General features: G+C 40.9%; 10 protein-coding genes across 25 annotated transcripts; 7 read left to right on the top strand and 3 right to left on the bottom strand.

The window, feature by feature from the left end:
- The first annotated feature begins 3773 nt into the window (after positions 1 to 3773).
- On the top strand, positions 3774 to 52480 carry LOC118232634. Of its 4 annotated transcripts, none has more exons than XR_004766360.1 (4): positions 3774 to 3865; positions 7405 to 9548; positions 9876 to 9895; positions 50861 to 52480. XR_004766360.1 is itself a non-coding variant. In XM_035427713.1 (3 exons), exon 2 carries the CDS (start codon positions 7417 to 7419, stop codon positions 9511 to 9513), a length of 2097 nt encoding a protein of 698 aa, XP_035283604.1. In that variant the 5' UTR covers positions 3774 to 3865; positions 7405 to 7416; the 3' UTR covers positions 9514 to 9548; positions 50861 to 52480. The 4 variants fall into 4 exon arrangements, 2 of the variants coding, with proteins under 2 accessions (XP_035283604.1, XP_035283605.1); XR_004766359.1 differs by lacking the exon at positions 50861 to 52480 and adding an exon at positions 10615 to 12210; XM_035427713.1 differs by lacking the exon at positions 9876 to 9895.
- Positions 12652 to 15980, top strand: LOC118232639 (zinc finger protein 664-like). The gene is made up of 2 exons (XM_035427722.1): positions 12652 to 12804; positions 14133 to 15980. The coding sequence occupies exon 2, from the start codon at positions 14224 to 14226 to the stop codon at positions 15490 to 15492; it is 1269 nt and encodes a 422-aa protein (XP_035283613.1). The 5' UTR covers positions 12652 to 12804; positions 14133 to 14223; the 3' UTR covers positions 15493 to 15980.
- Positions 19176 to 62881, bottom strand: LOC118232640. Of its 3 annotated transcripts, XM_035427723.1 has the most exons (4): positions 62552 to 62570; positions 22552 to 22637; positions 20532 to 21014; positions 19176 to 20245 (listed from the first exon to the last, which is right to left on the bottom strand). In XM_035427723.1, exons 3-4 carry the CDS (start codon positions 21007 to 21009, stop codon positions 19728 to 19730), a joined length of 996 nt encoding a protein of 331 aa, XP_035283614.1. In that variant the 5' UTR covers positions 21010 to 21014; positions 22552 to 22637; positions 62552 to 62570; the 3' UTR covers positions 19176 to 19727. The 3 variants fall into 3 exon arrangements, with proteins under 3 accessions (XP_035283614.1, XP_035283616.1, XP_035283617.1); XM_035427725.1 differs by lacking the exons at positions 22552 to 22637; positions 62552 to 62570 and adding an exon at positions 21406 to 21848 and having other exon boundaries at positions 19201 to 20245; XM_035427726.1 differs by lacking the exons at positions 19176 to 20245; positions 20532 to 21014; positions 22552 to 22637 and adding exons at positions 59291 to 60262; positions 60552 to 61034 and having other exon boundaries at positions 62552 to 62881.
- Positions 26539 to 35631, top strand: LOC118232633. Of its 3 annotated transcripts, XM_035427712.1 has the most exons (4): positions 26539 to 26566; positions 27397 to 27478; positions 30924 to 33044; positions 33920 to 35631. In XM_035427712.1, exon 3 carries the CDS (start codon positions 30937 to 30939, stop codon positions 33007 to 33009), a length of 2073 nt encoding a protein of 690 aa, XP_035283603.1. In that variant the 5' UTR covers positions 26539 to 26566; positions 27397 to 27478; positions 30924 to 30936; the 3' UTR covers positions 33010 to 33044; positions 33920 to 35631. The 3 variants fall into 3 exon arrangements, with proteins under 3 accessions (XP_035283603.1, XP_035283601.1, XP_035283602.1); XM_035427710.1 differs by lacking the exon at positions 26539 to 26566 and having other exon boundaries at positions 27306 to 27478; XM_035427711.1 differs by lacking the exon at positions 26539 to 26566 and having other exon boundaries at positions 27411 to 27529.
- LOC118232635 lies at positions 45656 to 52480 on the top strand. Of its 5 annotated transcripts, none has more exons than XM_035427717.1 (4): positions 45656 to 45758; positions 47877 to 50003; positions 50331 to 50345; positions 50861 to 52480. In XM_035427717.1, exon 2 carries the CDS (start codon positions 47889 to 47891, stop codon positions 49971 to 49973), a length of 2085 nt encoding a protein of 694 aa, XP_035283608.1. In that variant the 5' UTR covers positions 45656 to 45758; positions 47877 to 47888; the 3' UTR covers positions 49974 to 50003; positions 50331 to 50345; positions 50861 to 52480. The 5 variants fall into 5 exon arrangements, with proteins under 5 accessions (XP_035283608.1, XP_035283606.1, XP_035283609.1 ...); XM_035427715.1 differs by having other exon boundaries at positions 50326 to 50345; XM_035427716.1 differs by having other exon boundaries at positions 45705 to 45809; positions 50326 to 50345.
- On the top strand, positions 52843 to 56342 carry LOC118232638 (zinc finger protein 664-like). The gene is made up of 2 exons (XM_035427721.1): positions 52843 to 53066; positions 54345 to 56342. The coding sequence occupies exon 2, from the start codon at positions 54436 to 54438 to the stop codon at positions 55702 to 55704; it is 1269 nt and encodes a 422-aa protein (XP_035283612.1). The 5' UTR covers positions 52843 to 53066; positions 54345 to 54435; the 3' UTR covers positions 55705 to 56342.
- Positions 55556 to 88214, bottom strand: LOC118232642 (poly(U)-specific endoribonuclease-C-like). Of its 2 annotated transcripts, XM_035427728.1 has the most exons (9): positions 88018 to 88214; positions 87128 to 87199; positions 85624 to 85723; positions 84591 to 84702; positions 84145 to 84266; positions 83233 to 83345; positions 82306 to 82456; positions 81980 to 82078; positions 55556 to 57825 (listed from the first exon to the last, which is right to left on the bottom strand). In XM_035427728.1, the coding sequence occupies exons 1-9, from the start codon at positions 88026 to 88028 to the stop codon at positions 57664 to 57666; spliced, it is 942 nt and encodes a 313-aa protein (XP_035283619.1). In that variant the 5' UTR covers positions 88029 to 88214; the 3' UTR covers positions 55556 to 57663. The 2 variants fall into 2 exon arrangements, with proteins under 2 accessions (XP_035283619.1, XP_035283618.1); XM_035427727.1 differs by lacking the exon at positions 55556 to 57825 and having other exon boundaries at positions 79175 to 82078; positions 88018 to 88211.
- LOC118232631 lies at positions 67674 to 76057 on the top strand. Of its 4 annotated transcripts, none has more exons than XM_035427706.1 (4): positions 67674 to 67846; positions 71247 to 73370; positions 73697 to 73716; positions 74443 to 76057. In XM_035427706.1, exons 1-2 carry the CDS (start codon positions 67689 to 67691, stop codon positions 73333 to 73335), a joined length of 2247 nt encoding a protein of 748 aa, XP_035283597.1. In that variant the 5' UTR covers positions 67674 to 67688; the 3' UTR covers positions 73336 to 73370; positions 73697 to 73716; positions 74443 to 76057. The 4 variants fall into 4 exon arrangements, with proteins under 4 accessions (XP_035283597.1, XP_035283598.1, XP_035283599.1 ...); XM_035427707.1 differs by having other exon boundaries at positions 73692 to 73716; XM_035427709.1 differs by having other exon boundaries at positions 67779 to 67897.
- Positions 76505 to 79392, top strand: LOC118232637 (zinc finger protein 664-like). Its single transcript, XM_035427720.1, has 2 exons — positions 76505 to 76651; positions 77964 to 79392. The coding sequence occupies exon 2, from the start codon at positions 78055 to 78057 to the stop codon at positions 79321 to 79323; it is 1269 nt and encodes a 422-aa protein (XP_035283611.1). The 5' UTR covers positions 76505 to 76651; positions 77964 to 78054; the 3' UTR covers positions 79324 to 79392.
- A 161-nt stretch (positions 88215 to 88375) lies between the features above and the next one.
- LOC118231848 (liprin-beta-1-like) lies at positions 88376 to 111703 on the bottom strand. The gene is made up of 25 exons (XM_035426159.1): positions 111565 to 111703; positions 108494 to 108569; positions 105657 to 105862; positions 104091 to 104180; positions 103863 to 103976; positions 102973 to 103104; positions 101761 to 101853; positions 100907 to 101078; positions 99916 to 100055; positions 99748 to 99826; positions 99212 to 99327; positions 98609 to 98733; positions 97848 to 97908; positions 97080 to 97275; positions 96563 to 96683; positions 95233 to 95364; positions 94391 to 94541; positions 93833 to 93944; positions 93271 to 93359; positions 92569 to 92691; positions 92115 to 92240; positions 91300 to 91488; positions 91001 to 91174; positions 90134 to 90199; positions 88376 to 89702 (listed from the first exon to the last, which is right to left on the bottom strand). The coding sequence occupies exons 2-25, from the start codon at positions 108555 to 108557 to the stop codon at positions 89619 to 89621; spliced, it is 2955 nt and encodes a 984-aa protein (XP_035282050.1). The 5' UTR covers positions 108558 to 108569; positions 111565 to 111703; the 3' UTR covers positions 88376 to 89618.
- Between the last annotated feature and the right edge of the window lie 13306 nt (positions 111704 to 125009).

Below are 125009 nucleotides of genomic sequence, written 5' to 3'. Positions count from 1 at the left end.
ACTACAGGAATAATCTGTAGTTTCAAAACAACTTCTGAAAAAACTTTAAAACGTGGACAAATTTAACAATGTGAAAAGGTCCCACTTACCAGTTAGTATCTGGCCGTCTTCTGTAATAAGGCAATTTGGCGATGTCCCTCTTCTGCCATGTGATCAACAATTTTCAGACTTTGCCCTTTATATACATAATACACAGAAGAAAGACTTTCTTACCCAACAACATTGTTTCTTCATGGCACCATTGGAACAATCTGAGATCGATATCTATATGTTTTCACAAGAAACGTGTTATTTATGATAAGAATTAGTCATGTTGTAATCATGTGCAAAGAATTTCTTAATAGTTTCCATGGTTTCTTAACATGATTTTTTTTGCAATGCTTAAAAAAAACATCGTGGTAATGTAGATATGTTGCAATCGCCTTTTTTTTTTTTTAGTTTAGTTTTTGTTGGTCAATTTAACAAAAAATGCCTTTAGGCAAACAATATTAACAATAAATGCAGCTCCAAGCAGCAATTAAGTTGGAAAAGTAAATATAAGATTATTTATAATCTTAAGTATTATCACTAACATGAGAGACATTACAGCATGAAATGCTTCACATGTGCACCAAATTTTATTTTATTTTTTTATTTGATTTAAAAAATATTTATAATAAAGATACAAATACACAGAGGGGTGATTTAATATGTAAAACATCATGATGGCCAACAGAATTGCAAGTGAGAAAACTGCCCAAGATAAACTTGCCACCAGATATAAAGCACCACAGTCTCGGAGTATTCTGCAAGTGATTAAAGATTGACCATCTTGATACTTTGGCAGAATTCAAAGATTTGGTTCATAATACTGTAACAGATGTATATGCAAATGCCATGTCCCTCAATTAAAATGTTGGAATTTGTATTTTTTCCATGGTTTCCTAACATGATAGTGCCATGGGATCTTGAACAGAAGTATTGAATTGAAAAAAAAGATTTTTGCAACTAGTTTTTTCGCAAAGTTTAAGAAAAAAACATTGTGGTAATCTAGATATGTTGCAATCGCCATTTTATTTCTATTTTATTTCTTCTTTTCTTTTGTAAATTTAACAAAAAAATGTCTTTAGGCAAGCAATATTAACAATAAATACAGCTCCAAGCAGCAATTAAGTTGGAAAAGTAAATATAAGATTATTTTAGTTAAGTATTATCATTAACATGAGGGACGTTACAGCATGAAATTCTTGACATGTGCACCAAATTTTATTTTCTTTATTCTCTTATAAAAAGATCATTTATAACAAAGATCCAAATACACAGAGGGGCCCAGCCCCAGGAGGTAGGAAACCCTGATATAGATAATCATGGTGGTTTTGCCAAATTTTGTTAATTTTTAAGATACTGCTTTTTCTTTATTTCTTAACTTCTCTTTTCCATTTCATCTTAGTTACGGCAAAGGCACACTCTCACGAGCCCATTTATGGAAAAACAACAAACTTAACATATTGCATCTTTTAAAATTGCTTTTAGATATTTATATTTTTGTATAAATGGTTTGTCATCATTTAGCTACCCAGTGCTTTGGAGAAGAGGCACCAAAAGAAATTTCATGCAGTAAAGAACCAGAAACAGTAAGAACAAATACATGCAGCTGTAATAATAATATTTAAAACAATAAAATACTGGTAATATTTTACTCGCATAAAACCAACATGACACATTGTGTGCACAGCCCAGTCCAGTCCATAAAGTTAGCAGAATTGTTCATGGCACTGACATGACTGTTTTATTCTTATTTTTTTATAACATAACATAATATAATATAATGATGAGAACAGGCCATTCAGCCCAACGATGCTTGCCATTTTCTCAAGGAAATTAGTGCTCTGAATAGATAGTGCTCTGATTAGACTAGATAGTATCTAACGCTGTATCAAGACTTGAAAATCCCCAGAGTTTTTGCCTCTACTACATGAATCGTTAAATGTAAATCAAATAAAGAAAGCCTTGGTTTGCCGGTAATCATTACCCCTTCATAAATTTCTCACTACAGCAAAACAAAAACTGCAGCCATGGATAATGTTAGCCAGCATGTCACGTACCTGGCAGTGCCTTGTAACTTATGGCATTCACTTTACCCATTGTAATACCTTGTGGAGACCTCACTACAACAGCGTTAAATGCTCCAGACAGAATTCTGGAAAAAGGTCACCGGTATCAGAGTGATGGCAAGGGCAAAGTGTGGAGGCCACAACGAACTCTCCAAGATCTGAGCACGTTTGAAAAAACTGATCATGAAATTCACTGAAATAAAGTACACCATACACAGAAAGCCCCACAACCAAGTTTAAGAAACAAGTTTAAGATTTTTCTTGATAATGATGTTGCAAAATTTTGTAATTCACTATGACACAGCTTTGACTTTTCTCGAAACTTCACTTTTTCAACTTATCTATTATTACAGCAAAGTCATGCTCTTAAGAAGTGGTTGGTAACCCGGCTTCAAAGAGTAGAAGTACTAACCCTGTATTTGCTCCACCAGCATGCACTAAACCAGCGGATTACACTAATTAGTTCTCCTACCTGGCTGAACAGTTGTGCTAATTAGAGTCAGCTGGTTTAGTGCATGGAAAAACATGGTTAGTACTTCTACTCTTTGAAGCCGGGTTACCCACCTCTACTTTCAAGAGAACATAATTTATAATAAAGAATAGAATTTATGTTATAAATAAATTCTACAGTTGGAAGAGGTGATACTAACTTGCCAAAATATATATCTTTTGTTATCAGGTACTTTTCCATTTTATTTTTCAGATACTTATTTTTTGTAATTTTATTGGAAGGTGCATTCTAGCATCACATGTGTGAGAGGAGGGGGAGGGAGGGGAGGGCCCAGAGGTGAAATCTGCATACTCTAAAAATGTTATGTAGCATGCCTCAACAAATAAAATATTAAAATAAAATTACAAACAACTTCCCAATAATCACCTTCCCTAATTGAATTACACTTTTTCAACTTATCTATTATTACAGCAAAGTCATGCTCTTAAGAAGTGGTTGGTAACCCGGCTTCAAAGAGTAGAAGTACTAACCCTGTATTTGCTCCACCAGCATGCACTAAACCAGCGGATTACACTAATTAGTTCTCCTACCTGGCTGAAGAGTTGTGCTAATTAGAGTCAGCTGGTTTAGTGCATGGAAAAACATGGTTAGTACTTCTACTCTTTGAAGCCGGGTTACCCATCTCTACTTTCAAGAGAACATAATTTATAATAAAGAATAGAATTTATGTTATAAATAAATTCTACAGTTGGAAGAGGTGATACTAACTTGCCAAAATATATATCTTTTGTTATCAGGTACTTTTCCATTTTATTTTTCAGATACTTATTTTTTGTAATTTTATTGGAAGGTGCATTCTAGCATCACATGTGTGAGAGGAGAAGGAGGGAGGGGAGGGCCCAGAGGTGAAATCTGCATACTCTAAAAATGTTATGTAGCATGCCTCAACAAATAAAATATTAAAATAAAATTACAAACAACTTCCCAATAATCACCTGCCCTAATTGAATTACAATTCTAACACTGAGTGGCCAAATACTTCGGTATCAGATTCCACAAAACAAGAAGAAAGAAGAAAGCCATGAAGAAATCATCCCAGCTGTTGCAACAGCATCAGAATGAACACACAGATAACGAGATAAAATCTCCAGTTGTCATTTCAGTGGTAAAATGAAGAAATCAAGTTTTTTCATAAAAAGGGACAGGCTCAACCCTCGCTGATGTGTATATATACAACAGGGTCTGCACTGTGTAGGCATCTCACCTCAGAAGAACAGCTCCACTGCTACCATACCACAGAGGAAGACCTCCAAAATTGTCGGTGAGACATCCAACTTTTTTCAACATAAGGTTCTGGCTGCTGTATGAACAGGTTTGGATCTGTTTCTAGGGTAGAGGTACTGGGGGAAATTATGATTTTATACTGCACTGATAATATAAACATTGAGGATTCAGTGAATGAATTGTGTTAGACTGGTTTAATCAGGTTACTTACAGATATTGCCAGAACAAACAACTTGCTGTTGGATGGGTTAGCCTGAAATATTTGACAATTATGGGGGAAAAAATTGTTTTTTTCTTTTTGAAATATGACCATGTATGACCTGTCCAGCACCCAGCAATAACAGAGCAATCAGGCCTGAGAGGCTGTGGTGTATGGATGATATAGTCACAGGTAAAGGGTGTTGCTAGGCCCACGGCATCGTCAGGCAAGTGTATGGGTCCCTCTAAACGTGAGGAGTGATCAAATTTAGTAAAATTCTGGGATTACAGTTAGTTATTTTCAACAGATGTGCGCGTGCATGCGTGCGCGCGTGCGAACCCAATATATGTGTGCGGGTGGGGGGAGTTGGGGGCACTTAAATTTGTGAACATTCATTTGGGGGTGCATCAGAAAAAGAGTTTGGGAACTCCTGGCCTAACCTAATATTATTCTAATATTTTAATGCTAAATTATACTGTTAATTGAAATAGCTTTTGCTCTAAACAGCATATACGGTTTTGTTTCCCTACTCTTCATTATCACATAAAAATTTAGCTAAATGTATTTCTTTTTACCTACTTAGCCACATAAAGCTATGCGTTGTCAATACAAGATGAGTAGCAAACTAATGTTGCCAAGATTCAAAAAGACAAAACTTTATTATCAGATCATACTTGGTATTAAATTAGCTAGCTAGCTAGCCATAAATTTGGATTTTGAAATTTGATAGGAAGCCGCATGACAAATTTGACAGATCTCAATAATTTCTAACCTAGATAGCAAATTACCTAGTTACCTATCCTGATGGGGAACGTCACTCACCTTTTTGACATACTGATCATGAATGCATGTCACACACTGGATGCGCTTCTGCATCACCCAAATGTCACCATTATAAACATTCAAATTGACCCTTTGTGTTGTGTAGGCAAATTAGCCCTATTTTATTTCAGCCCTCCTGAAAATTCCAGCCTTAAACCAGTCAACTTGGTTTAAGGTTTTTAATACCTTTAACTGGTCAGCCAGCTGTACACCAGCTGGCCATCCTGTATAGTCAGCATACATAGTCCACTTGTTTGGTCACCAGCTTACCCTACCAGCTTTGACCAGCTTTGGCCAGCTTTAACCAGCTACAAGCCAGCTTTAACCAGCTTTAACCAGCTAGAAACCAGCCAGAAACCAGCTTTAACCAGCTAGAAACCAGCTAGAAACCAGCTTTAACCAGCTAGAGACCAGCTTTACCCAGCAAGAGAACAGCTTTGACCAGCTTTACCCAGCTAGAAACCAGCTTTCACCAGCTTTAACCAGCTAGAGACCAGCTTTAACCAGCAAGAGAACAATTTTGACCAGCTTTAACCAGCTAGAGACCAGCTTTTACCAGCTTCTAGAGACCCGTTTTGACCAGCTTTAACCAGCCTTAACCAGCTAGAAGTATGGAAAGCACAGCTTAAACCAGAGTAGAATCCCGGTCGGTCTTTGGCTGGATTTTTCAGCAGGGTGAAGCCACATTGGGACAGAACCATTCTGAAAAACAGTGTGTTGGAAAGCGATGCCATGACACAGAGCAAGAGGAAGTGCCTCATTTCCCCATTTTGTTTTAGGCATTATCAACACTTACTTGAAAATGTTTTTTCTTTATTTTTTAAAAAATTTGGAATATATTCTGTTTCGGTAGTGGCTTCTAACTTGGAGGGAAAAAAAAACCCAGGACACATGTAATCGTTGTTAAAAGGATTGCTAGCTGAAGATGGCACCATACCTTTTTAGCTGTATGCTTCCATAAATGATGAAGATATTTGCCGTCCTACAGCAGGCAGACTGGTGGCTTTATAGTTTTAGTTTCAGGATACATGCCTCTGCCATGAGGCTCATCTTTTGTAGTTTACTTGATGTACGATAAAGTCTATTTAGAGAATATTTTAGTTTATTAGTTCATCTCATGCATTTGTCCATATGGAAGTTTCAATCATTGGCAGGTCTGTTGCTCACATGAATGCACATTTTTAAAGTAGCCCATCTGTTGTTTGGTTAGGCAGGTTACAAAATGTATGAGTTGGACCTCATTTTGTATTTTTATTAGTATATTACTATACTTGTGTGATTATTGATGGTGGTTATTTAAAGAGTTTTCCCAATTTAACATCATTTTAACCAGTTAAAGAAAAAATTATCTGGTGGATCTAGGCGCTGATGAAGGCCCGTGACTGATATGTTGATTTTCTTTGACTTTTGAGCATTTTGCACCTGACAATAAATCAATATTTTTGCTGAAGCTTCTTCTTCAGATTTCTTCGATTTTTTATATAACAGCGCATGGGTGTTCTACGCTTTTCTACTTGGTTGTTCTTATTGGACCAATGTACCTGGTCTTATAATCCAAGATAAAAATGAAGGTGCAATCTTTTTCAATAGTTCTTCAAGTTCATTCATCCTGATGTTTTTCAAAGTTTCAAAGGTAAATGTGAGTTCATTCAAACTGGTTAGTCCGAACAGAGAGATGAATTAAAAGATAACATTTTAAGACAGGTTTATATTATATTAACTGGTGACCCACTCATATCGCTCATGATTTTAATAATGAGGACTGTCAAATGAAATGCCAAGGGCCTGAATTATACTGTACGCTATTTTATTTTGCACAGGCCCTTACTACTTACTGCTACTAACAACAAAACCATTTTTTGTAGTGGCATTATTATAGTAGAATAATATAGTATAGTATTATAGTAGAAAGTATGGAAATTTCACACTGTAGACTACAGCCAAGCTCGTATAGAGTGGGGACATTTTCACAAATGGCCTTAGCATGCAGTCCACGGCTGCCTGATCAACCAGTGGGGGTCGCTAGAGAGCAATGAACGTGGACCCCTAAACTACTAAACCTTCCCATACCTTTGGCGATGCAGTTGCCAATTGTCTGTTGTCGTAGGCAGCAGTGTAGTATAATGGTTACGGAACTGGTCTTGCATTCTAAAGGTCACAGGTTCAATTCCCGGGTAGGACACTGCATTGCTTCAGTATATATCCAGCTGTATAAATGGATGCAATGTATAAGTTGCTCTGGATAAAAGCATCTGCTAAATGCCTGTAATGTAATGTCCTGTGGAGCTACAAGCTACAGTGAGCCTGGCATGGTCTAAGACTATGGGGCTCATCCAGGTACCAATCAAATGCACCACCCAGCAACCCCATTTTCATATTTTTAAAATACGTTTCCCCACATTCAAGAGTGGATTTTCTCCAACAAGCTTCATACATGCGGTTAAGTTTCAAGGTTGTGTCCACATATATATATATATATATATATATATATATATACACACAAGCATTGTATTGATATAACATCCAAAGACAAATTGTGTTTTCTGTTTCTCTAGAAAAGAAAAACTATGGCAAGCTCAAACCAGATTGTTAAAGTTACCAAAGGCCTCACTAAAGCAGCAGAATGCCGGGAGGACACAAAACTGCTGATGCAGCCTCACGCTAACTGGGAGGAATACCTGACCCCAGCGCCAATGTCCATAGCCATCCTGGCAGAGCTGATCTTCATCTCCTCCAATACTGATTTTTCCATTCGTAAAGGTGGCCCAGAGGGTGGATTCAAGTATATCAAGTACCCAGACTCATTCCGTGCCTGCCTCATGCAAGTGTGTAATTCTGGGTGGCGTGCGTTCAATGATGCACACAAGAATATGGACCAAATTCGTCTCTACACCAACAATGTACCAAATTACATCAAGTTGGCAGTGAAGATACTCCTCCAGGATGATGACAACCTTGTGCAGACCATGCTCCCAGACCAGCTGGATAACATTTCGAACATAGCTGATGAGTGTGTGAATCTGGCTCAGTCGACAGAGAAAAGGTTCACTGATGTCATTGAACTCATCCAGGAGCTCCTCGAAACTTGCACCAGTGCAAAACAGGTATATGGGAATGAGTTGGAAGAAGTCCGAAGGAAAATCAGTGAAAATGAGCTGAGGAAGAAGGCTGCAGAGGAGGCCACCAGCCGTGCTGAACAGGCTTACAAGAACATGAGCGAGCAGCTGAAGGAGGCCCAGGAAAGCTTCAAATCAGCAATGGACTCAATTCCAAGTGGCTGGGAGATGATTGGAATGAATTTTGTGGAAGGGCTCGCTAACAGTGTTACAACTCTACTTTCGGGGGTTGCTTCCCTTGTCAGTTTACCAGCTAGCCTCCCTGGAATGATAGCCGGCGCTGTATCTGGAAATACCGCTGCAACAGTTGCAAATAATAATGCAACTGTTGCAAATAATGACCAAATCTCGACAAACAATATTTATTCCAAATCACCTCAGATACTGCCTTTAGTCGAAGGCCTCAATGTTTTTTTTGATGGAGACCAAATCAAGTTGTCTGAAATAGTTGACCAGAAAACTAAACTCCCCAAAACCAATTGGATTAAGGAACAATTTGAGAAAATTCAAGAAGTAATAAAAAAGGAAAAAGAATGCAAACCAAAAATGGATGCTTTGGGAATATGCACCAAGGCCATCACTATCTGCTCTGAACTGGGAAAAGTTAAACCTGAGGAAAAGCCTGATGATGCCATAACAAAACAGATTGTGGAGCTAATGAAAAGTCTGAGAAAAGATGCTATGGTTTTTGATACCGAGAGCAAATCTGCAACTAATACCTCACCATTCAATGTAAAACCACCACAAATTACTCAAACTCAAGAAAATAGTTCAGGCTCCAAGTCTGCAGGCCAGATAGCCGCGGATAACGCTCGCTTTAAAGTAGAACAGACCAGAGCCCAGCTTAACCAAGTGAGGGAATTAAATGAGAAGCATTATGACAACATGGAGGCAAAGAAGAAAGAGTTGACCGAAATTCTTGTCACCTTGAGAAACTGTGCAGTCAAAGAGATAGACTTCACCACCACCATAAAAATTCTGGCTCAAGGTCTAGAAGCAATGGGAAATGTGAAGGAGCAGTGGCAGAAGCTGGTGCGTTTTTTCCAGATGGTTTCCAACCTCATCAAAACCTGCCTGGGCACATCCCTGAAAGATTTTGTTAAAACTGGTGAGAAAGCATCAAACAAAACATTTAAGTACACTTCAAGAATGTTTTTGAAAGACGTGATCTACAACCAGGCATTCCATGCATCCAACATTGCCAGCCTGGTTAATATGATCGCAGGGACCTACACAGATGTTTCTAACAAGTATCTCATGGACGCGGTCAGCAAGCTGAGCAAGCTCATGTCTTTGGACGTCAGCAAGCCAGAGTTCTTGAGTGAGCGAGAAAACATGAAAACGTCCTGTGACCAAGCTGAAGAAGGAATAAGAAATCTTGTCAAGAAAAATAAGCAGGACTTTGAAAGGAAGACCATGCAAAGACTGGAGAAAATTGAGAGTGAGCTGATGGCTGTGCTACCTCCGGTGTCTGAAGAGAAGAAAAAGGAAATTCAGGAAGCAGTTCATAAAGCATCCAAGAATGATGAGGATGATGATCAATATTGATGGTGCCATGGCAACCTGAACAGCTTGGGAGAGCAGTGAGTAGATACATTGTATATCCAGCCTTGAATTGGCCAATCAAAATATCTTGTATTTTCCATATTATCTTTTCTTTGTGTCTCAGTTAGTTTGTGAAATGCCAAAAAAAAAAGAGAACAGTTTGATGTTTCAGCTTAATTATTAGCGAATTATTAAGTTAATTATTATAAAAACCCTTCTCTATTGATCAGACCCATCTTTTAGTTATTCACTTAATTGACACTTTTGGCTGTTTAAAATGTATTTTCTGAATTTATGAAAATTTATATTTTGACGTATGCACTATTTTTCCTCCCTCTCCCTTTCCCCTACCTCCGAATGTTCAGAAAAGTCCTATTTTCACAGGGTGAGTTTTATTCCATTTTTTTACTCATTATGGGAGTAATTGCAATGAAGCCATTCATAATGGATTAAAAAATCCTCACTTTTTCAGCCAAGTCACTGACCATGTCTCAGATGTGAATAGAACATAATATCGTATAGAGAGCAGGGATGTGGTTTTTAATGATTTATCAGGAATTCCTGCTTGTTGGACACACAGTTTCCATTCATTTCTAATGAAGATTCCAATACTGTTCATAGCAAGTGGTCTTACCAAGTGCAGCTACACTTGCAATTTGTTTTTTCCTCCTGTAAATCTCTGGTCTCTGTGCTGGAGTGCCTGACCATGTGAACTTAAAAACTATCAAAGCCTTTGGCAGTGTCCATAACAGCCTCCATAGTCCAGAAAAGGAGAAATTAGCACGAAAATTCAAGGGAACAAACTACATTTATGTCTATTCATACGAGATAGGTACAATCTGAGGACCTCTGAGTAGGTCTGAAAAAAGTAGGTAATTCTGGCTGGAATTTTTACTCTCTCGATTGGTAAAAATTAAGGACATGGATTATTGACACAGGATTAAAACCACAGGAGTAACAGGCAATGCATACACTGACAGAACCTCTCGGCATAAAACTAGTCCTGTGCAAGTAGTGCTATAACTATAGGCACAACCAGCCCAATGCTTATTTAGAATTGTGTATTTAAGGGGTATTAATGTTTTATTGTCTCCTTTTATTTAGGTCAGAGCCCCTCCCACTCACCGGATGACCCATTAAAAGAGGAAATCCACACTGTCTGCAATAATTCTGCTTTTTGCTGGGACCCTCCATCTCATCAAAATGATCTATTATCCAAATCAAATATTGAGTATTGAGTCTGGAGAGGCATTTTTAATTGCTACAAAATTCATGTGCACACACACATAAACACACACAGGTATGCAATCACACATATATTTGCACCACATGTACAACTATACTGGGGGATGAGCAGGAAGTAAGTGCTTTCATAGTTGCTACCCTTACGAAAAAATCACATGTCCAAAAAACACATGTCCAAAAACATGTAAACACTGAACATGTGAAGAGTACACATGTGAACTATAAAAGCAATCCCACTTGATGAGATGAGAGTCGGAATGGGTAACCTAAGCTATTTCTAATCACATGTTTTGTTTCAAAATGCAAAAATCGTAGTTTACATTTGGAAAAAGCGAGTCACATGAGACAATTTCCAGTTCATGTGACTTTTTCTTTTCGTAATATTCACACGTGAAATTGTGATTTTCACACACGAAAATAGCAAATTTCATGTGATTTTTTCATAAGGGTACACATTCAAATACATTAATAAGAATCCACAATCTTGTTTGAAACATATAAACTAATGTATTTTGCTGACACATTTATGCGAAAATATTTTTGGCTAATGAAACTGGAAGTAAAGCAAAACCAGATGAAATTACACCTTTTAAGGAATCCAACAGATTATGTTACTTATTCCATTTTTTTCATGTCGTTTGTTTTCAGTATCAGATTCAATTTTACAAGTAATCCACCCTACACTGGTCTTAGCAATACACGTTAAAACCAACCAATAATCAAACCAGTGTTAAGAGTTCATATACGTAATTTTGAACATTTTCAAAATGTTCGTCTAAAAAGTGAAAGTTCTCTCATTTTATTGTAATACTTCTGTGTCAGTGACAACGTACTTAGGTGTCATGGGTAAATTGTCCTTGAGTGCTGGCCTAGGATTAGATTAGATTTTGAACTTAAAATGGTTAACACCTCAAAGCTCCAATTTAATTTCTGTTTTTAAAATAAGTGAATAATCTTTCTATCACTTCTATTACCTTGAGGCAAGCAGATTGATAAAGGCACTTTTGACAGTACCCTTGTCAATCTCCTGTGGTGTCTGGTGCTGGGCGTGTGAAGTGCACCTTTGTAAAAGTGTCTACTAAATTGTAAATTAAATTGTAAGATTAAGATTTGGGTTAGTGAACATCATCATGGATCAGCACTTAAGGGCAACAAAACCTTTATGTTATTCGACATGATAGAGTACCACATGCTGTTCTGAATGTCATACTATTGCCATATTTTGACCGGTCAGTAACTGAAAGGTTCACCATATTGTACACTCATCTGTGCTTACAAGACATTTGTAATTTCGAGACATTTTACCATTTTCAGTGAGAAAACATATGCCGCTTGCTTAATTAATTGATGCTTGTTTTATTAACCTTTCATAACTGTGGTTCTGATCATTCAATGTGCTCTTGAATGGAATTGTCAGGAACTTCTATAATAAACACTTTTTGCTTTCAAATAATATTCTATTGTCCCTGTTTTTTTGGTTGATTTTTGCTGTCTCTCTTTTGTCTCTTTGTTGAAGGGCATTTCCATTAGTTTTACTGGGGCTTTGAGGCAGAGAGTTGTTTAGGGGGTTGGCAGAGATCGTGTGACCACTTTCTCTTTGAGGACCATCCTGGGTCCGGCAGAAGGCCAGAGTGATGTATATAGACTGCCTTTTTGTCCTCTATTAGACTACATGTGAGCATGCATAGCAGAATTTTTGCTTTTTATTTTATATTTCAGTACTTAAGAAACACAGGGTTATTAAACAGGATGTCGTTTTCAAGTTATGCTGATAGAATATCGATCCACACTCCTTTCCAGTCGGTGGCGGTGATGCTCCAAAACGTTGGTTGCAAACCACAAAACTTTTAGAAGACTTTCGATGACCATTAGGTGGCAGTAATGCGCTTTGCAGCGCGAGGATGCCAGAAATCCGTAAAGAAGAACAAATTATTTGCTGTGCTTGATTGCTAGTTAGGTATCTAGTTCGTTGAGAAGATGATTGGGGAGCTACGGGAAGGAAGATGTTGAAATAATAAAAACAGAACGACACCGTCAAAACAAATTATGGTATGTCCGTAATCACTTTTTGTTGTCTGACTTCATAGCTGCTTGCGATCCATCTAGTTTTTTTTTTGTTTGTTTTTACCATTTTAAGTGACGTGGTGGCTAGCGCTACATCTATGCAGGCCTCTTCTCAATGCCATTGACAATGGCATGTGTAGCTAACTAGCTAGCTTACGGGATCGTTGCCTTAAAAGTTTCAGCGGGAAACTTTTTCAACCGATAAACCATACTTCCATTCTTAACTTAATGTTAGCTCTTCGAGATCATATAGTTGACCTTTGGTATACTGGTTCAAGTCATGATAACCAGTTTTACGTTCGCTTATGTTACCATATCTGTTGTCTTAAACTTTAACTCCTCAACTGTCATGTTGATTAGTTTATCCCCGGGCTATGTCAAAGGTATTATTCTACGAAATGTCTGACTGTTTTAAAGACGAACTAACATAGCGTTAACGCTGTCCTGCATTGATTCGGAGGGTAGACTAACGTTGTCGTGAAATTTCTTCTGGCTGTCCCCTATGTTTACATTCTGGACAGATATGACCGCAAGCGAATATATCGCTGTGTGTTATCACGGCGGCGCAATTATATAGAAAAAATAGCCTACTACTTAGGGAAAAAAGGCTATATGCTGTCGCTGCATCCAGATGCAAAAACAAAAATCAATCATCCGTTTATAATATCGTCAGAACGCGGGGCCTTTAAAGCCATGATAGATAATGCGCCCCCTTGCAGACAAACAAATCTGACTTTGACAACAGAAGATGGCAATAGACCAGCGATTTTAAACAACGACCACGAATAGAACAAAGTCATATTTCATGGTTTGCACAACTAAACAGTTGGAATGTGGCTAGCAGACCTACGGCCTTAGATTGTGTCCTTGCCTCACATTAAATACCTAGATAATAATTAGCCGCTTGACTCCCCTCGCTCGGTAGAGCTGAATGCGACGTGTCTTTGCAGAGTTCGCTCTTCTTTCCATTACTCACTAAATATTTGTTAAATCCCTCTCAAACGACAGCTGCACAGAACGTGCCTTTTTCTGATGCAACGTGCCGATCCTTTAGCCAGTGTCAACACTTTTGAGAAGAAATGCTCGCCGATTGCAGTAAATGCACCAAACGTTACTGCGTGTTTCAATGTCGTAAGAACACTCAGCATGGCCTTGCGATTCAGAAGTTGTGGCTGCGCTGTCTGCCACAATCAAATTGTGTGTATGAGCAGAGCAAAGCAAAGCGAGAAGGAATAATCACAGAACTGCAAGGTTCTGCACACTTTTTAAACATTGTGTTTATAAGCCTATTCTTTTCCCTCTGTTTCCTCCAGGAGTTGCACTCCTGCACATATTTGGTCTGCAGAAAAATGCAGACCGGACTGTTCTGTGCATTGAGATGGCACTGAGCAGCACAGCATCAGGATGAAAGAGGAGGAACTGAGTGCACCGGACTCTGGCCCCGCGGCCGAGCCAGAACCCAAGTCAGGGTTCGGCACGCATGAGCCGGCGTGTGTCACGGCACACTGCGGCTTCGCTCCGCCCCACACTGGTACCGCACCGGTGAAGACCGAAACCAGTGTGGCGGATGTTATGGAGACAGAGTGCTCGAGCAGCACAGAGCTGGAATGTGTAGCCCGTCTGCGTCCGGACCAAATCAAAACAGAGTCTGACCAAGGAGACTACGTGAAAGCAGAGCAGGACTTCCGTCTTGTGACCGTCGGATTCGATGAGGTGAAATGTGAATCTGATGAAAGTTTAGCGAGCGATTGCATGAATGATGAGGTGAGCGGAGCAAGGGATTGTAGTGAGGCTCAGACGGAGTCGTGGCAGAGTGAGGGAGAAGTCAGTCCACGCTCCAGAGGTGACGGAGGAATCGATAACCCCGAAATGCTTCACTGCAGCAGTAAAACTCGGCACTGCGACGTGCAGGGATTGGGCAGTCGGAGCAGCTTTGTGCAGAACAGTCTGGGATTGGTGGGCGTTTACACTTTACTACAGTGTCAGAAAATGAGTTCTGGTGACAAAACCTACGGCTGTGGCCAGTGTGGAAAGCTGTTCACCCGGGCTCTGTGCTTGAAGCAACACAAGAGCAGCCACACGACTGGAAAGCAGTTTAAGTGCGACCACTGCGGGAGGAGTTTCAAACAGCCGTCTCACCTAAACCAGCATCGGATCATTCATTCCAACGAGAAGCCGCACGAGTGTGCCCAGTGTGGGAAGTGCTTCAATCAGGCTGCTACTTTGAAGCAGCATCAGAGGATTCACACCAACGAAGAGCCCTTCAGGTGCTCCCAGTGCGGCATGGGCTTCCACCAGGCTCAGAATTTAAAACGGCACCAGAAGATTCACACGGGCGAGAAACCCTACGGCTGTGGCCGCTGCGGGAAGTGTTTCAATCACGTGTCTAATTTAAATCAGCACCAGAGAATTCACTCGAATGAGAAAACGTACAACTGCACCCAGTGTGGGAAGGGGTTTAACGAGGCATCGCGTTTAAATCGACACCAAAGAATTCATTCGGGTGAAAAACCATACAGGTGTGTCCAGTGTGGCAAAAGTTTTAATCAGGCGTCTAATTTAAAACAACACCAGAGGATTCACTCAAATGAGAAAACGTACAAATGTAGTCAGTGTAGTAAATGCTTTAAGCAGGCATCATCTTTAAATAAACATCAGAGACTTCATAAGTGAATCTGCCTTGCGCTACACGCACACAATTATCTATTTGTTGCAGCACCATTAACAGTAAAGAAGCTTTAAAAAAATACACAATAGAAACTTTTTTTTTTTTGTGAAATAATTTTGGCACCTAATATCAGCTTTAATCAATTGAGAATCAGAGAGTAATTTAATGTTAGGTTTCCCTACAGAATCATAATGGGAAAACTTAACTTGCAGCCAGATTTAAGTTTTTTGCAGGCGGGAAAATAAATTATAAATGTCATTTTCATTGTAAACTGAAATCCTGAACATTCTGACTAGCTGTGATGATGGCATGGGCATCTGTTCATAATCTCATCAACATCAACATTTGTGCATTAATCGTTTTAATGTGATAGTTTGTGTTGTTCACTTGGATGAACTTGAATGGAAAATTGTACAATACAGGCTGACTTTAGACGTTACACTTGATTTTCTTGTGAACTGCCTCCTGATTTATAATAAACTTTTTCAGAACATTGATGCTTATAAAGCAATATATAATATAATATATAATTCACTTGGATGGGCACTAAAATTGAAGACTTTAAATGAAGACTGCGGTTGTAAAATTGTCGTCATTGGATAGCTAGGGAAGCAATCCAAAATGCTTGCTTAAAATTGAATATAGGTACATATAAAATTATGAAAATTCTTGAAAATATTCCATGTGCATATTTCTTATAGTTTAAAAGTTTAAGCAGAAACATCTAATTTGCACAACCCTTTATCTAATTAATACCAAACTAAATGCAACTGACGACCAAGCACTACTCTTGAATTACACATACCAGTCAGGATTTCAGTTTTATGTCTTGGGTAGATAGAAGTTGCTTGGTACGTAACTCGTCAGCAAGGTGAGGATTAATTGAAATATGTTTAATTTTCCGAACCCAGCAGTTTTAACCGTTAACACGCTCGTTTGAGTGCATTAACAGTTAAAACACCTCACTTATCTAACATTTAAATATATTTATTAGATTTAATTTGGTAATTATTATCAAAGATATTGATTATCAATTAAATCGCTGAATTTGTTGATGGGCAGAGTTAACTGTTGGATCACCCTTTATCAAAATGTGCAACCCACAACCTGATGAAAATGAAGAAATTTATTAAGTTACAACAAATAATCACGTCTAATCTAAAGACGAGGTTCAACTACCTTAAAACAATTAAAGGTTACAGACATGGGCAGTCAGACATGAAACGAATGAAAGCAGATACCAGACCACAGCTTTTGTCCCAAAGACCAGAATTCAGTAACCAAAAGGCAGCAGAATATTCCAAAAGAACCAGAGATGAAACCAAGAACATCGGACATTGATGCAGGACTCAGTGCCCACGTCCAACTGCTAAAAAACTTCTTTCCAAGTTGCCCAAAACTGACTTGCCCAAAAAAGAGCTGCACACAGACACACCCCTACCTCTCTCAGATGGCTAACCCCCCAGTTCCTGCCCTGTCTTATCTCCAGACTATGCTGGCCGAGCGCTTTGAAGCCTCCTATGGCTGAGAACGGCCAAATGCTGAATTACATGTCTGACACACAAAAGTCTAACACTGGCGTAAGTGTCGAATTTGGGCTGTCAATTGATCATGATGAAGGACCACCTCCAAGATATGAGATAAAGAGGAGAGACACAGAAAGAGGAGAGACACAGAAAGGTGCACCAGATATATGGCAGCCACAGCAGGCCTTACTCATATTAATATTAGTGCAAAGCAAATGCAAATATATACGTGAGTATTAATGCACAGGTCGCATCTACATGAATGCCTGCACACACTTATCCAGGACCAGACAGCCAAATCCTGAACCCAGGCCACTGATCACACAGTACTGAGCTCGATAGAGGGATGAGCTTTGCAAGACAAATGTTAATTTTATGCTGTAGCATTAAGATTTGCCTGCACTAGAGCTAAAGGGCCAAGGTCAAACCATGGAGAACAGCCCCAGACCAAGGGGTGTCCAGATACTTTTGGTTATATAGTGTAAATAATGACATGGTGACACAGAGATAAGTGACATGGACATAGTGACACAGAGATAAGTGAATAGCGTACTGTAACAGATCTGTGGCCCCAGCTACTTGGACCAGACGGCTGAGTCCGGACCGGGGTAGGTGTGTGGAGGCATCTACACGTGCCTGTTGTTGCTGCTCAGGAGTTTGGGGTAGGATGTCCCGATGGAGCGTCCGTGGCGGTACACCACCACCTCCAGCTGGTACTCGTCCACGTTGATCACGGTGTGGGTCACCCTCACGGTGGACTTGAGGAAGACGATGGTGAAGAGCGCCACCTCGAATTGACCAGCCCGTTCCAGCTGAACTGCACGTTCAGCACGTGGTCATTATCGTCCGGCTGCAGCTTTCCTTTATTTAGGACTAAATCAAACATGTTTACCCAGGCTTAAACCATAACCAAACCAAAAAAACATCCAAAGACTTTGATTGGCAGTCATAATACATCTCATGAAAAACCACCCATTGTAACCATTTCAATGGTTTTTTCAATGACTGGCTTGATGGGATATTCAGTAGTTCCCAGCGTCCACCTTTTTAAAATATAATTCTTTTAAATCTGTGACTGTCGACAAATGTATCCCCATGATGTTCTGGAAGCTTCCTTGTCATCATTTTTGAATTCACGGATGAGTTACCATTCAAAGACGTGGATTTAATTTAACGGACTCTATTTTCCAGAGAGGAAATCAGTGGAAAGACAGTGTGCATTCTGCCAAGACTTCCTCAGCTGGCTTGTGACCAATCCACTGCGATGCATTAGTGTGTAAGCCTCCTTCCCCTCCAACGAGACATAAACGAAGCGTCACAAATAAACGGGTTGCCATCTTCCCAGGGAACACTTCACCAGGTTTTCCTCCATTTGGTCCATGATTTTAATCAAAGGACTGATGTATAACAAGGACCTGGGATTCCAGCAACGCACAAGTTATTAAATCTGCCAGTACAGCTTGCTGGCAGAGGGAAGCCCACTTTCACTTGGACGTTTAGCATGCCGCTGCAGAAGCTGGTGTACGGAGGAAGGGTACAGGTTTATTGGGTGCTGGGACTCCTTTTGCACGACGGTACAAACAGAAATAAAGTAGAATACTGTAAAGGATGTGCTAAGGTTGAGTTCTGTTGGAAGAACAAGGAGGTATAGGTGGACATCAGCAAAATGTTAATTACAGGCAACTATATGGGAACTCTCTGTACTTACAGAGAGTGCTCACTGTCCAGAGTACCTAGATCAGCTAATGTAGTAGAGGTAGATACTCTGGCGGTGTTTAATCCAGGTCAGTGTGTGTATTATTTATTTTTGACAGTATTTTTCATATTTATCAAGTGTGAGAATAATTTTGGGGGGCGCTGTAGTTCCTCTGCTCCCCCTCCCCCTGCACCCCCGATCACTACCATCATCCTCATCCTGACTGGTACAGCCTTTGGCCTCGTTCACCAACTCTCTCAGTTTTGAGCGTTCAACTTCTCCCACCAGAATTCCTCTGGACCAGCGTTCCCCTGGACTTCTGCTCCTGCCGCCACGTGAACTCAGTCCCTCGCTTCCTGTGCAAATGTCCCCTAGCTGGCCACGCTCAATATCAGAAGGCTGTGAGATAAAACTGGCAACAGTTCACAAAATGTTATGAATCCAGAAGAAACACAACAAAGGCATCTAAGATTAAATCATTCCCAAAACCATTATTTTAAAGTAGCACTTTATTTCGAGAAATGTTTTTTTTTAAATTCAAATATCACGTAAGAGAAAACCATAAAATGCTGAAGCAATTTTAATCAATTATGCAAAACATTTATTGGCGCTTTATGATTAATTCTTTCCGAATTATTCCGATCAAGCATCCCTAGCCAAAATGACTTATGACTCACATGCCATTATGTATGACAAACTAATCAAATTGCAAAAAGAAATTTTTAAACTAAAGCATAAAAGAACATGAAGGAACAAATGCAGAAAGTGCATTAATGTGCACTCTCCTTTGATTAGAGTAACATGGCCCAGATCCGGATCACATACTGATATAACAATAATTTCTCATCACATAAAAATAGGTGTATGCATTGCGTGTGAAACAAAAAAGCTAAATTAGGTATAATAATGTATATATGTTGGCAAAATTCTTCTACTACATATGCATACTATACATGTTTTTTTCTGATATATATGTATGCTGTACCCTGTTGGAATGGATCATGAGTTTAAATCCCCGTCAATAAAACTGAAGTTCTTCCAATGTGTTCTGGCCATCAATGGCTGACACCTTCTTATAGATGTCCTGCAGGCTTTGGATGGCAGCTCTGACCTGTGGATCGCGGAAGATCTCACATTTCCTGTTTTCGTACAGCTGAATCGTGAGTTTAACGATCTCCCCCAGTACGTTCACGATGGGCGACAGGCAGACGACTCGTTCGGTGAGGGTCTTGGCCACCGCCGCTCTTCCAGCCAGGGTGCCCAGCGCGTTGACGGCGATCCTGATCTTCTCCTGAACTCGAAGCATGCCGTTGCGCTGCTCGGAAACCTGCGCCAGGCTACGCTCGATCTGCCTTATGGCCCTGCAACACTCCTCCATCTCCTCCTTCTTCTCTTTCCTACGCCTCTTCATTTCCTCCAACCTACTGGAGTAATTAGAGACGGCCCTTTCGCAGTTTTCTACTTCCTGCCACGCTTCGGAGGCTGCCCATTGGGCGTGCTCCAGCTCTTCCTCCGACACGGCAACCATGATGGCACCTGGAAAGACAAGTTCCTTTTTTTAACCGTGGGATTTACTGGGCTCTTCGGTTTTTCTGTCACCGCAGTTCTATGCAGTTACTTACTGTAAATGATACATACATTGACCATCAACATTATGAACCTGTGCCTAAGCCCGCTACCAACATCTATAAATACAGCGAATTGTGAAAATAGATTCAATTTATATTCCAGTCACATTAAAGACCACTGTATACACAAATAAAATTCCACAGTAACTGAAACTGGCATTTATAAAAAACACTATTTTTCTACAGGAACTCACCAGCAATGGTGCCAATGATGGGAATGAACATAATTCCTATTCCAACATCCCGCACGATTTCACTCTCTCTCTGTTTGCTTTCAAGTTCATCAAGAGTGTCCCGAGCAGAATTCAGGGACCACTGAGCAGTATCTAAAGCCCCCCTGTTACTCTCCAAACAGTCAGCTATGTATTGGCTTTCACTCTTCAGGTTTTCCAGATCTTTCCGTTTATTCGTCTGCTGATAGCTCAGCTGTCCTTTCTGGGAAGTCAGTCTCTCAGTGTATTCATTCACCTTGGACAGTTCAGCAGATGCAGCTGCGTCTGCCTGATCCAGGCTTGCTTTTCCCTTACGAATAACTTGCTGGATGGCTTGGTTTTTTGATTCATCATACTCGAGGAGAATGTCTGCAAGGGCTCTGAAATTCTCAATTCCGTTTCTGAGGTGCGGAATAACGGTTCTGATGAAATCCGGCCCTTGCAGTTGTGCGTAACTCATTGTCTCTGTAGATGAGAAACACATTCAAATGGCATCACGTCACATTACGTATTTGCGTTATCTGTTTTGTGCAACCTCAGTCTGAATCTATCTAGGCTTTAAAGCAGGGGTCTCAAACTCCAGTCCCAGAGGGCTGCAGTCTCTGCTGGTTTTTTGTGATTTCCTTTCAATCAGCAGCCAATCACGACCTTGGGAACAAGGTGTGCAGACTCTTTAGCCAATCAATGACTTAAACCAAGCACTGAAGTGCAGGAACACATCAAAAACCAGCAGACACAGCGGCCCTCCAGGATTTTAGTTTGAAATCCCTGCTTTAATGTCAATAGCAAACAGCCCTGAATTGTGGGAAAAAGGTGGTTCAGGATTTAAACACAAGTTCAATGGCAAAATACTAACCTTGGTAACCCAATGGACAGTTTATACAGCCAGCTGTGGCTGTACAACTGCAAACAAGATAACGAGTCTTTAATTGAAATTATTGGTAGAGAAAAAAACAGCCTCTCTAACAAACATATCATACTAGGTAGCAAAGACACAACCATAGGTTTCGGAGTGAATCACAGTGCCCTGCAAACATGTGATAAGGGTAAATAAGAAATTTGTTATTTTTACTGCATACTTGAAATCAAAAGATCAATAAACGACAAAAGTGCAGACAATCCGCTTTCTATGTCATGGTATTTATATGCGTGTGTTTTACCACTTCACAGAAACAGCTCTTTTTTGTGTTCTGTCCCCCCATTTTCACCTGTGCAAAACTAACGGATGAACAGATGAAAAGTAAATCAAAGCAAAAGAAGTGTAATATTTATTTGTGTAGCCCTTAAATGTAATAACTGCATCAAGCCTACGACCCAGATCTCTTTGTGTTCTGTGTACTGGGCCAGAGTAAATCTATGTGTTCATTTCCAAATTCACCCTGGAACTATGGAGTAGTTTTATGAAGCAAACTGTCCCTCGGCAACAAAGATTGTCGCATCAGTGGAATGTGAGTCATTGAGTGACAGTGTGGTTAACAGGCATTATGTGTTATAACTCTGCTCTCTCCCCTTCATTGATTTAACATGTGAAACATCATTGGGGCCGACGGAATGGCAAGTGAGAAAACTGCCCAAGATAAACTTGTGCCACCAGATATAAAGCACCACAGTCTCTGAACATTCTGCAAAAGCGAATGAAGATTGATCATCTTGTTACTTTGGCAGAATTCAAAGATTTGGTTCAAAATACTGTAACAGAGGTATATGCAAATTTGATCGTAAACTACGTATAAGAACATTTCCAAGAACATTTTGTCATTCATCGTTCATCAGATTTTTGTGGACGTTGCAAAGTGTTTAAATTCAAACTAAAGCTGATGTAATATACCGTGTCATATTATATAAATTTGTGTTTGTGATGAGTCATTTCAGAGTGGATTCAAATTATGCTGCAGGGTAGAACACTAAGAGAAACTACAGGAATAATCTGTAGTTTCAAAACAACTTCTGAAAAAACTTTAAAACATGGACAAATTTAACAATGTGAAAAGGTCCCACTTACCAGTTAGTATCTGGCCGTCTTCTGTAATAAGGCAATTTGGCGATGTCCCTCTTCTGCCACATGATCAACAATTTTCAGACTTTGCCCTTTATATACATAATACACAGAAGAAAGACTTTCTTACCCAACAACATTGTTTCTTCATGGCACCATCGGAACAATCTGAGATCGATATCTATATGTTTTCACAAGAAGCGTGTTATTTACGATAAGAATTAGTCATGTTTTCGCAATGCTTAAAAAAACATTGTGGTAATGTAGATATGTTGCAATCGCCTTTTTTTTTTTGTTTAGTTTTTGTTGGTCAATTTAACAAAAAATGCCTTTAGGCAAACAATATTAACAATAAATACAGCTCCAAGCAGCAATTAAGTTGGAAAAGTAAATATAAGATTATTTATATTCTTAAGTATTATCACTAACATGAGAGACATTACAGCATGAAATGTTTCACATGTGCACCAAATTTTATTTTATTTTTTTATTTGATTAAAAAAATATTTATAATAAAGATACAAATACACAGAGGGGTGATTTAATATGTAAAACATCATTATGGCCAACAGAATTGCAAGTGAGAAAACTGCCCAAGATAAACTTGCCACCAGATATAAAGCACCACAGTCTCGGAGTATTCTGCAAAAGTGATTAAAGATTGATCATCTTGATAATTTGGCAGAATTCAAAGATTTGGTTCATAATACTGTAAGATGTATATGCAAATGCCATGTCCCTCAATTAAAATGTTGGAATTTGTATTTTTTCCATGGTTTCTTAACATGATAGTGCCATGGGATCTTGAACAGTAGTATTTTTTTCAGAGCCCAATTGAAAAAATAAGATTTTTGCAACTAGTTTTTTCGCAAAGTTTAAGAAAAAAACATTGTGGTAATCTAGATATGTTGCAATCGCCATTTTATTTCTATTTTATTTCTTCTTTTTTTTTGTAAATTTAACAAAAAAATGTCTTTAGGCAAGCAATATTAACAATAAATACAGCTCCACGCAGCAATTAAGTTGGAAAAGTAAATATAAGATTATTTTAGTTAAGTATTATCATTAACATGAGGGACGTTACAGCATGAAATTCTTGACATAACAAAGATCCAAATACACAGAGGGGCCCAGCCCCAGGAGGTAGGAAACCCTGATATAGATAATCATGGTGGTTTTGCCAAATTTTGTTAATCATTATGATACTGCTTTTTCTTTATTTCTTAACTTCTCTTTTCCATTTCATCTTAGATTTCATCTTACAGCAAAGGCACACTCTCACGAGCCCATTTATGGAAAAACAACAAACTTAACATATTGCATCTTTTAAAATTGCTTTTAGATATTTATATTTTTGTATAAATGGTTCATCATCATTTAGCTACCCAGTGCTTTGGAGAAGAGGCACCAAAAGAATTTTCATGCAGTAAAGAACCAGAAACAGTAAGAACAAATACATGCAGCTGTAATAATAATATTTAAAACAATAAAATACTGGTAATATTTTACTCGCATAAAACCAACATGACACATTGTGTGCACAGCCCAGTCCAGTCCATAAAGTTAGCAGAATTGTTCATGGCACTGACATGACTGTTTTATTTTTATTTTTTTATAACATAACATAATAGAATGATGAGAACAGGCCATTCAGCCCAACGATGCTTGCCATTTTCTTAAGGAAATTAGTGCTCTGATTAGATACTATCTAGTCTAATCAGAGCACTATCTAACACTGTATCAAGCCTAGACATGAAAATCCCCAGAGTTTTTGCCTCTACTACATGAATCGTTTAAATGTAAATCAAATAAAGAAAGCCTTGGTTTGCCAGTAATCATTACCCCTTCATAAATTTCTCACTACAGCAAAAAAAAAACTGCAGCCATGGCTAATGCTAGCCAGCATGTCACGTACCTGGCAGTGCCTCGTAACTTATGGCATTCACTTTACCCATTGTAATACTTTGTGGAGACCTCACTACAACAGCGTTAAACGCTCCAGACAGAAATCTGGAAAAAGGTCACTGGTATCAGAGTGATGGCAAGAGCAAAGTGTGGAGGCCACAAGGAACTCTCCAAGATCTGAGCACATTTGAAAAAACTGATCATGGAATTCACTGAAATTGGGATGGCAGGTATGCCATCCCGCCAAGTTACGCCTTGGCGGGGGCATGCCCCATACCTATACAGCACCAAGAGTTTGGCACTTTTCAGGGTTCCCCACAGACACTCAGCCCTTAAAAACATTAAATTCTGTACATTCTGACCCCATTTCAACAGACAGATTTCATAAACAACTTCACATGTCCACACAATAAAGCCCCAAACTAAGGGGATTTTGCGTTTTCTCCTTCTTCTTCTTCTTCTCTTTCTTCTTCTTCTCATTCTTATTTTTCCTGCCGCCTATCCCACTAATAACATGTCTCCCCATTGGACATTTTACCGACACCCGCCAAATCTTCACCTACACGACCCAATGAAAAACTCGCATACACATGCAAAATACCCATACCTTTTTATTCTGAAACATTTTCAGTACAAAGAGCTAGTCCGCCTGTGGCCTAGTGGGTAAGGTTACAGTCTTGGGAACACAGGGTCCAAGGTTCAAGCCCAGCTAGGAACGCATTTCTTTAACCTGCTTTTACCCTCACTAATAATTGTCTGCTACCTCTCAATTATTGCTTTTGCACCATATCTACCAGCCGTTCCCCAAACTGTATTATGACATACCGTCTGCACGTTCAATTGTTAACCGGCTACAATATTGCAAAGCCATATGGATTCAACGGGAGCTCTTCTGTGCTAACTCGCCTGTGTTCTTCTTTAATACCACGGACAGGTTTGCTAATGATATTTCACGCATTGCATAGCTATGTCATGGTGCTGCCCTAACAAAGTGACAGACTGGTAAACCTCCGGTTGAAAGATTGAATCCCGCCTCGTCCTCAGGCAGATAATTTCCTCTTTTACACTAATGTTCTCTTACGCTTATATTTGCTTTACCAAAACTCACTCATGGCCACCCATATGCATTTTGTGACGGCAAATGTATTCCTTTTATTAAAAAGTTACACCAGTTCACAGCTGTGCCATTTCTACTAACTACATTTCTTCACTTGGCTACTGTACAAAACCTTATCAGCAAACGCCACGTTTCTACATTCATGCTACCTCGCCCTGTTCTCTATCTAGCCACATACAAACAATTACTACGTATGTACGTTCTGCAACTCCCCATTAAAACATTACATTTAAAAACATGATTCACTCATAATTATAACTACTAGTACTGAACATGAAAAAAAACACAGCAGTGCAATAGATTTCACACATTACTTAACCCTCCACTTTAGCAGCTAGTGCTTTATAGTGACTGTTATATATACCGTTCGATAAGTAAATGGACTGCATTTATATAGCACTTTTATCCAAAGCGCTTTACAATTGATGCCTCTCTTTCTTCACAGCAGTTAGGGGTTAGTTGTCTTGCTCAAGGACACTTCGACACGCCCAGAGCGGGGTTTGAACCGGCAACCCTCCGACTGCCAGACAATCGGTCTTACCTCCTGAGCTATGTCGCCCCGCCCTGGTAAGGAATATAAGCTCGCTCATGGTCACTCCATTTACTTCGCACTATACTCCGTGATCATGTCAACCTTCATCTACATGCCCATTCTGCTAAAAACATATTGTTTCAACTACGCAATTTCATAATTTCATCCTAATTTCTCTCACACTGTTGTTATTTTCTCATATGCAAAGCCTGCTGGGACATATGTGTCTGCTCCTATTCTCCACTATCATGTTTTCCGGTTCTAGTTTAGCAAAACAGCGAAGAGGATTCCTACCTGCAGATAAGCCTATCAAAATGCCTTATAAACCTTACAAACACTAAAAGTGCATCTCCACGAAATAACAGACAACGGAGCAGGACAGAAGGCTACACAAGTTGCGACCTAGGGAGTTATAATTCTACGGGCTTGCTGAGTCAGTCAAGGCTCGTTGGATGGACGTCAAATCCGTGAGTACATATACTGGCCATATTTCATATGCGTTTCTGATACGTTTTACACTTATACGCCACCGCACCCTTTGTCACAGCCACTGTTTTACATATATAGCAAACCGAAACTGCTAAACAGTACACGCTCATCAGACTGTACAAATTCACACATATGGATAGCCATAATCCACAACCGTTTCTTACAGGGTCACTTCGCATTTCTCACTCTCATAATAAAACGCTTTGCAAAAAGAAATGATATCTCATGAAAAACACGTTTTCAATGTACAATAATGCCAAGTTACTCAAAAGTATTGATATCAAAATGACGCCAAGTTACGGTACTACAAACAATATAGGCTATCTTGCCTCACCGAAATGACATAAGATGTATTTCAAAGCAATGCTACCCAATATTTCCTCAATTCTTTCAAGTCACTAATTTTTTGTAATTTTATTGGAAGGTGCATTCTAGCATCACATGTGAGAGAGGAGGGGGAGGGAGGGGAGGGCCCAGAGGTGAAATCTGCATACTCTATAAATGTTATGTAGCATGCCTCAACAAATAAAATATTAAAATAAAATTACAAACAACTTCCCAATAATCACCTGCCCGAATTGAATTACAATTCTAACACTGAGTGGCCAAATACTTCGGCATCAGATTCCACAAAACAAGAAGAAAAAATTAAGCCATGAAGAAGTCATTCCAGCTGGTGCAACAGCATCAGAATGAACACACAGATAATGAGATAAAATCTCCAGTTGTAAAATGAAGAAATCAATCATCAAGTTTTTTCCCAGAAAGGGACAGGCTCAACCCTTGCTGATGTGTATATATACAACAGGGTCTGCACTGTATAGGCATCTCACCTCAGAAGAACAGCTCCACTGCTACCATACCACAGAGGACGACCTCCAAAATCGTCGGTGAGACATCCAACTTTTTTCAACAGAAGGTTCTGGCTGCTGTATGAACAGGTTTGGATCTGTTTCTAGGGTAGAGGTACTGGGGGAAATTATGATTTTATACTGCACTGATAATGCAAACATTGAGGATTCAGTGAACGAATTGTGTTAGACTGGTTTAATCAGGTCATATTACTTACAGATATAGCCAGAACAAACAACTTGCTGTTGGATGGGTTAGCCTGAAATATTTGAAAATTATGGGGGGAAAAAGTTTGAAATTGTTTTTTTCTTTTTGAAATATGACCATGTAGGTTAGTACCTGTCCAGCACCCAACTATAACAGGGCAATCAGGCCTGAGAGGCTGTGGTATACGGATGATATAGTCACAGGTAAAGGGTGTTGCTAGGCCCACGGCATCGTCAGGCAAGTGTATGGGTCCCTCTAAACGTGAGGAGTGATCAAATTTAGTAAAATTCTGGGATTACATTTAGTTATTTTCAACAGATGTGCGCGTGCATGCGTGCGCGCGAACCCGATATATGTGTGTGGGTGGGGGGAGTTGGGGGTGCTTAAATTTGTGAACATTCATTTGGGGGTGCATCAGAAAAAGAGTTTGGGAACTCCTGGTCTAACCTAATATTATTCTAATATTTTTATGCTAAATTATACTGTTAATTTTAATAGCTTTTGCTCTAAACAGCATATACGGTTTTGTTTCCCTACTCTTCATTATAACATAAAAATTTAGCTAAATTTATTTCTTTTTACCTACTTAGCCGCATAAAGCTATGCGTTGTCAATACAAGATGAGTAGCAAACTAATGTTGCCAAGATTCAAAAAGACAATACGGTATAACTTTATTATCAGATCATACTTGGTATTAAATTAGCTAGCTAGCTAGCCATAAATTTGGATTTTGAAATTTGATAGGAAATTTGACAAATTTGACAGATCTCAATAATTTCTAACCTAGATAGCAAATTACCTAGTTACCTATCCTGATGGTGAATGTCACTCACCTTTTTGACATACTGATCATGAATGCATGTGTCACACACTGGATGCGCTTCTGCATCACCCAAATGTCACAATTATAAACATTCAAATTGACCCTTTGTGTTGTGTAGGCAAATTGGCCCCATTTTATTTCAGCCCTCCTGAAAATTCCAGCATTAAACCAGTCAACTTGGTTTAAGGTTTTTAATACTTTTAACTGGTCAGCCAGCTGTACACCAGCTGGCCATCCTATATAGTCAGCATACATAGTCCACTTGGTCACCAGCTTACCCTACCAGCTTTGACCAGCTTTGGCCAGCTTTAACCAGCTATAAGCCAGCTTTAACCAGCTTTAACCAGCTAGAAACCAGCTAGAAACCAGCTTTAACCAGCTAGAAACCAGCCAGAAACCAGCTTTAACCAGCTAGAGACCAGCTTTAACCAGCAAGAGAACAGCTTTGACCAGCTTTAACCAGCTAGAGACCAGCTTTTACCAGCTTCTAGAGACCAGTTTTGACCAGCTTTAACCAGCCTTAACCAGCTAGAAGTGTGGACAGCACAGCTTAAACCAGAGTAGAATCCCGGTCGGTCTTTGGCTGGATTTTTCAGCAGGGTGAAGCCACATTGGGGCAGAACCATTCTGAAAAACAGTGTGTTGGAAAGCGATGCCATGACACAGAGCAAGAGGAAGTGCCTAATTTCCCCATTTTGTTTTAGGCATTATCAACACTTACTTTCCTTGAAAAGGTTTTTTCTTTATTTTTTTTAAAATTTGGAATATATTCTGTTTCGGTAGTGGCTTCTGACTTGCGGGAAAAAAACCCAGGACACATGTAATCGTTGTTAAAAGGATTGCTAGCTGAAGATGGCACCATACCTTTTTAGCTGTATGCTTCCATAAATGATGAAGATATTTGCAGTCCTACAGCAGGCAGACTGGTGGCTTTATAGTTTTAGTTTCAGGATACATGCCTCTGCCATGAGGCTCATCTTTTGTAGTTTACCTGATGTACAATAAAGTCTATTTAGAGAATATTTTAGTTTATTAGTTCATGCATTTGTCCATATGGCAGTTTCAATCATTGGCAGGTCTGTTGCTCACATGAATGCACATTTGTAAAATAGCCCATCTGTTGTTAGGTTAGGCAGGTTACAAAATGTATGATTTGGACCTCATTTTGTATTTTTATTAGTATATTACTATACTTGTGTGATTATTGATGGTGGTTATTTAAAGAGTTTTCCCAATTTAACATCATTTTAACCAGTTAAAGAAAAAATTATCTGGTGGATCTAGACGCTGATGAAGGCCCGTGACTGATATGTTGATTTGCTTTGACTTTTGAGCATTTTGCACCTGACAATAAATCAATATTTTTGCTGAAGCTTCTTCTTCAGATTTCTTCGATTTTTTATATAACAGCGCATGGGTGTTCTACACTTTTCTACTTGGTTGTTCTTATTGGACCAATGTACCTGGTCTTATAATCCAAGATAAAAATGAAGGTGCAATCTTTTTCAATAGTTCTTCAAGTTTATTCATCCTGCTGTTTTTCAAAGTTTCAAAGGTAAATGTGAGTTAATTCAAACTGGTTAGTCCAAACAGAGAGATTAATTAAAAGATAACATTTTAAGACAGGTTTATATTATATTAACTGGTGACCCACTCATATCGCTCATGATTTTAATAATGAGGACTGTCAAATGAAATGCCAAGGGCCTGAATTATACTGTACGCTATTTTATTTTGCACAGGCCCTTACAACTTACTGCTACTAACAACAAAACCATTTTTTTTGTAGTGGCTCAATGGCTAAGTAATTAAAGTAGAAAGTATGGAAATTTCACACTGCAGACCACAGCCAAGCTCATATAGAGTGGGGACATTTTCATAAATGCAGTCCACGGCTGCCTGATCAACCAGTGGGGGTCGCTAGAGAGCAATGAACGTGGACCCCTAAACTACTAAACCCTCCCATACCTTTGGCCATGCAGTTGCCAATTGTCTGTTGTCATAGGCAGCAGTGTATAATGGTTAAGGAACTGGTCTTGCATTCTAAAGGTCATAGGTTCGATTCCCGGGTAGGACACTGCATTGCTTCAGTATATATCCAGCTGTATAAATGGATGCAATGTATAAGTTGCTCTGGATAAAAGCATCTGCTAAATGCCTGTAATGTAATGTCCTGTGGAGCTACAAGCTACAGTGAGCCTGGCATGGTCTAAGACTATGGGTCTCATCCAGGTACCAATCAAATGCACCACCCAGCAACCCCATTTTCATATTTTTAAAATACGTTTCCCCACATTCAAGAGTGGATTTTCTCCAACAAGCTTTATACATGCGGTTAAGTCGCAGTGTCGATTAAGTCACAATGTTGTGTCCACATATATATATATATATATACACACAAGCATTGTATTGATATAACATCCAAGACAAATTGTGTTTTCTGTTTCTCTAGAAAAGAAAAAACTATGGCAAGCTCAAACCAGATTGTTAAAGTTACCAAAGGCCTCACTAGAGCAGCAGACCACCGGGAGTACACAAAACTGCTGATGAAGCCTTACGCTAACTGGGAGGAATACCTGACCCCAGCGCCATTGTCCATAGCCATCCTGGCAGAGCTGATCTTCATCTCCTCCAATACTGATTTTTCCATTCGTCAAGGTGGCCCAGAAGGTGGATTCCAGTATATAAAATACCCAGACTCATTCCGTGCCTGCCTCATGCAAGTGAGTAATTCTGGGTGGCGTGCGTTCAATAATGCACACAAGAATATGGACCAAATTCGTCTCTACACCAACAGTGTACAAAATTACATCAAGACGGCAGTGGAGATACTCCTCAATGATGATGACAGCTTTGTTCAGGCCATGCTCCCAGACCAGCTGGATAGCATTAAGAGAATAGCTAGTAAGTGCCTGGATCTGGCTCAGTTGACAGAGAAAAGCTTCATTGATGTCATGGAACTCATCTGTGAGCTCCTCGAAACTTGCATCAGTGCAAAACAGGCATATGGGAAAGCGTTGGAAGAAGTCCGAAAGACAATCGAAGAAAATAAGATAAGGAAGAAGGCTGCAAAGGAGGCCACCAAACGTGCTGAACAGGCTTACAAGAACATGAACCAGCAGCTGAAGGAGGCCCAGGAAAGCTTCAAATCAGCAATGGACTCAATTCCAAGTGGCTGGGACATGATGGGAATGAATTTTGTGGAAGGGCTCACTGGCAGTGTTACAACTACACTTTCAGGCCTTTCTTTCATGGTCACTGCACCGGTAAACCTCCCTGCAATGATAGTCAGAGCTGTAGCTGGACAAATGGTTAAACCTGATGCAAATAATGACCAAATCTCAGCAAACAATATTTATTCCAAATCACCTCAGATACTGCTTTTAGTCGAAGACCTCATGAATTTTTTTGATGGAGACCAAATCAAGTGGTCTGAAATAGTTGACCAGAAAACTAAACCCTCTAAAATCAATTGGATTAAGGAACAATTTGTGAAAATTCAAGAATCAATAAAAACGGGAAAAAAATGCAAGCCAAAAAAGTCAGCTTTGAGAATATGCACCGAAGCCATCACTATCTGCTCTGAACTGGGAAAGTGTGCATCTAAAGCAGAGGTAAATGCTGCCGAAACAAAAGAAATTGTGCAGCTCATAAAAAGTCTAAGAACAGAAGCTGTGAGATTTGATACCACTAGCAAAATTGCAACTAATACTTCAGCATTCTCTGTAAAACCACCACAAATAACCAAAACTCAGGAAAAAAGTTCAGGACACAGGTCTGCAGCCCAGTTGGTTGCAGATAATGCTCGCCTTCGAATAGAACAGAGCGGAGTCCAGCTTGAGAAAGCGAGGGAATTATATGAGAAGTGTGTTGACAACATGGAAGAAAATAAGAAAAAGTTGACTGAAATTCTTGTCACCATGAGAAACTGCTCAGTCAAAGAGATAGACTTTAACAAAACCATACTAATTCTGGCTCAAGGTCTACAAGCAATGGCAAATGTGAAGGAACAGTGGGAGAAGCTGGTGCGCTTCTTCCAGATGGTTTCCAACCTCATGGAATCCAGCCTGACCGAGTCCCTGACAGATTTTTCTAATCCTTGTGAGACAGCATTAAAAGTAAGATTTACGTACACTTCAAGAATGTTTTTGAAAGACACGATCTACAACAAGGCGTTCTATGCATCCAACATTGCCAGCCTGGTTAATATGATCGCAGGGACCTACGTGGAGGTTTCTGACAAGTATCTGATGGACGCAGTCAGCAAGCTGAGCACGCTCATGACTTTGGATGCCAAAGATATAGAGCCCATCAGAAAAAGTATGGCAGGGTCCTTTAAGGAAGCTGAGGAAGGAATAAGACATCTTATCCAGGAAAATAAGGAAAACTTTGAAAGGAAGACCATGCAAAGACTGGAGAAAATTGAGAGTGAGCTGAAGGCTGTGCTACCTCCGGAGTCTGAAGAGAAGAAAAGAGAACGTAAGGAAGTCGTTGAAAAAGCATCCAAGAATGATCAGGATGTCGACCAATATTTTTGAATGTGCCATGGAAACTGGAACATCTTTGGAGAGCAGTGAGTAGATACATACATACACTTCCCTGAACTGGCCAAAGTGCTAATTCAGCATTTCTTAAATACAAATTATAGATAATATTTATATTGTTATCTTTTATTTGACTCCGCTTGTAAGGTGCCAAATTAGAATAAAAGTTTGATGCATCACCTTAATTATTTAGTTAATCATTATAAAAATCCTGCATCATGGATCTGACCTATTTCTAATTGTCTATTAGTTACTCATTTAATGGACACTTCTGGCTTTTTGAAATGTAGTTTCTGAATGTTTTATACCCAATTTTTCATTATCACCATTTAACAGACACTGTTGCCCAGAGCAACTTTTTAAAAAATTATTATTTATTTTTTTAACCTAGTATCCATTTATACAGCTGGATAGTGAAGAAATTCAGGTTAAGTTCTTGGGTACAATGGCAGTGTCAATAATACTACATTAGCACACTTTGTAACAACATGAAAAAGTTATTGTGGCCTAAAATTAAACAAAAAATTTCCCTGCACAGAGATCCAATTAAACATTTGTGATTACACTGCATATCATACATGAACACATTTATGTGAGAATGATTAGTGCCATTGGAAAGACATTTTTGACTAAAAAGCTGCTTCACATAATACAATAAGCAATGGACAGTAGCAAACCTAAAGCAAATTATTGTTATTATTTTTTGCACAGAGATTTTCCATTAAATAATACAACCAGTATTAACAAACAAGAATAATAGCATGTTTTGATATCTGCCTGATAAATTCTAATTAGCTTCATGCTTAAAGAGGCTGCATTTTATTATAATTACATATAGTTTTTGGTATTTGTGTATTTACAGGCTATTAAATGTATTTATGTTCTATTGTCTCCTTTTATTTAGGACAGAGCTCCTTCCATTCCCCAGATGTCCCATTAAAAGAAGAAATCCACACTGTCTGCAATAATTCTGCTCTTTGCTTGGACCCTCCATCTCATCAAAATGATCTGTTATCCAAATCAAACATAGAGTCTGGAGAGGCATTTTTGATTGCTACAAAACTCAATGTGCACACATACACACAAATACACACAGAAACACATAAACACACACAGGCATGCAATCACACACATACACACACCACATGTACAACTATACAGAGTGATGAGTAGGAAGTAAGTACATGCATTATAGCTACTCATTCAAAGAGAATAATAATAAGAATCCACAGTCTTTTTTGCATTATAGTTACTCATTCAAAGAGAATAATAATAAGAATCCACATCTTTTTTGAAACATACAAACTAATGTATTTGCTAACATATTTACTCTGAAATATGCCTGGCTAATGAAACTGGAAGAATGCAAAATCTGATTAAATTACACCTTTTAAGGAATCCAACAGATTGTTAGTAATTCCATTTTTGTCATGCAATTTTTTTATCAGTACCAGATTCAATTTTACAAGTAATCCACCCAACACTGTTCATAACTATACAATTCACCAAAAAACACCAATAATCAAACCAGTGGTAAGAGTCTATATAGTTCTGACAATTATCAAATATTTTGTCTGATTCATTTTCATTAAATACTTCTAGATAAATTTAACACTTATTACTAATTCATCTATTACTAATCCTGTCTTTAGCCCATGGGGCTTGAGACAACCACATTGATAGAGGCACTTAAATAATTTTAACAGTACCCATGTCAATCTCCAGTGGTGTCTTGGTGTTTACCATGTGAAATGCCCCTTTGTGTCTGCTAAATTATAATTGTGAGATTAAGATTTGGGTTAGTGAATATCATCATGGATCAGCACTTAAAGGCTACCTTCACTGGAATGTGATAAGACATAATATATTGCATGCTATTTTCAGTGTCATACCAATGCAATCTTTTGACCGGTCAGTAACATAAACTGTAAACACTATATTGTAAACTCATCTGTGCTTGCATGGCGAATTATTTCACGATATTTTACCATTAACCTGAATTAATCAGTGGAGAAATATAACGAATGCAGATTCTTCCATTCTTCCATACAGATGTACTGCATGATGCAATTAAGCACTAACCTCCTATCATGCTCTGGGGCATGTATGAAAATGCTGAGCCGGCCTGGTTGACCTCAACTTCTGATCAAAATGGCAAGAGGAAAAGATCTAAGTGAGTTGAGCAGTCTTTGTGACTGAAGCTCCTGCCATCTGTGCCCCAACTGGCTAGTGTTACAGTGGAACAGAGATCTGGAAAAAAGTGATACGGTCAGATGAGTCATCTTTCACCATATTCTCGACAGGTGGGCGAGTGCATGTGCGGCGTACACCAAGAGAATGGTACAGGCCTGAATGCTTGACCCCTACAGTGAGAGGGTCTGGTGGCTCTGTTTTGCTGTGGGGGGAATTTTCCTAGCATGGTTTGGGTCCACTGGCAATGGCCCCATCCACAGGGCACGTGGGGGTCACTGAATGGTTTGATGAGAATTAAAATGATGTGAAACATAAAACACATTATGTTGGTTTTTCCTTTAATTTGTCACCCGACTGTATATATGCTCCTAAATTGAATTGTTAGGCACTTCTATAATAAACACATTTTGCTTTCAAATTAAACTCTGCTGTCCCTGTTTTTTGTCTCTTTGCTGAAGGGCATTTCCTTTAGTTTTACTGGGGCTTTGAGGCATCTCTCAGATGGATCATACTGGCCAGGAGCTGAGCTGCAAATAGAGGATGTTTATGGGATGGAAAATTCATCCCAAATTGCCATTCAATTCAATACATGTCACTTTTTAAAATTCCATAAACAATTCAATCAAACTGTTTTCCGAAAAACTGTACATTAGTGAAGACCAGCTTCTTAGGTACAGTAGTAGTTCCGTGACTGTCATGCTTTTTTACTGTAGGAATTCTGAATTATGGGATGGTAAATTCCTCCAAAATGGCCATTCAATTCCAAACATGCCTCAATTTAAAATTCCATAAAATAATAAATCAAACCATTTTCCGCATACTCCATTACATTTTCGATGACCGACTTCCCAGGTATTCATGCAATGTATTTTGTGCTTTTCAACTGGAGGAATTTGGAATTGTGGGATGGAAAATTAATCCCAAATGGCCTTTCAGTTCAATACATGCCACTTTTTAAAATTCAATAAAATAATAAATCAAACTGTTTTATGTCAAATTCTCTACATTCTGGAACGCCACCTTTCCAGGTAGTTATGTTTTTTTACCTTTTGAAAATTTGAAATTATGGGATGGCAAAATACACAAAAAGGCCACTTCAATTCACATTATCACAAATTATAAAGCATTAATTTGGCATTGTTTCCTCAAAATCACACTTGATCTCTGAAGAACAGCGAGTCAGTATACCTCCTGCAAATTCAGATGCTTCACAAGTTCAAGTGGTCCTGCCTCAAGCACTGGTGCCCAAGGTGATGAGGCAGTTGCGTAATTGCCGTACAGGGGGTCACTTAGGGGTGCAAAAGTTCCAAGGGAAGCTTAAAGACCTGTTTTATTGGCCTGGGTGGTTTGGGGATAGTGTAGGGAATGTGTGGATTGCACCTCCCACAAACCCGTGGCTGGCCCCTTTGTGTCCGACTTCAACTCCTTGTTGGGTCTAGGCCTCATAAGCAGGTGGCTTTGGATATTTTGGGCCCTTTACCCAAGACAACAGATAAAATAAAGTACATACTGGTTGTAGGGGACTATTTTTAGAAGTGGACAGAGGCATTTCCCCTCCGGTGGGAAGTGTTGGCAGAAGAGTGGGTTTGTTGCTTTGGGGTCCCACATAGTATTCATTCAGATCAGGGCAGTAACTTTGGGTCCAAGCTATTTCAAGGGTTGTGTCAGCTGCAAAACATTCACAAATCACAAACTTCGCCATATCACCCACAGTCAGATGGATTAATTGACTGTTTTAATTGCAGTTTTTTGTCAATACTATCCTTGTTTGTAGAGGACAGCCAGTCAAATTGGGACACACAGCTGCCATATGTTATGATGGCATACTGAAGAAGCATTCATGCAAGTGCTGGGTTCACCCCCCACAAAGTGTTATTTGTTCAGGAAATTGTTCTGCCAGTCGATGTAATGATGAATCGAGGTGGAGGGAAGAAAAGTTCTTCAGCCAGTGACTACATGTCAAGGTTATCAGAGACTCTGTCCGCAGTAGCACAGGCAGTGAAAAAAAAGAGTTGAGGGCATCAGATCAGCAGAAAGTGGCTTGATTTAAAAATGTATTTCCAGCACTCAGAGGGAGAGTTGGTGTGGGTACGCAGCAAAATCCAAGAAAGAGGGCTGTGTCCCAAGCTTCAATGGCAGTTTAAGGATCCTTACAGGATCCTAGAAAAAGTCAATGAGGGTATAGACAGGTTATTGCCAGAGTAAGGAGGGCCAAAGATGGTGTTGCATTTCAGTCGGCTCAAGCCATATCTTTCTCCTTGTCCAAGGACAGCGATCAGCTGCTCCAGCCAGTAGGGCATCCCGACCCTCATGTTTGGAGTAAAACTGAGAGCTTGAACCTTCTAGTCTTACAATCAATCAGGAGTAACTGTAAGTAATTACATTGGGCACATGTGTCAATTGTACATTTTCAGGTACCTGTGACAGAAGGTAAAGCCAGCAGTAATGAAATGACGTTAAATGGATGTATTGCCAGCTAGTGGTAGAATGTAGATACTGCCATTGCCTTCAGGCCTCTGAGTGTCAGTCACTCTCTCGGGCAGCTCAGTTCAAGGCAGTGAACTAAATAAGAGACTGTTATTAAATTCAAAGAAAATGAAACATTCATTTTGAATGTGATAATGCCATTTACACTATTAATATGCTAAAACATGATGAAATACATTCATTTTACAAAGTGCAGAGAAGCAAAACAAAATTCAGCTTTCTAAAATATTCATTACAGGAATTTTAGCAGACGCTCTTATCCAGAGCGACTTACATTGTATCCAATTATACAGGTGGATATATACTGGAGCAATGCAGGTTAAGTACCTTGCTCAAGGGTACAACAGCAGTGTCCAACTGGGGAATCGAACCTGAGACCTTTAGGTTACAAGACCAACTCCTTAGCCATTACACTACATTGCCGCCTACATAATATATAAATATATATATAGACATCATGAAAACAGACATGGCAATTGGGCACACAATTGTACAACCAGATTATCAAAGCACTAAATCATTAGACTTCAAACAGGCAAGAAAACAATGATAAAGAGCTGATAATGTTGCCAATGACACATAAAGGTTATTAATACAAAAGACTTGAATTAGAGGAAGGATTGAAAAAACAATAATAAAAGGAAAAATGTATTTTGTATATTTGCAAAAAGAATTCTCTTTGAGATAACCCACATGGTGTAGGTATTAACATTAAACAAACCGTTGAAACATCAATTTACCATCCCTGATTATGCATCCACTTTACTGGAATAATTAACAAAGCTCAGCCATGCTAACTCAGACAGTGTGTATAGATAAAGGCTGCATAGGTCATGACAGAGCTAATAGCATTGTATAGTATGCATATGATATTATAAGTATAATGACTGACTGATGGCATTATCTCTCACAATACCAGGGAAGACTCAGTAAAGACTGCAGAAATGTTTAACAGTGATTCAACAGTCCTCCTTTAAAACAATGAGTGCTTGATTTGTATACCTGCAGTTTTTTCATGCTATTTAACTTGGCTGGGTTTACATATGAGCTTAACTATTATGAGTTGTACATGGGAGTAGACTATTTTATATTAATTACACTCAGAATACAATTTCAAACCCGACTGAAGCAGGGGCTGTATAATCAATTTAATCTAATATCCTTCTGTTTTCATCTGGAAGGATTCCTTCAGGTTTTCCATGGCTTTCTTTTGGGTTATTTGCCTCCAGTGAAAGGGAATGTCTGCAGGCTCAGCTTCATATTCCTTGGCAAACTGCTCATTAAACCTAGTGAAGACGTATTTCCAGTAGTCTGAGGCCTGGATGCTGGTGTGAGGCTGGATGCGCCAGGCAGGGTAAATGCCCTGATAGTCCTTGTATGGATGCCATTTCCCCTTTGTGTCTCTTGACCTGAATTTTCTCTCACCGGCAACACTGGAGGAGCAGATATCACTTGATAATTTACAAGAATCATAACATGTGCATCCACAGATCCCCTGAGGACGGTGAATGGAAGCAAAGTGCTCTGTGTGGTATTTGCCGCATGCTTCACATGGGGTCTCGCAGAAGGGACACTACCTCCCACAGCCAATCACCCTGTTAAACAGCTCCTTCTGTGGCTGAAAGGGCAGTGAGGTCAGCCTGGCCCTCACATCCCCACCTCTCTGAAACTCTACTGCAATGGACTGCTCCATTTCATCCACAAGCACCTTCAGACCCCGGGAAAAGTCTTCTGACTTGGCGGTGTTTAAGGACAGGATGGCTCTGAGGGGATCTTCGGGGATGACGAGCTCCTGTAGGTCACCACAGATATCCTGAATGAACTGCTTAATGTTTTTGTCCTCTTCATCCATTTCTGACGTTCCTTCATTGGCCTTCGTCTCTGCATTCTTAATGGCTTCCTTTAATCGTTGAACCATCATCTTCAGATGCTTGTTCTTGATGTTCCTCAGACCATCTCCCTCTGAGAACTGCCAGAGTTTGACACCTTTGTCTCAGCTTGGCTTAACCAGGAGAACATGTTCTTCCTGAAGGCCCACTCCCATGTGTTGAACTCAGTCCAAAGCTGAGTATAAGCATCGGCCACCAGGCTGTTGCGGAAACTGAAGATGAAGTTCTCATACTTCACTGCGCTCCACAAACTCTTGGTCCATTCAAGGAACTCATTGAATGTGTGTGGTGAGCTCTTTCCAGATTTGTGTTCCTTAAAATGCTCAATCACACTCCTCTGGAGCAGATTCACAGACTCAATGGAGCCAGCATTCACCGGTGCCATGGGAGGGATGTCATGCCAGAGCCCTGGGATGTACCAGGTGTTTCTCTCTGGATCATACTCCATGACATCAGTAAATTTTTGGTTGTTTAACTTTTCCATCTTAGCTGCTACTTGGGTCATCTCATTCAGCTGATCCAGCAGAATCTTTCTGGCAGAGATGTCTGGTACATTCTGGTGCACAAACTGACAGCAGGGTTTTCTCCCAACTTCTTTCATGCGCAAGAAGGCATGCACCACAATCTGCAGGATGTCCTTCATCTGTCCTTCATCAAGGGGCGACATAGCTCAGGAGGTAAGACCGATTGTCTGGCAGTCGGAGGGTTGCCGGTTCAAACCCCGCCCTGGGCATGTCGAAGTGTCCTTGAGCAAGACACCTAACCCCTAACTGCTCTGGCGAATGAGAGGCATCAATTGTAAAGCGCTTTGGATAAAAGCGCTATATAAATGCAATCCATTTACCATCATCTCTGTGCAGTTCTCCATGGTGATGTTGATGACTGTGATGTCACTCAGCTCCACCACCTGAGTGGCCAGTTCATTATTATGGTCATAACTGTCATCCAACCAGGCCAACTCTGGTGACTTCAGACCTTCAGTGTCAATAACCATTATGTAATCACATCCAAGCTGCTCTTTAAAATCCTCTTTCACTCTGATGAGGAGCATGAAGGCCCCTCTCGTGCACCTGCCACTACTGACGGCAAACTGGACCCCGAACATAGTGTTCAGGAGGGTGGACTTCCCAGTGCTCTGCACCCCCAGTACAGTGACCACCCGGATCTTACATTCATACTGTGTTAGATTATGAAGTTCCTTCAGAACCTGAGTTAGCCACTGCAGAGGAATGTTGGATCTATCTCCATCGACCAGCTCCAGAGGAAAGCCTTCCTGCAACAGCTCAGCAGCCAGACGTGGCAGGTGCTGAATCTGAGGAGAGGGGCCTTTGGGGATTGAGCAGGCTGACTCATTTCCGGCAAGAAGTGCACTGTCCCCAAGAAGCAACTTCCTGTCCAACTCTGCAATTAGCTCCTTGTTTTCCAAGGAATTCTGACACTGTTCCTTGTACTCCGCCCGAAGGAGTGGAAGGCTTTTGCGTGACAGGTTGTCCAGGTTGATCCTCATCCACTTGAGGAAATACTTGCGCTCCTCTGTGGAACTGGACATTGCAGAGATGAAATGGGACATAGACTCTGAGATGTTGTGAGTCCTCTGCTGTGCTCTGAGCTGCTGGTGAACTTTTTACCGGCCTGCCCAAGAAGTCTATTGATAAACTCCAAGTTATCCAGAATGCGGCTGCTAGAATCCTAATAAAAACCAAGAAAAGAGAACATATTACACCCGCCCTTGCTGCTCTGCACTGCCTTCCAGTTTCTTTTAGAGTTGATTTTAAAGTCTTGTTACTTGTATATAAAGCTTTAAATGGCCTAGCACCTTTTTATATCAAAGATAGCCTATCACCTTATGTACCAACTCGAGCACTTAGATCATCCACAGTGGGCTTACTTAATGTACTTGTGGTTAAACAGAATAAAAGTGGTGAAGGTGCTTTCTGCTATAATGCACCAAAACTCTGGAACACTCTCCCACAAAACATTAGAACAGCAGATTCAGTTGGCAATTTTAATAAGCAGCTGAAAACCTTCCTTTTTAATTTGACTTTTAATTAATTTTTATTCTGCCCATTGATACTTATTCACATGAATATTTCTTGTTTTCTAAAATTTTTATTGTTATCTTTTATCTTACTCATTTATTTTACTCATTGACTCTTTCATATTAAATTTTTTTTTCATGTTTCCATTTCAATATACACTGTTTTATTCTTCTGTTTTAAACCCTTGTGAATGATTTGCTGTGCTTTTACCTGTTTTTCCCTTTTGTTTTTATTTTTCCTTTTAAGCACTTTGAGCTGCAGTCTGTATGAAAGGTGCTATACAAATAAAGTTAATATTATTATTATTATTATTATTATTATTATTATTATTATTATCAGCTAGAAAGTTAAAACTTGGTCGCAACTATGTCTTCCAGCAGGACAATTATCCTAAGCATACCTCCAAAGTTGTAACAAAATTGCTTAAAGACAACAAAGTAAAAGTATTGGAGTGGCCATCACAAAGCCGTGACCTGAATCCCATAGAAAATTTGTGGACTGAACTGAAAAAGCATGTCCAAGCAAGGAGGACCACAGACCTGACTGAGTTACACCAGCTCTGTCAGGAAGAATGGGCAGAAATTTTGGCAAAGTATTGTGAGAAGCTTGTGGAAAGCTACTCCAATCATTCCCACTGGAATTCAGATATAGTGAATTAAAGCTGAAATAAATCTGTCTGTAATTGATTGTTTTAAAATTACCTCTGATGTGAACAAAGTAGATGCCATAACTGAGTTGCCAAAATAAATCTATGGTACCATGAAATGTGCATGAGTTGAGTTGAGTTGAGTTGTGAAAAACTGAGTTTGAATATCTTTAACCTAGGTGTATGTAAACTTTTGGCTTCAACTGTGTGTGTATATATATATCTCATAAAAAACACGTTTTCAACGTACAAAAATGGCAAGTTACTCACACATAGAAGACATACACCATCTATAACTCATTCATTCACGCTGCCAAAATCCAGGCCTTGAGCAAGGTACTTAACCGAAATTGCTTCAGTATATATCCAGCTGTATAAATGGATACAATGTAAAAAAAAATGCTATGTAAACAGTTGTGTAAGTCGCTCTGGATAAGAGCGTCTGCTAAATGCCTGTAATGTAATGTAATATTTATACGCGTGTGTTTTACCACTTCACAGAAACAGCTCTTTTTTGTGTTCTGTCCCCCCATTTTCACCTGTGCAAAATTAACGGATGAACGGATGAAAAGTAAATCAAAGCAAAAGAAGTGTAATATTTATTTGTGTAGCCCTTAAATGTAATAACTGCATCAAGCCTACGACCCAGATCTCTTTGTGTTCTGTGTACTGGGCCAGAGTAAATCTATGTGTTCACTTCCAAATTCACCCTGGAACTATGGAGTAGTTTTATGAAGCAAACTGTCCCTCGGCAACAAAGATTGTCGCATCAGTGGAATGCGAGTCATTGAGTGACAGCGTGGTTAACAGGCATTATGTTTTATAACTCTGCTCTCTCCCCTTCATTGATTTAACATGTGAAACATCATTGGGGCCGACGGAATAGCAAGTGAGAAAACTGCCCAAGATAAACTTGCCACCAGATATAAAGCACCACAGTCTCGGAGTATTCTGCAAAAGTGATTAAAGATTGATCATCTTGATACTTTGGCAGAATTCAAAGATTTGGTTCATAATACTGTAACAGATGTATATGCAAATGCCATGTCCCTCAATTAAAATGTTGCAATTTGTATTTTTTCCATGGTTTCTTAACATGATAGTGCCATGGGATCTTGAACAGAAGTATTTTTTTCAGAGCCCAATTGAAAAAAAAGATTTTTGCAACTAGTTTTTTCGCAAAGTTTAAGAAAAAAACATTGTGGTAATCTAGATATGTTGCAATCGCCATTTTATTTCTATTTTATTTCTTAAATTTACAAAAAAAAGAACAAAAAAATGTCTTTAGGCAAGCAATATTAACAATAAATACAGCTCCACGCAGCAATTAAGTTGGAAAAGTAAATATAAGATTATTTTAGTTAAGTATTATCATTAACATGAGGGACGTTACAGCATGAAATTCTTGACATGTGCACCAAATTTTATTTTCTTTATTCTCTGATAAAAAGATCATTTATAACAAAGATCCAAATACACAGAGGGGCCCAGCCCCAGGAGGTAGGAAACCCTGATATAGATAATCATGGTGGTTTTGCCAAATTTTGTTAATTATTAAGATACTGCTTTTTCTTTATTTCTTAACTTCTCTTTTCCATTTCATCTTAGTTACGGCAAAGGCACACTCTCACGAGCCCATTTATGGAAAAACAACAAACTTAACATATTGCATCTTTTAAAATTGCTTTTAGATATTTATATGTTTGTATAAATGGATCATCATCATTTAGCTACCCAGTGCTTTGGAGAAGAGGCACCAAATGAATTTTCATGCAGTAAAGAACCAGAAACAGTAAGAACAAATACATGCAGCTGTAATAATATTTAAAACAATAAAATACTGGTAATATTTTACTCGCATAAAACCAACATGACACATTGTGTGCACAGCCCAGTCCAGTCCATAAAGTTAGCAGAATGGTTCATGGCACTGACATGACTGTTTTATTTTTATTTTTTTATAACATAACATAACATAATATAATGATGAGAACAGGCCATTCAGCCCAACGATGCTTGCCATTTTCTTAAGGAAATTAGTGCTCTGATTAGATAGTGCTCTGATTAGACTAGATAGTATCTAACACTGTATCAAGCCTAGACTTGAAAATCCCCAGAGTTTTTGCCTCTACTACATGAATCGTTTAAATGTAAATCAAATAAAAAAAGCCTTGGTTTGCCAGTAATCATTACCCCTTCATAAATTTCTCACTACAGCAAAACAAAACTGCAGCCATGGCTAATGCTAGCCAGCATGTCACGTACCTGGCAGTGCCTTGTAACTTATGGCATTCACTTTACCCATTGTAATACCTTGTGGAAACCTCACTACAACAGCGTTAAACGCTCCAGACAGAAATCTGGAAAAAGGTCACCGGTATCAGAGTGATGGCAAGAGCAAAGTGTGGAGGCCACAAGGAACTCTCCAAGATCTGAGCACGTTTGAAAAAACTGATCATGGAATTCACTGAAATAAAGTACACCATACACAGAAGGCCCCACAACCAAGTTTAAGAAACAAGTTTAAGATTTTTCTTGATAATGATGTTGCAAAATTTTGTAATTCACTATGACACAGCTTTGACTTTTCTCGAAACTTCACTTTTTCAACTTATCTATTATTACAGCAAAGTCATGCTCTCAAGCAGAGGTTGGTAACCCGGCTTCAAAGAGTAGAAGTACTAACCATGTATTTGCTCCACCAGCATGCACTAAACCAGCTGATTACACTAATTAGTTCTCCTTCCTGGCTGAACAGTTGTGCTAATTAGAGTCAGCTGGTTTAGTGCATGGTGGTGGAGGAAATGCATGGTTAGTACTTCTACTCTTTGAAGCCTGGTTACCCACCTCTACTTTCAAGAGAACATAAATTCTATTCTTTATTATAAATTATGTTATAAATAAATTCTACAGTTGGAAGAGGTGATACTAACTTGCCAAAATATATATCTTTTGTTATCAGGTACTTTTCCATTTTATTTTTCAGATACTTATTTTTTGTAATTTTATTGGAAGGTGCATTCTAGCATCACATGTGTGAGAGGAGGGGGAGGGAGGGGAGGGCCCAGAGGTGAAATCTGCATACTCTAAAAATGTTATGTAGCATGCCTCAACAAATAAAATATTAAAATAAAATTACAAACAACTTCCCAATAATCACCTGCCCTAATTGAATTACAATTCTAACACTGAGTGGCCAAATACTTCGGTACTTCGGTACCCCACAAAACAAGAAGAAAGAAGAAAGCCATGAAGAAATCATCCCAGCTGGTGCAACAGCATCAGAATGAACACACAGATAACGAGATAAAATCTCCAGTTGTCATTTCAGTGGTAAAATGAAGAAATCAAGTTTTTTCATAAAAAGGGACAGGCTCAACCCTTGCTGATGTGTATATATACAACAGGGTCTGCACTGTGTAGGCATCTCACCTCAGAAGAACAGCTCCACTGCTACCATACCACAGAGGAAGACCTCCAAAATCGTCGGTGAGACATCCAACTTTTTACAACATAAGGTTCTGGCTGCTGTATGAACAGGTTTGGATCTGTTTCTAGGGTAGAGGTACTGGGGGAAATTATGATTTTATACTGCACTGATAATATAAACATTGAGGATTCAGTGAATGAATTGTGTTAGACTGGTTTAATCAGGTTACTTACAGATATATCCAGAACAAACAACTTGCCCTTGGTTGGGTTAGCCTGAAATATTTGACAATTATGGGGGAAAAAGTTTGAAATTGTTTTTTTCTTTTTGAAATATGACCATGTAGGTTAGTACCTGTCCACCACCCAGCAATAACAGAGCAATCAGGCCTGAGAGGCTGTGGTATACGGATGATATAGTCACAGGAAAGGGTGTTGTTAGGCACACGGCATCGCCAGGCAAGTGTATGGGTCCCTCTAAACCTGGGGAGTGATCAAATGTAGTCAAATTCTGGGATTACAGTTAGTTATTTTCAACAGATGTGCGCATGCATGCGTGCACGCAAACCCGATATATGTGTGTGGGTTCGGGGGAGTTGGGGGCGCTTAAATTTGTGAACATTCATTTGGGGGTGCATCAGAAAAAAAGTTTGGGAACTCCTGGTCTAACCTAATGTTATTCTAATATTATACTGTTTAATGCTAAATTATACTGTTCATTGAAATAGCTTTTGCTCTAAACAGCATATACGGTTTTGTTTCCCTACTCTTCATTATCACATAAAAATTTAGCTAAATTTATTTCTTTTTACCTACTTAGCCGCATAAAGCTATGCGTTGTCAATACAAGATGAGTAGCAAACTAATGTTGCCAAGATTCAAAAAGACAATACGGTATAACTTTATTATCAGATCATACTTGGTATTAAATTAGCTAGCTAGATAGCCATAAATTTGGATTTTGAAATTTTGTAATCATTGTTAAAAGGATTGCTAGCTGAAGATGGCACCATACCTTTTTAGCTGTATGCTTCCATAAATGATGAAGATATTTGCCGTCCTACAGCAGGCAGACTGGTGGCTTTATAGTTTTAGTTTCAGGATACATGCCTCTGCCATGAGGCTCATCTTTTGTAGTTTACTAGATGTACGATGAAGTCTATTTAGAGAATATTTTAGTTTATTAGTTCATCTTGCATTTGTCCATATGGAAGTTTCAATCATTGGCAGGTCTGTTGCTCACATGAATGCACATTTTTAAAATAGCCCATCTGTTGTTTGGTTAGGCAGGTTACAAAATGTATGAGTTGGACCTCATTTTGTATTTTTATTAGTATACTACTATACTTGTGTGATTATTGATGGTGGTTATTTAAAGAGTTTTCCCAATTTAACATCATTTTAACCAGTTAAAGAAAAAATTATCTGGTGGATCTAGACGCTGATGAAGGCCCGTGACTGATATGTTGATTTGCTTTGACTTTTGAGCATTTTGCACCTGACAATAAATCAATATTTTTGCTGAAGCTTCTTCTTCAGATTTCTTCGATTTTTTATATAACAGCGCATGGGTGTTCTACGCTTTTCTACTTGGTTGTTCTTATTGGACCAATGTACCTGGTCTTATAATCCAAGATAAAAATGAAGGTGCAATCTTTTTCAATAGTTCTTCAAGTTTATTCATCCTGATGTTTTTTTTTTTGTCCTGTGGAGCTACAAGCTACAGTGAGCCTGGCATGGTCTAAGACTATGGGGCTCATCCAGGTACCAATCAAATGCACCACCCAGCAACCCCATTTTCATATTTTTAAAATACGTTTCCCGAAATTCAAGAGTGGATTTTCTCCAACAAGCTTTATACATGCGGTTAAGTCACAAGGTTGTGTCCACATATATATATATATATATATATATACACACAAGCATTGTATTGATATTATATCCAAAGACTAAATGGTAAATGGACTGCATTTATATAGCGCTTTTATCCAAAGCGCTTTACAATTGATGCCTCTCATTCGCCAGAGCAGTTAGGGGTTAGGTGTCTTGCTCAAGGACACTTCAACTTGTCCAGAGCGGGGTTTGAACCGGCAACCCTCCGACTGCCAGACAATCGGTCTTACCTCCTGAGCTACGTCACCCCCTAATTGTGACAAATTGTGTTTTCTGTTTCTCTAGAAAAGAAAAACTATGGCAAGCTCAAACCAGATTCTTGAAGTTACCAAAGGCCTCACTACAGCAGCAGAATGCCGGGAGGACACAAAACTGCTGATGCAGCCTTACGCTAACTGGGAGGAATACCTGACCCCAGCGCCAATGTCCATAGCCATCCTGGCAGAGCTGATCTTCATCTCCTCCAATTCTGATTTTTCCATTCGTAAAGGTGGCCCAGAGGGTGGATTCAAGTATATCAAGTACCCAGACTCATTCCGTGCCTGCCTCATGCAAGTGTGTAATTCTGGGTGGCGTGCGTTCAATGATGCACACAAGAATATGGACCAAATTCGTCTCTACACCAGCAATGTACCAAATTACATAAAGCTGGCAGTGCAGATACTCCTCCAGGATGATGACAACCTTGTGCAGGCCATGCTCCCAGACCAGCTGGATAACATTTCGAACATAGCTGATGAGTGTGTGAATCTGGCTCAGTCGACAGAGAAAAGGTTCACTGATGTCATTGAACTCATCCAGGAGCTCCTCGAAACTTGCACCAGTGCAAAACAGGTATATGGGGAGGAGTTGGAAGAAGTCCGAAAGAAAATCAGTGAAAATGAGCTGAGGAAAGTGGCTGCAGAGGAGGCCACCAAACGTGCTGAACAGGCTTACAAGAACATGAACCAGCAGCTGAAGGAGGCCCAGGAAAGCTTCAAATCAGCAATGGACTCAATGCCAAGTGGCTGGGACATGATTGGAATGAATTTTGTGGAAGGGCTCGCTGGCAGTGTTACAACTGCACTTTCAGGGCTTGCTTCCATTGTCGCTTCACCAGTTAACCTCCCTGCAAAAATAGCCGGCACTGCAACTGGAAAAACCACTGCAACAGTTAAATCTGATGCAAATAATGACCAAATCTCGGCAAACAATATTTATTCCAAATCACCTCAGATACTGCCTTTAGTCGAAGGCCTCAATGTTTTTTTTGATGGAGACCAAATCAAGTGGTCTGAAATAGTTGACCAGAAAACTAAACTCCCCAAAACCAATTGGACTAAGGAACAATTTGTGAAAATTCAAGAAGTAATGAAAAAGGAAAAAGAATGCAAACCAAAAATGGAAGCTTTGGGAATATGCACCAAAGCCATCACTATCTGCTCTGAACTGGGAAAAGTTAACCCTGAAGAGCCTGATGATGCCATAACAAAACAGATTGTGGAGCTAATGAAAAGTCTAAGAAAAGATGTTATGGTTTTTGATACCGAGAGCAAATCTGCAACTAATACCTCAGCATTCAATGTAAAACCACCACAAATTACTCAAACTCAAGAAAATAGTTCAGGCTCCAAGTCTGCAGGCCAGATAGCCGCGGATAACGCTCGCTTTAAAGTAGAACAGAGCAGAGCCCAGCTTAAGGATGCGAGGGAATTATATGAGAAGCATTTTAACAACATGGAGGAAAAGAAGAAAGAGTTGACCGAAATTCTTGTCTCCTTGAGAAACTGTGCAGTCAAAGAGATAGACTTCAACACCACCATAAAACTTCTGGCCCAAGGTCTAGAAGCAATGGGAAATGTGAAGGAGCAGTGGCAGAAGCTGGTGCGTTTTTTCCAGATGGTTTCCAACCTCATCAAAACCTGCCTGGGCACATCCCTGAATGATTTTGTTAAAACTGGTGAGAAAGCATCAAACAAAACATTCAAGTACACTTCACGAATGTTTTTGAAAGACGTGATCTACAACCAGGCATTCTATGCATCCAACATTACCAGCCTGGTTAATATGATCGCAGGGACCTACACAGATGTTTCTAACAAGTATCTGATGGACGCAGTCAGCAAGCTGAGCAAGCTCATGTCTTTAGACATCAGCAAGCCAGAGTTCATCAGTGAGCGAGCAAACATGGTAACGTCCTGTGACCAAGCTGAAGAAGGAATAAGAAATCTTGTCAAGAAAAATAAGCAGGACTTTGAAAGGAAGACCATGCAAAGACTGGAGAAAATTGAGAGTGAGCTGATGGCTGTGCTACCTCCGGTGTCTGAAGAGAAGAAAAAGGAAATTCAGGAAGCAGTTCATAAAGCATCCAAGAATGATGAGGATGATGATCAATATGCTTGATGGTGCCAACCTGAACAGCTTGGGAGAGCAGTGAGTAGATGCATCGTATATCCAGTCTTAAATTGGCCAATCAAAATATCTTATATTTTCCATATTATCTTTTCTTTGTGTCTCAGTTAGTTTGTGAAATGCCAAAAAAAAGAACAGTTTGATGCATTGCCTTCATTATTAGCTAATTATTACGTTCATTATTATAAAAACCTCTCTCTATTGATCAGACCCATCTTTTAGTTATTCATTTAATTGACACTTTTGGCTGTTTAAAATGAATTTTAGAATTTATGATGAATTTATATTTTGACGTATGCACTATTTTTCTCCCTCTCCCTTTCCCCTACCTCCGAATGTTCAGAAAAGTCCTATTTTCACAGGGTGAGTTTTATTCCATTTTTTTACTCATTATGAGAGTAATTGCAATGAAGCCATTCATACAGGATTAAAAAATCCTCACTTTTTCACCCAAGTCACTGACCATGTCTCAGATGTGAATGGAACATAATATCATATAGAGAGCAGGGATGTGATTTTTAATGATTTATCAGGAATTCCTGCTGGTTGGACGCACAGTTTCCATTCATTTCTAATGAAGATTCCAATACTATTCATACGAGATAGGTACAATCTGAGGACCTCTGAGTAGGTCTGAAAAAAGTAGGTAATTCTGGCTGGAATTTTTACTCTCTCGATTGGTAAAAATTAAGGACATGGATTATTGACACAGGATTAAAACCACAGGAGTAACAGGCAATGCATACACTGACAGAACCTCCCGGCATAAAACTAGTCCTGTGCAAGTAGTGCTATAACTATAGGCACAACCAGCCCAATGCTTATTTAGAATTGTGTATTTAAGGGCTATTAATGTTTTATTGTCTCCTTTTATTTAGGTCAGAGCCCCTCCCACTCACCGGATGACCCATTAAAAGAAGAAATCCACACTGTCTGCAATAATTCTGCTCTTTGCTTGGACCCTCCATCTCATCAAAATGATCTATTATCCAAATCAAATATTGAGTCTGGAGAGGCATTTTTCATTGCTAAAAAATTAATGTGCACACACACACACACACATAAACACACACAGGCATGCAATCACACACAAATACACACACACAGAGGGGTATGCAATCACACATATATTTGCACCACATGTACAACTATACTGGGGGATGAGCAGGAAGTAAGTGCATGCATAGTTGCTACCCTTACGAAAAAACCACATGTCCAAAAAACACATGTCCAAAAACATGTAAACACTGAACATGTGAAGAGTACACATGTGAACTATAAAACCAATCCCACTTGATGAGATGAGTCGAAAAAGGTAACCTAAGCTATTTCTAATCACGTTTTGTTTCAAAATGCAAAAATCGTAGTTCACATTTGGAAAAAGCGAGTCACATGAGACAATTTCCAGTTCATGTGACTTTTTCTTTTCATAATATTCACACGTGAAATTGTGATTTTCACACACGAAAATAGCAAATTTCATGTGATTTTTTCATAAGGGTACACATTCAAATACATTAATAAGAATCCACAATCTTGTTTGAAACATACAAACTAATGTATTTTGCTGACACATTTATGCTAAAATATTTTTGGCTAATGAAACTGGAAGTAATGCAAAACCAGATGAAATTACACCTTTTAAGGAATCCAACAGATTATGTTACTAATTCCATTTTTTCATGTCGTTTGTTTTCAGCATCAGATTCAATTTTACAAGTAATCCACCCTACACTGGTCTTAGCAATCCACTTTAAAACCTACCAATAATCCAACCAGTGGTAAGAGTTTATATACGTAATTTTGAACATTTTCAAAATGTTTGTCTAAAAAGTGAAAGTTCTCTCATTTTATTGTAATACTTCTGTGTCAGTGACAACGTACTTAGGTGTCATGGGTAAATTGTCCTTGAGTGCTGGCCTAGGATTAGATTAGATTTTGAACTTAAAATGGTTAACACCTCAAAGCTCCAATTTAATTTCTGTTTTTAAAATAAATGAATAATCTTTATCACTTCTATTACCCTTGAGGCAAGCACATTGATAGAGGCACTTTTCACAGTACCCTTGTCAATCTCCTGTGGTGTCTGGTGCTGGGCGTGTGAAGTGCACCTTTGTAAAAGTGTCTACTAAACTGTAAATTGTAAGATCAAGATTTGGGTTAGTGAACATCATCATGGATCAGCACTTAAGGGCAACAAAACCTTAATGTTATTAGACATGATAGAGTACCACATGCTGTTCTGAATGTCATACTATTGCCATATTTTGACCGGTCAGTAACTGAAAGGTTCACCACATTGTAAACTCATCTGTGCTTACAAGACATTTGTAATTTCGAGACATTTTACCATTTTCAGTGAGAAAACATATGCCGCTTGCTTAATTAATTGATGCTTGTCTTATTAACCTTTCATAACTGTGGTTCTGACCATTCAATGTGCTCTTGAATTGAATTGTCAGGAACTTCTATAATAAACACTTTTTTCTTTCAAATAATATTCTATTGTCCCTGTTTTTTTGGTTGATTTTTGCTGTCTCTTTTTTGTCTCTTTGCTGAAGGGCATTTCCATTAGTTTTACTGGGGCTTTGAGGCAGAGAGTTGTTTAGGGGGTTGGCAGAGATCGTGTGACCACTTTCTCTTTGAGGACCATCCTGGGTCTGGCAGAAGGCCAGAGTGATGTATATAGACTGCCTTTTTGTCCTCTATTAGACTACATGTGAGCATTCATAGCAGAATTTTTGCTTTTTATTTTATATTTCAGTACTTAAGAAACACAGGGTTATTAAACAGGATGTCGTTTTCAAGTTATGCTGAATATCGATCCACACTCCTTTCCAGTCGGTGGCGGTGATGCTCCAAAACGTCGGTTGCAAACCACAAAACCCTGAGAAGACTTTCGATGACCATTAGGTGGCAGTAATGCGCTTTGCAGCGGTGAGGATGCCAGAAATCCGTCAAGAAGAACAAATTATTTGCTGTGCTTGGTTGCTAGTTAGGTATCTAGTTCGTTGAGAAGATACGGGAAGGAAGATGTTGAAATAATAAAAACAGAACAAAACGACACCGTCAAAACAAATGATGGTATGTCCGTAATCACTTTTTGTTGTCTGACTTCATAGCTGGTTGCGATCCATCTAGTTTTTTTTTTTTTTTTTTACCATTTTAAGTTAGCGTGGTGGCTAGCGCTACATCTATGCAGGCCTCTTCTCAATGGCATGTGTAGCTAACCAGCTAGCTTACGGAATCGTTGCCTTAAAAGTTTCAGCAGGAAACTGCTCTTTTTCAACCGATAAACCATACTTCCATTCTTAACTTAATGTTAGCTCTTCGAGATCATATAGTTGAGCTTTGGTCAAGATAACCAGTTTTACGTTCGCTTGTGTTACCATATCTGTTGTCTTAACCTTTAACTCCTCAACTGTTATGTTGATGAGTTTATCCCCTGGTTGTGTCAAAGTTATTATTCTACGAAACATCTGACTTTTAAAGACGAACTAACTTAGCGTTAACGCTGTCCTGCATTGATTCAGAGGGTAGACTAACGTTGTCGTAAAATTTCTTCCGGCTGTCCCCTACTCTTGTTTACATTCTGGACAGATATGACCGCGAGCGAATGTATCGTTGTGTGTGTTATCACGGCGGCGCAATTATATAGAAAAAAATAGCCTACTGCTTAGGGGAAAAGGACTATATGCTGTCGCTGCATCCAGATGCAAAAACAAAAATCAATCATCCGTTTATAATATCGTCAGAACGTGGGGCCTTTAAAGCCATGATAGATAATGCGCCCCCTTGCAGACAAACAAATTCTACTTTGACAACAGAAGATGGCAATAGACCAGCGATTTTAAACAACGACCACGAACAGAACAAAGTCATATATCGTGGTTTGCACAACTTAGATTGTGTCCTTGCCTCACATTAAATACCTAGATAATAATTAGCCGCTCGACTCCCCTCGCTCGGTAGAGCTGAATGCGACGTGTCTTTGCAGAGTTCGCTCTTCTTTCTATTACTCACTAAATATTTGTTAAATCTCTCTCAAACGCCAGGTGCACAGAACGTGCCTTTTTCTGATGCAACGTGCCGATCCTTTAGCCAGTGTCAACACTTTTGAGAAGAAATGCTCGCCGATTGCAGTAAATGCACCAAACGTTACTGCGTGTTTCAATGTCGTAAGAACACTCGGCATGGCCTTGCGGTTCAGAAGTTGTGGCTGCGCTGTCTGCCACAATCAAATTGTGTGTGTATGAGCAGAGCAAAGCAAAGCGAGAAGGAATAATCACAGAACTGCAAGGTTCTGCACACTTTTTAAACATTGTGTTTATAAGCCTATTCTTTTCCCTCTGTTTCCTCCAGGAGTTGCACTCCTGCACATATCTGGTCTGCAGAAAAATGCAGACCGGACTGTTCTGTGCATTGAGATGGCACTGAGCAGCACAGCATCAGGATGAAAGAGGAGGAACTGAGTGCACCGGACTCTGGCCCCGCGGCCGAGCCAGAACCCAAGTCAGGGTTCGGCACGCATGAGCCGGCGTGTGTCACGGCACACTGCGGCTTCGCTCCGCCCCAGACTGGTACCGCACCGGTGAAGACCGAAACCAGTGTGGCGGATGTTATGGAGACGGAGTGCTCGAGCAGCACAGAGCTGGAATGTGTAGCCCGTCTGCGTCCGGACCAAATCAAAACAGAGTCTGACCAAGGAGACTACGTGAAAGCAGAGCAGGACTTCCGTCTTGTGACCGTCAGATTCGATGAGGTGAAATGTGAATCTGATGAAAGTTTAGCGAGCGATTGCATGAATGATGAGGTGAGCGGAGCAAGGGATTGTAGTGAGGCTCAGACGGAGTCGTGGCGGAGTGAGGGAGAAGTCAGTCCACGCTCCAGAGGTGACGGAGGAATCGATAACCCCGAAATGCTTCACTGCAGCAGTAAAACTCGGCACTGCGACGTGCAGGGATTGGGCAGTCGGAGCAGCTTTGTGCAGAACAGTCTGGGATTGGTGGGCGTTTACACTTTACTACAGTGTCAGAAAATGAGTTCTGGTGACAAAACCTACGGCTGTGGCCAGTGTGGAAAGCTGTTCACCCGGGCTCTGTGCTTGAAGCAACACAAGAGCAGCCACACGACTGGAAAGCAGTTTAAGTGCGACCACTGCGGGAGGAGTTTCAAACAGCCGTCTCACCTAAACCAGCATCGGATCATTCATTCCAACGAGAAGCCGCACGAGTGTGCCCAGTGTGGGAAGTGCTTCAATCAGGCTGCTACTTTGAAGCAGCATCAGAGGATTCACACCAACGAAGAGCCCTTCAGGTGCTCCCAGTGCGGCATGGGCTTCCACCAAGCTCAGAATTTAAAACGGCACCAGAAGATTCACACGGGCGAGAAACCCTACGGCTGTGGCCGCTGTGGGAAGTGTTTCAATCACGTGTCTAATTTAAATCAGCACCAGAGAATTCACTCGAATGAGAAAACGTACAACTGCACCCAGTGTGGGAAGGGGTTTAACGAGGCATCGCGTTTAAATCGACACCAAAGAATTCATTCGGGTGAAAAACCATACAGGTGTGTCCAGTGTGGCAAAAGTTTTAATCAGGCGTCTAATTTAAAACAACACCAGAGGATTCACTCAAATGAGAAAACGTACAAATGTAGTCAGTGTAGTAAATGCTTTAAGCAGGCATCATCTTTAAATAAACATCAGAGACTTCATAAGTGAATCTGCCTTGCGCAACACGCACACAATTATCTATTTGTTGCAGCACCATGAAAAGTAAAGAAGCTTTAAAAAAAATACACAATAGAAACTTTTTTTTTTTTTTTTAATTTTGGCACCTAATATCAGCTTTAATCAATTGAGAATCAGAGAGTAATTTAATGTTAGGTTTCCCTTCAGAATCATAATGGGAAATTATTTATTTTAGGGGGTGGAGGAAGCCTTTTCAGAATGCATCACAAAGTTATGTGGAGCTGAGTTTCAGAGAATTTTCAGGAAGAAAAATGTCTTAAATTATGAAATTATGTTTTGAAACAGGAAATTTGTGGGAAATCAGTTGTAACTGGGAACTGATGTGGTAAAATCCAATAAAAATGTAGCCTATATTAAATGTGATTTGAAAAATTTAACTTGCAGCCAGATTTAAGTTTTTTGCAGGCGGGAAAATTAATTCTGAATGTAATTTTCATTGTAAACTGAAATCCTGAACATTCTGACTAGCTGTGACGATGGCATGGGCATCTGTTCATAATCTCATCAACATCAACAACATTTGTGCATTAATTGTTTTAATGTGATAGTATGTGTTGTTCACTTGGATGAAAAAAATTGTACAATACAGGCTGACTTTGTAAAATTGATTTTCTTGTGAACTGCCTCCTGATTTATAATAACTTTTTCAGAACATTAATGCTTATAAAGCAATATATAATATATAATTCACTTGGATGGGCACTAAAATTGAAGACTTTAAATTCTTGACTGCTGTTGTAAAATTGACGTCATTGGATAGCTAGTGAAGCAATCCAAAATGCTTGCTTAAAATAGAGCTTGAATATAGGTACATGTAAAATAATGAAAATTCTTGAAAATATTCCATGTGCATATTTCTTATAGTTTAAAAGTTTAAGTAGAAACATCTAATTTGTACAACCCTTGATCTAATTAATACCAAACTAAATGCAACTGATGACCAAGCACTACTCTTGGAATACACATACCAGTCAGGATTTCAGTTTTATGTCTTGGGTAGATAGAAGTTGCTTGGTACATAACTCGTCAGCAAGGTGAGGATTAATTGAAATATGTTTAATTTTCCGAACCCAGCGGTTTTAACCGTTAACACCCTCGTTTGAGTGCATTAACAGTTAAAACACCTCACTCAACTAACATTTAAATATATTTATTTATTAGATTTAATTTGGTAATTATTATCAAAGACATCGATTATCAATTAAATCGCTGAATTTGTTGTTGTTAATGCACAGGTCGCATCTACATGAATGCCTGCACACACTTATCCAGGACCAGACAGCCAAATCCTGAACCCAGGCCACTGATCACACAGTACTGAGCTCGATGGAGGGATAAGCTTTGTAAGACAAATGTTAATTTTATGCTGTAGCATTAAGATTTGCCTGCACTAGAGCTAAAGGGCCAAGGTCAAACCATGGAGAACAGCCCCAGACCAAGGGGGTGTCCAGATACTTTTGGTTATATAGTGTAAATAATGACATGGTGACACAGAGATAAGTGACATAGAGGCATAATGACACAGAGATAAGTGACATAGAGGCATAGTGATATAGGAGACATAGTGACACAGAGATAAGTGACATAGACATAGTGACACAGAGATAAGTGGCATAGAGGCATAGTGATATAGGAGACATAGTGACACAGAAATAAGTGACAGAGGCATAGTGATATAGGAGACAGTGACCACAGAGATAAGTGACATGGACATAGAGACATAGTGACACAGAGATAAGTGACATAGAGGCATAGTGATATAGGAGACAGTGACCACAGAGATAAGTGACATAGACATAGTGACACAGATAAGTGACATAGAGACATAGTGACACAGAGATAAGTGAATAGCGTACTGTAACAGATCTGTGGCCCCAGCTACTTGGACCAAACGGCTGAGTCCAGACTGGGGTAGGTGTGTGGAGGCATCTACACGTGCCTGTTGTTGCTGCTCAGGAGTTTGGGGTAGGATGTCCCGATGGAGCGTCCGTGGCGGTACACCACCACCTCCAGCTGGTACTCGTCCACGTTGATCACGGTGTGGGTCACCCTCACGGTGGACTTGAGGAAGACGATGGTGAAGAGCGCCACCTCGAATTGACCAGCCCGTTCCAGCTGAACTGCACGTTCAGCACGTGGTCATTATCGTCCGGCTGCAGCTTTCCTTTATTTAGGACTAAATCAGACATGTTCACCCAGGCTTAAACCATAACCAAACCAAAAAAACATCCAAAGACTTTGATTGGCAGTCATAATACATCTCATGAAAAACCACCCGTTGTAACCATTTCAATGGTTTTTTCAATGACTGGCTTGATGGGATATTCAGTAGTTCCCAGCGTCCACCTTTTTAAAATATAGTTCTTTTAAATCTGTGACTGTCGACAAATGTACCCCATGATGTTCTGGAAGCTTCCTTGTCATCATTTTTGAATTCACGGATGAGTTACCATTCAAAGACGTGGATTTAATTTAACGGACTCTATTTTCCAGAGAGGAAATCAGTGGAAAGAGTGTGCATTCTGCCAAGACTTCCTCAGCTGGCTTGTGACCAATCCACTGCGATGCATTAGTGTGTAAGCCTCCTTCCCCTCCAACGAGACATAAACGAAGCGTCACAAATAAACGGGTTGCCATCTTCCCAGGGAACACTTCACCAGGTTTTCCTCCATTTGGTCCATGATTTTAATCAAAGGACTGATGTATAACAAGGACCTGGGATTCCAGCAACGCACAAGTTATTAAATCTGCCAGTACAGCTTGCTGGCAGAGGGAAGCCCACTTTCACTTGGACGTTTAGCATGCGGCTGCAGAAGCTGGTGTACGGAGGAAGGGTACAGGTTTATTGGGTGCTGGGACTCCTTTTGCACGACGGTACAAACAGAAATAAAGTAGAATACTGTAATGGATGTGCCTAGGTTGAGTTCTGTTGGAAGAACAAGGAGGTATAGGTGGACATCAGCAAAATGTTAATTACAGGCAACTATATGGGAACTCTCTGTACTTACAGAGAGTGCTCACTGTCCAGAGTACCTAGATCAGCTAATGTAGTAGAGGTATACTCTGGCGGTGTTTAATCCAGGTCAGTGTGTGTATTATTTATTTTTGACAGTATTTTTCATATTTATCAAGTGTGAGAATAATTTTGGGGGGCGCTGTATTTCCTCTGCTCCCCCTCCCCCTGCACCCCCGATCACTACCATCATCCTCATCCTGACTGGTACAGCCTTTGGCCTCGTTCACCAACTCTCTCAGTTTTGAGCGTTCAACTTCTCCCACCAGAATTCCTGTGGACCAGCGTTCCCCTGGACTTCTGCTCCTGCCGCCACGTGAACTCAGTCCCTCGCTTCCTGTGCAAATGTCCCCTAGCTGGCCACGCTCAATATCAGAAGGCTGTGAGATAAAACTGGCAACAGTTCACAAAATGTTATGAATCCAGAAGAAACACAACAAAGGCATCTAAGATTAAATCATTCCCAAAACCATTATTTTAAAGTAGCACTATTTCGAGAAATGTTTTTTTTTAAATTCAAATATCACGTAAGAGAAAACCATAAAATGCTGAAGCAATTTTAATCAATTATGCAAAACATTTATTGGCGCTTTATGATTAATTCTTTCCGAATTGTTCCGATCAAGCATCCCTAGCCAAAATGACTTATGACTCGCATGCCATTATGTATGACAAACTAATCAAATTGCAAAAAGAAATTTTTAAACTAAAGCATAAAAGAACATGAAGGAACAAATGCAGAAAGTGCATTAATGTGCACTCTCCTTTGATTAGAGTAACATGGCCCAGATCCGGATCACATACTGATATAACAATAATTTCTCATCACATAAAAATAGGTGTATGCATTGCGTGTGAAACAAAAAAGCTAAATTAGGTATAATAATGTATATATGTTGGCAAAATTCTTCTACTACATATGCATACTATATATGTTTTTTTCTGATATATATGTATGCTGTACCCTGTTGGAATGGATCATGAGTTTAAATCCCCGTCAATAAAACTGAACTTCTTCCAATGTGTTCTGGCCATCAATGGCTGACACCTTCTTATAGATGTCCTGCAGGCTTTGGATGGCAGCTCTGACCTGTGGATCGCGGAAGATCTCATATTTCCTGTTTTCGTACAGCTGAATCGTGAGTTTAACGATCTCCCCCAGTACGTTCACGATGGGCGGCAGGCAGACAACTCGTTCGGTGAGGGTCCTGGCCACCGCCGCTCTTCCAGCCAGGGTGCCCAGCGCGTTGACGGCGATCCTGATCTTCTCCTGAACTCGAAGCATGCCGTTGCGCTGCTCGGAAACCTGCGCCAGGCTACGCTCGATCTGCCTTATGGTCCTGCAACACTCCTCCATCTCCTCCTTCTTCTCTTTCCTACGCCTCTTCATTTCCTCCAACCTACTGGAGTAATTAGAGACGGCCCTTTCGCAGTTTTCTACTTCCTGCCACGCTTCGGAGGCTGCCCATTGGGCGCGGTTCAGCTCTTCCTGCGACACCGCAACCATGATGGCACCTGGAAAGACAAGTTCCTTTTTTTAACTGTGGGATTTACTGGGCTCTACGGTTTTTCTGTCACCACAGTTCTATGCAGTTACTTACTGTAAATGATACATACATTGACCATCAACATTATGAACCTGTGCCTAAGCCCGCTACCAACATCTAATAAATACAGCGAATGGTGAAAATAGATTCAATTTATATTCCAGTCACATTAAAGACCACTGTACACACAAATAAAATTCCACAGTAACTGAAACTGGCATTTAAAAAATACACTCTATTTTTCTACAGGAACTCACCAGCAATGGTGCCAATGATGGGGATGAACATAATTCCTATTCCTACATTCCGCACGGTTTCACTCTCGCTCTGTTTTCTTTCAAGTTCAGCAAGAGTGTCCCGAACAGAATTCAGGGACCACTGAGCAGTATCTAAAGCCCCCCTGTTACTCTCCAAACAGTCAGCTATGCATTGGCTTTCACTCTTCAGGTTTTCCAGATCTTTCCGTTTATTCGTCTGCTGATAGCTCAGCTGTCCTTTCTGGGAAGTCAGTCTCTCAGTGTATTCATTCACCTTGGACAGTTCAGCACATGCAGCTGCGTCTGCCTGATCCAGGCTTGCTTTTCCCTTACGAATAACTTGCTGGATGGCTTGGTTTTTTGATTCATCATACTCGAGGAGAATGTCTGCAAGGGCTTTGAAATTCTCAATTCCGTTTCTGAGGTGCGGAATAACGGTTCTGATGAAATCCGGCCCTTGCAGTTGTGCGTAACTCATTGTCTCTGTAGATGAGAAACACATTCAAATGGCATCACGTCACATTACGTATTTGCGTTATCTGTTTGGTGCAACCTCACTCTGAATCTATCTAGGCTTTAAAGCAGGGGTCTCAAACTCCAGTCCCAGAGGGCTGCAGTCTCTGCTGGTTTTTTGTGATTTCCTTTCAATCAGCAACCAATCACGACCTTGGGAACAAGGTGTGCAGACTCTTTAGCCAACCAATGACTTAAACTAAGCACTGAAGTGCAGGAACACTTCAAAAACCAGCAGACACAGTGGCCCTCCAGGATTTTAGTTTGAAATACCTGCTTTAATGTCAATAGCAAACAGCACTGAATTGTGGGAAACAGGTGGTTCAGGATTTAAACACAATTTCAATGGCAAAATACTAACCTTGGTAACCCAATGGACAGTTTATACAGCCAGCTGTGGCTGTACAACTGCAAACAAGACGAGTCTTTAATTGAAATTATTGGTAGAGAAAAAAACAGCCTCTAACAAACACATCATACTAGGTAGCAAAGACACAACCATAGGTTTCGGAGTGAATCACAGTGCCCTGCAAACATGTGATATGGGTAAATAAGAAATTTATTATTTTTACTGCATACTTGAAGTCAAAAGATCAATAAACGACAAAAGTGCAGACAATCCGTTTTCTATGTCATGGTATTTATATGCGTGTTTTACCACTTCACAGAAACAGCTCTTTTTTGTGTTCTGCCCCCCCATTTTCACCTGTGCAAAATTAATGGATGAACGGATGAAAAGTAAATCAAAGCAAAAGAAGTGTAATATTTATTTGTGTAGCCCTTAAATGTAATAACTGCATCAAGCCTACGACCCAGATCTCTTTGTGTTCTGTGTACTGGGCCAGAGTAAATCTATGTGTTCACTTCCAAATTCACCCTGGAACTATGGAGTAGTTTTATGAAGCAAACTGTCCCTCGGCAACAAAGATTGTCACATCAGTGGAATGTGAGTCATTGAGTGACAGCGTGGTTAACAGGCATCATGTTTTATAACTCTGCTCTCTCCCCTTCATTGATTTAACAGTGAAACATCATTGGGGCCGACGGAATGGCAAGTGAGAAAACTGCCCAAGATAAACTTGTGCCACCAGATATAAAGCACCACAGTCTCTGAACATTCTGCAAAAGTGAATGAAGATTGATCATCTTGTTACTTTGGCAGAATTCAAAGATTTGGTTCAAAATACTGTAACAGAGGTATATGCAAATTTGATTGTAAACTACGTATAAGAACATTTCCAAGAACATTTTGTCATTCATCGTTCATCAGATTTTTGTGGACGTTGCAAAGTGTTTAAATTCAAACTAAATACTGTGTCATATTATATAGGTTTGTGTTTGTAATGAGTCATTTCAGAGTGGATTCAAATTATGCTGCAGGGTAGAACACTAAGAGAAACTACAGGAATAATCTGTAGTTTCAAAACAACTTCTGAAAAAACTTTAAAACATGGACAAATTTAACAATGTGAAAAGGTCCCACTTACCAGTTAGTATCTGGCCGTCTTCTGTAATAAGGCAATTTGGCGATGTCCGTCTTCTGCCATGTGATCAACAATTTTCAGACTTTGCCCTTTATATACATAATACACAGAAGAAAGACTTTATCTTACCCAACAACATTGTTTCTTCATGGCACCATTGGAACAATCTGAGATTGATATCTATATGTTTTCACAAGAAGCGTGTTATTTACGAAAATAATTAGTCATGTTGTAATCGTGTGCAAAGAATTTCTTAATAGTTTCCATGGTTTCTTAACATGATTTTTTTCACAATGCTTAAAAAAAACATCGTGGTAATGTAGATATGTTGCAATCGTCATTTTATTTCTATTTTATTTCTTCTTTTTTTTTTGTAAATTTAACAAAAAAATGTCTTTAGGCAAGCAATATTAACAATAAATACAGCTCCACGCAGCAATTAAGTTGGAAAAGTAAATATAAGATTATTTTAGTTAAGTATTATCATTAACATGAGGGACGTTACAGCATGAAATTCTTGACATAACAAAGATCCAAATACACAGAGAGGCCCAGCCCCAGGAGGTAGGAAACCCTGATATAGATAATCATGGTGGTTTTGCCAAATTTTGTTAATCATTATGATACTGCTTTTTCTTTATTTCTTAACTTCTCTTTTCCATTTCATCTTAGATTTCATCTTACAGCAAAGGCACACTCTCACGAGCCCATTTATGGAAAAACAACAAACTTAACATATTGCATCTTTTAAAATTGCTTTTAGATATTTATATTTTTGTATAAATGGTTCATCATCATTTAGCTACCCAGTGCTTTGGAGAAGAGGCACTAAAATAATTTTCATGCAGTAAAGAACCAGAAACAGTAAGAACAAATACATGCAGCTGTAATAATAATATTTAAAACAATAAAATACTGGTAATATTTTACTCGCATAAAACCAACATGACACATTGTGTGCACAGCCCAGTCCAGTCCATAAGCAGAATTGTTCATGGCACTGACATGACTGTTTTATTTTTATTTTTTTATAACACAACATAATATAATGATGAGAACAGGCCATTCAGCCCAACGATGCTTGCCATTTTCTTAAGGAAATTAGTGCTCTGATTAGACTAGATAGTATCTAACACTGTATCAAGCCTAGACTTGAAGTTTTTGCTTCTACTACATGAATCGTTAAATGTAAATCAAATAAAGAAAGCCTTGGTTTGCCAGTAATCATTACGCCTTCATAAATTTCTCACTACAGCAAAAAAAAACTGCAGCCATGGCTAATGCTAGCCAGCATGTCACGTACCTGGCAGTGCCTTGTAACTTATGGCATTCACTTTACCCATTGTAATACCTTGTGGAAACCTCACTACAACAGCGTTAAACGCTCCAGTCAGAAATCTGGAAAAAGGTCACCGATATCAGAGTGATGGCAAGAGCAAAGTGTGGAGGCCACAAGGAACTCTCCAAGATCTGAGCACGTTTGAAAAAACTGATCATGAAATTCACTGAAATTGGGATGGCAGGTATGCCATCCCGCCAAGTTACGCCTTGGCGGGGGCATGCCCCATACCTATACAGCACCGAGAGTTTGGCACTTTTCAGGGTTCCCACAGAAATAACCACAACAGCCACTGACACTCAGCCCTTAAAAACATTAAATTCTGTACATTCTGACCCCATTTCAACAGACAGATTTCATAAACAACTTCACATGTCCACACAATAAAGCCCCAAACTAAGGGGATTTTGCGTTTTCTCCTTCTTTCTCTCTTTCTTCTTCTTCTTCTCATTCTTATTTTTCCTGCCGCCTATCCCACTAATAACATGTCTCCCCATTGGACATTTTACCGACACCCGCCAAATCTTCACCTACACGACCCAATGAAAAACTCGCATACACACGCAAAATACCCATACCTTTTTACTCATTTTCAGTACAAACAGCTAGTCCGCCTGTGGCCTAGTGGGTAAGGTTACAGTCTTGGGAACACAGGGTCTAAGGTTCAAGCCCAGCTAGGAACGCATTTCTTTAACCTGCTTTTACCCTCACTAATAATTGTTTACTACTTCTCAATTATTGCTTTTGCACCATATCTACCAGCCGTTCCCCGAACTGTATTATGACGTACCGTCTGCACGTTCAATTGTTAACCCGGCTACAATATTGCAAAGCCATATGGATTCAACGGGAGCTCTTCTGTGCTAACTCGCCTGTGTTCTTCTTTAAAACGACGGACAGGTTTGCTAATGATATTTCACGCATTGCATATCTATGTCATGGTGCTGCCCTAACTAAGTGACAGACTGGTAAACCTTCGGTTGAACGATTGAATCCCGTCTCGTCCTCAGGCAGATAATTTCCTCTTTTACACTAACGTTCTCTTATGCTTATATTTGCTTTACCAAAACTCACTTATGGCCCCCCATATGCATTTCATGACGGCAAATGTATTCCTTTTATTAAAAAGTTACACCAGTTCACAGCTGTGCCATTTCTACTAACTACATTTCTTCACTTGGCTACTGTACAAAACCTTCTTATCAGCAAACGCCATGTTTCTACATTCATGTTACCTCGCCCTGTTCTCTATCTAGCCACATACAAACAATTACTACGTATGTACGTTCTGCAACTCCCCATTAAAACATTACATTTAAAAACATGATTCATTCATAATTATAACTACTAGTAATGAACATGAAAAAAACACAGCAGTGCAATAGATTTCACACGTTACTTAACCCTCCACTTTAACAGCTAGTGCTTTATAGCGACTGTTATATATACCGTTCGATAAGGAATATAAGCTCGCTCATGGTCACTCCATTTACTTCGCACTATACTCCGTGATCATGTCAACCTTCACCTACATGCCCATTCTACTAAAAACATATTGTTTCAACTACGCAATTTCATAATTTCATCCTAATTTCTCTCACACTGTTGTTATTTTCTCATATGCAAAGCCTGCTGGGACATATGTGTCTGCTCCTATTCTCCACTATCATGTTTTCCGGTTCTAGTTTAGCAAAACAGCGAAGAGGATTCCTACCTGCAGATAAGCCTATCAAAATGCCTTATAAACCTTACAAACACTAAAAGTGCATCTCCACGAAATAACAGACAACGGAGCAGGACAGAAGGCTACACAAGTTGCGACCTAGGGAGCTCTAATTCTACGGGCTTGCTGATTCTTTAGTCAGTCAAGGCTCGTTGGATGGACGTCAAATCCGTGAGTACATACACTGGCCATATTTCATATGCGTTTCTGATACGTTTTACACTTATACGCCACCGCACCCTTTGTCACAGCCACTGTTTTACATATATAGCAAACCGAAACTGCTAAACAGTACACGCTCATCAGACTGTACAAATTCACACATATGGATAGCCATAATCCACAACCGTTTCTTACAGGGTCACTTCGCATTTCTCACTCTCATAATAAAACACTTTGCAAAAAGAAATGATATCTCATAAAAAACACGTTTTCAACGTACAAAAATGCCAAGTTACTCAAAAGTATTGATATCAAAATGACGCCAAGTTACGGTACTACAAACAATATAGGCTATCTTGCCTCACCGAAATGACATAAGATGTATTTCAAAGCAATGCTCCCCAATATTTCCTCAATTCTTTCAAGTCACTTGGCCCTGTGTGTATAAGCATGCACTACATGGACAGGCCAAACATGTGTGTGGATGGCTCTCTCACAGTCAAGATTGATTGAATAGGCGTGTATATGTCCAATTTGTATTGGTATGTATGCATTTCGCTGCCAAGCCTTTCTGTTGCGTGAATGATAGTATGTTTCTTGGTATAAGTGTGTGTTCGTAAATGTGAATGTAACATGCTGCGAGGGAAATGTCCCCATGGGGATAAAGAAGTTCTCTATGTATGTACGTACAATATGTATTTTACATGCAGTATTTATTGTACGTAGCAAATATACAATAACTTGCACATGTACTCAAATTCAGTTCAGAAGCAAGTATAAACATGTTTTCTGGAGAAATATGCTTCCTGTAGTTACTCAGCAGCAGTTTTGTACATTAATTTCAATGTGTTCAATGAGGCAATTCGAAATATCTGACTCTTTGATCTGACACAAAGTTTGCATGACATTGTAAAATGGTAACATTACAAAACACAGGGCCAAGTGACTTGAAAGAATTGAGGAAATATTGGGTAGCATTGCTTTGAAATACATCTTATGTCATTTCAGTGAGGCAAGATAGCCTATATTGTTTGTAGTACTGTAACTTGGCGTCATTTTGATATCAATACTTTTGAGTAACTTGGCATTTTTGTATGTTGAAAACGTGTTTTTTATGAGATAAAATACACCATACACAGAAGTTGGTGTTGCAAAATTTTGTAATTCACTATGACACAGCTTTGACTTTTCTCGAAACTTCACTTTTTCAACTTATCTATTATTACAGCAAAGTCATGCTCTCAAGCAGAGGTTGGTAACCCGGCTTCAAAGAGTAGAAGTACTAACCATGTATTTGCTCCACCAGCATGCACCAAACCAGCTGATTACACCAATTAGTTCTCCTACCTGGCTGAACAGTTGTGCTAATTAGAGTCAGCTGGTTTAGTGCATGTTGGAGGAAATACATGGTTAGTACTTCTACTCTTTGAAGCCGGGTTACCCACCTCTGCTTTCAAGAGAACATAAATTCTATTCTTTATTATAAATTATGTTATAAATAAATTCTACAGTTGGAAGAGGTGATACTAACTCGCCAGTTAGTTAGTATATATATTTTATCAGGTACTTTTCCATTTTATTTTTCAGATACTTATTTTTTGTAATTTTATTGGAAGGTGCATTCTAGCATCACATGTGTGAGAGGAGGGGGAGGGAGGGGAGGGCCCAGAGGTGAAATCTGCATACTCTATAAATGTTATGTAGCAATAATAAAATATTAAAATAAAATTACAAACAACTTCCCAATAATCACCTGCCCTAACTGAATTACAATTCTAACACTGAGTGGCCAAATACTTCGGTATCAGATTCCACAAAACAAGAAGAAAGAATGAAGCCATGAAGAAGTCATTCCAGCTGTTGCAACAGCATCAGAATGAACACACAGATAATGAGATAAAATCTCCAGTTGTAAAATGAAGAAATCAATCATCAAGTTTTTTCCCAGAAAGGGACAGGCTCAACCCTCGCTGATGTGTATATATACAACAGGGTCTGCACTGTGTAGGCATCTCATCTCAGAAGAACAGCTCCACTGCTACCATACCACAGAGGAAGACCTCCAAAATCGTCGGTGAGACATCCAACTTTTTTCAACAGAAGGTTCTGCCTGCTGTATGAACAGGTTTGGATCTGTTTCTAGGGTAGAGGTACTGGGGGAAATTATGATTTTATACTGCACTGATAATTTAAACATTGAGGATTCGGTGAATGAATTGTGTTAAACTGGTTTAATCAGGTCATGTTACTTACAGATATAGCCAGAACAAACAACTTGCTGTTGGATGGGTTAGCCTGAAATATTTGACAATTATGGGGGGAAAAAGTTTGAATTTATTTTTCTTTTTAAAATATGACCATGTAGGTTAGTACCTGCACCCAACTATAACAGAGCGATCAGGCCTGAGAGGCTGTGGTATACGGATGATATAGTCACAGGTAAAGGGTGTTGTTAGGCACACGGCATCGCCAAGCAAGTGTATGGGTCCCTCTAAACCTGGGGAGTGATCAAATTTAGTCAAATTCTGGGATTACAGTTAGTTATTTTCAACAGATGTGCGCGTGCATGCGTGCGTGCGCGCGAACCCGATATATGTGTGTGGGTGGGGGGAGTTGGGGGCGCTTAAATTTGTGACCATTCATTTGGAGGTGCATCAGAAAAAAGTTTGGGAACTCCTGGTCTAACCTAATGCTATTCTAATATTTTAATGCTTAATTATACTGTTAATTGAAATAGCTTTTGCTCTAAACAGCATATACGGTTTTGTTTCCCTACTCTTCATTATCACATAAAAATTTAGCTAAATGTATTTCTTTTTACCTACTTAGCCGCATAAAGCTATGTGTCAATACAAGATGAGTAGCAAACTAATGTTGCCAAGATTCAAAAAGACAATACGGTATAACTTTATTATCAGATCATACTTGCTATTAAATTAGCTAGCTAGCTAGCCATAAATTTGGATTTTGAAATTTGATAGGAAATTTGACAAATTCGACAGATCTCAATTATTTCTAACCTAGATAGCAAATTACCTAGTTACCTATCCTGATGGTGAACGTCACTCACCTTTTTGACATACTGATCATGAATGCATGTGTCACACACTGGATGCGCTTCTGCATCACCCAAATGTCACCATTATAAACATTCAAATTGACCCTTTGTGTTGTGTAGGCAAATTAGCCCTATTTTATTTCAGCCCTCCTGAAAATTCCAGCCTTAAACCAGTCAACTTGGTTTAAGGTTTTTAATACTTTTAACTGGTCAGCCAGCTTTACACCAGCTGACCATCCTATATAGTCAGCATACATAGTCCACTTGTTTGGTCACCAGCTTACCCTACCAGCTTTGACCAGCTTTGGCCAGCTTTAACCAGCTAGAAACCAGCTAGAAACCAGCTTTAACCAGCTAGAGACCAGCTTTAACCAGCAAGAGAACAGCTTTGACCAGCTTTAACCAGCTAGAGACCAGCTTTTACCAGCTTCTAGAGACCAGTTTTGACCAGCTTTAACCAGCCTTAACCAGCTAGAAGTATGGAAAGCACAGCTTAAACCAGAGTAGAATCCCGGTCGGTCTTTGGCTGGATTTTTCAGCAGGGTGAAGCCACATTGGGACAGAACCATTCTAAAAAACAGTGTGTTGGAAAGCGATGCCATGACACAGAGCAAGAGGAAGTGCCTCATTTCCTCATTTTGTTTTAGGCATTATCAACACTTACTTTCCTTGAAAAGGTTTTTTCTTTATTTTTTTTTTATTTGGAATATATTCTGTTTCGGTAGTGGCTTCTAACTTGGGGGAAAAAAACCCAGGACACATGTAATCGTTGTTAAAAGGATTGCTAGCTGAAAATGGCACCATACCTTTTTAGCTGTATGCTTCCATAAATGATGAAGATATTTGCAGTCCTACAGCAGGCAGACTGGTGGCTTTATAGTTTTAGTTTCAGGATACATGCCTCTGCCATGAGGCTCATCTTTTGTAGTTTACCTGATGTACGATAAAGTCTATTTAGAGAATATTTTAGTTTATTAGTTCATCTTGCATTTGTCCATATGGCAGTTTCAATCATTGGCAGGTCTGTTGCTCACATGAATGCACATTTTTAAAATAGCCCATCTGTTGTTTGGTTAGGCAGGTTACAAAATGTATGAGTTGGACCTCATTTTGTATTTTTATTAGTATATTACTATACTTGTGTGATTATTGATGGTGGTTATTTAAAGAGTTTTCCCAATTTAACATCATTTTAACCAGTTAAAGAAAAAATTATCTGGTGGATCTAGACGCTGATGAAGGCCCGTGACTGATATGTTGATTTGCTTTGACTTTTGAGCATTTTGCACCTGACAATAAATCAATATTTTTGCTGAAGCTTCTTCTTCAGATTTCTTCGATTTTTTATATAACAGCGCATGGGTGTTCTACGCTTTTCTACTTGGTTGTTCTTATTGGACCAATGTACCTGGTCTTATAATCCAAGATAAAAATGAAGGTGCAATCTTTTTCAATAGTTCTTCAAGTTTATTCATCCTGATGTTTTTCAAAGTTTTTGATTTTAAGGTAAATGTGAGTTAATTCAAACTGGTTAGTCAAACGGAGAGATAAATTAAAAGATAACATTTTAAGACAGGTTTATATTATATTAACTGGTGACCCACTCATATCGCTCATGATTTTAATAATGAGGACTGTCAAATGAAATGCCAAGGGCCTGAATTATACTGTACGCCATTTTATTTTGCACAGGCCCTTACTACTTACTGCTACTAACAACAAAACCATTTTTTTGTAGTGGCTTAATGGCTAAGTAATTAAAGTAGAAAGTATGGAAATTTCACACTGCAGACCACAGCCAAGCTCGTATAGAGTGGGGACATTTTCATAAATGGCCTTAGCATGCAGTCCACAGCTGCCTGATCAACCAGTGGGGGTCGCTCGAGAGCAATGAACGTGGACCCCTAAACTACTAAACCTTCCCATACCTTTGGCGATGCAGTTGCCAATTGTCTGTTGTCGTAGGCAGCAGTGTAGTATAATGGTTAAGGAACTGGTCTTGCATTCTAAAGGTCATAGGTTCGATTCCCGGGTAGGACACTGCATTGCTTCAGTATATATCCAGCTGTATAAATGGATGCAATGTATAAGTTGCTCTGGATAAAAGCATCTGCTAAATGCCTGTAATGTAATGTCCTGTGGAACTACAAGCTACAGTGAGCCTGGCATGGTCTAAGACTATGGGGCTCATCCAGGTACCAATCAAATGCACCACCCAGCAACCCCATTTTCATATTTTTGAAATAGGTTTCCCGACATTCAAGAGTGGATTTTCTCCAACAAGCTTTATACATGCGGTTAAGTCGCAGTGTCGATTAAGTCACAATGTTGTGTCCACATATATATATATATATATACACACAAGCATTGTATTAATATAACATCCAAAGACAAATTGTGTTTTCTGTTTCTCTAGAAAAGAAAGAACTATGGCAAGCTCAAACCAGATTGTTAAAGTTACCAAAGGCCTCACTAAAGCAGCAGAATGCCGGGAGGACACAAAACTGCTGATGCAGCCTTACGCTAACTGGGAGGAATACCTGACCCCAGCGCCAATGTCCATAGCCATCCTGGCAGAGCTGATCTTCATCTCCTCCAATACTGATTTTTCCATTCGTAAAGGTGGCCCAGAGGGTGGATTCAAGTATATCAAGTACCCAGACTCATTCCGTGCCTGCCTCATGCAAGTGTGTAATTCTGGGTGGCGTGCGTTCAATGATGCACACAAGAATATGGACCAAATTCGTCTCTACACCAACAATGTACCAAAGTACATCAATCTGGCAGTGAAGATACTCCTCCAGGATGATGACAACCTTGTGCAGACCATGCTCCCAGACCAGCTGGATAACATTTCGAACATAGCTGATGAGTGTGTGAATCTGGCTCAGTCGACAGAGAAAAGGTTCACTGATGTCATTGAACTCATCCAGGAGCTCCTCGAAACTTGCACCAGTGCAAAACAGGTATATGGGAATGAGTTGGAAGAAGTCCGAAAGAAAATCAGTGAAAATGAGCTGAGGAAGGCGGCTGCAGAGGAGGCCACCAAACGTGCTGAACAGGCTTACAAGAACATGAACCAGCAGCTGAAGGAGGCCCAGGAAAGCTTCAAATCAGCAATGGACTCAATGCCAAGTGGCTGGGACATGATTGGAATGAATTTTGTGGAAGGGCTCGCTGGCAGTGTTACAACTGCACTTTCAGGGCTTGCTTCCATGGTCGCTTCACCAGTTAACCTCCCTGCAATGATAGCCAGCTCTAGCACTAGACACATAGTTAAACCTGTTGCAAATAATGACCAAATCTCGGCAAACAATATTTATTCCAAATCACCTCAGATACTGCCTTTAGTCGAAGGCCTCAATGTTTTTTTTGATGGAGACCAAATCAAGTGGTCTGAAATAGTTGACCAGAAAACTAAACTCCCCAAAACCAATTGGCCTAAGGAACAATTTGAGAAAATTCAAGAAGTAATCAAAAAGGAAAAAGAATGCAAACCAAAAATGGAAGCTTTGGGAATATGCACCAAAGCCATCACTATCTGCTCTGAACTGGGAAAAGTTAAACCTGAAGAGCCTGATGATGCCATAACAAAACAGATTGTGGAGCTAATAAAAAGTCTGAGAAAAGATGTTATGGTTTTTGATACCGAGAGCAAATCTGCAACTAATACCTCAGCATTCAATGTAAAACCACCACAAATTACTCAAACTCAAGAAAATAGTTCAGGCTCCACGTCTGCAGGCCAGATAGCCGCGGATAACGCTCGCTTTAAAGTAGAACAGAGCAGAGCCCAGCTTAAGGATGCGAGGGAATCATATGAGAAGCATTTTAACAACATAGAGGAAAAGAAGAAAGAGTTGACCGAAATTCTTGTCTCCTTGAGAAACTGTGCAGTCAAAGAGATAGACTTCAACACCACCATAAAAATTCTGGCTCAAGGTCTAGAAGCAATGGGAAATGTGAAGGAGCAGTGGCAGAAGCTGGTGCGTTTTTTCCAGATGGTTTCCAACCTCATCAAAACCTGCCTGGGCACATCCCTGAATGATTTTGTTAAAACTGGTGAGAAAGCATCAAACAAAACATTCAAGTACACTTCACGAATGTTTTTGAAAGACATGATCTACAACCAGGCATTCTATGCATCCAACATTGCCAGCCTGGTTAATATGATCGCAGGGACCTACACAGATGTTTCTAACAAGTATCTGATGGACGCAGTCAGCAAGCTGAGCAAGCTCATGTCTTTGGACGTCAGCAAGCCAGAGTTCATCAGTGAGCGAGCAAACATGGTAACGTCCTGTGACCAAGCTGAAGAAGGAATAAGAAATCTTGTCAAGAAAAATAAGCAGGACTTTGAAAGGAAGACCATGCAAAGACTGGAGAAAATTGAGAGTGAGCTGATGGCTGTGCTACCTCCGGTGTCTGAAGAGAAGAAAAAGGAAATTCAGGAAGCAGTTCATAAAGCATCCAAGAATGATGAGGATGATGATCAATATGCTTGATGGTGCCATGGCAACCTGAACAGCTTGGGAGAGCAGTGAGTAGATACATCGTATATCCAGTCTTGAATTGGCCAATCAAAATATCTTGTATTTTCCATATTATCTTTTCTTTGTGTCTCAGTTAGTTTGTGAAATGCCAAAAAAAAAAAAAAAGAACAGTTGCTTTGGCTTAATTATTAGCGAATTATTAAGTTCATTATTATAAAAACCCTTCTCTATTGATCAGACCCATCTTTTAGTTATTCATTTAATTGACACTTTTGGCTGTTTAAAATGTATTTTCTGAATTTATGATTAATTTATATTTTGACATATGCACTATTTTCCTCCCTCTCCCGTTCCCCTACCTTCGAATGTTCAGAAAAGTCCTATTTTCACAGGGTGAGTTTTATTCCATTTTTTTACTCATTATGGGAGTAATTGCAATGAAGCCATTCATACAGGATTAAAAAATCCTCACTTTTTCACCCAAGTCACTGACCATGTCTCAGATGTGAATGGAACATAATATCATATAGAGAGCAGGGATGTGATTTTTAATGATTTATCATGAATTCCTGCTTGTTGGACACACAGTTTCCATTCATTTCTAATGAAGATCCCAATACTGTTCATAGCAAGTGGTCTTACCAAGTGCAGCTACACTTGCAATTCGTTTTTTTCCTCCTGTAAATCTCTGGTATCTGTGCTGGGGTGGCTGACCATGTGAACTTAAAAACTATCAAAGCCTTTGGCAGTGTCCATAACAGCCTCCATGGTCCAGAAAAGGAGAAATTAGCACAAAAATTCAAGGGAACAAACTACATTTATGGGGATGTCTATTCATACGAGATAGATACAATCTGAGGACCTCTGAGTAGGTCTGAAAAAAGTAGGTAATTCTGGCTGGAATTTTTACTCTCTCGATTGGTAAAAATTAAGGACATGGATTATTGACACAGGATTAAAACCACAGGAGTAACAGGCAATGCATACACTGACAGAACCTCCCGGCATAAAACTAGTCCTGTGCAAGTAGTGCTATAACTATAGGCACAACCAGCCCAATGCTTATTTAAAATTGTGTATTTAAGGGCTATTAATGTTTTATTGTCTCCTTTTATTTAGGTCAGAGCCCCTCCCACTCACCGGATGACCCATTAAAAGAAGAAATCCACACTGTCTGCAATAATTCTGCTCTTTGCTTGGACCCTCCATCTCATCAAAATGATCTATTATCCAAATCAAATATTGAGTCTGGAGAGGCATTTTTCATTGCTAAAAAATTAATGTGCACACACACACACACACATAAACACACACAGGCATGCAATCACACACAAACACACACACACAGAGGGGTATGCAATCACACATATATTTGCACCACATGTACAACTATACTGGGGGATGAGCAGGAAGTAAGTGCATGCATAGTTGCTACCCTTATGAAAAAACCACATGTTCCAAAAACACATGTCCAAAAACATGTAAACACTGAACATGTGAAGAGTACACATGTGAACTATAAAAACAATCCCACTTGATGAGATGAGAGTCAGAAAAGGTAACCTAAGCTATTTCTAATCACGTTTTGTTTCAAAATGCAAAAATCGTAGTTCACATTTGGAAAAAGCGAGTCACATGAGACAATTTCCAGTTCATGTGACTTTTTCTTTTCATAATATTCACACGCGAAAATAGCAAATTTCATGTGATTTTTTCATAAGGGTACACATTCAAATACATTAATAAGAATCCATAATCTTGTTTGAAACATACAAACTAATGTATTTTGCTGACACATTAATGCTAAAATATTTTTGGCTAATGAAACTGGAAGTAATGCAAAACCAGATGAAATTACACCTTTTAAGGAATCCAACAGATTATGTTACTAATTCCATTTTTTCATGTAGTTTGTTTTCAGTATCAGATTCAATTTTACAAGTAATCCACCCTACACTGGTCTTAGCAATCCACTTTAAAACCTACCAATAATCAAACCAGTGGTAAGAGTTTATATACATAATTTTGAACATTTTCAAAATGTTTGTCTAAAAAGTGAAAGTTCTCTCATTTTATTGTAATACTTCTGTGTCAGTGACAACGTACTTAGGTGTCATGGGTAAGTTGTCCTTGAGTGCTGGCCTAGGATCAGATTTGATTTTGAACTTAAAATGGTTAACACCTCAAAGCTCCAATTTAATTTCTGTTTTTAAAATAAATGAATAATCTTTCTATCACTTCTATTACCCACAGGTCTTGAGGCAAGCACATTGATAGAGGCACTTTTGACAGTACCCTTGTCAATCTCCTGTGGTATCTGGTGCTGGGCGTGTGAAGTGCACCTTTGTAAAAGTGTCTACTAAACTGTAAATTGTAAGATTAAGATTTCGGTTAGTGAACATCATCATGGATCAGCACTTAAGGGCAGCAAAACCTTAATGTTATTAGACATGATAGAGTACCACATGCTGTTCTGAATGTCATACTATTGCCATATTTTGACCGGTCGGTAACTGAAAGGTTCACCATATTGTAAACTCATCTGTGCTTACAAGACACAATTTGTAATTTCGAGACATTTTACCATTTTCAGTGAGAAAACATATGCCGCTTGCTTAATTAATTGATGCTTGTCTTATTAACCTTTCATAACTGTGGTTCTGATCATTCAATGTGCTCTTGAATGGAATTGTCAGGAACCTCTATAATAAACACTTTTTGCTTTCAAATAATATTCTATTGTCCGTTTTTTTGGTTGATTTTTGCTGTCTCTCTTTTGTCTCTTTGCTGAAGGGCATTTCCATTAGTTTTACTGGGGCTTTGAGGCAGAGAGTTGTTTAGGGGGTTGGCAGAGATCGTGTGACCACTTTCTCTTTGAGGACCATCCTGGGTCCGGCAGAAGGCCAGAGTGATGTATATAGACTGCCTTTTTGTCCTCTATTAGACTACATGTGAGCATGCATAGCAGAATTTTTGATTTTGATTTTATATTTCAGTACTTAAGAAACACAGGGTTATTAAACAGGATGTCGTTTTCAAGATATGCTGATAGAATATCGATCCACACTCCTTTCCAGTCGGTGGCGGTGATGCTCCAAAACGTTGGTTGCAAACCACAAAACCCTGAGAAGACTTTCGATGACCATTAGGTGGCAGTAATGCGCTTTGCAGCGGGATGCCAGAAATCCGTAAAGAAGAACAAATTATTTGCTGTGCTTGGTTGCTAGTTAGGTATCTAGTTCGTTGAGAATATGATTGGGGAGCTACGGGAAGGAAAATGTTGAAATGATAAAAACAGAACAAAACGACACCGTCAAAACAAATTATGGTATGTCCGTAATCACTTTTTGTTGTCTGACTTCATAGCTGCTTGCGATCCATCTAGTTTTTTTTTTTTTTTAACCATTTTAAGTTAGCGTGATGGCTAGCGCTACATCTATGCAGGCCTCTTCTCAATGGCATGTGTAGCTAACTAGCTAGCTTACGGAATCGTTGCCTTAAAAGTTTCAGCGGGAAACTTTTTCAACCGATAAACCATACTTCCATTCTTAACTTAATGTTAGCTCTTCGAGATCATATAGTTGACCTTTGGTATACTGGTTCAAGTCAAGATAACCAGTTTTACGTTCGCTTATGTTACCATATCTGTTGTCTTAAACTTTAACTCCTCAACTGTTATGTTGATTAGTTTATCCCCGGGCTATGTCAAAGGTATTATTCTACGAAATGTCTGACTGTTTTAAAGACGAACTAACATAGCGTTAACGCTGTCCTGCATTGATTCGGAGGGTAGACTAACGTTGTCGTGAAATTTCTTCTGGCTGTCCCCTATGTTTACATTCTGGACAGATATGACCGCAAGCGAATATATCGCTGTGTGTTATCACGGCGGCGCAATTATATAGAAAAAATAGCCTACTACTTAGGGAAAAAAAGACTATATGCTGTCGCTGCATCCAGATGCAAAAACAAAAATCAATCATCCGTTTATAATATCGTCAGAACGCGGGGCCTTTAAAGCCATGATAGATAATGCGCCCCCTTGCAGACAAACAAATCTGACTTTGACAACAGAAGATGGCAATAGACCAGCGATTTTAAACAACGACCACGAATAGAACAGTCATATTTCATGGTTTGCACAACTAAACAGTTGGAATGTGGCTAGCAGACCTACGGCCTTAGATTGTGTCCTTGCCTCACATTAAATACCTAGATAATAATTAGCCGCTTGACTCCCCTCGCTCGGTAGAGCTGAATGCGACGTGTCTTTGCAGAGTTCGCTCTTCTTTCCATTACTCACTAAATATTTGTTAAATCCCTCTCAAACGCCAGCTGCACAGAACGTGCCTTTTTCTGATGCAACGTGCCGATCCTTTAGCCAGTGTCAACACTTTTGAGAAGAAATGCTCGCCGATTGCAGTAAATGCACCAAACGTTACTGCGTGTTTCAATGTCGTAAGAACACTCAGCATGGCCTTGCGATTCAGAAGTTGTGGCTGCGCTGTCTGCCACAATCAAATTGTGTGTATGAGCAGAGCAAAGCAAAGCGAGAAGGAATAATCACAGAACTGCAAGGTTCTGCACACTTTTTAAACATTGTGTTTATAAGCCTATTCTTTTCCCTCTGTTTCCTCCAGGAGTTGCACTCCTGCACATATCTGGTCTGCAGAAAAATGCAGACCGGACTGTTCTGTGCATTGAGATGGCATTGAGCAGCACAGCATCAGGATGAAAGAGGAGGAACTGAGTGCACCGGACTCTGGCCCCGCGGCCGAGCCAGAACCCAAGTCAGGGTTCGGCACGCATGAGCCGGCGTGTGTCACGGCACACTGCGGCTTCGCTCCGCACCACACTGGTACCGCACCGGTGAAGACCGAAACCAGTGTGGCGGATGTTATGGAGACGGAGTGCTCGAGCAGCACAGAGCTGGAATGTGTAGCCCGTCTGCGTCCGGACCAAATCAAAACAGAGTCTGACCAAGGAGACTACGTGAAAGCAGAGCAGGACTTCCGTCTTGTGACCGTCGGATTCGATGAGGTGAAATGTGAATCTGATGAAAGTTTAGCGAGCTTTTGCATGAATGATGAGGTGAGCGGAGCAAGGGATTGTAGTGAGGCTCAGACGGAGTCGTGGCGGAGTGAGGGAGAAGTCAGTCCACGCTCCAGAGGTGACGGAGGAATCGATAACCCCGAAATGCTTCACTGCAGCAGTAAAACTCGGCACTGCGACGTGCAGGGATTGGGCAGTCGGAGCAGCTTTGTGCAGAACAGTCTGGGATTGGTGGGCGTTTACACTTTACTACAGTGTCAGAAAATGAGTTCTGGTGACAAAACCTACGGCTGTGGCCAGTGTGGAAAGCTGTTCACCCGGGCTCTGTGCTTGAAGCAACACAAGAGCAGCCACACGACTGGAAAGCAGTTTAAGTGCGACCACTGCGGGAGGAGTTTCAAACAGCCGTCTCACTTAAACCAGCATCGGATCATTCATTCCAACGAGAAGCCGCACGAGTGTGCCCAGTGTGGGAAGTGCTTCAGTCAGGCTGCTACTTTGAAGCAGCATCAGAGGATTCACACCAACGAAGAGCCCTTCAGGTGCTCCCAGTGCGGCATGGGCTTCCACCAAGCTCAGAATTTAAAACGGCACCAGAAGATTCACACGGGCGAGAAACCCTACAGCTGTGGCCGCTGCGGGAAGTGTTTCAATCACGTGTCTAATTTAAATCAGCACCAGAGAATTCACTCGAATGAGAAAACGTACAACTGCACCCAGTGTGGGAAGGGGTTTAACGAGGCATCGCGTTTAAATCGACACCAAAGAATTCATTCGGGTGAAAAACCATACAGGTGTGTCCAGTGTGGCAAAAGTTTTAATCAGGCGTCTAATTTAAAACAACACCAGAGGATTCACTCAAATGAGAAAACGTACAAATGTAGTCAGTGTAGTAAATGCTTTAAGCAGGCATCATCTTTAAATAAACATCAGAGACTTCATAAGTGAATCTGCCTTGCGCTACACGCACACAATTATCTATTTGTTGCAGCACCATTAAAAGTAAAGAAGCTTTAAAAAAATACACAATAGAAACTTTTTTTTTTTTTTAATTTTGGCACCTAATATCAGCTTTAATCAATTGAGAATCAGAGAGTAATTTAATGTTAGGTTTCCCTTCAGAATAATAATGGGAAATTATTTATTTTAGGGGGTGGAGGAAGCCTTTTCAGGATGCATCACAAAGTTATGTGGAGCTGAGTTTCAGAGAATTTTCAGGAAGAAAAATGTCTTAAATTATGAAATTATGTTTTGAAACAGGAAATCAGTTGTAACTGGGAACTGATGTGGTAAAATCCAATAAAAATGTAGCCCACCCGTAGTTGCCCAGGGACTACGGGTGGAAATTAGCAAATTGCTATAACCCGGTACATTACATCTTTCCTTGTTTTATATAAGGTTAATGTTCTTTGTACACTGTCCCTGTTTAAATAAACTAAATAAATAAATAAAATAAAAATATATTAAATGTGATTTGAAAAATTTAACTTGCAGCCAGATTTAAGTTTTTTGCAGGTGGGAAAATTAATTCTAAATGTCATTTTCATTGTAAACTGAAATCCTGAACATTCTGACTAGCTGTGACGATGGAATGGGCATCTGTTCATAATCTCATCAACATCAACATTTGTGCATTAATCGTTTTAATGTGATCGTTTGTGTTGTTCACTTGGATGAACTTGAATGGAAAATTGTACAATACAGGCTGACTTTAGACGTTACACTTGATTTTCTTGTGAACTGCCTCCTGATTTATAATAAACTTTTTCAGAACATTGATGCTTATAAAGCAATATATAATATAATATATAATTCACTTGGATGGGCACTAAAATTGAAGACTTTAAATGAAGACTGCGGTTGTAAAATTGTCGTCATTGGATAGCTAGTGAAGCAATCCAAAATGCTTGCTTAAAATAGAGCTTGAATATAGGTACATATAAAATTATGAAAATTCTTGAAAATATTCCATGTGCATATTTCTTATAGTTTAAAAGTTTAAGCAGAAACATCTAATTTGCACAACCCTTGATCTAATTAATACCAAACTAAATGCAACTGATGACCAAGCACTACTCTTGGAATACACATACCAGTCAGGATTTCAGTTTTAAGTCTTGGGTACATAGAAGTTGCTTGGTACGTAACTCGTCAGCAAGGTGAGGATTAATTGAAATATGTTTAATTTTCCGAACCCAGCAGTTTTAACCGTTAACACGCTCGTTTGAGTGCATTAACAGTTAAAACACCTCACTTATCTAACATTTAAATATATTTATTAGATTTAATTTGGTAATAATTATCAAAGATATTGATTATCAATTAAATCGCTGAATTTGTTGATGGGCAGAGTTAACTGTTGGATCACCCTTTATCAAAATGTGCAACCCACAACCTGATGAAAATGAAGAAATTTATTAAGTTACAACAAATAATCACGTCTAATCTAAAGACGAGGTTCAACTACCTTAAAACAATTAAAGGTTACAGACATGGGCAGTCAGACATGAAATGAATGAAAGCAGATACCAGACCACAGCTTTTGTCCCAAAGACCAGAATTCAGTAACCAAAAGGCAGCAGAATATTCCAAAAGAACCAGAGATTAAACCAAGAACATCAGACATTGATGCAGGACTCAGTGCCCACGTCCAACTGCTAAAAAACTTGCCCAAAACTGACTTGCCCAAAAAAGAGCTGCACACAGACACACCCCTACCTCTCTCAGATGGCTAACCCCCCAGTTCCTGCACTGTCTTATCTCCAGACTATGCTGGCCGAGCACTTTGAAGCCTCCTATGGCTGAGAACGGCCAAATGGTGAAATACATGTCTGACACACAAAAGTCTAACACTGGCGTAAGTGTCGAATTTGGGCTGTCCATTGATCATGAAGGACCACCTCCAAGATATGAGATAAAGAGGAGAGAGACAGAAAGAGAAGAGACACAGAAAGAGGAGAGACAGAAAGGTGCACCAGATATATGGCAGTCACAGCAGGCCTTACTCATATTAATATTAGTGCAAAGCAAATGCAAATATATATGTGAGTATTAATGCACAGGTCGCATCTACATGAATGCCTGCACACACTTATCCAGGACCAGACAGCCAAATCCTGAACCCAGGCCACTGATCACACAGTACTGAGCTCGATAGAGGGATGAGCTTTGTAAGACAAATGTTAATTTTATGCTGTAGCATTAAGATTTGCCTGCACTAGAGCTAAAGGGCCAAGGTCAAACCATGGAGAACAGCCCCAGACCAAGGGGGTGTCCAGATACTTTTGGTTATATAGTGTAAATAATGACATGGTGACACAGAGATAAGTGACATGGACATAGTGACACAGAGATAAGTGAATAGCGTACTGTAACAGATCTGTGGCCCCAGCTACTTGGACCAGACGGCTGAGTCCGGACCGGGGTAGGTGTGTGGAGGCATCTACACGTGCCTGTTGTTGCTGCTCAGGAGTTTGGGGTAGGATGTCCCGATGGAGCGTCCGTGGCGGTACACCACCACCTCCAGCTGGTACTCGTCCACGTTGATCACGGTGTGGGTCACCCTCACGGTGGACTTGAGGAAGACGATGGTGAAGAGCGCCACCTCGAATTCGGGGCTGACCCCGATGAAGCAGCTGCCCACCGGTTTGACCAGCCCGTTCCAGCTGAACTGCACGTTCAGCACGTGGTCGTTATCGTCTGGCTGCAGGGGGAAAACCACAGCTTTCCTTTATTTAGGACTAAATCAGACATGTTCACCCAGGCTTAAACCATAACCAAACCAAAAAAACATCCAAAGACTTTGATTGGCAGTCATAATACATCTCATGAAAAACCACCCGTTGTAACCATTTCAATGGCAGAAACTCCAGCCAGGAACACGTAGTTCTGGCCCTGCTCCTGCAGCCTCCTCCTCCCGCGTGTGCTCACCACATCCTGGTCCCTGGCTTTGTAGCCCTTGTAGTCCAGGTGGTGATTTTTCTCCTCCATGTAGAACTGGACCCAGTTGTGGAAACCCGCGATCTCCTTCCCGAACTTCGTCTCTCCGACAAACACGTGCTCAAATCCGCATGAATCTTCCCTACGCAAAGGGAAATGGAGGGGAACAAACCAGGCCGCATCAGGGAAGTGTGTAAATACTGACAATCCCTCAGTAAATTTAAGAATATATTTGACATTTGCACTGTGTGATAGCTGTCTGTGTTGCACCTGGAACATTGGCTCGAGCTCTGTGAAAATAACGCCCCAGCAGTTAAGTGAAGACTCCTGTTATTTTATCATTTTATTAGGCCAACGCACCTGGTTTATGCTGAAAATCTAGAGCAGTTAAAGACAAAGGTGCAAACCTTCTCTACAGTGTGACACCGGTAACCAACTAATGATACTCAAGAATAAATAAATAAACTGTTCACTGAAAGGAATGCTAAAACAGTACAGTATGTAGGACTGACTCACTGTAGGATAATGGTGAGGTAGCCGTGCTGGTGTATCCTTGGGCAATGCACCTAGCCCAGTGGTAACCAACCTTGTTCCTGAAGGTTTTTACTATAACCCTAACAAACCACACCTCACTCAACAGCTAGAGCAGGGCAGCCCAGCCCTGCTCCTGGAGATCTACCATCCTATAGGTTTTCATTTCAATCGTAATTTGGCTCACCTGATTCTACTAATTAGCAGCTCAACAAGATCTCTAGCTGCTGAATGAGGTGTGCTTTGTTTGGGTTGAAAGCCTACAGGATGGTAGATCTGCAGGAACAGGGCAGGTTACCACTGGCCATATAAAAAAAAAATATATACACGTGAAAAGCTGTGCCTGTACAAACGGCTAAAATGTGAGAGTGTGAATGTGGGTCCTACCCTGCACTCCTGTCTCTGTGGTACAGGCGGAACCAGATGTCATAGAGCTGGTTCTTAAACAGCCTCAGGTCTGTGCTCGACTTCCCCTTGCTGACCAGGTACTTGTGAGCACGCTGCAAGGAAAAACAAATGCGTGCAGGCGCACACGCACACGCACACACACACACGCACACACACACGCACACATGCACACACACCTTCATGACCAGGTGCAGGTAAAACAAAAAACGGAAACACCCGAGTATTGTAAATGAGGGACAGGTTCGGCTCTACACTTGTACACTAAACTGTCTAACTGCAAAAAAAAAAAAAAAACAGCTCCTGAGTTTGAGAGACAGCCTGATTTGGGCAGTGTCTAGTCCGTACCCAGGTACTAATGACTGGCTTGATGGGATATTCAGTAGTTCCCGGCGTCCAGCTTTTTAAAATATAATTCTTTTAAATCTGTGACTGTCGACAAATGTATCCCCATGATGTTCTGGAAGCTTCCTTGTCATCATTTTTGAATTCACGGATGAGTTACCATTCAAAGACGTGGATTTAATTTAATGGGCTCTATTTTCATATGGGCCTCTTCCTATTTAAAACAGTTGATTTCAAACCTCCTGAAATAAGGAGAAGTGCAAACTGTGCTGAGGTCTGAGTACATTTTTCTACTGTACCTACAGGTATAATTTAGCTGAGTATAGTTCTGATGGTAATACAGATGTTGCAGTGTAGTTCTGAAGGTAATACAGATGTTGCAGTGTAGTTCTGATGGTAATACAGATGTTGCAGTGTAGTTCTAATGGTAATACAGATGTTGCAGTGTAGTTCTGATGGTAATACAGATGTGGCAGTGTAGTTCTAATGCTAATACAGATGTTGCAGTGTAGTTCTAATGCTAATACAGATGCTGAAGAGGTCCAGTACCTTCATGACCTCAGTCTGCAGGATGGAGTCCAGGAAGCGGTAGTTCTCGGCCAGCTCCTCGGGGGTGACCTTCTCGGTCACGCCGGTCGACTTCTCATAGTTGTCCAGCAAGTCCAGGAAGTCTGAGGAATGGGGGGGGGCGGGGGGTCTGGCATGAGTGCCGCATTCACTGGCTCACCGACCTTGTGGATCGGTTAACTCTATACGCTCTTCCATCGGTATTTCATTCACACATTCATTCTGCTCATCACTCATTCATTCACACAGCTGTACGTGATAGTTGTAAAAACTCTGGCACTGATGAGGGATCATGCAGCAATAAACCAGAACGCGGTCGGCTCACTTCATGGGTGGAAGGAACACACGGCTGGACTTTTACTTTACTTTAACTCGCTATGTCAGTGGTCACATGACACAGGTCCTTTATTATCGGTCACATGACTTACTGGAGTAGGTCTTGATGCTCTTTAATTTGGCTTCGTTAACATGGGAGAAAAGCGGAGACTGGGCGTGGTCCCTGGCGGTGTTAGTTCCCTGGGTGACGAAGCCCGCCTTCCCCTAAACACACACACGCACATGCACACACACACACACACACACACATACACGCACGCACACACACGCACATGCACACGCACGCACATGCACACATGCACACACGCATGCACACAAACACGCACGCACACACACACAAGCACACACGCACAGACATGCACAAACACACACACACACACACACGCATGCACACAAACATGCACACACACACACACACACGCACGCACGCACATACAAACAGATGCACAGGTGTATACATACACATAGAAATTGAAGCAATCACAAAAGAATCAGTGAGAGAAGCAACCCAGGGATTGTGTATGCTTGGCCAGCCTAATAGTAATTAGTTGCTTTCCGGTCATCTCCTGGCATCATTCACTCTCTCCCCTCCCCCCACAGGCAGCACACTCAACACAGCGCGTTTGTGTTCAGTGTGAGCTGGAATAATGCCACGTTCCCACTTATTTTCACTTGGCTGTGTCTTCAGTTACGCCGAAATGAACAATGTTTCAAACGGGTGCCTACTGGCAGACTTTTCAATGCCTTCAAACTATTTCATTTTTGCAACCTACTGCATGTACAGAGCCCTCCAAAAGCACCCGTGCATGATGAAGATGGGCAATGAAATCTGTATAACAATATAGGCAATGAGCTATTCTTTATAAATAAACAGGAAAATTACACATTTTTAAACTAACACAATTGTTCAGTGAAAAAAAAAGGCTTTGGTTGCTACGTAATTAAAATATCATCCCTAACGATATGCATCATTATTCACACCTGTTATTTTTATTAGTCTTGTTGTTAAGAGAGGCCACTGTTTTGCATTACTAATGGCTATTATGGGCTGTACCATTGAGAGAACAGGGGTCTTCGGGGGGGGGGGGGGGGGGGGGGGGGGGGGGGAGAACATGAAAATCACACCTGCAAGGAGATGGTATAGTCCGTCCCAGGCTTCAGGCGGTTTGTGTCCAACTTCCAGAGCTCGTTGATGATGTCGGAGAGCTCTTGGTCCACAACCGGACTTCAGCGCAAGAGTAAATCAAATCAAACCAATTTTATTTGTATAGCGCTTTGTACACTAAACTGTCACACAGACACTTTACAGAGAAACAGAAGGAGAACCAGGCCTGAACCCCCAAAAAGCAAGCAGTGAGGTTAGAACACTCCACAGTGGACAGGGAAAAAACCACCCAAATACAGGCTCAATCATTACTGAAAAAATACTTTACTTAAAAGACCAAAGTAATGTATTTTCCGCAGTGCGTAGGGATGTACATTACGCATTTCTTTGGAACATACATTTAGATGACTTTCAGTGCTTGAATGCCCAAAGGAATTTCGACGGAGGACTGCAGTACTCGTACTGTACAGGTAAGGAGTAGGAATATTCGTAAGAGCCAGTGTGACTTAAGGGGTTAAATTAAGACGGTATAAGACTTAGGGTAAAGATGTTCATTAGCTCACTCAAACAAAGACTTCAGGAGTGGTGTGGACACTCTAGAATGACAATTTACCACATAAAAAAACCGGTAGGTTTCACAGTAGCTCCTTGTCATGCTGCCACCATGTTGATTGAAATTCGGAGGATGCCCTGGAATCAAGTGGAACTGAACTTGCCTTGGCTGCCCGTATCCTTGACGACACCAACAATGTTGAAAAATACACTCTGAAAACAACGCTTTAAGTCACAACTTCTGAAATGCAGAAGAACGGGGACCAAGAATTCAGCAGTAATACCCCTAAAACAGCAGAATGGTAAAAGCTGCACGGCAAAAGTAAATGATGAAACGAAAACGCACTTGAATTTGTTTTTAAGTTTGTTTTTTTTTTTAGCACTATGTAGGCCCGGTCATGAGTGTTACGGGGGGGGGGGGGGGGGGGGGGGGGCTGGACTAGAAAGTTTGTTTCGGTCTAAAATTCTAAGGGGGCCCACAGAGACTGCACATGCACAGGGCTCCGAATTTCGTGCTACACCCCTGAGCCTGCTACTCCAGCAGCCTAATCCAGCGCCCATCCCAAATTCAAATATAATTGCAAAATGCGTTGGTGTCGCCAGCAGCTTCATAAACCTGCTGATCTCTTGGGGCGGGTCAGAGCGTGTTGTGTTTCTCCAGACTGTTTCACAATCTCAGCATTCACAGTTCAACATTTATGATTTCAAGGAGTTTTTTTTTTTTTAAAGGAATTCTGCAGACACATAGTGAAATGTCCAGGGTTAACTAAAGTCCAACAGTGTTAATTCAACTCTTACCAGATAACACTTCGTCCAACATTCCAGTGTGTAACTATATGTGAAGTGCAATGTTCACCTGAAAAGCTAACGTATCAGACATTGTATTAGCCTACTTATTTTTTTAAATGAACTCCCTCAATTATTATCGGCATCACCGTGGACATTTATTTATTAACGGCAGTGACTGCTTACCTTGATGCATCAAGAAGCGTGCAAGTCAATGTAAAAAACAGGAGGAGGAGTGAAACGTCTCGGCCAGAACACCTGCAAGCAAGACAGCGGTCGGGTCAGGTCAGGCGTCGGCACAAGTGTTGCGAAATAGGCTACTGTTGTTTGTAGGAACTCGACGCTTTGCACGCTGTCCTGCATCATGAATAGACAACAAACAAATCATTCGACGCCATGGCTTTCCGTTAGGCACGGTGTCAAGAGAAATTAGATCATCCCTTGCATCCAAACCTTGTTTTCTTATTTTAGACGTTCAACGCACACCGTTACCTGCATTTGCAAATAACAAAGTTAAGAGATCAATGCATGCTTCATTTATTCAAAAAACACCTCTAGGCTATTATTCGATTATTTGTCAGGAAATAGACTGCTCATCTAATGGACGGAGAAACCTGACCGAAAAAACAAACAAAAAACAAAAAACCAGTTCCACTGCCTCAGCTTCGTTTTTTAAAAACTCATTCTGTTTGCCGTTTACCGTTTTCATCTACAGCTGATTATTCTCAATGAATAAACAGCTAGCTTGTGTCCACAATAGAAAACATCTTAAAAATCCCACCGAGGTTGAAAAATACTGCGACATAAATATTTTATAAATACACTTCTATTAACGTTACGATTGGTAGATTTCACTTCCACAAAATCCCATTGATATTAGCGCACATGTAGCTAATATCAATGGGAAACTTTTGGCATACAGATCAAACACAAAAAAACGTACCGCTAGTACATTAGCACTGTAACTTCAGGCGGGTGCAACTTAATGCATAGACACACCTCTTATACTGTTAAAAACAGAAATACGAAAGGTTACCATTTAAGAAGTAAAAATAAAGAGAAAAATAATGTCATACCTGCGTGCCATTGTTACTCCAAAAAGCAAACACAGTTCTGCAACCACGAGGCGTCAGACGTCTTACAGGAATTTCTTTTCGGGAAGAAATTTAACTGATGTCACTCAAACACATATTGTCCAATTGTATAGGGCAACATAGTCGACACGCCCTTTGCCTGTGCGCGGGATTGGCTGGATTGGCTGTGTGCAGAAAGATGTTTGGTCCCATAGCGAGCAAAAGGAAGACAAATAACTAAGGGTCACACATACGCACACGCACACACACACGCGCACGCACACACACGCGCACGCACACACACATACGAATACACACACATACGCACACATCAACACACGCACACACACACACATAGAGGTTCTGTTGAAAAGTGCTTTATTTTCTTTTCAATACATAAAAACTGTCAGTATAAATTGGCTTTAGTGAGATTAAAAAAACAAGAGTTGCATCATAAAATATTGATGACTGTCATTATAATACTGAAAATATATAATGTTAAAAATAAAAAAAGGATATATTTTACAGTATAAAAGACAAAATGATATTTGTAGCAATCTAGAGATATAGGAAAAATAATAGATCAGTGTTCATTATCATGTGTATTTCACATGCTTCGTACATTTTGTATCCAAGCACTCATATTGGCCACTGAAATGTAAAACAAATTGAAATTATATGTTCATATAACATAAAATATAAAAAGCAACATTTAAGAAATGTATGTGAACATCGACCAAAACATATTGTGATGTACTGAATCTCTTAAAAATGGTGTTATTTTATTCTTTCACAATAAATGACATTGAACCACAGTCATGCCTGTTGACCTGATGAACTATGTAAAGTGTCTTTCCGACAGTTCTCTGTAAAATGCGATATACAAAATTTAAAAAAAGCACAATAATCCTGTGCGTTACCCATAGGGCAATGGGACACACCTTATCAATGCTTTATTCACAGGTGTAGTTTTCCTTCATACAACTAATAATACTGAAGGAAAACAGTGTACGGCAGGGGTCACCAAATCACGGCCCTCAGGGCCGACAGCTGCTGGTTTTCCACCCTCCCTTTGCCTGGGAGTCAGGTGTGAAGGCAGTCTGGCCAATCAGTAGCACCGATTGTTAAGTTAATGGCTTGGGAAGAAAGAAAACCAGGGCCGGATTTGAATTTGAGGACCAGAGGGCCAGCTTTGGTGAGCCCGGGTGTACTGCAGCCCTGGTATATTCCAGCCTTGGTATATTGCAGCCCTGGTGTATTGCAGCGCTGGTATATTGCAGGCCTGGTATATTGCAGGCCTGGTATATTGCAGCCCTGGTGTATTGCAGCCCTGGTATATTCCAGCCTTGGTATATTGCAGCCCTGGTGTATTGCAGCGCTGGTATATTGCAGGCCTGGTATATTGCAGCCCTGGTGTATTGCAGCCCTGGTATATTGCAGCCCTGGTGTATTGCAGCCCTGGTATATTGCAGCCCTGGTGTATTGCAGCCCAGGTATATTGCAGCTCTGGTATATTGCAGCCCTGGTGTATTGCAGCGCTGGTGTATTGCAGCCCTGGTATATTGCGCTGTCACCGTGTTCCATTCTCTCCACCAGCAGTTCGCTCACACACTGGAGTCCTCCGTCTGGCTGGCAACAGGAGAGCCAGCGGCCATCTCTCTCAGGAACTGATCCTTCTGCAGCAAGCTCTGGGATATGTCAAATAAACATAACCTTGATCAGTTTTTCCAAACTCAAAGTATTTTATATTTTTACAAATTGACCACCGAAACGAGAAGTTATGCCCTTCCCAGGAAGTTATTTTCCATCAAAAAACATTGACAGTCATCGAAGGGCTTCGCTGTAGCAGGTGTGTTTGAGGTGGCCCCCAGGTACCTGAGGTTTGGGGACCACTGGTCTACAGTGCTGGTTGCAGGGGTCACAGTAACAGGCTGCACGATTGTACGCAGTGTGAAGACTGAAAGACTTCCTGTGTTTTAATTCCACTCGCAGTAAAGACCAGAGAGGCTGTATCCAGTTCATTATAAACATGGGGCAACGGCAGGGTATGACTAACACACTAGGACAGAGGCCAAAGACTTAAAATGGCGGTTCAGTTTGGGGATAACCAGTGTCTCACCGTCAGGTTGTTGATTCCCTCGGAGAGCGCTCCGATTTGCCTCACCGTTCCCTCCGAGTCCTCCATCTGCACAGGTAAAGGTGAGCCTCCGTTTCAGAGCCCAGCCGATGAAGCCATACAGGGCAAACCCCAAAGGCCGGACTCAATAATCACCAAATAACCACTAGCAGCAATAATCACTAATCAATAATCAATAAGTCACAATGGAGTCGACTGCCACTAACAAGCTCTGAGTTTCACTCTACAGCACTACTGTACTCCTCTTGTCTTCTGTGCTTTTAAGTACCTGTTACTGTATATATTACTGCCATCATTGTACACCACTGTATCTGGCTAAAAGAAAGTGACAGCTATAATACAAGTTCAGCCTTGGGGCTGTCGTGGCAGAGTTGAGGAAACGATTCTACATTTTAGAGCCTAAACTGGGGAATTTAAAGGGGGAGAAAGTGCTCCAGTAGGTATCCACGGAAACACCTATCAGGAACCTGGGCAGGTTCAGGTGTGCAGTCGCCCTAGCTGTCAACAGCACCTGTACAAGGTAGGACATTTTAGGAAAAGACACTCCGAGCAGTGAAGAATCAACCTACCGAGAGATATATACACATAGTCCAAGCTCTCCTGTTTGTCCTGGTTCAGGTGGTACAGGCTGGGTTAACCTGTTTTACCTAGCCCAGGTGGTACAGTCCACGCTGTCCAAGTCTCAGCTGTGTGTCCTGGTTCAGATGGTACCGGCTGGGTTAACCTGTTTTACCTAGCCCAGGTGGTACAGTCCACGCTGTCCTAGTCTCAGCTGTGTGTTCTACCCCAGGTGGTACAGGCTGGGTTAACCTGTTTTACGTAGCCCAGGTGGTACAGCAGAGGTCTCACCCGCTGGAGCCGGTCCAGCTCGTCCTCGTACAGCCGCGGGTCCAGGTGACGTCGGCCGCCCGGGAAACTGCAGCTCCTGGGCGTCTCCATGTCCATGGGGCAGACGTACTCCTCCACCTCCTCCTGTCTTCTCCTCCTCAAACTCCCAAAACCCCCGAACAGCAGCTTCCTGGGCTAAGGCACGAACACACGAGACAGACCATTAACAAAAACACAGAGGCAGACATTTCCAAACTATCGACCAGATCTGGTAGCTCCAAGCCTTTGATTGTGTTTGAGCTCCAGACGCGCCATCTGACCTTGACCTTGGCGGTGGCGGTGAGGGGTGCGTAGTCCGGAGACTCCAGGTGCTCCTGCTTTTCGCGCTGGGCTTCCGTCCCCACCAGCAGGTGGAAGTGGGTTGCCAGGTGGCGCCGTAAAAGGGTCTTATTGGGGGAAATGTTGAGCAGAAGGGCAAGGGTCTCGACCGTGAAGCGGGGCTCCAAGACCTACAGCAAGCACGAGAGGCCAAAACACCGCAAAAAATAAACATTAAAAATAAGTCAGTCTTAACAAGTATTTTAATCATATATTTAGACTTCAAGTCTTATTTCTATGACTCTTTTGCTAAATACTAGGTGATACAGTTTGATTCATTTCAAGATTTGACAATGAGGAAAGACAATTTCACTTGTCAAGCAGAAAGGAACTTAAAATAAGCTAATATATTCTACTTAAGAGGAAGAAAGATTTTAAGGCTCATTGCAAGACTGCAACACTTGTTAAGGCAGACTTAAGATTTTTTCACAGTAAATTCTTTAATATTCATACCCTATGTGCAACTAATGAGGCATCTCGGCTCAACAAGACTCCATAACTATTTTTTTGCAGTTCAGTCTTAACAGAAGGCCATTGGTGATGAGAACCAGTCAAGAGACCAATAAACCGTGACCATGACCGTAACTCAAAAGGCAGGTTTTTTTTCCTTTGATGTGGCAAAGGCTGACACTTGAATCAAGAACTGGTAGAAGCGAATCCAAATGAAGAATTTTAAGAATTTCAATAAAGTGTCCCCCAACCCCTGACCCCTGACCCCCCCCCCCCCAACCCCCCCCTCCCCCCCCCCCCCCCTCACCATGAGCGCCCCATGCACACCACTGCCCCTCAGATTTGGGGCATACTCAGCCAGATCCACAGAACGCAGCCACTCCATCACCCTGTGATTGGACCAGCAGCACACCTCCGCTGGGGAGACATCGGCCTGGGAAAAAACAGGGGGGGAGAGGGACGGATGGAGGGAGGGATGGAGGGAGGGAGGGGTGGGGGGAGAGAAGTCAGAGTGGAATTCTAAAAGGAAAGACATCTTCAACAAAGGGCAACATGTATGCCCGGAGGTAGGTACTCCTCCTAAAACAGGCAGGCGACTTATTTTTGAATGTTCGTTTAACTTACTTACAAATGCTTTACAACACAAGCCCAGTTTAATAGAATGCGAGAGCTGCACAGAGTGAAACGGAGGCAATGAGAACCGGATAAACAGAAGGAGAGAGGGAGAGCGTGAGGAAAAGGGAGAGATGGACAAACTGCACCTCCTCTGAGGGCCGTCTGCTTAGGCAGTGGGGCTGGTAGTCGTTCAGCCGCAGGACCTGAATGGCCCTCTTCACGCTCAGGTGATGCAGCACGCTGACGACCTTCAGGGAGAGCAGGTCATCCTGAGGAGAAAATGTAATACAATCAAAAAATAATCATCATTATTTCACCATCCGGTGATGAAAACCGAGCTTTAAATAATAAACTGCACTTATTTTACATTTTTATTATTATTTATTATTTCTCCTCGTGAAGATGTACTGAACTTTCTAAATTCTAACTTCTCCAACCCATTCTTTCAACCTTCATTTTGTCTTGAGAAAACCGCTGTTGAAGAATCCTCATTCACAATGGTGTTGAGTCATAGACATTAAAACAGTACAACAAATATGAAAACAGTCTGATAAAACAGACTTTAAATTTTAGTGTAAAAATAATTAGAAGTTAATAAGTGCTATAGAAATTAAAAATAGGAAAAAATAACATTTTATTTCACAGAAATGAAAAACAATTACACTCAGACTTCACAGATCTGAACAATCCAGAGATCACAGATTTGAACTGGTGAAGCAGCAGCAATGAATTTAGATTAAAGGTTTTTTTTGTATTTGTAAGTGTATGGGGCACAGTAACTGAAGCAAAGAATTTCCACTGGTCCACTGGTCAATAAAACGCAATAAGATGAGCGCATTGATACTCACTACAGTCATATAATGCAGCATCCGGCCGTCCACTCTCCCCTCCTCAAACTGGGACTTATACTGCGGCAGGCCGATATCATCCAACCACGCTGCAGAACACAGAGACCGATGCAATCAGCAACTCAGCCAGACGGACAATCACTCAGTCTGTTTAACTAACAAATCTAACTGGAAAAAAATCTGTCCACAGAAAAGCCAACCAACCAACCAACCAGTCTGTTTTCATTGATTACCAGAGAGCTTTACATAGACTGAGCTAACAAAGGTTAGGCTGCCCTTCATTACTATTAAAGGTTGAAAGGTCACTCACTGGTCACCCAGCCAGTGCAGTGATGTCAGACAGGTTGAACGGTCACTCACTGGTCACCCAGCCAGTGCAGTGATGTCAGACAGGTTGAACGGTCACTCACTGGTCACCCAGCCATAGTGCAGTGATGTCAGACAGGTTGGAAGGTTACTCACTGGTCACCCAGCCAGTGCAGTGATGTCAGACAGGTTGGAAGGTCACTCACTGGTCACCCAGCCAGTGCAGTGATGTCAGACAGGTTGGAAGGTCACTCACTGGTCACCCAGCCATAGTGCAGTTTGCCCTGGTTGTCCTCCTCCTCAGAGCCGAGCGCTTGCAGGGCCAGCTGGAGCTTCTTCCTGTGCAGGGGATGTTTAATCCCCAGCTCCTGCAGAGGGACACACAATTTCATTATTATTATTTTTTATTTAACCCTTATCTACACAGGCTAGGTTTACTGAGCATGCATGCAAATAAAATTCATATGGAGATTAAATGCACTCACCCGCAAGTAAACACCATCTAAAAACTGGGAAAACATCACGAAAACTAAAAATCTACAGATTTTAATAATTATATTATGGTGTTATTATTATATTATATAATATGGTGTTATTAAAGGTACTTTCCACTTATAAAATGGCGAATGTAAGACACAAAAAATACATTGTACCCTTTAACCAGGTAACTGACATTCTTCAACAAATATCCAGCTTTATACATGGATAAGGTGCCATGGCAGAGAAACACTTTATGACTGGCAGAAGAAACTTCTGTAAATTCTGCAGAACTGAATGGCCCTTCCGGAAGCTTCCGCACGGCGGTCTTCCTCACTCTGTCAAGGTCCTGCTGGGAGGCTTGCAGCAGGGTCTGGCCCGAGGTGATCCACTGTCTGGCCACGCCCACATGCACGCCCAGGCCTTGCTCCTTCAGCCAATCGCAGACCTGCTCCCTCGACCACCTGGCAAAGGGCGCGTCCAGCTCACTGCAGCCCAATATAACACAGGGAACACCATCATCTCCAGCTCCACACAGCAAACGCACACGTGCGCACTCACGCAGGTGCGTACGCACACACACGCACTCCATTAATATATCCTGCTCTCTCACATACACATAGCCAGGTCCCTATTGGTCTTTTTAATACACATGCTTGCTTAAGCAGCCATCACATCAAAGCATATAAATAGCCCAACGTTTAACGCAACATAACATAACATAACATAATGATGAGAACAGGCCATTCAGCCCAACAATTGCCATTTTCTTACAACTAAAGTGTATCGAGTGCTCATCTTTTTCCAACAAACTAGATAACACCTAGCACCGTATCAAGCCTGGTCTTGACAACCCTAAGGGTTTCTGTCTCTTCTACAAGACCTGGCAGGCTATTCCACAGAGCGATTACTCTACCACGCACACACACACACACCCACACACGCACGCACGCATACACACACACACACACACACACACACCCACACACGCACGCACGCATACACACACACACACAAACATACGCACACACACGCACGCACACACACACAAACACACGCACACACACACACACACACATACAAACACGCACACACACACACACACATGCACGCACACGCAAACACACACACACACAAACACACACACACACACACACACACATCCGTGCCCTTGCTTACTTGTTGGCTCCCTGAAGGTCGTGAGCCCAACCCAGGCGGGGTCCTGCTGTAGCCCTGACTCCGCCCCTCCTAAATTCGGCCCCCATTACCTCGTCATCCAGCGCAAAAGAGGTTGACTGACTCCTCTTCAGTCTAAATAAATTAAAGTATGCATTTCAATATCCACAGTACGAGGCAGGAATCCATTTTTTATCTTCAGTTAGACTTGTAGTTAGTTCAAGAATACACCTATATCAAAATTTTGTCCTTGTTTCTCTTGTGATATGCATTATCCTCCCATACTGGCCTCATAAGGTTATCTGCCAAATAAATCAATATACTGTAAATTTACAGTAGCTAGAGCTGCGAGTAGAAAGTAGGGTTTCTGCTCAAGCAAACTGCCTTATGGGTAGAAATGTGGGCAAACAAATACATACATGGACATATTATTGAAACGTTTAACATTTAAGTTAATAGCTTTTCTCAATATGTGGTGACATTTACTTTGTAGGTAAAATGCAGCAACCTAAGACTGTCCTATTACGCAGACATCTGTTCTGATGCGTCCAGGTTTAAAAGTGCTTAGAAATACATTTCCAGGCATTAACTGCAAATAAACAATGATAAAGAACAAAACAGGTTGAAATACTCTATGTCCCTTTTCAATCATACAAGTCCCAGCTCTTGTGTATGTGGAGTTTATTTCCCTTTTATCCTGGCTAACACATCAGATGGTCACAGAGGAGATGATGTTTCTGATGTGTTTGAAAAAAGCCTTTCAAAACTGTGTCGAATCCAGTAGGATGGAACACTGATCCTCGGGCTACGTGTGTCCCACGTGATAGGAGGCACACAGTGCTCTGCAAAGACACATTTTTTTCTTGGCTTGGCCCTGCACTCTACAATTTTACATTTGTGATCAAATAATTCACGTGAGAGATTTCCTGAGATTTCATATTCCTTAAAACAATCTTTTTAAAGTTTGTCCAAATATTTTACCAGCGCAACATATCCTTGATCTCAAACCAGCTCTGCGACAGGCCAGCTACAAGCCTCAACGTATTTAATCTTGCAACATGAAATCACAGTTGACACACCCGGAAAGACGACTGCACCGTTCCTCGTTGATCCCACAGATCAACGAGCAGTAATAATAAAGTCTTTCTTCTGGCAAGAGGCTGGAAAATGAGATTTACTCATTCAGCAAGCGCTTCAGGGCTCTGGACACATTTTGAATGGCTGATTTAGCTGTACCCCTTCCTTGCATGGTCCCCTACATTCCACCACCTGCCCTGTCTGGATCAATAACAAACAATATTTGCCAGTTCAGGAAAAGCCTGTATGACCTCACCTCCCAAAAAACTTCCTGATGCCTAAGGATTTCTTCCAGGGCAAGGTTTGGGCGCTGTTGCTTGGCGACGGGCATGGTGCCCCCGCCAGGTCCAGTGGGGCCGTGCCTTCCCCCTCCCTCTCTGCAGAACAAAAAAAAAATCTTTAAAATCTCAAGAAATTAATTTCAACTGTCAATTTTAAACATGTAATTTGTGACTCTGCGACTGAAGTATGCTCCTGCTTTTAACCTCTGCTCTGCTGTTTAATTACTGTCACACTGCTGTCTCATTCCCCATTTGATGTCTGCAATTTGATTGTCAACCATCTTGTTGTGTTTTACGACAGGTACCCCTTGCAAAAGAGATTTAGATCTCATTGGGGTATTCCTGTTTAAATGAAGGTTTAATAAAAAATAAAAGCAAAGCACACTGCAACTGACCAAAGGATTTCTGTGTAATATAAACATTACAAAAACAACACAGCCCTGTCCCTGTGAAGTTTCCCCCTGCTACTCCCCCCTGCCCCCCCCCCCCCACCTAGGTTAGGGGCACTGGCAGTCCTCTTGCCCCTCCGGATCTTGAAGAATCCCCGCCCAAATGAAGACCGCACCTTCCTGGTGCCGAAGCTGTCCTCCGCAGGGCCTTGGGGAGCGGGGGCGGGGGCGGGGGCGGGGGCGGGGGCAGTGGGCTGGGGCAGAAGACTGTGCTCCTGGGTAATTTCACCCTCCTCCCTCTGGAGAAAATGATTATTTTCAGCCTTGGACAGTCAAACATAGTCAGGACAAACCACACTACAGTTTAAACAGAGGATCCGGTTAGCCTACAGTCTGCATTATTCTGTACAAGGATGCACCAGGCAACCACTAGCTACAAGCAATCAATAAATGAGGACAACTTCAAGCAATAACGCATGCATACGTTGCCCAAAATACATCAAAGCCCAGCAAACAGATTTAAGAGTTAAACACATTTAGCAGTTCAATTAAAACACAGTCACATACATTTAGGCAATGAGGAGCAATAAAAAGGTCTGCAGCATCCGAAAAACTGCACCATGCAAAAGCAACATGGAACGGTCGCGTAAAACGTGAGTCTACAGGACAAACAGTACTGTTCTAATCTAAACCAACACACGGGAAATGGTAACTAACCATACCACTAAACCACAATTTTGTCCAAAACATCCACCATAATTTTGCAGCCAACCATAATGAACTGCCTCCCTTGTTTTTGCACACAGATCCGCCCCCCCCCCCAATAAAACTACACCCCTCCCCAGGTACGTTAAGCGTGTGACCTCCTTACCTCCTGAGAGCTTCCCTTCTGCACCTCACCTGGCACCTCTGCCTCCGGACGGTGAGAAGCGCTGAAAGGAGATCACCCATCACTGCCCACCTCCAGACCGCGCTGGGCAATGCCACTCCCACGGGTACCACGCTTCAGTGGTATCAATGAGTCTCAATGGTATCAACGTAAATGCAACAACGAATCAATACTGGCATACAGTACGCATTTGAATATTCCTCCTCAAAAAACATGTAAGTTTGAACATAATCGCACAGTATATTACAATTTTAAATGCTGAATTCTACGTGGTAGAATTTGACCAATTTTCAGGATGTTGCAAATTATGTCCAGAAGAGGGCAAACCAATTCAGCGAGAGACTTGACTAGTGTAGGCACATTTTATTTGAACATAAATGAGCCACACTTGACACATTTTGTGTTAGAGCAAGTTTCTCTCATCTGTGTAATGTTGCTCTTTCCTGTGTAATGTTGCTCTCACCTGTGTAATGTTGCTCTTACCTGTGTAATGTTGCTCTCTCCTGTGTAATGTTGCTCTTACCTGTGTAATGTTGCTCTTACCTGTGTAATGTTGCTCTCTCCTGTGTAATGTTGCTCTTACCTGTGTAATGTTGCTCTCTCCTGTGTAATGTTGCTCTTACCTGTGTAATGTTGCTCTTACCTGTGTAATGTTGCTCTCTCCTGTGTAATGTTGCTCTTACCTGTGTAATGTTGCTCTCTCCTGTGTAATGTTGCTCTTACCTGTGTAATGTTGCTCTTACCTGTGTAATGTTGCTCGCTCTGATGTTTCTGCCTGGTCTACTTTGGGGGTGTCTCCTGATTTGGGGGTGTCTTCTGATCTGGGGGTGGCTACAGGACCAGATGCTTGTAGCAGCTGCTCTGGTTGCTGCAGTTCATTCCAAAGAGAGCAAATCACATACAGCCCATTCAGAAAAAGGTAAAATTATATATCTATATCTGAAGTGTACATATGTACACGATGGGTTGTTGTTTTCCGATATATGACAGGTGTGGATGAATTGTCCATACCAACATCAAAGTAATGACAAATAACTCCTTGTTAAACAGAGTGCTCTAAACTTCTTATATATCCATTTGTACAGACGGTTACTTCACAGGTGAAGTTTAGCTGAACCCACAACAAGGACCGTGGATACCTCTGTATTTTTTCCCCCCGTGTACGTTTCTAAAGCCTATATTTCATTTCATTCTTTAGTGAGAACATTCAGTTAATTTAGGAGTCTCTTTGACCTCTGTGTTTTTTAGGTCCCGGTTACGCTCCTGCCCACAATCTTCAGGTCACCGCCCACTTCCTGTCCGTAAAACCGTGGGGCTGAGGAGCGCAGCGCCCCCTCCTGGTTCACCTGTGTGGTCTCCGCATTGGGTGGGGCGGATTCCTCCATTTCCACGCCGACAGGAGCAGCAGTCGGTGCTGTGACTGGATAACCATGGCAGCCCTCATCACTGTTGTCATCTTTGGCTTTGCAGGGGAAAAAAAGGATCTCATTTGATATCCCATCATGCTCTTGTCAAGAGTTAAATTACACAAGTGGGGCTGCAACCAATAAATTTTGAATTCTTTCACATTTCAATTAAGATTAATTTCATCAAAGTAACTTCTCAGTAGATTGTAAAATAGCTGACCCCTGTACACTGGATTCCAATACATAATAGGAATCTGCCAAATGTCTTCCCTGGTACCATTACAGAGTTTAATTCTGTGCCCTTCAATATTGATCAATGATTATAATAAAAATGATTTTAGGTCAGGTATTGAGGCAGAACACTCCAGCACTGGGGTTCTTCTTTGCCTCTTTATTTACAAAAACACCCGTTTGTGCAGCTTCTGTTCACTGGTGTTCGACCAGTGCCCTCTAGTGGTCTCTGAATGTGGGTTCACCTGTCTTCTGCAGCACAGGCTCTGTTTCCTGTTCCTCGCAATGCTGGATCTCCACCAGCAGCTCCTTGATCCTATGATCCTGCGGGCAGACACGTCGACAGCATCAAACCCAGAGTGGTGACTAATCCCCACACGAAGCAGATGCTCAGGGACACGCAGTGAACTGACCTTCTCTTCTCCCTCTGCCATCAGAGACTCCATCTCCCTCCCCTTCTTCTGAGCAGGCACTCCTTCTGAGCCACAGAATACATTTCGGCCAAAAAAAAACAAAACAAAAAAAACGTTAATCCTGGACAACGGCACCAAGGCTTAGCGTGTGAATGCAGGAAGGACAGTTCAACTTGACGCATTCCCAGGGAAAATCCCATCTCTGCAGATTCATTTGGGGGGGGGGGGGGGGGGTGGAGGATGACACTCACCACTCTGACCCCGAGGCGCAGAGAACACACCTGCAGGCACACCTGTATGCAGAGAATCCCAAGAAAGGTATACTGTTCTACCACCTGTGCTGTGACGTGGGAAAACCCCAACCTTACCTCTCAGTGGTGTATAAACATCGAGGGTTAGAGGGCAACACACCGGTCAGTTTCATTTTTGCAGCATCGTCATAATATTCATAATATTTTACATATATGTAAAAGATAAAAACCGATAATGTTTCTGTCCGGTTCTCAATTACTTTATCCCAAAAGTCATAAACTCCAACGTAGGCCAAAAAAACGAGTGTCAAGAGACATGCTGTTGATTTGTTCAGCACCATTCACTATCACAAAGACCCTGATTTTTACTGCTTTTCCCATATGGAAAGCAGTCTGGCACGGCGCCAAAACACTGAAAATAGTCGCCATCGAGATGAACAACTTGCTCCTCTTTATAGTAAATTTATTAAAACCTACACTGGCCATATTTTTTTTGTGATAATAGGATACACTTTCTGAAAATGAAAGTATGTCTGAGTTGTATTTAATGACCTCAGAGCTCAACAGAAAGCTTTCCTGGTTCAGCACCAAACGGGAAACCGTCAAAAAAACGTACCGAGAGTCGGACAGAAACACTTTCGGTTTTGGTATTTTCAGAGGATACGTTGACGATACTGAAAAAATGAAAATCACCGGCGTTATCGTTTATTAAGAGAGCTGTTGAACTGGAGGACGTTAATAACCACTGTCCTGTAGATTCAAAACAGAGACAAAGGGACTGACAGGTTCACCTTCGTCTCTGCCCTCTGCGTAGTCTTCCTCATTCGTACCCTCCGAGCGGACTTCTCTGATTGGCCTCTTTCCCTCCCTGCCGCTGTTCTCCAGCTGCCTGTTCAGCGCAGCTAGCTCGTCCTGACGAATACAAAACACAAAATGCAGAAACACCACGCGTCACACACAGTAAGGCCACAAAACGCAGAAACACCACAGGTCACACACAGCAAGGCCACAAAACGCAGAAACACCACAGGTCACACAGTAAGGCCACAAAACGCAGAAACACCACAGGTTACACAGTAAGGCCACAAAACGCAGAAACACCACAGGTCACACAGAGTAAGGCCACAAAACGCAGAAACACCACAGGTCACACGCAGTAAGGCCACAAAACGCAGAAACACCACAGGTCACACAGAGTAAGACCACATGTTTTACAGTCGCATAGAGCGAGCCTGAACCTTGTGTACTCTAAGACAGATCACATGTCACGTCATACCCAGCGATAGGCTACACATTTTCCTAAAATCTTAGTCTTAAACGGCCAATCCTGTGGCAGAACCCCAACATACTGTACTCACCTCTGGCCGTCCTCCAAAAAGACCCTCCAGGTGTTTTTTTACAGACAATGTGGATTCAAAATGGGGCTTGAGGGGATTTATAAAAGTACCGTTCTGTAATATGCAAGTAATACCTGCACAGACATTGCAATTTGAGCCGTAGGAAAATTTCCCTGACATCCAGATGTGGGATTATACTGCATTTCAGAAGCTCATACTCAGAAGAATAGTGAGCATCACCTCCCACAAATGCTCACCTGGGTGAATTTCAGCTTGTCTTCACATTTTTCTCTTTCACGCTCCATCTCTGTCACTCGCTTCCTCAGGTGAAGGAGCTCTTGGAACAGCCCCTGAGGTGGGAAAGGGCCGCGTCGCTCAGCACCCCGAGGTAGGATTAGGGAATACGACCAACAGTCGGAGCTAAAGGGTGATCTTTCAAGTGGCTGGACTGGCACTGTTCGGCAAACGTCGGTTTTATCTTCCTTTGAAAGCAGTGCCAGTTGGGGTTTGTAAAATGTTGAGAAAATATTTTTTACACTTACTTAAAATGCTTTACTGTGTGTTCTTTATATGTTACCTTTATGTGTAAAAAAACTAACTATTTAGGGTACCAGCATAATTCTTTAGGGTACACACATTTTATATAAATCAGGAGCTCATCTATCACAGAAACTAGTAGCCCATGTGCAGCTGGTACATCACTGGGAGGAGCTAATTCAGTGGTATTTTGAGGAGCCCGGCCTGAACAAGGCCCAAGGCATACCCTGCGTAAGATGGCTGACCAAGGCCCAAACATACCCTGCGTAAGATGGCTGACCAAGGCCCAAACCATACCCTGCGTAAGATGGCTGACCAAGGCCCAAAACATACCCTGCGTAAGATGGCTGACCAAGGCCCAAAACATACCCTGCGTAAGATGGCTGACCAAGGCCCAAAACATACCCTGGGTAAGATGGTTGACCAAAGCCCAAACCATACCCTGTAGCAGGCAGGTTCATGCCCACGCCTTGACGCAGCCTGGAGCTCCAGATGCATCGCCCCGCCCCTCTAAATTGCACACTTCACTTCCCCTTATTTGGACTTCCTACTTTTCCAACTAGTTTATTACCTCATCTGTAACCTGCTCAACCCATTTTATTAGCTGTGGTAGATCGCTTATTACACTTTTGTTACATCCATTCTACTGCTACTTTACACCAGGCCGGCCAGTGGGGGATGGGCTCCCTCTCTCTAGCCAGGTTTCTTCCCATCTGGAAATTCTTTCTCGCCACCATCTGAGGGTTTTTCTCCCCACTGGGGATTTTTTTGGGGGATTTTTTTGGGGGGGTTCAGGCCTGGTTTTTGTTGCCTTTTTGCCCTTCGGTAACTCTGTAAAACGTCTTTATGACAGTTCTCTGTAAAAAGCGCTATGCAAACAAAAACCGATTTGATTAGACGCAGTGCGGTGGTCCGTTTCACGCTGCCCCTACCTCACTGTCCCTGGACTTCTGCTCGTAGTCCCAGCCCTGCTTCTCCCGGACGGTCAGCTGGAGCTTCAGGCTCGACACCTCAGCCAGCAGCTCCAGCTTCTGCTTCTCCAGGGCCGTCCGGCTGAGCAGCTCCTGCAAGACGCCATGGCGACGCTGACAGTCAGCAACAATGCCCCAAACGCCGCACAAGGAACGACAACTCACGCTGACCAAAGTTCTGTTCAACTCCCCAAAAAAAAAACTACAACGAAAAAGACACAGGGATAACACAAAACATTACACATTACACCATGGTAAAGAGATGGGCTTTCAACCCAAGTTTTTAAAGGTGTAAATAGAGGGGGCAGACCGAGCATAAAGAGGTTAAATATTACACAGCTTCGGAGCAGCCATAGCGAAGGCACGATCACCCTTTAGAGTGATTTCATAAAATATGTGCTTTGAGTGTATAAGATGAAATTAAGCATTTCATACCCAAAGAAAAACAGAATCTCCTATGTGTCATGATCTTAAGAACCATTATATTTTAAGACTGCGATTTCATTTTGTCATAAGGTTGACTGAGACTCAATGCTTTAATTTGCTCTAAAAATGTGTCAAAAATACATTTTCATATATTTTTTACATTTACATTTTTAAAAAAATCCTAACATGAGTATTTCTTGCACAATGCATGTAATATGTATGATCTTTAAAATGATAGGCGCATAGCTGGGTTTGGTCTCCTTCCGACCGAAGGACAAACTAAAGGTTTTGCAGCCGTACGATTGAAAGAGGCAGAGATTGCTGGAAAGACAGCTTAACAGACAGACACTATTTAATGTAAGGGAGTGAAACACTGGAACCCTGAGGAGCCAGACATTCAGGTGACCCCCGACGTGAACACTCACCTGCTGCAGGAGGTCCTCTGTGGAGTTCAGCTTCTCTCTGTGTTCCTCAAGGCACAGATCCAGGTCCCTTATCTTTTCACCCTGCACCTCAACCTGGTCTGTCAGCACACTCACCTACAGACAAGATTCCACACACATCCCTTACCCAACAAAATGTGAAATCTCCAAGAGGCTGCTCTTGTACCTGTTTATAATACATAAAAGGAGACAGAAACAGGTGTAACCTACCTGCAGTACCAGAGACTCCCTGTCGCTCTCCAGTCGAAGGAGCCTATCCTGGTACTGCTCAACACTGCCGAGAGGGAGGTGGCCATTCTCCTGAAATATAAAAACAGAAATGTTAGAGACAATTACATGCATATTACAATGTTTTATTGATTCATATGAATAAGCCCTCTTCTAAGCCAGACACACAGTATATTTTCAGAGACATACAAATGAACCCCCCCCCCAGATAGCAAAAATAATTCTGTCCAAATATCCAGGCCGAATCTGGGAAACGGACTTGGGTCAGGCTTTGTATAGTCAACCCGTTTGAACGAAATAATAAACATTTAGTTCAAATATGGAACATTAACGATTTCATCCACATCCTGTGTTATATTGAATATACTCGCAAAACCAGGTTCACTGTGTCCTTAGGATATACACTATACAGTAGGTGTTTTCAGTAGAATTGTAGAATTACTAATGCTAAAGTTCCCGACTACTTATTAGACTTATTTAGGCTTTGCTGCTTAGAGGTCTCATCACTGCAAGGAATGAGCATACGTATTAATGCTGGAAATTTTACAAACGTGTAAAGCGATACTTATACATCGTAAATAATTCTTATGGAAGGTATTTCATTGTAAATAATTCTCATGGAAGGTATTTCACTGTGGAGTAAAGAAAAAAAAAAAGAAATGAAAATCTGCTTCTCGAGATTTTTCCACGGCTGATGTGGGCTTTTTGGCTACACCCCAGATCAGGTTCCCAAAAATGTTTTCCATATTACCAAAACAATGGAAAGACAGACTAAAATTGTCTCAGTACCGTAAATCACAGAAGATAAAACCTGGAAAATAAATACGTTTTCCCCTACTGTCCAGTATAAAATTGAGTTCAGGAAACAATGCTTCAAATGGTGAAAGGACCAAGGGCACAGTTACAGAAAGGTGAATCATAGCAGGCGTGTGTATGACTCCCTGCTATCAGGCAGAGGAGAACATTCCGGAACATTCCTCCCTGCCTCCGAGAGTTCTCTTCTTCTGTGAAACCGGAGAAGGCCTCTAAATCACGGATAACAGCTCGACCAAGACTGCTCCTCTCCGCACAGGAAATACTCCGCAGGGTGCTCTAGACCTTTCCGTGCGTCTCCGTGTGAGACTGCTCTGTGGTGAAAACTCCACTAGCGTACGAGGGACCGCACACTCTCTGTAGCCGTACTGTTTAACTGCCTCCTTCTGTAACCTTTCTATTCTAGCCCAATCAAAGCACCGATCCCTGAGATGCGATTTGAAAAAATATGGAATACAAAAATGATAAATTATCATTTCAACTTGCCTGTCTACTGTCTGGCTATTGAAAAAGTTTGATGGTGATAACGAGTTTACTTAGTTTCCAGTTACAAATGCCACCTGCCGCCCAAAAGCCACGCTTACAGTTAAGCCTGTTACTCGTCAAGCCAACTGACAACAATTTCTTGGATTAGCAATTTCCCTCCCCAAGCACGAGCAGTTGTAACCGGATGAGGACACGTTTCTAATGAGACACGGGTATAAAAATAACGGTTAAGGAGGAGACTGGATGCACCAGGGGCCCTTGCAACCACTCTGCCAGGCTTTCTGCAGTGGATTCTGGGACTTGGCAGCGAAGCTCCTCCCGCTCCTCCGGGTCCAGGAGCTCCAGACTCCCCCTCAGCTCCTCCAGGAGGTGCAGAGTGTGCAGCCCGCTCACGAGCGGGGACGTTGGGGACTGGAACCCAAACAGGCTGTTAGAGTATTCCATCGCCTTGGAGCCTGGGAGAGCGAGAGGGAGGGAGAGAGAAAGAGAGACAGACAGAGAGAGGGGGAGGGGGGGGAAGAGGGACAGAGAGAGAGAATGAGAGAGAGAAGCAGAGAGGTTTTTCCTTTGAATTCCCAAATTTGGAAATCTCAATTGTGGCAGTTCTCAGGCAGAATTTATGGAGCTGTTGGTTAATAAAATATTTTATTATATACATTTTTATTTATAATAGATTTGCATGATAGGCAGAGGTGATTTAAAATTATGGTAATGTTAGAGTGAAATTTGTTATTTATGCTACATACGTAAGGCATTTGGATTTGATATCAAAAGATGAATATGTACATATAGTCAACTTTTATTTCAAGGTATTTACATGCGTACATGTTTTATCATTTTGCAAAAACAACAGTTTTTTGTGGGGTCCCCCTATTTTCAGCAATGCAAAATTATGTCAACAGATGAACTTACAGTAAGTAAATCAAAGCAATAAAGTCAATATTTGGTTGCTTAAATGCAATAGCTTTTCCCCAATAATGAATTGGTTGTGTAGGCAGTGTGTTTTGGGGTCATTGCCCTGCTACAGGATGAAGTTCCAGCCAATGAGTTTGGAGGAGTTTCTTTGTACATAGCCCGATAAAATCCATGTGCACACTTCTAAATTCATCCTACTGCTGCCATTCTCTGTTAAATCATCAATAAAGATGAGTGAGCCTGTTCTATAAGCAGCCATGCATGTCCCAGCCATGACACTACTCCCTCCATATTGCGCAGAGGAGGGGGGGTGGGTGCTTTTGGATCATGGGCTGTTCCTTCCTTTCCCCACATTTACAGTGTTCCACGACTGGTTTTGTTTTGGTCTCATCCATCTACAAAACGTTGTTCCAGAACCCTCCTGGCTTGTTTCTATTTTTGGCGAATTCCAAGCTGGCCTTTCGAGTCTTGCCGCTGAAGAGATGTTTGCCCCTCGCAGTGTAGCCTCTGCTATAATTCTGTTCCCAGAGCCTGCTGCGTACAGTGGCTTGTGATATATTCACCACTGCCCTCTGGAGACCGCTGGTGATGTCACTGCCCATTGATTTAGGGTTTTTCTGCTCTTACGGTCAGTCTGCCATCAGCCGCCATTGTCTTCCGCGGCCGACAACTGTCTATTTCTGAGTCCACCTCTGCTTTATTTCTTTCTCAAGTCTTTCCAGACGGATATACTTTATAGATCCCAGTTTCCGTGCTGTCCTTCTTAATGAGTCATTCTGTTCTCTCAGCTCACAGATTGGGTGTTTCTCAGTCAGAGTGAGTCCTCTGGTCTTCTTGATTGAGTATGCCTCTGACTCCGAACGCTGTCTCCACGGATGAAATCAAAGGCTAAACCCGAGACTAGACACTCACTGCTCTTTTGTAAGTGAACAATCCATGCAGAAGGAAACAGCTGAGCAACAGCTAGCACCTGTCCGTCATCCATGCACCTCACTTTCCACAGCTGAAAATGTGGGGGACTCAATACAAAAAAACAGCTGTTTCTGTAAAATGCCATGAACTAAAAGCTGACTGAAGTTTTAGTACATCTTCAAATTCACATCAACAGCTTAACCCCCTCCTGCAGGCCACGCTGGTCAGGTTTTATTCCCACAGAATTCAGTGCTTTTTTCTGGATGGCCATAACGAGAAGTGGCTGTGCTTTCATGAAATAAGTAAAAAGTATATTTGAAATTTTAAGAGCCATTATTTAGCTTCTAGTCTATAGATATTTATATTTAATAGCCAGAATGTCCAGAAGACCAGGCTTTGATCATTTTTACCAAGACCTGGCAGTTTCTGGCCAATGTAAACCCTGCTTTAGACATTACTTCTCTGTGATCATTAGGCCAATTCATATTTTTAGTGCCCAGGACAATTCATTGTCTGAGAAATTCATTACTTTTAATTCAGACTGTTATTCACCTTCAAAGAATTTGACACAGACCCTGTTATCTTGTTGTTATGAAAAACACTCGTCTGATGTACATCTTTCACACAGACTAATGAGGCCAGGCCACTGCACAAATTAAAATACCATCCATCCATTATATCTGTATACCCGCTTATCCTGAGCAGGGTCACGGGTTTATGTCAAATTGCCGTCAGTAAATCAGGATCATTTTCAAAGCAGCTGCTATTATCTGTGGCAGATCATCCAGCGACTGTTAGACAGTGGTCCTGCTGTGATACCGCTCTCTGCCCAGCTACGTTTTTTTAAAGAATGTCAGTTATGTGGTAGGAACATACGGGTTTAACGCTGCTTAGCACACTTTATTCTACACAAAGCTTCGCGCGAACAGTTAGATTTAACCAGGTACAGTTCTATGACTTAGATGGGCTGTGAAAAAGCTTAAAATCAACAAATTCCACTCAGAAAAAGCCAAAATAAATGTCATTAAAATGCATATTGCTTAATTAAAACCCCCAAAGGACATGTACTGTAGGCCTGCTCTTGACATGCCACATCAACATCAGAATGTTGCTCGCTTTTGAGAGTGGTGTGCCACGAGACTGTCTAAATTTGGAAAGTGCGCTGTGGAAGTAAAAAGGTTGGTAAACCCTATTTTGGTTACTGCGTGAGTCTGCGGACAGGAAGTGGCGAGTGTGCAGACAGGAAGTGGCGTCTCTACCTGCGATGATGCCGTCCATCCTCTCCAACGCCGCTGCCAACATCTCACTTGCGCCTGACATCATTCCCACAATCCCCTGCAAAAATTCAAGAAAGAATGGTCAATAAAATAAATTCAAGAAAGTAACAAAGTGAAAGTATTGGGGTGACATAGCTCAGGAGGTAAGAGCGGTTGTCTGGCAGTCGGAGGGTTGCCGGTTTGATCCGCCACCCTGGGCGTGTTGAAGTGTCCCTGAGCAAGACACCTAACCCCTAACTGCTCCCAATGAGCTGATTGGTACCTTGCAATTACTGTTGGTGTGTGACTGTGTGTGTGAATGGGTGAATGAGAGGCATCAATTGTAAAGTGCTTTGGATAAAAGTGCTATAAAAATGCAGTCCATTTACCATAACAGAAAATCCCTTACAGGATTAATTAAAGTATGATTAATTGAAAAGGAAAACAAAAAATAGTTCTGTCAAACCAGCTCACAAATGTATGCATCTGTCAGGATTCTTGACCCAAAACAAGTTTGCAGTCTGGATGTAGAACACCTCTCACTCCATTCTATTCTAGACTTTGACAAGAACCATCACACTTCATAATTGCAGAAAGCACGGCAAGCTAAAATTCTCAAATGCCTTTGGATCAGAGCATAAAGCTGCACTCACAGCTATTATCTCCGTTTAGTGGAAACTTTCCTTCACCCAAAAAAAAAAAGAAAAGAAAAATGCAGTCACACAGCAGGAAGGGAAAGCTTTATTTGAACAGCTGGCCCATGTCTGAGGGAAGCCCAGAACTGGGGGGCTTTTCCTGCGGGGGGTGGGGGGTGGGGGCAGCAAGTTCCGCAGAGAAAAATGAGCCCTCTGATGTGTCTCATTCTCAGCCAAAATCCTTTGGCCCTTTAAGGTGCAAGATCAAATATGTGATTAGAATGTTCTTAACTGAGCATTCTACTAATGCTGATGTAACAGGCACTACTGATAACTGTAATGGGAGTTCTAGAACACTGACTTTTCATCACTGATTTTCCAAAAAAAAAAAAACCTACTCTTGAAAGGATGAAATGGAATTGGAGAGTGTTCACTGAAATATTATCAACACTTAGCACATTGGTACCTCACTACCTTAGAACTTTTTAGAGCACAAATGTTTTAAAAGACGCAATTTCTTGCACTAGCTAAGTTCGGCAAATAAAGTTTTAGCAATCGTAGAACTCACCAAACTGTATTTTTGATTCTTTGAGTATTTTCAATAAACTGAGAAGGACATTTTGAAAAGACCTTGAATCTTTGGGGTGCCCAAACCCCTTGAACTGGTGGCAGGCTACTGCAGATACCACCACTTCAGGGGTTTCGAGAACACTTTATTGTAACCTGTAAGGCACTCTGTTTTAGCCTACAGGCTGCACACTGAATTAGGCAGCGGTGGGCAGGGAAGGCTGTCTCCTTGTGACTGATCACGTGTTCATGCCGCAGAGGGAAGCTGGGCTGAGGAACTTCAGCCCGTTCAGTCGAGTAAATACCAGGCATGCCATCGGCATAACTATAGGGCACATGGCTGCCCGTAAACAGACTGCGTAGAATGGAAACTGCTTAAGCTGGTATCAGTATTATAGATATACAGTATAATGGGCTTCAGTGTAGTATAATGAGTAAGGAACTGGTCTTCTAACCTAAAGGTCATAGCTTAGATTCCTGGGGGCTGGACACTGCCGTTGTAACCAGCAGTGAATCAGTATATATCCAGCTGTACACAAGGACGCAATGTAAATTCTAAGGATCTCGCCTTCAGAAGTACCCCAAGAATACATTCCTGCCCGACCGTACTTTAATAGTCGGTAAAATAATATTTGTCATTGCACCACTGCTCTGCACAGTGCAAGCACACTGAAACCTCTGCAGTGGTCACACATGCTTTATCACCACCTGCCTGTTTTCCCCTTTGTTTTATGATGTTGCATCGTTTTCTTTGGCCTGTTATGAGTTAATAAAAATGTACCCTTGATTAAAATGTTTTTAAACATAAACATGTATGCATACTAATATACTAGTTTCCATATACCCAGTGATGCACTGGAAAAATCATTAGTTGACACTAAGTGCACAATGGCGGATTCAACTCCACTAAGAATTAGAATGGAATACGTGCACGTAGTACGTAAATTGGCTACTATAAAAAGTTTAGTTCACCATGTCCCTTCCTTTAGATAGCAAGATAGCAAAAATTAATTCCATTTTAAGCAAAGGCCCATGATATAACAGTAAAATGCAGTAACAGTGTACAACTTAAAATAATAAAAATAATAATAATAATTTCCCCCCAGATTAAGCTTGGTCATTTTTACACAAAGCATCATATTGCATAGTGCCAAACTATGGAAAGTTTTCTAACAGTAACTACTAGGCAAAATAACAGGCTGAGGTCTCTATAGCCTACTTAGACTACCTAGCGCATTTTTTTCGATCAAGCTTATCTTCATAAATTGCTAATAAATACCCGCAAAATTCGATGTCCACTTCCCAACACAACAACGCATTCGTTCAGTCCTACAGCGCATCCTTGTGGACGAAGTATGAACTACGTTAGTCACGAAATAGCCTACTTTAAAGAGCGCTTTAATGCAAACAAGTTTCTTTCGACCACTTGCGCTTACAGCCGTCAAAATGCCCGCAGTACTTTTAAAAGTTAGTGGTAGCTACACGTCCAGTAGATTATAGTGTTAATTCAAATGCAGGGTTAAGGAAAGTAGGCTATTGACAATAAAGTCGCCAAATACAATAATACGTAACCACCCAAGTTCAATAACAATTCACAGTGCTATTAATATGTCTTGACCCATTCTTTACAGAAAAAAGGTATGAGATCCAGCTGATGTGAAAAATTAAACTCCGCCTGGTTTGATTTCCATTAATTAATTTTGCAAGTATGGTTGCCCCACCCAACTTGGAATTACGTTCAGACATCGTCAGTTCAGAACTATTACACCTCGTTCGATCCACACCATTAATTTGCCGGGGTAGTCTATGATAAGAGAAACTGATTAAGTAAGAGTTAGATTTTTGTCGCCGGTGTGAAATGGACACACTCACCAAAACTTTCCTTAAACGGCGATAAAGCGTTTCTGTTTCATAGATCCTTCGAGGTCAAATGTACTATCCGTTTCCCTCCAGCTAACTCAGTATTTCCCTCTGGATGCCCCCAGACCCCTCTCCCAAGCCATGCAGAGAGAGAAGGGGGGGGGGGGGGGGAAGGGAGACGTCGCCGATGGCTCGCCACGCCCCCACTTCCTACCGGATTGTTTTGGAAATGAGGGATTCTCCTGAAAAGTGTTTCGGACGGCAGGAAACGGTTGTGAGGCTAAATCACATTATTTTAACATTCCAAAGTAAGAGAGTCTGTACGGACAATCATTCATATTCTACGAGTAAAATCTGTGACTGGGACTGATGACCCCAAATCTCAGGCACTGGTGGCCATAAAAAGTTCATTTTCAGTGATTTAATTGTGATAATAATAAAATACATCTCTTTACTATAATGGCTGCAGTACATGCCTGGCAGAGCATCACCAGGGAAGATACCCAGCGTCTGGTGATGTCTATGGGTTGCAGACTTCAGGCAGTCATTGAGTGCAAAGGAGGTGCATTTATGGACTACACTGTCTATGAGTACATATTGGAATCATGCTATATAGATTTGTTCATTTTCAAGCTGAACACAGAAAATTAGAATTAATATCTTGTACTGATAATCACAAACAGCCAGATGTGGAAAATCCAGGTTCATTTACTAAAACTCATCCCCAAAAACTCTGGATTTGCTAATTACCGCAATTCTTCAGCCAGGAGGTAGAACTGATGTGGAATAAGTAGAAGAAACACATGGAAAAACTTCTGCTTTCTGACCTCTGGACTTCACACATCTGCAAGCAATAGGTGTAAGTACTTTGTCATTTGTATTTGTTCTTATATTGACATCTTGTGGCAGTTTGGAGTAATTGAAATATTTTAACCTAAAACAAACTCTTCTATGTATATCTGAGAACATAACATTTACAGTATCAGTCACAAAAATCGTACAAAGCAAAATATTGTCATTGTGTGTTGATATTTCTGAAGTTAGTATAAAACATTAGCGTTAGGAAAAGGAAAATTATCATTTTAATAAATAGGCTTTAGTTGTCTGTGCAGACATCTAAAGATGAAGTTTCAACTGCCTTAGCCAAAGAACGTGACAGACATGGACACATTACAGTCAGTAAAAGACATAAAAGAAGGTTACAAAACCACAGCATTTTTCTCCGAAGTTAATCCCAAGAAAACCAATCCCAAAGTTCAAAACCAAAGAACAGCAAAAATATTCCAAGAAGCCATGGATGAAATGTAAAATGTCAGATGAGCTGTAAGATCACAACTGTCAGACCACATTCCAGCCCAAACACACACACACACACACACACACACACATGCACACACACACTCACATGCACACACACACACACACACATGCACACACGCATGCACGCATGCATGCAGACCCAGACACAAGACTCAGATCACCCAAATACTTACCCACATACTTATATTTTCAGCCATCTCACACCTTTGCTTCCAGGTAATGTGGACTACTGCGGCCCTCAGTGTGCACCTGCGTGTTGATGCTGTGAAAGGACTTCAGGTCCAGAGGAGGCATCGATGGAGAAATGGGTACAATCTTATGCCGCGGGTGACATAAGTCAACAAAATACCAAAGTTCTAAGGTGCTGAGAGCGACTAACGTAGGTAGAAATGTCCATGTTTCAACGTGCTGGGGGCGACTTATGTCTTATGTCGACCAAAATGTGTAAACAGTGAAAAGTTTTTTAAAAAACCCAATAAAAATGCTGTTACTAGCCAAATAAACAATGACAAGGTGCCCAAACATTAGCAGCATAGTGGTAATTTGCATATTTGCAAATGTATCATCATTATAAGGATGAATAGGAGCTAACCGTAGTTTTACAGGATGAATGAGACGATAGTAACTTTACTTTCAATTTCTGATGGCAACAGTGAGGAGGAACGTGTCCCCCCCCCCCGCCCCCCAGCAACTTTTGAACATGTTTATTTTATGTTACATTTCACCTTGTGGACTCAGCTTTCATCTGCGACTCTAATTTCCTTTTCCCAACTCTCAGCTTTTTCAGTCAAACACCTGCTGGCCACCCCCAGTATCAGGTACTGTACATCTTATTACAGAGCCGATATTTTACATCTAATATACAGCAGTTAGACAGAAACCAAAGTGAAATGCTTCATTTTTTGTTTGTTTGTTATTGTTTTCTTATGCATTTGTAGATTTCTTTAATTCGTTTTTATGGCCTGGTTAATTTACCTCCTATGGTTGTAAATTATATATTGTGTACAGCGCAGCACACAATGCGCGCAGCGGACTACATAACGCGTGTGGGCGGATGGGCTACGCACGGGTCGTAAGCGCAGAGACGTTTTCAGTAACAGAGAAAGACAAGTGTCTCATTAGCGCCTTCTCACAGTGCAAAACGAGGAAGCGGACGGTCGACGGTTGTCACTGGACCGGGAGCTCGCCTGCGTTTACCGGGCAACAAAGACCAAGCTAACCTGCGCTACGCCGCCGCCATCACCATAGGAACGCGTCAGGAACAGTCTGTTCCCGAGCGCTAAGCCGCGTACCTTGTGTTTCCTCAATTAAATTTCATGTCAGTTCCACGGAACCGGCTCTGTGGGCTTTTATTTGTCTGGGTCTGGTGTTATAAATATCCAGAGAGACAGGAGAAGACCGGGGTGGCCACAGGCGATGCGTTCTTCTCCTGTCCTCCTTACTGTCACGACGCGAGGAGGAGGTCGTTCTTCCCCATGTTGTCTGCATCGGCCTGATGTTTGAGGGCATTATTCGAAATTTAACATAAAATAACACCTTCGCCAGCCCTTGTCCAAAGCACGGAAAATGCTTCAATGCCTAACACTTTAAATAGAATAGAAGAATCTATTAACTTGATGCAAAATGCTGAAGACGCTGTATTGCAATCTGTTTGGTTGGGCTGAGGGTATTGGCTTAAACAAACTAAATATATATGTAGCTTTCATCTTGTTTACTTCCAATCTTAATATTCCAGCTTAATATAAACAGGATTCCCTCAGTAATACTAACTCTCTGCTCACAGTTTATCGCATGCTACTGCTTACCTTCCTTTCTACATTCCCTCTTAATACATTTCCCTCACTGCAACATTCCAGCTCACAAACATTCCCACTTATTAAATGCCAACCTTCCAGCACACAGACATTCCCACTTATTGACTCCTAACCGCCCAGCACACAAATCATTGCTGGCGTGTCGTTGCAACGTTATTTTTGTTCCAGTAACATTGTGGGGACTAAAAGTGAAGTTCCTCTCAGATACCATATTTTTAGATTATTGCGTTTGAGACAGACAATTTAATTTAATATGGCAAACTTGCTCATGGACCACATAATATATATTCACTGTTATCAAGCAGCCTGCTCTGACTGAACTGCAGGAATGCTGCCTGTTTCTCTCGCTCTCCCCGTCCACAGGCATAAACAAAATTTAGGGAATTAAAAGCCAAGCTGAGGGGCTTACCTGTGTATACAAATCTGAGGTATCATGGGGTCTCCTTTCCTGGAGACTCTAACTATCTCCGAAGACAAACCCTTAATGCTATAGCTTCAAAACAAAGTAATCTCTTGTGTCTAGTTGTCACATAAAGTTTGGTCTTTTTCTCTTTTATGGAGAGTACTTCCATTGTGACATTGCTGTCTCTCTGTTTGGCGGTAAAGAAGGTCTCCAACTCTGTGTTTTGAGTCTCAGTGACAGGGCAACGCTTGTGTATGTCTGGATCACAGATTTGACATTTCTGAAGGATCAAAACATTCACCTGTATCCAGCTGAAGTGCTGTTCTCAAGGAAAATTTTCATTTCCGTGTCCTTTCCTTTCAAAACGTCCGTCTTCCACAGAGCGTTCTGGCTGTCGTCGTGTGGTGCCGTGAAGACAGCCGGCGACTCAAACTTCAAAGGAGACGCAGACGGAGACGCGAGGAGAGAGAGTCAGTCTGAGCGCAGCACACTGGCTTTGTCCTCAATCGACCGTGCCGCTACATCAGTCTGTATAACGGCAGAAATAAACAGTCGCTGTATTACACCTCAGGACCTCTGGAGTTCCTTCATCACCGCGCTGTCGGTTCGTTACCACAGTATCTGGCAGGTGGCCTAATACTGACTACCGGTGTTCTGCCCAATATACCAGCTTTCAACAGTCGACCTCAGCACCGGATATAATATATAACACAATACAACATAACAAATAATTATATTTGTGTAGCGCTTTTTACAGAGAACTGTCACAAAGATGCTTTACAGAGTAGCAAGGCAAGACACAGAGCAAACAGAGCGAACAGAGTGAACACCAGGCCTGAACCCCACTAGACAACCCGTACCGCGCAATGTCAAGACCCAGAGAGAAACTGAACCTGGCGTTTCTAGTGCTCGAGTGTTCAACTAGCCAGACCAAAGCACAGTAGTCTGCTCACACAAGCAATTATTTTACAATATTTAAAAAACTACATGATGATGCTGCTATATGTCCATAATTTTCCATAATTTCCTGCAGTAAATTCTGTCACTTATATTGATATCCTGCCATCCTTTCCCTGTCTTAAACGTTGCGTGCACATTATTCACTGAATCCTCTGTTCAATAAGCCCCAGACGTATTCTGGAGAATCATTTATCCTGACCAATCCCACATAATGTATCTCGTCTGCATTTTGAGCTTCTGAATGCTCTGGATTTTGTTTTGTTTTTCGACTGCATTGGTGTACAAATGTGGCATTTATTCTTGTGCTCTTGTGCACAAAACACAATTGATTGGGATTATTATTATCTAGTACACAATTGGATCACAAGTGATGATTTTACGTGTTCAATTTTTGGCAAGAAGATGTTGCTGTTACAAGTCCTGAACACTAGAGGGCACTAAGAGGAAATGGCGAGGAGTGAGAATCCAACTTGGAAGGAACTCAGAGTTCTAGCTGCTAAATTAGACAGGCAACAATGAGAACGGGCATTTCGCTATTTTTACAGTTTTAATAACATGATTAAAGTCACAGCGTGTTGTTTGCTCTTTGATATTTGAAATGAATATGTGGGTGAGTTGCTGTAAGTTGCCAGATGTGGATAGTGGATTATTGGATGAAAATGTATAGCTGAGAGAATACTATAGCTGCAGTTCACAGGGCAGGCTTGCACAGACATGAGTCAGAGGAAGGCCTTTCTTATACAGTGCTGGAGCTAACTGGGCGTGGCCTTGTGGAGCTGCCAGCCAGTTGGCAATGGCATGTTGCTGATTCGATACCAGGCTTTGCCTTGGCGCAGTCACCAGTATCTGAACTACGCCTAAACTGGATGAGCCACACAGCAGCTATTTTATTCCCTACCGCCTTCTAAGAGCATCATAAACCATTTTTATTTTGTGTTTTTTTTTTTTTTTTTTCAAAAAAGAGCAGTCTCATCTGAAATTCTTCTACATATAAATTAGGACTGGCATGTTTATTTACCCCATTAACACGGTATGGACAGGAGGGTGCGAAAGCTACTCCAGTGGGTGGAATAGCGCGCGTTCTGCTGTGGAGAGTGTCGGATGAAATGCAGCACAAGAGTCCTTTCAGTCAGAAGCTGTGCTGTAATTACAACCTGGAACAACAATCAGAGCCCTGCTGATCTCCAGTGCCCTCCACTCTGGCTCCTTCTTAACCCTTTCATGAGCTGGGTTTCTCTTTTTTTATTGGAAGGTTTTTTTTTTTGTTTTTTTTTTTTCCCCCTCCGCAAAATTCCAAGTCAGTGTTCTAGAACTCCAGATCGCTTTCGATCGCCAGCAGTGATTGTGACATCAGCATTAGAATGTCCGGTTAACAACATTCCAATCACATGTTTTGCAGCCTCAAGCCTCAAAGGGTTAATGTGTGCATTGTGAGGCTCCAGATGGGGAGGCTCGTGTTCTACAGGCTGAAATCAGCCAAGACGCTTCGCGGAATTATTACCTGACCTGGAGACCACCAGTGAAGCCCAGCTGCATCTGATAACGCAGCATAATTACATACTACAATATCTGAACCCAGGGCGCACGCATTTGTGCATCATTTCTGCTTTCTAAACGCATATTATATTATTAAATATAACAGAAATTATTGACTTGCACTTTGAATATTAATGATAGATAGGGAGCTAATAGATGCTGGAGCCTATGCCAGCATGCATTGGGCAAGAGGCAGGAGTACACCCTGGACAGATCGCCAGTCCATCACACATACACACACACAGACACACACACACACACACACACACATAGCATTCACACACCCATACCATGTTGGGACCCATAGTTTTTTAGAAACGGAGCTTTAAAGAACTGAATGATTATTTAACAATTTTAAAATTAAGGTTCCACTGAACCCCCTTGGTAGAAGATGATAAAAGCCTGATATTTTTTCCAACTTAATTATTATTTCACAAAATTATAAAAATAGTATCGGCTAATTAGATAGTGAATATCTGTTTTCGGTTAAAGGTGAAATCTTTTCAGCCAGACAGACTTTGGCCTTTCCTTCGTCAGCTGATCTGTTTTTATTAAAAATGTTAAACTTTTGTACAGTTGACATAACATTTTAAAATGTAACACTATCATAAAATAAACCTGAAGCAAAAGCAAGTTTTTTCCAGTCCATGTTTCACAGTTGGGCTGAAATATTGACACAAATGCAAAAATTTTATTCAAGCGAGAGAATAATCATAAGGAAGTTCCTTTCAGTATGGAAGTCATAATGCATAAATAAACTGCAACATAGAACAGCTACATGAAGTACTTAAAATTATAATTTTTAATTTTTATGATCTACTCCCATCCTTGCATCCTAAATGACACTAAATTATACTGATACTGTGACCTTCAGCTTCAGCAACTGTGTGTGGCCAAACTGAAATTTTAAACTCTCAGTTTTGTCCGAGATGAAGACCAGTGTTTCATAAATCTGAAATGTAGAAAAAAAAAAATTGTGGCTCAAAAAAATGCACAGCCAGAGAAATGGAAATGACACTCAACACAAGTGAGCCCTGCAGACCCTCAGGCAGAGTATCCGCTCCGCACAGACACTTATCCTCATTTCATGTCATCATCGTAAAATAAGATGAGAATGCCGGAATGCCCTCGATGCGGAGCAGATCTTTCACAGAGACCCTGGAGGACCAGGAGCGCCTGACCAGAAGGGCAAACCCGTTTAGCGCCCCCATGTGGACACCGCTAACGAAGGGAAGGAGACGAAAGAAAAGAAGAAGAGCTGAGGTTGGGGGAGGAGAGACGCTGGAGTAAGTGCAGAACATGTAGAAGAAAAAAAACATCTTATACGTGTATAACTTCAGAGGGGAAAAAACTGTGTGGCAGGTTCAGGCAATCATTTTAATCAATTTATATGAGAAAATAATAAATGTGTCCATGCTGAAGGACATACTTGATATTATTGGTCGCACATGCATGCATAATTATAAAATTATTGTGTTTTTTTTAAAGAATAAGACTCCCCACGCAGAGAGCACCGCTGATGTATTGTGGCTGTCCTGCTTCTCTTCACTCGCCAAAACTTGCTCTGGTGTGATCATCTGACTATCAGGGCTTAATGACAGTAGTTATTTAAAACCTCACCATTGTTACAACTATTGGTGATTTTTTGCCCTTACAGTGCAGGTACAAAAAGGTTCACACAGTCATTTCCTGGAATCATTAGTCATTAAAATCTTGCAAACCTTTGCTGTCAGAGTGTAGATACCTTCGGTACCTCTATTATAAGGCCATTCTGAGTGCAGTAAGCTAAATGGAAACTTACAATCCCCTGGGTGTTGTGTAAAAACAGACATTCTTATCGCTGAGCATGAATCAGAGAACCACAGGCTTGGCATCACTGAGAATCATTCTTTTCAGCATCCTAATGAGAAACCCTTCCAGTTGACTGAAAGTGGGGGGATAACAGACCGACAGAAATAACGGTTACCCACAAATAGCCTGTTGACAGGGTGCCCTTGTTTCTGTGAATGGCATTGTGACATCCCATAATTACCCCCAGTGCCAAGGAAGAGGAGTCAAGGTCACAGCATGGTTTACATGGCGATGAGATTCACTTAAAGGGCCAGTTCACTTTTTTACATATTGTATACATTTTAGAGTATGTTTTTGATTGGCTCAGACCATTTTTGTGTGCAATAAAGGATATCTTCCATGTTTACAGAGGTTTACAGAGGTGACTGTAATAGTTATTTATAGCATTGTGTTGTGCTATATAACCTGTTGTTTATTGTATTTGATTGTACTTCCTGCCCAGGGATTGCAGATATAAATGAGCTTGAAGCTAACTCTGGCACAATAGCATTTTAATTGGGCATGGTCCCTGCTAAATAAACAATAAACTAAACTATAAACTTATGACCTGCCAGCTGGTTTAGAGGCATTAAGCAGTTCACAGTGTAAAGCAAAGCATCATGCCCCCAGAGCTTGTATAAGTGAATATTACCTGATTACTCTCTAAAAAATGTTTTCATTCTGGCCTGAACAAAATATAGCAATCACATGAGGTTAAAAAAACTTCCCAGTGGGGAGAAAAACCTTCAAACGGTGCTGAGAAAAAACTCACCGATGGGAAGAAATCTTGGAAGGAGCCTGGCTCCAGAGGGGGAGCCCATCCTCCACTGGACGGCCTGGTGTAAAGTAGCGGTAGATTGGATGTAGCACTTACTCATGTCAAATGCAGAAAAACCCTAAATAACACTGCCAAAAAAATAGACAGAAGGATTATGGCTATCAGATAATGTAGCCATTTATCTTTTTTGTTGTTGTGCAATGTTTGTTATGCAAAGAGAATGACAATTATAAGAATTAGCTATTTCTTTATTATATTATTCTCTTCCTTGGATGCCAACATAATTTATTATTTATTACATTTTTTTTTGTATGCATGTGTTTATGAACTGGTGCTATTTAAGCAGCAGAGGCAGTAGCAGAAGAAGAATCATAATTAGAGAGAGATGATTTGTTGATGCTAAGATTTATTTTGTTACGGAGTACGATAGTCAGCAAGACATTGCTTGGTCTTTCGGCTACGTTCGGTGCTCTGCAAACGAACATATTCGACCGTTCCCGCTCCTGGTCAGGGTAGCAGAGGAGGACTTCGACCGTTCCGGCTCCTGGTCAGGGTAGCAGAGGAGGACTTCGACCGTTCCCGCTCCTGGTCAGGGTAGGAGAGGAGGACTTCGACCGTTCCCGCTCGTGGTCAGGGTAGGAGAGGAGGACTTTGATCGTTCCGGCTCCTGGTCAGGGTAGCAGAGGAGGCCTTTGTGTCACAGGGCGTAACAGGCTTTTGTTGGCTCCAGCAGGTTTGTGCTGTATTGTGAGAGGCCCGTTAAGTCCTCACTATCCCTCTGAGTGCTTTTGTGCCTTTCAATGGCCCCTCTCAGTCCCAATGCCTTGTGGGTGCACTTTATCGCCATGGCACCGCCGTTTGATTGATAGCTGCGACTATCAAGTCCACATGTGGTCATGGCCTTATTTTTCATCTTCTAAAGGAAAAAAAAAACAGCACTTCGTTTCAGGTAATAAAACTTTGTTAGGTATGGATATTAAAAATGTTTTTTTTTTTTTAACTCACTTGTAGGGATTTAGCCAACATTAGCACACATGCCAGTTTGCCCAAATGATCTAGAGCTAAGGCTTCATCCTAATGTGACAACCTGACCCCGGTGTAAACAGAGACGTGTGACAAGCTGACCCCGAAATCGCTGCAACATTGTGCAATCAGCTGTTGTGGTTCTGTCCATATTATTAAGTGTTATTGAACTTCATCATTTGCTCATTGCTGGATTATTATATGCGTAGTTTAGAGTAGCAGACATTCCCTGGACCGCCATGACTTGTTGTTTTCCCATAGCGATTTCATTTTCTTCTGAAAATAAGGTCTCTAGTTAACGTAAGCCTAAGAGAGTTTCACGTTTTGTTCCATGAGATACATTACACCCACTAATACCCCCCCCCCCCCCATACACACACACACACACCTCCCAAAGAAAAGATTACTTTGGCCTTGTTGATTCCTGTTCATAAATGCATTCTTTCAGATTTATATTGACAGTCCTTCAGATGAGGACATATTTTCCTGTCACACATTGATAAGAAAAAAGGCAAACCTCATGAAATGTAATTTGTACAACATGAGGGAAGAAATTAAAAAGTCATGGACATGAATTCTACCATTCCCTCCGTGCTATTTATTTAATCTTTGAAGGGCAGCCATCTTACAATAGCATTTTCAGGAGTGTAATCTTAAATGGTGTAAGCAAAGTGTATTTAAAGTGCATTTAAAAATTTACCAGTTACACAAAATGGAATTAAATTGAGTATACATGTCAACAACTGTGTGACACGTTCCTCGCCTTTATGTGAATCGCTTAATGTACGGAATTAGTAGAGGGAAACCATTTTGCCAGCGTTTATTTTTGATCAGTAATCACCAATAAATATAATTTCTTTCATCAGACATACTGACAAAACTACAAAATTGTCTGGAGGAGTATGCAGCTACACAACTTCCTGTAAACACTTTGTAGCCAATGTGGGACAAACTAATCTTCATCACACCAGAGGGAATACCCACACAGAGACAGTTAACCTTAACGTTTGGGTTTTTGCCAACCATGCACATTAGCAGAACCGGCGTATGATGTTAACTGAGAGCAGTGTTATTGCAGCTGGATAAAGAATTAGGGCGAGTGGCCGATTCAGATGAAATGCTAGCTGTAAGTACACTGCGGTGACACACAGTTCCAGGTAAGGGTTGGTTCATAATTGACTGTATGGGGGAAAAAAAGGTTTGTTCTGAAAAGAAGAAAAAGAAATCTAAATAGTGGCACCATTTTACTTTTATCAAACATTTTGGCAATGAGTTATGGGAGTAGGAAACTCATGAGACTACAAACCCAACCAGCATGCTTCTGTTGAAGACACGCAGGAAAGTAGGGATAATAAAACAGAACAATCTAACCGAAAATGATTTGTTGCTATCGTAATAAGGTACCTCCAAGAACAGACTATAGTATCACATTTTTTAAAATACCGAAACATCTTCGAAATAGCGAGTAGAAATATGGAAGTATTAATCCACATTTCGTGGGGGGAGGGGGGGGGGGGGTCAAGCTATATTCAATTTCCTAGAACCGATATGACAATAATCCTGAATTTGATATCACATTCAGAGTACAGCCCAGATTAATTGGCGCTCAAATTGCACAATGAATTACATAAGGTGACAAGCCTGCATAAGAAATATAATTATTTCTAAATTGGGTTTGGTGGAAATCCGATTATACACTTATTACGCCTCTCATTTGAACTAAAACCAGAATGAACTTGATATATGCTAGTTTTTCAGGCAGGTAGGGGGTGCACATGGTTGCTCACAACCACAGAAAGACCTGTGACTTTAAGAATAGAACTTCCACAAACTGAAGACCACTTTATCATCACGCTGCATGACAAGGTCCCGGGTTCGAATCCCTATTGGGGCCTTTGTGCGTGGAGTTTGAATGTTTTTCCTGTGCCCGTGTGGGTTTCCTCCGGGTACTCCGGTTTTCTCCCACAGTCCAAAGACATGCAGGTCAGGCTACTTGGGGGGGGGGGGGGGGGGGGGGGGGGGCATTAACAGTGTATTGCTGTAAATGAGTATGTGTGCTCAGTCAACCTACCCTGTATGTATAACTAAAGGTTAATTAAACTAATTAAAGTATGAAATTAGGTATTGATGTTTGACAGGCACTCATCAGTTAGTGTATATAGCATGCATTTATCCGTTTATGAAACGGGACGTTTGCTGAAGGGGTTCAGATGAAGTGAAACACACTCAAACACAGCAGCAGTGTATTATGTTATTATTATCCCATGTTAGCTCCTATGGGGGGTGATAGCAATGGGTGAATGAGAGGGTGTGTGAGTGGGTGAATGAGAGGCTGAATATGTGAATAAGAGGGTGTGTGTGAATGGGTGAATGAGAGGCATTAATTGTAGAGCACTTTGTTTAGCTGTAGCCTAGTTGCTGGAAAAAGTAAATGCAATCCATTTACAATTTACATGAGACTTGAACCTTGACCTCCTGGTAATTACGTTCCCTAATCACTGTGCCACACTCGGGCCCCATATGTACTCTATCATGCAGAGCCATTATGCTGGCCTACCTCGTCTGGGGCGGCCTGTCGACTGCGTTTGCAGTTCGACCGAAGGGCTGGACGCCTAATGTGTTCCAGAACCCTCAGGCGGTGTAATATTGACAAAACAGATTTTTAGTAACAGTAAAAAAATTTTTTTTAAAAAGTGCTTAGTAACAGTAATCCTCTTACCTTGCAGCTAAGCGCTATTGAAGGCTGACAGTATCTCAATGCGGCAGGAAGAAATAAGCTTCAGGAAACATCATCTTCATATTATTTAACATGTTAAGCGGATTATCCAGCGCTTTCACTGTGCGGTTATATCACACTCAAAATTCCTGAAATAGCGACCGAAGCATGCTCATGTTTTCAGTGCCTGATGTACATTTTCCTGATTAATTACGATGTAGTACCTGTATATTATTGTCATTTTGATTGTTGACTTTTGGGCTGCATTCAATCACATTCAGTTAGACGCATATGCAATTCAATCAAAATATTCTGAGCAATCTTGGGGCTGCTTCTCAATAAAGTCTACTTTGTTGACTCTATTCAGGTACGGCACAAAAAAATTAATAATTGATGCTCCTAGTTCTGATTCCTTGGTCAAAAGGACATTGAAAATATCCACCTTTTCATGGTTTCAGCCATCCCCCTTTTAAAGCATGCAAGATTCTGCCGGCTGCTTTCTGTAATACAAGAAGTTATCTAGCCTTGGCGAAACAGTATGTTGCTTCAAGATTCATTTGTACAATTCTGGTAAACTAATAGAAAAGGAGTTAATACATTAATTTTGTTTAATTTCATTTGATTACATAAAAATCATCAGGAAAAGGTCAAGCCCACTTGTTTTCGTTACATAGCTGCAACACAGTTGATTGCAAAAATACGACCCCCCCCCCCCCCACCCCGTGTGTTTTTACATTTTATGCCACAAAAAAGACTTAAAAATGCATTTATTTTGGAATTGTTTTTATTAAAGATGTATTTAAAGTGCTCTATTCCAATCACAGCCGAACGAAAGTTTTTCAACCAATTTTCGTTTTTTAATTTTAAAAAAATCTACATAATCTACGAAAATGTGAAATGTTTCTGAAGAGAGCTGAGGGATAAAAAAGTCATGTGATCGGGTTTCATACTGAATCATCCACCAGTGAAATGACTGTTAGTTTCCTTTATGTTGCTCATAAAAGCCTTCAGGTGCTTCACTCTTTGATTAACTAAGTATGGTTGTCATTACTGCAAGCGGATTTTCAAATTGCTTTA

This window comes from Anguilla anguilla, chromosome 7 (genome assembly GCF_013347855.1).
Source record: "Anguilla anguilla isolate fAngAng1 chromosome 7, fAngAng1.pri, whole genome shotgun sequence".
Classification (NCBI taxonomy): domain Eukaryota; kingdom Metazoa; phylum Chordata; class Actinopteri; order Anguilliformes; family Anguillidae; genus Anguilla; species Anguilla anguilla.
The sequence above is the reverse complement of the archived record's forward strand: the minus strand, read 5'-3'. Positions and strand labels throughout refer to the sequence as shown.

Coding starts and splice junctions, on each gene's coding strand:
- LOC118232634 (XM_035427713.1), top strand. CDS start 7,417: ATGGCAAGCTCAAACCAGATTGTTAAAGTTACCAAAGGCCTCACTAAA.
- LOC118232639 (XM_035427722.1), top strand. CDS start 14,224: ATGAAAGAGGAGGAACTGAGTGCACCGGACTCTGGCCCCGCGGCCGAG.
- LOC118232633 (XM_035427710.1), top strand. CDS start 27,321: ATGAAGAAATCAATCATCAAGTTTTTTCCCAGAAAGGGACAGGCTCAA. Junction 27,479..30,923: donor GACGACCTCCAAAATCGTCG/GTGAGACATCCA, acceptor CTGTTTCTCTAG/AAAAGAAAAAACTATGGCAA.
- LOC118232635 (XM_035427718.1), top strand. CDS start 47,889: ATGGCAAGCTCAAACCAGATTCTTGAAGTTACCAAAGGCCTCACTACA.
- LOC118232638 (XM_035427721.1), top strand. CDS start 54,436: ATGAAAGAGGAGGAACTGAGTGCACCGGACTCTGGCCCCGCGGCCGAG.
- LOC118232640 (XM_035427726.1), bottom strand. CDS start 61,029: ATGAGTTACGCACAACTGCAAGGGCCGGATTTCATCAGAACCGTTATT. Junction 60,263..60,551: donor CATCATTGGCACCATTGCTG/GTGAGTTCCTGT, acceptor TTGTCTTTCCAG/GTGCCATCATGGTTGCGGTG.
- LOC118232631 (XM_035427708.1), top strand. CDS start 67,689: ATGAAGAAATCAATCATCAAGTTTTTTCCCAGAAAGGGACAGGCTCAA. Junction 67,847..71,246: donor GAAGACCTCCAAAATCGTCG/GTGAGACATCCA, acceptor CTGTTTCTCTAG/AAAAGAAAGAACTATGGCAA.
- LOC118232637 (XM_035427720.1), top strand. CDS start 78,055: ATGAAAGAGGAGGAACTGAGTGCACCGGACTCTGGCCCCGCGGCCGAG.
- LOC118232642 (XM_035427728.1), bottom strand. Junction 85,724..87,127: donor ACGCTTCTTGATGCATCAAG/GTAAGCAGTCAC, acceptor CTTGCGCTGAAG/TCCGGTTGTGGACCAAGAGC. Junction 84,267..84,590: donor GAGCATCAAGACCTACTCCA/GTAAGTCATGTG, acceptor CCCATTCCTCAG/ACTTCCTGGACTTGCTGGAC.
- LOC118231848 (XM_035426159.1), bottom strand. CDS start 108,557: ATGATGTCAGGCGCAAGTGAGATGTTGGCAGCGGCGTTGGAGAGGATG. Junction 99,827..99,915: donor TGGCAGAGGGAGAAGAGAAG/GTCAGTTCACTG, acceptor GTCTGCCCGCAG/GATCATAGGATCAAGGAGCT. Junction 92,241..92,568: donor GCAGACGGCCCTCAGAGGAG/GTGCAGTTTGTC, acceptor GTTTTTTCCCAG/GCCGATGTCTCCCCAGCGGA.